This window comes from Pleurodeles waltl, chromosome 1_2 (assembly GCF_031143425.1).
Source record: "Pleurodeles waltl isolate 20211129_DDA chromosome 1_2, aPleWal1.hap1.20221129, whole genome shotgun sequence".
NCBI classification, from domain to species: domain Eukaryota; kingdom Metazoa; phylum Chordata; class Amphibia; order Caudata; family Salamandridae; genus Pleurodeles; species Pleurodeles waltl.
This window is the reverse complement of record NC_090437.1, coordinates 141,995,641-142,139,819: the sequence shown is the minus strand read 5'-3', so window position 1 is coordinate 142,139,819 and position 144,179 is coordinate 141,995,641.

The window sequence follows — 144,179 nt, the reverse complement described above, 5'->3', positions numbered from 1 at the left end:
AAGTCCTTGCTGGCTTGGAGTCCTTTAGCACAGCTTATCTTGATGATATTGCTGTCTTTAGCTCCACCTGGCAGGATCACCTGGTCCACCTGAGGAAGGTTTTGAAGGCTCTGCAATCTGCAGGCCTCTCTATCAAGGCATCCAAATGCCAGATAGGGCAGGGAACTGTGGTTTACTTGGGACACCTTGTAGGTGGAGGCCAAGTTCAGCCACTCCAACCCAAGATCCAGACTATTCTGGACTGGGTAGCTCCAAAAACCCAGACTCAAGTCAGGGCATTCCTTGGCTTGACTGGGTATTACAGGAGGTTTGTGAAGGGATATGGATCCATTGTGACAGCCCTCACTGAACTCACCTCCAAGAAAATGCCCAAGAAAGTAAACTGGACTGTGGAATGCCAACAGGCCTTTGACACCCTGAAACAGGCAATGTGCTCAGCACCAGTTCTCAAAGCTCCAGATTATTCTAAGCAGTTCATTGTGCAGACTGATGCCTCTGAACATGGGATAGGGGCAGTTTTGTCCCAAACCAATGATGATGGCCTTGACCAACCTGTTGCTTTCATTAGCAGGAGGTTACTCCCCAGGGAGCAGCGTTGGAGTGCCATTGAGAGGGAGGCCTTTGCTGTGGTTTGGTCCCTGAAGAAGCTGAGACCATACCTCTTTGGGACTCACTTCCTAGTTCAAACTGACCACAGACCTCTCAAATGGCTGATGCAAATGAAAGGTGAAAATCCTAAACTGTTGAGGTGGTCCATCTCCCTACAGGGAATGGACTTTATAGTGGAACACAGACCTGGGACTGCCCATGCCAATGCAGATGGCCTTTCCAGGTTCTTCCACTTAGAAAATGAAGACTCTCTTGGGAAAGGTTAGTCTCATCCTCTTTCGTTTGGGGGGGGGTTGTGTAAGGAAATGCCTCCTTGGCATGGTTGCCCCCTGACTTTTTGCCTTTGCTGATGCTATGTTTACAATTGAAAGTGTGCTGAGGCCTGCTAACCAGGCCCCAGCACCAGTGTTCTTTCCCTAACCTGTACTTTTGTATCCACAATTGGCAGACCCTGGCATCCAGATAAGTCCCTTGTAACTGGTACTTCTAGTACCAAGGGCCCTGATGCCAAGGAAGGTCTCTAAGGGCTGCAGCATGTCTTATGCCACCCTGGAGACCTCTCACTCTGCACAGACACACTGCTTGCCAGCTTGTGTGTGCTAGTGAGGACAAAACGAGTAAGTCGACATGGCACTCCCCTCAGGGTGCCATGCCAGCCTCTCACTGCCTATGCAGTATAGGTAAGACACCCCTCTAGCAGGCCTTACAGCCCTAAGGCAGGGTGCACTATACCATAGGTGAGGGTACCAGTGCATGAGCAGGGTACCCCTACAGTGTCTAAATAAAACCTTAGACATTGTAAGTGCAGGGTAGCCATAAGAGTATATGGTCTGGGAGTCTGTCAAACACGAACTCCACAGCACCATAATGGCTACACTGAAAACTGGGAAGTTTGGTATCAAACTTCTCAGCACAATAAATGCACACTGATGCCAGTGTACATTTTATTGTAAAATACACCACAGAGGGCACCTTAGAGGTGCCCCCTGAAACTTAACCGACTATCTGTGTAGGCTGACTAGTTTTAGCAGCCTGCCACAAACCGAGACATGTTGCTGGCCCCATGGGGAGAGTGCCTTTGTCACTCTGAGGCCAGTAACAAAGCCTGCACTGGGTGGAGATGCTGACACCTCTCCCAGGCAGGAATTGTCACACCTGGCGGTGAGCCTCAAAGGCTCACCTCCTTTGTGCCAACCCAGCAGGACACTCCAGCTAGTGGAGTTGCCCGCCCCCTCCGGCCAGGCCCCACTTTTGGCGGCAAGGCCGGAGAAAATAATGAGAATAACAAGGAGGAGTCACTGGCCAGTCAGGACAGCCCCTAAGGTGTCCTGAGCTGAGGTGACTCTAACTTTTAGAAATCCTCCATCTTGCAGATGGAGGATTCCCCCAATAGGGTTAGGATTGTGACCCCCTCCCCTTGGGAGGAGGCACAAAGAGGGTGTACCCACCCTCAGGGCTAGTAGCCATTGGCTACTAACCCCCCAGACCTAAACACGCCCTTAAATTTAGTATTTAAGGGCTACCCTGAACCCTAGAAAATTAGATTCCTGCAACTACAAGAAGAAGGACTGCCTAGCTGAAAACCCCTGCAGCGGAAGACCAGAAGACGACAACTGCCTTGGCTCCAGAAACTCACCGGCCTGTCTCCTGCCTTCCAAAGATCCTGCTCCAGCGACGCCTTCCAAAGGGACCAGCGACCTCGACATCCTCTGAGGACTGCCCCTGCTTCGAAAAGACAAGAAACTCCCGAGGACAGCGGACCTGCTCCAAAGAAAAGCTGCAACTTTGTTTCCAGCAGCTTTAAAGAACCCTGCAAGCTCCCCGCAAGAAGCGTGAGACTTGCCACACTGCACCCGGCGACCCCGACTCGGCTGGTGGCGATCCAACACCTCAGGAGGGACCCCAGGACTACTCTGATACTGTGAGTACCAAAACCTGTCCCCCCTGAGCCCCCACAGCGCCGCCTGCAGAGGGAATCCCGAGGCTTCCCCTGACCGCGACTCTTTGAACCTAAAGTCCCGACGCCTGGGAGAGACCCTGCACCCGCAGCCCCCAGGACCTGAAGGACCGGACTTTCACTGGAGGAGTGACCCCCAGGAGTCCCTCTCCCTCGCCCAAGTGGAGGTTTCCCCGAGGAATCCCCCCCTTGCCTGCCTGCAGCGCTGAAGAGATCCCTAGATCTCCCATTGACTTCCATTACAAACCCGACGCTTGTTTCTACACTGCACCCGGCCGCCCCCGCGCTGCTGAGGGTGAAATTTCTGTGTCAACTTGTGTCCCCCCCGGTGCCCTACAAAACCCCTCTGGTCTGCCCTCCGAAGACGCGGGTACTTACCTGCAAGCAGATCGGAACCGGGGCACCCCCTTCTCTCCATTCTAGCCTATGTGTTTTGGGCACCACTTTGAACTCTGCACCTGACCGGCCCTGAGCTGCTGGTGTGGTGACTTTGGGGTTGCTCTGAACCCCCAACGGTGGGCTACCTTGGACCAAGAACTGAACCCTGTAAGTGTCCTACTTACCTGGTAAAACTAACAAAAACTTACCTCCCCCAGGAACTGTGAAAATTGCACTAAGTGTCCACTTTTGAAACAGCTATTTGACAATAACTTGAAAAGTATACATGCAATTTTGATGATTTGAAGTTCCTAAAGTACTTACCTGCAATACCTTTCGAACAAGATATTACATGTTAAATTTGAACCTGTGGTTCTTAAAATAAACTAAGAAAAGATATTTTTCTATATAAAAACCTATTGGCTGGATTTGTCTCTGAGTGTGTGTACCTCATTTATTGTCTATGTGTATGTACAACAAATGCTTAACACTACTCCTTGGATAAGCCTACTGCTCGACCACACTACCACAAAATAGAGCATTAGTATTATCTATTTTTACCACTATTTTACCTCTAAGGGGAACCCTTGGACTCTGTGCATGCTATTCCTTACTTTGAAATAGCACATACAGAGCCAACTTCCTACAGTTAGGGTGAGACCTTCCAACTGATTTGCTAAGTGAATTGTGCAAACCGTCTATGGCATTGTTTGTCTTTGCACCTCTCTCTAAGCAGGTTGAGTAACACTTCCACCAGTCAATGGGAAACCTTGGCTTCCTCCTGTGACCTGAGCTGCTTAGATAATCATTCCAAATGTCCCCAAAGAAATTTAGGAGTGGTGCCAAATGTTCCTTGTTTTGTGTAAAATATTGAGATTCTGTAATTGTTGTGCAGACCTCATCCACACACTAAGGAGGTACAAAACACAAAGCTGTTAGCTTTTTCAACTCATACTGTAGTTTACTGTTTGACTTGGAATAATGAGCTAAGGTTGTTGTTTGAATTTTTCAGCAATATGCCTGGGAAAAGTGAAAAAATATCCTTGAATTTGGATTTCAGGGTACATTTTAGTAATAATTGTAATCATTTGCAATTTGAAATCAATTATAATTTTCCTAGGACTTTTATGCACAGTTTTGGTTTTTATTATGAATATAAATTTAGTGTATGTTGAGGATTGCTTGTCAGTGAGACAGTTGTGTGGTTTATGTTAGCATGAATAGTGTACATTTTGGTGAACGGATGGAGTGTTAATCCCATCGATTCGCCAAAGTCCCATTCATCACCAAATTTCACTATCTTCAAGGGCTACTAAATTATGGGTCATGCTGAATATTTTTATTCTTTTGAGAGGGTTTCCGTTGTTGTAGAGGAGGAAATCTTCATTAGTACAGGAAACTGTTAGTTCAAGGGGATGGTAATTTCAGGGTAGGATTGCGGTGTTACTCTTTGGGGATTATTTGCCTGTTTTAGCCTCTGAACCATTCTCCTTAAATTGAGTAATGTGGGTTATACTACTAGCTACATGCATGGGGATGTTTTGGTCTATCTCCCTCAAAACTGAGCCACAGGTAGATGTTAGCAATTTTATCTGCTGAACATTTTTGCTCACTTCATTCTCTATTGCAGAGGCAGAGTGGTTATGCTCAGTGGTCCTTTAAACAGTGTCACTTAGACTAACCACTCTGCATTTGTAATGAGAGAACAATACTGCACCCACCTCCAATGACTCCTGGGCTCCGTTAACCTATCCTTACACTAAAGATACCCACCATATTTCAGGAACCTAGTTCCTCTCCAAGGGTGGACATAGTTAGCCTGGTTTCTCCTTGACATGGTTCAGTGATCTGTAGACATATGAGAAAAAAGAGAGGTTCTGTGAATGCTGTGTTCTAAAACTGTGCTTTACTTTGTTTGTGAACAATGTACCTGCTAAGGGATATATATTTTCATGACTTCTTGCGACATTGTGGTGAAGCAGAAAAAAAGTTATTATTCCTGTTAAAAGTTATAGAAGTTTGTCATTTGTGGTAGCCTGTAGGATAAAAGTTGATAGATTTTGTTACTCATAGCTTTTATCACCATATTTACCTAGTGGGTTTATTTCCTTTTCTAATCTGTTCCTCCAAAGTCTGATGAAATTTTTTAGGTTTTTGGTGTGCCTGGATCCTTGTTTTGTTGTTTTCCCTGTCAAAGTAGAAGGAAACAAAATTTGTGAAATTACAGATTTTTTGTGTTTTTTGTGTTTTCTTTGCATTTTCTGTTGTTTATAGATTCAATCAGCTGTGTATTTTTTAATTGTTTTGGGAAGTTAGAAGCTGAATTTTCATGGGTTTTGTTTTCTTGCACTTTCCAATTTCTTTTTGTTACTTTTAAGGTCTGTGAAAAAGAACATGAGATAAGTATATGGTGGAGTTACAATACTAATTTTGTCCCCCCAGTCACTGTGCAGCACCTTCCCTGAGATAAGCACCCTATGGAATTAGAATAGTAATTTTGGACCTAGTCATTGTCCAGCAACTTCCCTGAGGTAAGTGCTCTGTGACGTTGGAATAGTAATTTTGCTCCCCCTCCCAGTCACTGTCTGATATCTGCCCTGGGGTAAGTACACATTGGAGTTAGAATAGTAATTTTGTCCCATGGTCACTGTCCACCAGCTTTCACTGAGGTAAGTACCCAGTGGAGTTAGAAGAGTAATTTTGCTCTCAGTCACTGCCCAGCTCCTTAACTGAGGTAAGTACCCAGCATAGTTAGGATAGTAATTGTGCCCCAGTCACTGTCTAGCACCCTCCCTTTGGTAAGTACCTGGTGAAGTTAGAATAGTAATTTTGACCTGCGTCACTGGTCAGCATCTTCCTAGAGGTAAGTACCCATCCGAGTTAGAATAGTAATTTTGGCTCCCAGTCACTGTCCCTCCTTCCCTGAGGTAAGGACCAAGCAGAGTTAGATTAGTAACTTTGTCCCCTAGTCACAATCCAGCACCTTCCCTGAGGTAAGTACCCAGTGGAGTTAGAATAGTAACTTTGCCCCCCAGTCATTGTCCAGCACTTTCCCTGTGGTAAATATCAAGCGGAGTTATAATAGTAATCTCCCCGTCACTGTCCAGCACCTTCCCCGAGGTATGGACCCAAAAGGAGTTAGAATAGTAATTCCCCCTCCCCAGTCACTGCCCAGCAATTTCCCTGAGGTAAGTACTCGGCAGAATTAGAAATGTAATTTTGTCCCTCAGTCACTATCAAGCACTTTCCCTGAGGTAAGTGCCCGGCGAAGATAGAATAGTAATTTTGCCTCCCAGTCTCTGCCTGCACCTTCCTTGAGGTAAGTACCCAACAGAGTTAGAATAGTTATTTTGCCCCGGTCACTGTCCAGCACTTTCCCTGAAGTGAGTTACTGGCCAAGTTTGAATAGTAATTTTGCACCCCCATAATTATCCAGCACCTTCCCTGGGGGAGGTACCCGGCGTACTTAGAATAGTAATTTCGTCCCCACTCACTGTCCAGTACTTTCCCTGAGGTAAGTACCTGGCAGAGTTAGAATAATAATTTCCCCCCAATCACTGTCCAGTACCCTCCTTGAGGTAAGGACCCGGCTGAGTTCGAATAATAATTCTGCCCCCCCCAAATCACTATCCAGGACCAAAATAGAGTAGCAGGTGCATTTTTTAAAAAAATATATAATTTCCATAACTTTCTTTAAAAGAAGTTTGTTTTTTACCTTCCGGTGGGGTAAATTTAGTAATTGAATTTAAAAGGTTATCTGTAGAAAATGTTCTCAAAAGTTGTGAAAATTTTTAAATTTCAGAGTAAATATTTGTTTGGGAGATATTGTTAGTATAGTTAGAGAACGTTAATGGTCAAGTTTATACTCACTTCTCTAGCTAGATGGCAGTGTTTGCAACTGGCTGTGGCTCTGGCTTTCCTAATCTCAATGGTGTGTGTGGCCACAACCGAAGTCAGTGTACAACTGAGCACAAAGTGGTTGACAGCTTATTTTTGATGTTTTTGGGGTATTTGTTAATTCACAGTGTAAAATGTTTTGGAATATATTTTTAATGTGGTTTATTTTCTGTCAAATTATATATTTTATTTATTTGGTGTAAAAAACGTGTTTGTGACCCTCTTCACATTTTATGACCGCCATCTTGGCTGGGGACAAGCTACTTACATATGGCTTATGTGAAGAAAGGACTAATGTGTACATGTCAAAAATGTAAAAGTGTTTATTGAGCTGTGCACTCTATGTTTACATGTTTTTTAACCCCTACTGTGCCTTGGACGAGGTGATCTCGTCCAAGACACCGATTCCCGGGTGCCTTGGACGAGATCACCTCGCCCTGCACCTGGGAACGCGCTCCCCCCATGTGCCCCCCACCCACAGCCCCCGGTTGTGGATGGAAGGGGAATCCCTTCCCCTTCCACCCTGACCCCCCCGTGACGTCAGCGCGCATCGTGCTCTGATTATCACAGAGGCCTCCTCCTTTGCGCTGGAAGCTCACCTTCCAGCGTGCTCGGAAGAGAAATGCAAAGCATTTCTCTTCCGATCACTTGGCGGAGGCCTGGAGAGGCTTCAAAGGGAAGGAAATGCATTTCCTTCCCTTTGAAGTCTCTCTCAGTGTTTCAAAACCCGGATTGTAAAGCAATCCGGCTTTTGAAATGCCCTCTAGACACCAGGGATTTTATATTTATTTGGAAATTGGCGTAAGGGAGCTACCCCTTGGGCAAGGGTCGCTCCCAGGGGGGGGCATTTTTTTTAATGCCTTTTCTGCCCCCCGGGGGCAGAATCCTCTAGGCACCAGGGATATATATTTTTCTTTTCTTTTAGAGGTGGGGAGTGACCGCTTAGGCAAGGGTTGCTCCCCTAGGGGGCAACCTACATTTAGGCCCTTTCTGCCACCCTTGGGGGCAGATTGGCCTATTTTTTTTAGGCCAATCTGCCCCCAAGGAGGACAGAAACCACTAGACACCAGGGAGTTTTGTTTTTTTGGTGAATTTCACGCAAGGGGAGCGACCCCTTGGGCAAGGGTCGCTCCCGGGGGGGGGGGGCATTTTTTTTTTTAGGCCTTTTCTGCACCCCGGGGGCAGAAACCTCAAGGCACCAGGGGTTATTTTTTTGTTTTTGTTTTGTTTTTACTTTTAGAGGTAGGGAGCAACCCCTTAGGGAAGGGTCGCTCCCCTGGAGGGGCAAATTGTATTTAGGCCATTTCTGCTGCCTTTGGGGGCAGATTGGCTGATTTTAGGTCAATCTGCCCCCAAAGGGGGCAGAAACCACTAAGCACCGGGGATTTATTTTTTGCGCCAATGTCACGCAAGGGGTGTGACCCTGTAGGCCAGGGTCGCTCCCGGAGGGTGGGTCATATTTATTTTAGGCCGATCTGCCCTCAGGGGGGCAGAAACCTCTAGGCGCCAGGGCTAATTTTTTTTGTTTGTTTTTTTAGAGATGGGGAGCGACCCAATAAGCAAGGGTCGCTCCCCTGGGGGGCAAATTGTATTTAGACCATTTATGCCCCCCTTGGGGGCAAATCGGCCGATTTTAAGTCAATCTGCCCCCAAGGGGGGCAGAAACAACTAGGCACCGGGGATCTTTTTTTTTGTGCCAATGTGACGCAGGGGGAGCGACCCCGTAGGCATGGGTCGCTCCCGGGGGTGGTTGGGGGGCATATTTATTTTAGGCCATTTCTGCCCCCCCTGGGGCCGGCTGAGCTAGTGGCCAAAATCCACAGGTAGGCACTTTGTAAAAAACACCTCTGTTTTCTGTGAAAAAATGTGATGTGTCCACGTTGTGTTTTGGGCCATTTCCTTTCATGGGCGCTAGGCCTACCCACACAAGTGAGGTATCATTTTTATCAGGAGACTTGGGGGAATGCTGGGTAGAAGGAAATTTGTGGCTCCTCTCAGATTCCAGAACTTTCTGTCAGCGAAATGTGAGGAAAATGTGTTTTTTTAGCTAAATTTTGAGGTTTGCGAAGGATTCTGCGTAACAGAACCTGGTCAGAGCCCCACAAGTCACCCCATCTTGGATTCCCCTAATTCTCTAGTTTTAAAAAAGGCACAGGTTTGGTAGGTTTCCCAGGTGCCGGCTGAGCTAAATGCCAAAATCTACAGGTAGGCTCTTTGCAAAAAAACACCTCTGTTTTCTGTCAAAAAATGGGATGTGTCCACGTTGTGTTTTGGGGCATTTCCTGTCGCGGGCGCTAGGGCTACCCACACAAATTAAGTTTATTTGCTATCTGCATAGCTGCTGGCCAAACAGTACATAGCTTTTTTTATATAGGCAGCGGACAGGTAAAAAATTAGTTTTTTTGTTATTTGCATGGCCACTGGCCAAACTGTACACAACATCTTCTATTTTGTCATCAGCCAGATAAATAATGAAGTTTCCTGGCAATTTGACTGGCCACAGGACAAATAATGCATAATACTTGCTAGGTAGTCTTTGGCAGGGTGAATTCTGAAGCCTCTCTGTTATTTGCTCACCGTATGGCCAAACAGCACATAATCACTGTTATTTAGCCACACGCATAGTAAATGTAAAGTTTCTTAACTGTTTATATGTCGGCTGGCCAATCAATAAATAAGGTCTGCTATTTAGCCTGCAGCCACGTAATTACTGACTTTTCCATGCTATGTGTATGGTTGCTGAACAAACAGTGCAGTGTCTCGACTATTGAGCCAGAGGTCAGGTAAATAGTGAAGCTTCTCTGCTATTCACATGGCTGCTGGCCAGACAGTGCATAATCTCTACCATTTAAACAATGCATGGCCAAATACTGACGTTTCCCTGCTATTTGCAAGGCTGCAGTCCAAATAGTGAATAAACTATTTAATTTAGCCAACAGTCGGGTAAATAGTAGTGAAAATCACTATTGGTTATGATTTCATGCACATTAACATGGATCCATTGCTAGATCTCGAGACAGTCACACTATTAGGTAGTCAGCTTTCCATTGTAATGATAAAAGAGCAGTCAAACGCCATAGAAGGCAGATTGGACTTCTGTGAATTGTTATTAGAAGGTGTATTATTACTATCCAATAAATAATTCCTCATTGCCTCGTATAATCAACATAGTAGCTGTAAAGGTCTCAAAGTCCATCTCAGTCAATTTTATAAATCAAAGGTCTAATTAATATGGGGTTTTGTTCAGCTTTCACTCAGCATTTCCAGTATACAGTTCTTGCAAAGAAAGTATCGATTTATCTTTGGGTAGGATTCCGACTCTTTATAATAACCCTACAAATTATGGCTTTAAGGAGCACTCTTTGCCCATCTCTCTAAAATAGCATTCAGGATTTTATCCTCCAGTTTACCTCTATTGGAATGACATATGGGGGTTTCATCCTAGTAGAGTCAATACTGTCTGTTAGCTGAATAAGTGCATCCTCATCTTTAACTCGTGCTGGCAGGGTTTGCCATGCCCATTGTGCTTGTAGAACCTGGTGACCGAGTTTGCCTAATGGCTGAAGTGCTTTGATGTTTACCTTAGTGTAACTAGTGTGTTCTGATCCACTAAAATCATAATTAGACCCCCCCATGATTTGGACAGCCCACCATTCCCTTTTGGCTTTTTGTGGAAACACATTTGTGGCGACCAAGATTGAAACTTCTCAACATGATTTACTTCAGAAGTACAAACATTTACATTGAAATACAGCTCATGCTGTACGCATGTGTGTTATGCTTGTATACAATTTGGGAAGTGTTACAACAGTTAGGGGATTTTTTACAAGCCTCTAGCATCACCTTTGAGTCATTTTCTTTGAGGCAGCGGTGATGATAAGCAGTCCCCTACAGTGTGCCACATTTACAAACTGGTGCACCAGTTTGTAAAGCCTTGTGCCACATTATACCTGTGCCAAGTATAACGTATGCAAGGTAGGCGCTCCCATGTAGAAAGCCATGCTGAACAGGTGCAGTGAAAGTTACAACATTTCACTGCGTTGTTCTGCAACTTCACTGCATCAGAATTTTAACACCTGCTCAGAGCATGCGTTAAACTGATGCAGGACTTTTTAACTTGGGAGCCTTCCTGGCAGTGCTGGAGTAGCGCCAGTTTTTTTTATGCTAGTCCAGCAATGAGTGACTTTAGTCCCAAAGAATTTCTGATGTGTCTCTGAAAACGTGCGCCATAGAGCTTTGCATTGTAAATACAGCGCATCCGTGGTGTTGTTGGGGGCAGAGAGGCACCACAAGAAATCTGACACATTGGATCTAATGCGTCAGATTCTTTTAAATGAGGCTCTTAATATTTCAGTTGAATGCTATCTCTCGTTTTGTGGAGTAGAAAATAAGATGTGTCATTTCACTGGCCTCGGTTCCTCCTGTTGCAAGATATGACTTCTCTTAATATTATTTGGTCCAAGTTTCACAGTCTATCTCTATTTGCTCCTGGCATTGAGGACCCACTTTGCTTGTACACAGAAACCTCCTGATGGTTTCGCCATTTTTGCTTCTTTATAGTACACTTCCCCTATGACATCATGGTATGTTTTAGCTCCAATATGGACAGCTTCTTGTAGCTATCTCTTACCTGCTGAGCAACCATGTTTGTGGTCGGTTTAGCCACTCACATACCGGAGTTGTAGTATCCAAACACTCTTGGCATAAAGACCACCAGCAGCACTCCATCTCCTCCAAAGGAAAAAATATATATAATTTTGAAAAGTACAACAGATACCAAAACTGTGTGTCCTGGTTCTAACAGAGTCTGGTGAACAGCCAGTTCAGATGAATACACAGATAAGCCCGTGGGCAAGGTTTTCAAGTGTTAGCAATATTCTTAGTGATAATTTCGAGGACCAGGAAGCACTTCTCTTACTGTAGTAGTGTTAAACCCTTAAGGGGTTTGGTGGTCCGTAGCTGAGCATGGCCAACAAATCAATACATTCAATTTTATGTAAGGCATATTAGGCTTCACAAAAAGGTCAGAGATCAACTTACTGTCTGAGGTTTTTCATGGCGTTGGTGGGCATTGAGAATCAGCTGTATGTCCGCCAATCTCATTAGGTGGGCAGATATACAGCTGAGCCCCTGGCGGTCCTTACTCTGTACGCGAAGGGGTTTGACCACAGTGGAGAAGGAGTAGTCTGTGCTGTCATCAAACCTATAGTCCACCCAAAACTAAATTGAGCAGACAGACTATAATGTTGGTGGGGAAGGATCTATATCGACATTGCGCTTGAGTTCCCTTTCTGCTAACATATAAATTAGGCTGTTGGTATCAAACAATGAAGTCTATTAAAAGTTAAAGTTTTAGAGAAATCAAACATCAGATGAGTAGCAACTATAATCAGAATGCACATGCTTCAATGGTATATATAGAAATGAATGAATGAAAAACGTACTTGTAGATCATGCTGTCAATCAAGCAGAGTATTCAAGCACTAAAACAGAGCATCCTGGCGTCAAATCACAACTTTTGAAACAAAGAACAAACCAGCATGTGGTTGCCTCAAAGGAAGATCCAAAGAAATTATATATATATGCTTGTCTGGTTCTTGTAATACAAGCTTCTCTCTGCGTTCATCAAGTTTACACTACCTGTAACTAGAAAAGAATCATAGACTAGCCTGTACATGTGCTGTTCATTAAAACATTCCACAAAATCACAAAGGAAAGAAAACATTTCCTCACTTGAAGGGAAAAGAACAACACATTTGAGAGATAGAACTCCAATTTTCCAGATAGATATACCTTTAGAATAATTCTCAAATAGCTTTTTTTTCTGAATTGCTCTGTGACATGTTTTTTTTCTCAATTTGAGATTCCTAGTGGGTTCTAAATTAACCTATCTGATGAATATTAATAAGGTAGGTCACAAATTGCGACCCTTTAGAAATCGCAGCCATCACAGGGATGGTGGCCTGTTGAGGTCAGCAGACCACCTTGTCTCTGATTGCTTTTTAATAAAGCAATCTGTTTTTATTGTTGTTTTATTTTTTATTTTTAAATGCAGCTCTTTTTCCTTTAAGGAAAATAGGATGTGTTTAAAAAGAAGAAAATTAAACTTTGAAGTTTCATTTTATAAGAGTAGGCAGTGGCCATTGGGACCACTGCCTTCTTCTAAAAATATTGTTTCAGTATTCACAAAAGGGAAGAGGCCCTAAGGCAGAGGCCTTCAAACTGGGGTGTGGGCCCCCCAGGGGGGCCTCAAGTGATCCCAGGGGGGCCCCAGACTCTGGCCAAAATAAATATTATACAGATAACAGGCCTTTGTTTTAAGCAGAAACATGTTATTGCAGTTTTAAAAAGGTAACACTACTTAACTGCAATGTTTAAATAGGTTTAGACATATTTAAACATTGCCATGTTTATAAAATAATTGTGAAAAATTGTGAGGGGGGGCCCAATGATTTTTATTTTTCAACTGGGGGGCGCGGCATTAAAACGTTTGGGGACCTCTGCTCTAAGGGGACCCTTCACCATTTATTAATGTGTTACAATGACTTTTAAAATGGTGGTAAAATATTACTGTTTTCTTACCGGCATTTAGTCACAGAACAGTAATACATACAATACCTATTCGATATTTGAAAGGGATGACCAAAACACGTCTCTTCCAACTACTGAATTACAAATGCAAATTACTGAATCACATTTAACATTTTGTACATTTGAAAAAGCATTTCTCTGATAGAGACTTCTAGCTGCAGATTCTTTACCTTTGATTTTCCCAGGTATCAGGCTGGATCCGGAAATTTTTGCTGAGCAATACCTTTTGCACTCACTGTCAGGTGGCTCCATTCGGAACCTTTGGACCAGAAGTGACGTCACAGTCACTTATATACGCCCCACCCAGGTGCGCAGGCGTCAATTCTTTCTTTCCACACAAGTTACTGCAGGTCCTGAGAGAGCTACCTCTCTGTCACTTTTGAACAAGTCTTCTTTCAACATTTTGGCGAGTTTTTCTTCGTGTGCGTCGAGGATGTCAATGAGAAAGGGTGGGTTCAAACTATGAGATCCCTTTCACCGTGCCATGTCAGTTACGGACCCAAATCTCGTTTCCCTCTAGTGCCTCAAATGTGACCACGATTCCAAGTTGTGCTCGTTTTTGGGTGCCAGATTGACACCCACTCAAATAAAAAGGTTTTATGAGGCCATGTGCTGTGTATTTTAGTGGGCCGTCCCCTCTGGTGCGCCTTTGGGCCCCGTAGGGTTGGAGGAGGCCCCAACCAGTTTAACACAAGCAGCTTGGGCCTCAGCTTCAGCTCTGGTGGGGTCTCATGGATCCGATTCTGGATGCGGACTGGTGCCGGTTGTACCCAGGTGACTTTCTCTGGCTCCAGTACTGAGGCCGATGTTCCCGGTGGTGGCTGTGCCCACATGTGGTGCCAGCCCTATTCTGGTTCCTGATGATCCAGAGCCGGAACTGCATTGCACACCACCAATTCCAGCGCCAACAGGTATCACAGCCAGGTATTAGGAGAAGAGTAAGAGGGATCACTGTACCTTTTAGGACACCAGTTAGAGAGTACTTTGGACTGGTATGAGGAGCTAGGAGAGGCCAGTGGCCTAGACACCTTTCCAGATATTGGCTTGCTCTCTGCCCCCACTGTGGCTATAGAGGAGGAGGGTTCCTGTGAAATGGTGGTGGTAGGGCAGCAGAGGTCCTCGACCTAACTGTCCTCAGGGGCTGTAAACATGAGCATCTTGACAGAAGTGCTTCAGCCCATGGCTTCTACGTCTGAACCCCTTCTGCCCTTTATTGAACCACTTAGACATCCTGCTGGGAACTTGGTCCGAACCCAGCAGAGGGGCTCCTGTTAATAGGACGATTGCCCACAGCCATTGCACTGCACTGGGTGACCCTAGATTCCTCAGTCAAAACCCCACCCCTGAGAGCTTGGTAGTCCAAGCCTCCACTTCCCATGGTGCATTCATTTCCACTCCCCAGAAAGGGAATCCAGGAGGCTGGATCATTTTGTGAAGTAGTTTTCTTCCACTAGCTTGGCACTGAGGTTCGGCCACTTCTCACATACCATTTGAGATACAGTTACGCAAGAGCTGTCACAGGTCCCTGAGAAGGTCTAGGCCATACTCTCCTAAGCGGTAAAAGATGGCAGCTAAGTTCACCATTCTGTGCGGCTTAGATACAACTGACCTGTTAGGCAAAGCGGTTGCATCGGAAGTGTCCTTACTGTGCCACACCTGGTTGAAGACATCTGTTTTTTCAGGGGATGTCCAGGCAAACCTGATGATGCCATGTGGAGCCGAATGGAGCCACATGACAGTGCGCACAAGGGGTATTGCGCAACAAAAGTTTCTGGATCCAGCATGATGCCTGGGAAAATCAAAGGTAAGGGATTTTCAGCTAAATAGAGTCTCTACCAGATAATGCTTTACAGAAAGTAAGTAACTTGTTCTTCTGATCACAAACAGCCCGTTTATGCAAACTGGGTTGTTTGCAACCAGAAAAATGTGTTTTATCTGTAGCCCAAAATGTTCACTTGTCACAAAACAAAAATGCCAGCCAGCATTAGACATTTTGACATTCAGGCCAACATTACTTGATGATGGATGGAGTGCTGAAACTTTTCACACACTCACCCCCAGTCACAGATCTGGGTTTAATACGTCGCTCTTTTGCCCCACCATGCCACCCCAGTTTGAACACAGCCATATGCAAATGAGTCTTGACTCTGTTCCTCATGGGAATCAATCAAATCAATTTTTGTTAAGCACGGCTACTCACTCGTGAGGGCCTCGAGGCACTAGGGGTGAAGGGTGGAGCCTCACCTGAATAGCTATGTCTTGAGGTTCTTCGTGAAGATGGTGAGCGACGGGCTTTGTCTGAGGTACAGGGGGTGGTTGTTTGAGCTCTTTGCTGTGATGCAGGTCAAGGATCGTCTTCCGGCAATGGTTTTGCGGATGTTCAGGGAGGGTGGGCAGGGCTATCTGGGCGGAGCAGAGGGATCTGGCGGAGGTTTGGAAGGAGACACACTGGTTCAGGTAGACTGGCCCTGCGTTGTGTATGGCCTTGTACATGTGGGTGAGTAGCTTGAAGGTGATTCACTGCTCGACCTGTTGCCAGTGGAGGGTCCTGAGGTGTTGGGAGATGTGTTCTCAGTGTGGGAGGTCCAGAATGAGTCTGGCGTTGGCGTTCTGAATGAGTTGTAGTTTTTTTATGTTTCCAATTGAGGTGCTGGTGTAGAGAGCGTTGCCGTAATTGAGCTTGCTTGTGACTAAGGCATGGGCGACTGTCCTGCAACAGTCTGCTAAGATCCATCTGAAGATCTTCCGAAGTTTGCAGAGTGGGCACCAGCAGGAGGAGGCAGCTGAGTGTACCTGGCGGGTCATGGATACGGAGGAGTGAAGGATGATTCCTAGATTGCGGGCATGCTCAGTCGGTGCATGGGGGATGCTGAGGGATGTGGGCCACCAGGAGTCATTCCAAGCTGAGGTGGCGTTTCCGAAGATGATGAGCTCAATCTTGTCGGAGTTGAGCTTAAGGCAGCTTTCTCTCATCCAGTTGGCGACAGCTCCCATTCCTGAGTGGAAGTTCCTTTTGGCAGTGTCCGGGTCTATGGTAAGGAAAATGATGAGTTGCGTGTCATCTGTATAGTACGTTGTACAGTGTGGGACTCAGTAAGGATCCTTTGGGGACCCTGCAGTTGACTCCTGCAGGTCTGTAAGTGTAGGGTGGGAGTCTGACCCTCTGTGTTCTCCCGGAGAGGAAGGAGTGGATCCATTCCGGAGCTCTTCTGCGGATTCATATGTCGTGGATTCTGGTGCGCAGAGTGCTGTGGGAGACCGTGTTGAAAGCTGCTGAGAGGTCGAGGAGTATGAGCGCTGCGGTGTGACTAGGACTAACCGGATGTCATTGGTGGCTGCAAGGAGGGCTGTCTCTGTGCTGTGGTTGTTGCGGAAGCCGGACTGGGAGCTGTCCAGGGAGTTGTTGGCCTCAATGAAATTCCATAGTTGTACGTTGATTGCTTTCTCCAGTACTTTGGTGGGGTAGGGTAGCTGCAAGATGGGCCGGAAATGCTTTAGTTCTGATAGGTTGGCTGAAGGTTTCTTCAGGAGGTTGTGTATTTAGTGTGTTTTCAGTCCTCGGGGAAGGTGCCACTGTTGATGGAGCAGTTGATTGTGTTCCAGAACGCGGGGTAATGGATACTCTGGCTCTGATGCATATGTGGTGCGGGTAGGGGTCCGTGGAGGCTCCGGAGAGAGTGCTGTTCATGATGCATAGACCAGCTGTGGATGGTCTGGGTGGGTTCTGGGGAGTGGGTCAGTCACAGGTTCTGGTACCAGGATTTTCCGGGAGGAAGCTGTCATAGATGTCCTGGATCTTGTGGTGAAAAAAGGAGGCAAGTTTGTCACAGAGGTCCTGTGAGGGGGGGGGATGCTGGTGGCTTCGGAGGGGGATCTATGGACTTGTTGATGACTGAGAAGAGTTCCTTCGAGTTGTTTGTGGAGGAGTTGATGCCCTCCCGAAGTGCGATCTTCCTTGCATTCTTGATTTTTCGGCGGTGGGCGGTGATTGAAGCTCTGAATTAGGTGATGTCTTCACTGGTTTGGCTGTTCCTCCATTTTTTCTCTAAATGTCTGCGGGTACACTTTGATTCTTGGATATTGGTGGTGAACCAGCTGGCTTTCTTAGGTACACCGAACGCAGGAACAGTCCAGCCCGAACTGCCAGGCCAGGTACACCCTGAATCGGAAACAAGCATCCTGGGACTAGTTTCAGGGTATCACCCTTCCATCAGCCAGGCTAGCTTGAATCCAGTGGCACTGTGAGCACGGGACCCTTGTCTAGGCATACCCTTCCAACTTAGGGCAACTTTAGCAACACAGAAGGATGATAGACGGGATGCTGCAACTTTTCAAACACTCAGCCCCAGTGACAAATCTGGGTTGAATCCATTGTTCTTTTGCTCATAATGCCACCCCAGTTTGGACCTAGCCATATGCATATCAGTCTTGACCCTGTTCCCCTTGGGTACAGTCCAGCCTGAATTGCCAAACCAAGTCCTCCCTTTTTGGAAACAAGTATCCTGGGAACAGTTTCAGAGTATCACCCTTCATCAGCCAGGCTAGCTGAATCCAGTGGCGTGGCGAGCAAGGGATCCACGTCAGTTCTACCTCTTGATCAAGTGGCTATTGTTGGTTGGAAAATCTTGAGCCGAAGGGAGAATGGTGCCTGCTCCAAATCAAAGACACATTCACATTTCAAAGAATCCAAACAACTAAGTGTAGTTTTGTGGGTTAATGCATCTACTTCAGAGACATGGTCCATCTGACTCCCCCCTTTTTAGAGTCCACCTGTGTAAAAGATCAAACTTGGTGCTTAAAGGCAAGAGTTTCAGATTTTATGTTAATTCTTTAACTTTGCCTTTCTGTTCAGACCCACTCTTTCCTTCCCATGTGCTACAATGTAGTTTAACTTTTATTGCATTTCCCATTGGTAGTCATCTGGACCTCAGTGGTGTTCATCCTGCCCTACATCCCTGTTGTCACTCTCTCCATATGTTGCTGCCTTCTCTCCTCTTCCCTATCATCCCCCATTTGTATTTTTCCTCAACCTGCCCTGTTCCTTCCCATACTGTTCACCTTTGTATCGTTTCATATGTAACATAGTCTCATTATCTCAGACTGATCTTCCCTGTTCCCACTGAATTTTGGTCACCAGCACACAATTTGTTTAGCAAATTAAGCACTGGGTTGTGGTGAAGGTGTTACTCATCTGTGAAAGATTCACTTGGCAGCTATGTTTTAGAATCGTCAAAGGTGGTGTAGTTAATTTTAAAAATTGTGTTTTACAAGGGTAAACCCACTAAATAGTTAGGCATTTTATTATTCCTTCCTTGGTGTGGTTGAAGCAGACAACCCCCAAAGTGAGAGGAATGAGGAGTAAAGCATACAGCTTGTGAGAGCAGGTTAACTTCAAGGGTGCAATAGAAGGGGTTTCTTGCAGGAGCTTCTGTAAGGGCATGTGTGCTAATTATTAACGTATAGTTTGGTGGCACCACAAACAAAGGGAATGACTCCAATCTTGGTGTCTCAAATCATGGTGCTGTCAGTGAAGAAAAGCTCTGCATACTCCCCTATTCTGCTAGCTGTACCTTCCATCTTCATGCGAGAGAGCACCAGGCATCTGTTCAGGTAAAGGAACATGAGCTCTGCTGTGCTTGAGGGTGCATGCATTGTGCACTGGGTAGAGCTACAGCAGCCCTCAGAGTGGTGCACCAGGGGCATGGGCGTCCGCACACTTTCCCACAAGTATGGGTCTACTCACAGGTCTCCTTCTGGCTCTATAAATAGAATCCTGCAGAAATGTCTTATGCTGCAGATGCTCACCATAACAAGAATAAATGTACATTTTACATGGCTTCAGCTCCTTCACTAATATGGCTGCCAACACCACTTCCCATGATGAATTTCTTTTGCAGCAAGCACAGATTTAAATCTGTGCATCTTTGTCTAACCTTTCAGTTGAAGAAAAAGAAACAGTGACTGAGTGCTAGTTTGGTTTACGTGTAAGTGTGTATTTTGATAACAAAATTAATATAGAGCTAACAAAATAGCAACTGGCTGTAAAGCTGTAATTAACAATATAGCCTCACTTCTTACAGAGCAGTGTTTAGCTATTTTAAAGAAGTATTGTAGGGACAGAAACTGAAAAAAGATTAAATCAATCATGTGAACACTACTTAGATGACAGCAAATACCACATTTAAAATTTACTGATGGCTACAATGTAGATTATTGAGAAGTTAATACATCTTCAAGTAAAAATGTGTGTATTACATATTTTGGTGCTTTTATTGCACCAAAAGCAGAGCTATTAAACCCACACACTAATAAGGAACCATGAAATATAGACATTGTTTCACAGTTATGTGTGAAATACAGATTTTGTGGCCACTGTGCATAGGTTTTGCATTATTCAGGCTACTAGAATTATGCAGCTTGGAGGAGGACCAAGGTTATCGAAATTGTGAAACAAAAAATGTTAATTATACAGTACTTTGTATTATTTTCATCTTTATGAGCTGGAAACAACAATCTTGGTGAAATCTGCATCTTTTGGAAATTGTGTGGCAAATCAGTACATCCATAATTATGCTGCAATGTCTGTAGCCACAGAGGCACATAAATCCACTGATCTCATCATTGCCTATAGTTTTATTAAGAACCTATTTGTGCCAGGTAAACATAACCTTAACCTTAGTTTAATTCCAGTCAGTACCCATTATTATCTTCACTTTGAATAAACCAGCAAAATACATAAAGGGTACATTGTCTTTGCCATTTCAGACCTCTAGAGGCATTTACAAACTACAAGGCCAAAGATAGCACCAGAACCCCTCAAGGGTGATACTGGACCAGATTACACAGTTGCCCATTACGCATGCTGTGTATGTGATTAACGTTAAACCATTGTTTATGTGCAAGTAGGTGAACCTTAAACAAGAGACAATTCAATTAGGTTCTACACTTATATAAAACATAAATACCAAAATAATTTGCATTTGGTGCACTCACTAAACAGCATGAGGAATTTGGCCTAATGACTATGTTGAAATTTCACGAGAACATAAACGTTCACAAGAGGTGGTGAAATTGAATGTTTGAAACTTTTTTGAAAGGTCTAGTACATCAACTAAGGATGGAAATGCGGTCTAGTGACTAAACTTGTAATCCGAGGACCTTGATTTGAATCAAACTTGGCATTGACAGGAAATTCTGCAGCTCTGGAAAATCAATTAATCACCATGTGCCTAAAATTTAAATGTGTGAGATACTAGTGTAAATGTGCATAACAAAAAGATATAAGCCACCATTTGACAATTAGAATCTTGCATCATTTTCCATCACCTCGCATAATGGGCAACACTCTATTGCACTTGGGCAAGGTTCATGCTATGAGAATACCAACCTGTGCATGCTTTTTCATTGTGAACAGGTATCTGCCTTATTATTCTGTGTATGCTTCTTCCTCTTGAGCTGTTGGTGAGTCACCTCATTTCATGACAGCCAGATAGAAGCTCCCACGATTTTTTTTATCCCAGTTTATTCTTCACACCACAAGTCTACTTCTCATTGTCTGTAGGAGCACTTTTTTGGGAACATTGAGAGATTCCACCATACACATCTTCTTGTTCCCTGGAAGCATGTTATCATTATGCAGTTCATGCTACTCTTAATCAGAAATGAAAAGTTTCCAGTAACCCTTCAGTGCTTTCATTCCTGATATGCACAGGACTCTCTTGGTACCAAACATCTTGCAGACATACGACTCTTGCAGGTCCTGTGAAAACCCTGAGCTCCAGCAGTGCTCGGTGTCTCAGAGGAATGAATTGGCAAGGACAAAATATCTGGCTTTAATGTTCTACTGAAGGAATGAGCAGCCATGCACATATGCCTTTTTCTATATGTTAGTGCATTAAATCTGGACCTGTTTACTTTCCAAGAGTGTATTATAATACTGTCTCGACCCCCGTGTGTGAAATGGTAGCTCCACCAACAATGTTTAGTACTAGCCCCCCTTCCCGCTCCCTGAAGTTCAAGTCTAGTTGCGCCCTTGGTCTGAGGAATGCACTGTTATTGACCTACCCATGTAGTTACCGATACTGGGGGTCTATGTAGCTCTGGGGGGGGAGAGGGGGGAGAAAACACCAGCTTATTACATGTTGGACATGGAGGATACACTAAGAGAACCCAAGTAATTCCTAATTTTAGACTTGACTTTCTATCAGAACTTTCAGCTGCTTTCAGTAATGTTTGATTATTTTGATAATTTTATTGGGATTTCAGTAATTTGTGACAAATAAAGAACTCCAATTACTACAGAACAAATATCAGCTCATTTTAATTGCTATTTATCAGAAAATAGTTCATGTCAATAATACAAAAAAGTCAATCAGGTTAAGCTGTGTAATAGAAATTCTTATTTATGTTGAAAATGCACACATTGGCTCCCTATGCAAACCTAAACTAGTGTTGAACGTAAGTGTAGTTGTTGATAACTTAAGTTTGTCTCTGTGGTATGTTTTTTTCACAAGGAGCCGGCTCAGAAGTACATTGAGTAGATCAGTTGGAAGTCCCAGGCGCGCATGCAAGATACCCATCGCATACACATATTCAACAATGGGTTAGAAGTCCTGTGATCTTCAAAAACATGTGTGAGTTTTCATGAGTAGAAGTTAAAAAATGTGATATGCACATGTGTAATGAATACACCATTGATAGAATAAGAACATTTGTAGAGGTTTCTGATATCCCTTCCATGCCAGGAGAAAATTGGTACTTCTATTTTGTACCTAAAGTGTAATATCTGATGACAGCTACTTGCAAGGGCTGGTATGAGGAAGTAGAATTGGAGCCAATGAGTTTACTAGTAAGTTATCATAGCAACAGAGCTATCAGAATTCTTTCTACATTTTTGTCAGTGAGCAGCACCACTTAGATGTAAATCAGTGCCCAGAATCTGGGTTGTGTTATCACTGGGAACTATATTAGTTTGCAAGCTTCCTAGTGTAATTCTGAAACCTGTTTATTTTCTTGTTCCAGTCTCTGTTTCCATCCACTGAACAAATGAAGATTGCCACATAACTCCACACCACCCAGCACATTAAGTCGCGAATTATAGGCTGTTGGTGCTGGGCAGCGCAGCAAGTCACCTTGCTGTGCTGGCCTGCACCAAAAGGAAAGGGCAGGAATCTATCTAACATATCTAATGTATCTATGTAATGAGGTGCATTTCTGTCCTTTCCCCCTGCTCTGGTGCCTTTTGTCTGCCTAGCGCCAATGCAGTCACCCTTGCACCATGCTGCAAGGTTGTCTGTGCTGCATGCAGATTGTTTTTGTGCAGGAAGGGGCAGCTTCATGTACAAAAGAAGAAATACATTTATTTCTCCTCATTGTGCCTCCCCTGGAGAGGTGTAAGGTTTTGGCACATTCCCAGGTTCACAGACTCTTGTAAATCTAGGGACACATCATAATCCATGGGTGTTGCATGGGAAAACCCACCACAATGCCCATAGTATGTCTCCCTGGTGCAGAGTAATGCAACGCAGCGATTTGCACTGCTTTGCCTTACTCCATATCTATGAGGTCATTCAAAGACACTCAAAGTGGCTTTGTGTGGCCTCAGAAGTATGGTTGAAAGGCTTGTTCTGCTGTTGCATCACTAAAAGTGATGCAATGGAGGCACAAGCCTCTCATAAATATGCCCCTAACTTACCAGTTTTCCTGGAGTTCCTACTTAATATTTGACATCCATGTGCACTCTGGGGGCTGTAGTAATAGGTTACTGTAGTTTATCCAATAGCGCTATCATATTTGAAAACAATTATTTCTAAAAGAAAATTCCACAATGTCTTTTAAGACAGGGAGTCATCTAGTATAGGTAAAATAAATTGCACCCTGGGCCCTTATAAAAATTCAACCATACTGTCCTAGTCTGCACATTAGTGAACCTTTACCTGGGTCAATGCATTCTATAAGTATGAATACACTGTTCCAAGTGAAGGTGCGAAACAATGCCTGCATTGAGAACAGCGCCTTAGTGAAGGACGTAGCAGCTCTTTGAAGTAGCCCTTTTAAAGGGAGGTAGAGATCCCCCTGCAGATAAATATAGTGGTGACTCCACTCACTGTCAGCGAGATTGTTTGAAGGGTCCACAGCACTCCTTTCCTTCTTCCATGGGAACTCTTGGGGGCACAGTTACTGTGCCGCACCTCTATGTGGTGTACAATCAGTGAACATCCTAATGGCTTCTTCACTCACATCTGTTATACAGGCAAAGGACGCCCTAATTTGCATAAGGCCACGTCCCCATGCTAATAAGGAATCACCTCCTTGAGATCATGCTGCTGCACGAATTGCACCAGTACCACCTGTTTTACAGAAAGGGCCTTGAAAGATTCTATGGCCTTTCTGTAATACTAAGTTCCCTGAAGTCGCAAAAAGCAGAAGTACAGTCCCATGGCACCCAGGGCCTCTTTGGAAAATATGGGGCCAGATGTACAAACCATTTTACCGGTGGCAAATGGCCATCAGGCCATTTGCCACCGATAAAATGCATTTTGTCATGTACAAAAATCAAAATTTGATTCAGTAACTTGTTACCGAGGGCCAGATATATAAAGCAGTTTTACTGGTTGATCGGCCGTTTGCGGCCAGTAAAAGGCTTCTGGCTATGTACCATCCCTATTTTGCGAGTCGTAACTTGTTACTAACTCGCAAAGTAGGGGTTGTGAGTCGCTATTAGGAAGGGGAGTGCCAAGGGCGTCCCTTCCTAATAGCGAGTAGTAGAGCCATGTAACAATGTTTTGGAACTATGAATGTGGTCTCAAAACATTCACAGTTACCACCAACTTCAAGTTGGTGGCAAACCATTCGCAAATGGGATGGGGTCCACTGGGACCCTTTCTCCTTTGTGAATGCAAGCTTAAATATTTTTTCAGACCAGGTAGTGGTCCCACAGACCACTGCCTACTCTGAAACAATTAAAAGCAACGTTTCATTTTTTTGTTTGAAATGAATCCCATTTTCCTTTAAGAAAAACGAGCTGCATTGAAAAATAAAGTGCTTTATTTAAATTCAGCAACAGACATGGGGGGTCATTCCGAGTTTGGCGGGCGTCGGTTGCCGCCCGCCAAGCGGGAACCGCTAATTGGCCGCTCCGCGGTCAGAAGACCGCGGGGGCCATTCTGAGTTTCCCAAGGGAGCGCCCCGGCCCAGCGGGAAAGGGCCTGCAACACTGAAGCCGGCTCCGAATGGAGCCGGCGGTGTTGCAGGTGTGCAACGGGTGCACTAAGTGGTTTACTTACCTGCAAAAACTAACAAACTCTTACTCCCCCAGGAACTGTTGAAAATTGCACTGCGTCTAGTTTTAAAATAGCTATATGTGATTTATGTGAAAACTGTATATGCTATTTTGATAATTCAAAGTTCCTAAAGTACCTACCTGCAATACCTTTCATTTGAAATATTACATGTAAACTTTGAACCTGTGGTTCTTAAAATAAACTAAGAAAATATATTTTTCTATACAAAAACCTATTGGCCTGGAATTGTCTTTGAGTGTGTATTCCTCATTTATTGCTTGTGTATGTACAACAAATGCTTAACACTACTCCTTTGATAAGCCTACTGCTCGACCACACTACCACAAAATAGAGCATTGGTATTATCTCTTTTTGCCACTATCTTACCTCTAATGGGAACCCTTGGACTCTGTGCATACTATTCCTTACTTTGAAATAGTGCATACAGAGCCAACTTCCTACATTGGTGGATCAGCAGTGGGGTACAAGACTTTGCATTTGCTGGACTACTCAGCCAATACCTGATCACACGACTAAATTCCAAAAATTGTCATTAGAAACTGATTTTTGCAATTTGAGCTATTTTTCTAAATTTTTAAAAGTCCTGCCAGGGCCTTGTGTTAGTCCCTGTTAGCATTTCTTTTAGAGTTTACAAGTTTTGTGGAAGTTTGAATTAAGTTCTCAAGAAAGTTTTGGATTCTTAAAAAGTATTCCAACTTTTAGAAACATAGGGGGTCATTCTGACCCTGGCGGTCTTGGACCGCCAGGGTCCCGAATGACGGAAGCACCGCCAACAGGCTGGCGGTGCTTCCAAAGCCATTCTGACCGCGGCGGTAAAGCCGCGGTCGCCCTGCCGGGGCCGGCGCTTTTTCCGCCATTTTTGCCCCGGCTGGGTGAATCCGCCAGGGCAGCGCTGCAAGCAGCGCTGCCCTGGGGATTCTGACCCCTGTACCGCCAGCCTGTTTCTGGCGGTTGTCACCGCCAGGAAGAGGCTGGCGGTAAGGGGTGTCACGGGGCCCCTGCTCTGCCCATGCCACTGGCATGGGCAGTGCAGGGGTCCCCTAACAGGGCCCCAGCCAGCTTTTCACTGTCTGCCTAGCAACCGCCAGAGTTGGAATCACCCCCATAAGGTCTGATGCAGCAGAGGCAGTGATGGAACTCGACCTCATACCTTACCTCCATCTTAGAATGAGGGAGCTAAGATCTCTCTGCAAAATAAAAAATATAAAAGATGGCATAAACCCTTCCAAACTAAAGCTCCAGGAGCTGTTGGCAGAGTTTGCCAAAGCCAACCCCTCTGAGGATGACCTCCCAGAGGATGAAGCTAGTGACTTGGATGAGAATTCCCCCCCTCCAGTCCTAATTAGGGAGATCAGGGCCCCTCAAGCCCTGTCTCCAACTGTGTTGGTCAGAGATGCTGTTTCCCTCACAGGAGGGTCCAGCACCTCTGTTATCACTGAGGATAGCCTCAGTGAAGATGACCTCCTGCTAGCCAGGATGGCCAAAAGATTGGCTTTATAGAGACAGCTCCTAGCCATAGAAAGGGAAAGACAAGAGGTGGGTTTTTGTCCCATCCATGGTGGCAGCAACATAAATAGGGTCAGATTCTCCTGACATGTTGAAAATCCCCAAAGGGATTGTAACTAAATATGAAGATGGTGATGACATCACCAAATGGTTCACAGCTTTTGAGAGGGCTTGTGCAACCAGCAAAGTAAACAGATCTCACTGGGGTGCTCTGCTTTGGGAAATGTTCACTGGAAAGTGTAGGGATAGACTCCTCACACTCTCTGGAAAAGATGCAGAATCCTATGACCTCATGAAGGCTACCCTGATTGAGGGCTTTGGATTCTCCACTGAGGAGTATAGAATTACGTTCAGGGGGGCTCACAAATCCTCGAGCCAGACCTGGGTTGATTTTGTGGACTACTCAGTGAAAACACTGGATGGTTGGATTCAAGGCAGTGGTGTAAATGATTATGATGGGCTGTACAATTTATTTGTGAAAGAACACCTATTAAGTAATTGTTCAAATGATAAACTGCATCAGCATCTGGTAGACCTAGGACCAATTTCTCCCCAAGAATTGGGAAAGAAGGCAGACCATTGGGTCAAGACTAGGGTGACCAAGACTTCCACAGGGGGTGACCAAAAGAAAGGGGTCACAAAGCCTCCCCAGGGGAAGAGTGTTGAGACATCCAAAGGGAAAAATAGTAAAGAGTCTTCTTCAGGCCCCCAAAAATCTCAGTTTTGATACTTTATCCCTCCAAGATGGCCGCCAATATTGTAGTCCTTTCTTTATGGTTACTTTTTACATTTCTGTTTGGAAGATGTGATTCACTCTAAAGATGGCCGCCATAACTCTTGGTCCTTCTTTTATTTTTATTTCGTCTGCGGTCTCATATAAGGAACCTAGACATGAACACTCGAGTTTTGATACTTCATCGATACACACGCGTACTCGCACTTCACGTTTTGACTCATTGGAAGGTGGATTGATATAACTGATATCAGGTAAGCTACATGCTTTAGGTATAAGTTTATTCAAGATTTCAGGATAGGACATAGTAGTAATGTGTTTTTTTTTATTAAATTTTTTTTTAAAAGGGACTTAGGAGAGAGATATGGCCTATTTTATTTATATTGGAGGAATTTATTTAATAGGGCATGTTAATTTTGATAAGAACTCTGATTAGATAAAGATGGGATTTTAAGGTTCACTATGGTTCTGATTTGTTTCTTGATATTGGTTTGGTTGGACGTGTTTGATAGTTATATTTACATTTTTTTACATAGCAGATAAATTGCTTAACGGAATTATTCTGGGATTCGTTTGTAAGGAATACTTATGATATAGGACGCATCTACATATATGTTTAGGTAAGAGCATGTCTCATTTGCACGTGTTTTTTAGTAGCAAGGGACATCACTAGGGTACGGGGTCAGCTCATATTCAGTAAATAAGAACAATTTAAGTAAGTTTCATTATTATTTTTTTTTTTGTTTTACACTTATTCACTAATTCTTATATCCTAACACCATGTTCACCTTTCACTCAAGAATGGGTGATATAGTATATAATAATAATATATGATGTTTGATACCTAAGGGTATGATATTCTCACATTTTGGGAAGTAAGGTGCACTGAGAACTAACATATGTCTGCATCCCACCATTGTGTTCACATTTTATTCCACAACTTTTCCATTAATTTTTATATTCCTTTCATATATTTTCTTCACCCCTTTTTTACATTTTCTCATATATTTTTTCATGTCCATACACTGGTGGAGGTCTCTCCTTTTTAATTAGGAAATATGGATGCACATATAATAATAGGTACCTATATAATTTACAGCCCTGATGAAGTCATTGGGAAACTCCCGGACGAAACACGTGTTGGCTATCAATTTGGATGCGGCTGCTAAAAGCTAAATCATCTTTTGAAGAATATAATTGAACTTTGATTAGAGAAATCTGGACTTGGACTTTGGATCATAGCAATCTTGGAACAACAGATCAATTAATTCTACTATTTGGCTTTGGACAGTGATACTGTAATTGGGGATTATGTTGGAAATAATCCTATTAATTTTCAGAAATATATGACAAAACATTGCCTATGTATACTGACTCATGAGTACTATTATTTTTCATGTTATAATGAGTGCCTCTTGTACTTTATATTTGCAAGACGTGGGAGAGACTAGTCAACCACTTCTATTGGCCCAATATGTCCCAGAAGGTCAAGGAGTTTTGTGTCTCCTGTGCCACCTGTCAAGCCAGTGGTAAGACAGGTGGACACCCAAAGACCCCCCTCATTCCACTTCCAGTGGTGGGGGTCCCCTTTGAAAGAGTGGGTGTGGACATAGTGGGTCCACTTGAACCTCCCACAGCCTCAGGGAACCTATACATACTAGTAGTAGTGGATCATGCTACTAGATACCCTGAAGCAATTCCCCTTAGGTCGACTACTGCCCCTGCAGTAGCCAAGGCCCTCATTGGTATTATTACCAGACTGGGTTTTCCTAAGGAGGTGGTGTCTGACAGAGGTACCAACTTCATGTCAGCATACCTGAAACACATGTGGAATGAGTGTGGGGTGACATACAAATTCACCACACCATACCATCCACAAACCAATGGTCTTGTTGAGAGATTCAACAAAAACTTGAAAGGCATGATCATGGGGCTCCCTGAAAAACTCAAAAGGAGATGGGATGTCCTCTCGCCATGTCTGCTTTTCGCTTACAGAGAGGTGTCTCAGAAGGGAGTAGGGTTTTCCCCCTTTGAACTTCTGTTTGGCCACCCTGTAAGGGGACCACTAGCTCTTGTGAAAGAAGGCTGAGAGAGACCTCTTCATGAGCCTAAGCAAGATATAGTGGACTATGTACTAGGCCTACATTCAAGGATGGCAGAGTACATGGAAAAGGCAAGCAAAACTCTTGAGGCCAGCAAACAGCTCCAGAGGTTTTGGTATGACCAAAAGGCTGCAATGGTTGAATTTCAGCCAGGGCAGAAAGTCTGCGTTTTGGAGCCTGTGGCTCACAGGGCACTTCAGGACAGATGGAGTAGCCCTTACCCAGTGCTAGAAAAGAAGAGTCAGGTCACCTACCTGGTGGACCTAGGCACTAGCAGGACCCCCAAGAGGGTGATCCATGTGAACCGCCTTAAGCTCTTCCATGACAGGGCTGATGTGAATCTGTTGATGGTAACAGATGAGGACCAGGAAGCTGAGAGTGAACCTCTCCCTGATCTCCTCTCCTCAGACCCTAAAGATGGCTCAGTAGATGGAGTGATCTATTCAGACACCCTCTCTGGCCAACAGCAATCTGACTGTAGGAAGGTCCTACAACAGTTTGCTGAGCTCTTCTCCCTAACCCCTGGTCAGACACACCTGTGTACCCATGATGTGGACACAGGAGACAGCATGCCTGTCAAAAACAAAATATTCAGACAGTCTGATCAAGTTAAGGAAAGCATCAAAGTGGAAGTCCACAAGATGCTGGAATTGGGAGTCATTGAGCACTCTGACAGCCCCTGGGCTAGCCCAGTGGTCTTAGTCCCCAAACCTCACACAAAAGATGGAAAGAGAGAGATGAGGTTTTGTGTGGACTACAGAGGACTTAATTTTGTCACCAAGACAGATGCCCATCCCATTCCAAGGGCTGATGAACTGATTGACAAATTAGGTGCTGCCAAATTCTTAAGTACCTTTGACTTAACAGCAGGGTACTGGCAAATCAGAATGGGACCAGGAGCAAAAGAAAAGACAGCATTCTCTACCCCTGATGGGCATTATCAGTTTACTGTTATGCCCTTTGGTTTAAAAAATGCCCCTGCCACCTTCCAAAGGTTGGTGAATCAAGTCCTTGCTGGCTTGGAGTCATTTAGTGCAGCTTATCTTGACGATATTGCTGTCTTTAGCTCCAGCTGGCAGGATCACCTGGTCCACCTGAAGAAGAACTTCCTACATAAACCCATCATAAGTCCCCCCTAAACGTTAGAGGACTACCATAAGCAGTCCGACCTGAACATCCAAAAGCAGGTCACAGACATTTTTTTTAATTTTTGTTTCCTTTTTGGCTACATCTTATCACTAGTACACTCTTTACAGCACCAAATATTAAAGGGGTTCACTGAGTGTTCACTATTAGGCACCATCCCTCCTGCCAGGATATAAAGAAAAGTATTTGACACATAAATCACTTACCTCTTGTCCTTCTGTCCATTGTTTTCACTCTCTTCCATCCTTTGGGGAACAGTGACATCGGGTCCCGAGCTGTACCTGGGAAGAGGAAAGAAATCAGGACAATTAAAAAAAGAAAAGCTCAAAGGAGAAGACAACTAGTAGAGAGAGGAGAAAAAGAAAAGAGACAAAGAGGAAAAGATCTAAAGGGCATAATTTAAGGAAGAATAAACTGTTGAGAGAACCTTTAAAAGCAATACCCTAAGAAAATAAAAATAAGACTAGTTGTACCATTACGTTTTAAGGAGTTGTCTGGGAGTTTAATTTCTTGTCAGTCTCCTAACCTAACCAGTATTCAATTACCCACTACAGAGCCAATCAGTTTGGGGAAAAACTGACAACATTTTGTTTTACCAGCTTTGTGACATCTCTGAGTATTATATTTGTAATAGCGTGGAGCGGAAAAATGTCAACTTCATAATTAGCCCCATAAACACGCACTTTGCAAGTGACCTGTGCTATTGCAACAGCCCTACTAATGGTATCCTGAACAGGGGCAGACTCTCCCCTATGGTGGAGGCGTGTTGTCCCACTAACAAAAAACAGAAAATAAAGCGATAAGAAAAGTATTTTATTATCCCTTTATTGCACTTAATAACTCTCCACCCGGCTGTATTTACAGCCAGGTGCAGACCAAGTGCAGTGCCCAACTACCTCACTTAGTGGCATTTCTGCCCACTCTGGCCATTCACAGAACTTATTACATGCTGGGTAACAGCATGCGAGAAGTGTAGTGATTGGTTGGGGAGGGAAGCACACAAGATTTGGCTGTTGGCTGAAGCGGCGGAACGTGGAGGGGCAAGTAAGTCTATTTATTATTTTTTTAACTGCCCCCGCTCCGTGCGGTTCCCCCCACCCCTTCCTGGCAGAAGCCACAACTGATCCTGAACCCGGGGGCGTAGCTTGGTCAGTAAAGTTGGAGGGGGGGTGTGAGCTTCAGATTTCTAATCATGCTGGTACTTAATGTTTAAATACATTATATGACAAGCATAGTGCACGAGAAGGGCTTAAAGGGCATGTAACGGGAGAACAATGCAGGTTCATAATGGATTCATAAGGGTACTAAGTGAAATAAAACACAATAATTTGTGAAATAATTAACATTTTTGAAGTCTTTCCAAACAGAGAGAGGGAAAGAGCGTTTGCATGAGTTTTTGTCCGTGTGCCTAAAAATTCCTGGTGAAATCCGACAAGCACCTCACCATACCCGACTGGAAGCATCTTTACCCAACCATTAATCACAACATATATACTTATTGGGGGGGTGTAACACCCCAAACACCCCATTGAAGCTACTCCCCTGTCTGAACAATATTTCTGTGCTTAGTATTGTCTTGAAAACAATTAATGGAGGTTTATTTGCTTTTCTCAATACCCATACTGTTTACATAATATTTTTCACCCTACACTTCCTAACGTATTTCCTCCTTGTTTCCCGCCTGCTTTATAGCACTGCAGATAATTGTGTTCCAACTAATTTCTGCTGCGATGACAGCCCTGCTTTTTTGTAAACTTTATTTATTGGCATTTGTAAGTTGTTTAACAGTAAAATATGCATAATATTACAAGCGCATCAAAACATTATCCATTAGTGAGCAAGCCTATTCCATGTTCAAGCAACTGTGAACAAAGTGCCATATGTACAAAGTTAATTGTTTGCGATTACCAAATAGCACATTTTTGTGATTCACTATTTGGAACTCACTAACACCAATGTACAAATGTGTCTTTGACACATTTTGCGATTCCCAGTGAGTCGCAAATAGACCTCTCTTCCTTTTTTTAAGATGAGGCTGTGGTCCGTGGGACGACTGCCTGCTCTTAAAAATGTTTTTACAAACATTTACAAAGAGGAAGGGGGCCCATTTGCAAATTGGTTATGACCTACTTGAAGTAGGTGGTAAAATGTGAATGTTTTACTACCACATAGCGATCGCAAAACATCCACACATAACATGGCGATTCGGTATTAGGACGGGATACCCTAAACATGTAACAGGATACAGAATCGCAAATAGAGCTTTGTATATGTGAAAAACACTTTTTGCATTCTCAAATGGGCTGATTCTGCAAATTAGCCCGTTTCCGACTACGAAAAGATCTGTACATGGGCCCCTAATAGCTCACAGGTATGTATTTTTAGTCATAATTCTATAAACAATTCAACTTGTAACTACAATTCAACCTCAGGCAATCAGTCAAGCATCATCAAGTGTGTTACCCTACTGCATTTATAGAAGGTCAGCATCTGGGGTAGGGCAAGCAGCATCCATCAGTAAATCTCTCATTATTCTGGTCTGTCAGGTGTAGGTTTTTCCTTCACCCCTCTCCCATCCTCACAAAGTTTGCTAATGTAGCTATCTGGTGGAAGTGTAGAAGAAGGGCTGGTGGTTGAGGTAGGCGGGTCAGATGTTGTGTAGAGCCTTGTATGCTTGTGTGAGGAGCTTGAAAGTGATTCTTTTTTTGACCGCTAGCCAGTGGAGGTCTCTCAGGTGTGCAGTGATGTAGTTGTGGCGGGGATGTCCAGAATGACTCTGGCTACTGCGTTTTGGATCTGGAGTTTGGAGTTTCTTGGTGAGGCATAGAGTGCATTGACATAGTTGTGTTTGATGCTGACGAGTGCCTGGGTGACTGCTCTTCTTGCCTCTATGGGGATCCATTTGAAGATCTTTCGGAGCAGGGAAAGCATGTGGAATCATGATGATGGGACTGCGTTGACTTGGCGGGCCTTTGAGAGTGCGGAGTCAAGGATGATACAAAGTTGCAAATGCAGTTGGTGGGTGGGGGGGGGGCCCCGAGGGCTGCGAGCCACCAGGAGTCATCTCAGGTGGAGCCCAGGATGAGGACCTCAGTCTTGTCGGAACTGAGCTTGAGGCAGTTGTCTTTCATCCAGGCAGCAACTGCCTTCATTCTATTGTGGAAGTTGTTCTTGGACGTTCTTGGTTCATTTGTGAGGGAGAGAATCAGCTGTGTGTTGTCAGCATAGGAGACAATGTTGAGACCATGGTGTCTGATGATGTTAGAGAGTAGGGTCATGTAGATATTGAAGACGATGTTGCCCAGGGAGGAGCCCTGGGGTACACCACAGCTGGTCTCTGTTGTTTTGAGGTGAATGGTGGGAACTGTACACTCCAGGTTCAGCCGGTGAGGAAGGAGCATATCCACTCAAGCGCCTTCCTGCGGATGCCGACGTCATGTAGTCTGGTGCAGAGGGTGGTGTCAGAGACAGTGTCAAAGGAGAGGTCCAGGAGGATGAGGGCTGCTGTTTCACTGTAGTCAAGGAGGGTGCGGATGTCATCTGTGGCTGCGAGGATTGCGGTCTCAGTACTGTGGTTGCTCCTTAATCCAGATTGGGATGGGTCCAAGATGTGGTTGGTCTCAATGAGCTGAGTGTTGATGACCTTCTCGGTGATTTTGGCTGGGTAGAGGAGCAGAGAAATGGGTCTGTAGTTTTTCCGTTCCATCGGGTCAGCAGAGTGTTTCTTTAATAGAGGGTTGATCTCCATGTTTTGCCAGTCTTCCGGGAAGGTGGCGGACTTGATGGAGTAGCTGATTGTGGCACAGTTTGGGGGCGATAGTGACGCTGGCTTGGTTGAAGATGTGGTGAAGGACAGGGGTCCACGGGTGCCCCAGAGTGGATTAATTTAATGATCTTGAGGGAGTCTTCCAAGTTGATCGTGCTAGTGGTGTAGGGTTGGCAGGGGGGTGGAGTTTTTGGGTGCAGGAGCAGTGGGCAAAGTGGGTGGGCCTTCGGTGGTGAATCCGACATAGATGTCCTGGATCTTGCAGTGGAAGTAAGTGGCGAGTTTGTCACTGAGGCCTTGGGAGGAAGAGATGTCTGCGGTGCCCGTGCTGGGTTTGGTGAATTCTTTCACCACAATGAAGAGTTCCTTGCTGTTGTGGGCGTTGTTGTTTATGAATTCCTGAATGGCTGATTTTGTTGCTGTTATGATGAGGAGGTGTGTGGTGCTGGCTGTGTTGAAGGCCTTGTGGTCTGCTGTTTTCTTGTTGCTTTTTCACTTTCTCTCCAGTCGTCTGCAGGTGCGCTTGAATTCTTGGAGGTCAGGGGAGAACCGGTTGGTTTTCTTGTGGTGTTGACTGTTGGATGATTTCCTGACGGGGGCCAGAGTGTTGGCACAGTTGGAGATCCATTGGTAGAGGTTACGGGCTGAGGCATTAGCGTCCGTGGTGGTTGGGCATTGCAGAGGGCTTCAGTGAGTTGGGTTTCAGAGACTTTGTTCCAGTTTCTGGGGGGTGGCGGTAGGTGTGGCGGTGTTTGGTGTGCTTGGTGAAGGAGATATGGATGCAGTGGTGGTCAGCCGGTGTAGTTCGACGGTGTATGAGACAGAGATATTGTTGCCAGCGGAGAAGACAGGGTCAAGGGTGTGTCCTGCTTAGTGGGTTGGGGAGTTCAGCAGTTGTTTGAGTCTGAGGGTGGCGAGGTTCTCTAGTAGGGATGAGCTGTTCTGGTCGCTGAAGTTGTCCAGGTGGAAATTGAGGTCGCCGAGGAGGATGTAATCTGCTGAAGTGAGGGTGTAGGGTGCGAGGAAGTTGGCTATGGAATCACTGAATGGAGTGCAGTGTCCGGAGAGGGTCTGTAGTTGAGGGTGCCTTGGAGGGTGGGTCTGGGTTGGTCTGAATCTGGAAGTCGAGGTGTTTCATTCTGGGAAAGTGGTTGTCAGAGCTGGTCGTGAGCTGGAGGGTGTTTTTGTGGACGATGGCGACACCTCCTCCTGGTTTGTTGATGCAGTTTTTGCAGATGATTTTGTAGTCTTCGGGATGGAGGTGGCAATATCTAGGGCTGAAGTGAGGGTTATCCAGGTTTCCGTGAAAAGGGCGACATCTGGGGAGATGGTTTGAGCAGGTCCCAAATCTCTACGGTGTGTCTGATGAGGGAGAGGGTGTTGAGTAGCATGCAGTTGAGATGTCCGGGTGTGCGCTTGCTGGGTGGGTCTGGTGTGCGGAGGCAGGTGAAGGTGCAATTGCGGCAGGAGAAGGGGCCTTCCTTCTTCTGTCAGGCAAGTCTACTATTATGTTGAGTTTGTGTGGAGTGAGGTATCTCATATGGAGATAATTAAATTAGGTGTAGCAAAATCTGGTTCTGACTAATGCAGCATGTACATGAGCCAACACCCTGGCCATTCCCTGTCCTGCATGCTCTGGTTCATCACTGTTTCCAATGTCTGTCTCAGTGGCAGCAAGGTCACTTGAATCTGCGGCTGCCTCCAAATATAAGGATGATTTCTAAACTTTGTGTGCCAGAGGTACGGTCTGTTCTGGCTGCCATAATGCGTGTATTGTCCAGGTTACCATAGCATATGTTTAAAAAATTGTGAGACAGGCAAGCTGACATCTGTAATTAGCATCTCTAGTGTTTTCAACCATCCCTCCTCGAAATAGTCACCTACTGTAAGTACGTTGGAATCAGTCCATGTGGCTAGTCTCAGCATTGTGAGGGATCCACCTTGGGGTGTGGGGTCACCCACTAGTGGTGTAGTTTGGGGCATACAGCCAAGGGCATCCTGCGATTTTAGTAAGTTTCCTCCAGCACCGCAGAGCTGTCTGTAATAATTTAGGGAGTGGACCCAGTGAAGTGAGCCCACCCAGATGAAAATGTATCAATGCCTCGTCCCTCTGCGGAGCACCAGGCTACCTGGTTCCTCCGGGAAGAGACCGCAAGCCATCTGGCCACTCACTGTTTCTGGATCGCGATGTGATATAATTAGAAGTGAGGGGCTCCCAGGCCACCCTCTCTCATTTGGCAGTGAAGGACACATAAGGAGGCTCTACACCTGCCTCCATCCCATACTAATTTGTATATAATGATGTCTGGAGATCTGAACCAGAATCTTAAAACCAGCGTGGGAGTTCCACACAGAAGTATATAACTCTGGGTAGCACTATCATCTTCAGAAACTCTATTCTGGCCATTATTGAGAGTTTTAATGTGTGCCAAAATACAATGTTACTCCCCAGCAAGCACATCACTCGCCAACGTTTCCTCAAACCGCCTGTGGGATGACTTTGTCATCTCCACATACTGGGAAGGCACATGTCTTGTCCCAGTTCATGCATAAATTTGTTGCCTCACCCATTTGGCTCAGCATGGAGGCCCTCGAGGGCACTCTTATCAACAAATCTTTTAAGAATAGATGCATGTCATCTGCATAGAGGGAAATGTTATGTTCCTTGTTATGTAGTGTGATGCAGGTGTCTATGCGCTCTCTCCGAATAATGCTGATGAAGAGTTCAAAGGCTAGCGAGTAACAGGGATAAGGGGCTTGCCAGCCTGGTACCCGTTTGTATTTCAAAGGATTCTGAAATATTTTACCCCATGTGCTCCAGCAGAGGTATGGGCATAGCATGAGTTTTTTAGTGCAGGACAAACCCATTCTGGTATGCGTGTACCAGTAGGTTTAAATGTGGCTGCAGGAAAGGATTTTACTAAGTATTTTATAATCGGTGTTCAGCACCAGCATAAGTCGATAGGAGGAAGTCTCCTTTGGATTCTTTCCAGGTTTTGGTGGAGAAATCAGCAAAGCCTCCTCGCATGACATAGGTAGGGCACCCACTTACCAAGCCTCCTTATTCAGCTCTGCCAGAAGGGGAGTGATGAGAGACACATAGGTATGATAGAATTCTGCTCAGAGGTCACCTGTGGCAGGGGCCTTCCCTGTGATTAGTTCCCTCCCCAATTTCTTGTTCAGTGATCTGTTGACCTAGTGTCTGTCATACCTCCTCAGGTAGCATGGGCATTTATTTTGTATGTCTATTTGTGTTTAGTGTGTTGTCTTTGTCTCGGAGCACTTGTATCATTTACCCAAACAGTATCCTCTGACCACTACTTTAAATGCCTCCCAAACTGTAAATGTATAAGAGGAGTCTACATTGTGTTAGAAGTGCTCCTTACAGTACTAAATAATCTCAGAATGCTGGGTCTTGAATCAGTTCAGGGTGATGCCACCATGACAGAATCGGAGCTACTTTCCTCCCCCAACTTAAGCGTATCAGGAACATATTATTTTACAAGAAGGTGTGAGCCAAGAGTTCAGTCTGAGAGGACATCCCCACCACTGCTGGTGAAACCAGTAGTTTATCCAGTCTGACATGTAAGTCATACACTGGGGAATAAAATGAGTACTCCCTTGTAACTATATGCCTATGTCTCCAAAGATCTAGTGGATTCCAGTTCCCTGCTCATTCCCAAAAATAACTGGCCTCTTTCCAGGTAGGGGAGTCACGGAGAGGAGGCATGGACCAATCCAGTAAGAAGTCTGCCACACAATTATATTCTCCACCCAGTATTCTGTCCATGTGGGTGGTGTACCCATTATCAGTGCTAATGACTACAAGAATGGAATCTGGTTAACAATAGGGACATAAATACTACCAATTTCTATAGGTACTATGTCTGGAACCCCCTGGATCAGCGTTTCTCTGCCCTTCTTTCCTAGCCTCTGTGAAGTGCAGTGGAAAGACACCCCTGTCCAGATCCATATAAGTGCCCCTATGGTTGAAAAGGAGTAACTGGTTGCATAAACAAATCCCCTCCATCTCCGCTGCAAGCTGGTCATCCATAAGTAGCTTGAGCCATGCCAGGAACAGCACCATAATATTGAAGGCCCAACTTGCTGAGTGCCCATTTCACTTGCAACTGTGTGTTATTGTTGAATTTAGAGGGCCTGCTGTCAGTGCTGCTTATAGCATAGAGTCTCTGTCTCTGTAATTGAATAGTCTGGCTACCACTTGGCGTGGTGGAGCGCCTGGCAGTGGGTGTTTCACCAGCACCCAGTGCGCCCTTTCCAGTACAAAGAATTGGGAGAGTCCCTGTGGGGCCATAGTGGTGCGAGTCCATGTTTACCGATATTTCACCATGTTGTCTTTGATCTCTCCTGGAAGGTCTACCACCCACACATTGTTGAATCTGCTAGCGCATCTGACCTTAATAAGTAAACTTACAAAGGGACGCGAACGAATAGGTCGATGAACCTTTTGACTTGCAATTAAGATGTTCCCACCATAACTCCAATACATGCAGATCAATAATTAACCAATATCATGAATGATCAATGATGATCAATAGCAATAATAATCTATGGAGTCAGTAATTGTCACATGCCATGACTTCTCAGTCATGAATGACCACACCTTTAATAACAGTTAGAATATTTATTTCCCTATATCAATAATGCTAATGTCACGTAAATTAATCTCAAAATCAAATGATAAACATACAGAAACAACACTGGCTGTCCAAACCTGCGAAAGAAACACAATCTAATCAAAGCTTGAACTACTACACATTCTGAGGTTACAGTACAAAATAATAATAAGAACAATTGCACAAACGATATCACATACATTTAGAATTAGCAAAGAAAATTGTCAAACGTTATTCCCTATAAGCAGAGTAAGGATCTCTAACTAGCACCATATTAGCATCAGCATGTTGGGCTTTATGCAAAACAATTTAGTAAACACAAATTTGGAAAACATCTAACTATGGCTCAGTCAAACAGTGCGGTTGGTACCTAGAAAGAAAAAGCAAATATACATAACAAACACATGGGTACAACAATACCTCTCCTCAATTGGATCGGCAGGACAAGATAGTCTTCGTCATCATGACATCAGTTCAGCCAGCAAGGCATCAGGATTCAGAATCAACGTTTAGAAAATGCAAAGTCTTTGAGCATTAAATTAAGCACATCTCTTGTCAAGACGCATAAGAAAATATTGACCTTTCAGCCAGCAAGAAAATAGGCAATGGGCTGTTTTCCCTTGGTGCAGTCCTGTTAAGTTAAGTTCCATAAAACTATTTCCCAAGTCCCTATTGCTCTAGGGATCACATGTTCACACCTTGTCCAATAATACTAAAACTGGTGCGTTGGAATGGCGTTAGCCGGCGGTAAATTGTTTGACGCAAACCAGCACTGGTTTGCATCAAAAAGTTTAAATATGGGCCTTGGTTCTTTAAATTTTTTCAAATCAGCACTTTCATTAGTCAGATTAGTAAGTAAGTCTCTAATTTATTAACTATTATCAGGAATGAACGAGCAACAATGCATAGAATTAACCATTCTGCAAACTCCACCATCCTTCACGAAAAGAATGTCTAAAGCAAGGTGATTTTGAAGCATCATAGATCTTTCAACAGCTACCTTTGTATCTATCAGTAGTATTGCTCCTGAAAAATTTGTCAGCATGTTATCCACAATATTAGACAACTTTCACCGAATATCGCTCCCACTATACCAGAAGGAGGCTCCCTCCTCTGGATGTAATTCAATAATTTTTGGAAACTTCTTTAAGTCATTCATTTGAAAACATTTTGGGAAAATTTTCCCAAGTAACATGTCCTATACCATCCTCTCGGAAGCCAGTAATAAGCATAAGGACCACAGATTTGATACATCCCAGGAATTGCCGGGTCCTGTCCATTGAACATAAATGTCCATTTACTCTGAAACAAAAACACATATCCACATTCACTTGTTCCCACAAACAAAGTATCATTGTGTGATTTAATCATATATATGCAAAGTTTCCCTATGTGTTGTGCATCTAGAGCTAATTTCCCTTGTGTTTTAATAGCGCTGTAAGCATAATCATTCTTTTAAGTCTTTTTCTCTAAGCCTTGTTCTAACTTCTCCTTCAATGCCTTTATCTTGTCATCTGTGTGATCTAAGACATTTTTCTCTAAAGGTGTAAGCAAGCATTTCAGATTATTGCGGTGTGCGTAAGCTGTGCCAAATATCAATGTAGGTTCAAAGAAACTTCTGACGAATACTATGTCATTATCCTTATCTACATTACTCAAATACCTAATTATAGGGACAAATGAAAAAAACAACATCATAATTGGAGTAGATATACTGAAGGTAGCAGACTACAACTTATCCCATATGTTAGAGGCAGACTATGGTAAGTAACTCCTTCCTCAACTGATGAAGGAATCTGCCTACACATTTAACAATTCCTCGCATCCATTGTCTCAACATACTCACTCAGCAAGTGATAGAAGACATTAGAAAAAAGTTATCCTTGTGCATTAGCATCCTCATGCAAATGCTTCTCATCTAGCCTAAACTTCTCAATTGCCGTTAGTGCAGTAGTCGTCTCAAAAGCAGAATTATGGTTGGCTTCACTCTTATCAAGAGCAGACGTACTCACAATCAATACAACAAACAATATCCCACATACAATTGCCAAACCAGTACTCATATATTTACAGCACTCATTATTCCTACCCTGCTGGTTAATGTTACTCATGATCTGTAAAGAATCAGAAAGCAGAAGAAAATTCAGAAAACTGCAACAAAATCAAAAACAAAAATCTTCTTTCAGCAGTTATTTACAGCTCTTAGTTTCACTTTCCGGATTCCTTGTCAAAACCGGTAAGTAGTTTGTCAAAATCAGGTTTCAAAAAGTCAAATCCGGTTATCAAAGTCTTTTCCGGTTACTTCCAACAGTCTCTTTCTCCCAAAAAATGTCAGATTGTTTCGACAGTTCTGTTCATCGCTTCCTTCAAGTGACAAAATATTGTCCCGGAATGTCTCTATCAAAAGAAAAAGACAAAATTTATTTCTGCCATTCACTAGTAGTTGCATACACCCATTCAGGACCTGCATATCTTCGACTTGCTATTCTCTTTCTTTTCAACTTTTGATCACCATTCAATTCTCCTTCACTTAGATCTCTCTTTGTTGTATTCACTTCTTCCTCAATTGTTGTTTCAACAACTACTTCCTTTCTCTTTGCCTGTGACTCCGGCCACTTATCTCCTTTTAGTGGACCTTTGCTCAATTTTCTTTTCAGAGTCAAACTTGTAACTTCTCCTTGCTCTATGGTGTTTTCGCTTGACGGACCTGCAACTGGTTCAGGAGGAGTCAAAACACAGTGACTTCGATCCACCTCAACTCCTTCCCCCTCGGGGTCTGGCAGTTGCTCTGTTTGTCTCTCAAGATCATCTGCTTTTGGGAAAGCCCTCCTCTGACTAGGCTCTCCTGCTGCCACAGTTGAGATAGGCTCCCCGTCACCCCCCGGAGGTCTTCTTCATCTCTCACAGAAGTGACTGAACCATCCTCTACGGGCTCAGATCCGTTCTCAGTTCCTCTTTGTTCTCTTTCTGGCCCTGAGACTTGCTCTGCTGTTTTTGGTACTCTCAACAACCCTTCTTCATGATCCAGTGGACATGCCACTTTCTTCGTGTAACTGGCATGGATCCAGTTGGAACTCCAGCGCACTTCACAGCTGTGGTAGTTGTCAGAACTACCTGGAAAGGTCCCTTCCAACAAGGCTCCAAAAACGTTTTCCTCACATGTTTCCAGACCACAACCCAGTCACCGGCTCTCAGGTTGTGCCCTGGGTCATGGATCAGTGGCAGTGTGGTGGCTTCTACCTGCTGAGAGAAAGAGGGAACCACATCAGCCAGACCTTTGCAGTAGTCCAAAACCATATTATATGTAATGTTGACAAGTGCATTTGTAGGTACCACTGGCAACCTCATGCTCAGCCCATAAGGATCTCATGCGGTGACAATCCTTTCTTCCTGTTGTTGTGTTTCTAATTGTCATCAGACAATGCGTCAGGCCATTTCAAATTCGTGGACGCACACATCTTTGCAACTCTTGACTTCAAGGTACCATTCATTTGTTCCACTAGTCCTGATGCTTCAGGGCGGTAACTACAATGCTACTTCTGCTCAATGTTCAATGCTGTACACAGTAATTTAATCACCTCATTATTGAAGTGACTTCCCCTATCTGATTCTAAAGAGATCGGAAACCTGAAACATGGTATCAGTTCCCTAAGCAGACATTTTGCTGCTATGAGACTGTCATTCCTGTGTGTAGGGTAAGCTTCAATCTAGTAACTAAAGATGCACACAATCCACAAACAGGCATCTCAATAAAATCCATCTGCATTCTGCTGAATGGACCTCTTGCTCTTCCAATGTGGCTCAAATTAAACACTGTCCCTTTTCCTACATGTATTTGTTGGCAAATGATGCAACAATGGCAACAATCAGCAACCTGTCTAAACCTAGGGTTGAACCAATCATATTTAAAAAACTGAATCATGGCATCCCTCCCAACATATGCTTGACCATGATAGTACCTAGCTATTTGAGACAACAGTGTATTAGGCAAAACCAATTGACCCTCTTCTGAAACCCACAATTCATCTTGTCTTTGAACACACTTAATTTTACTCCATGAACGTATTTCCTCCCTGTCAGCATTATTCTGCAACATTTTCAATTCCTCCAAGGTATCAATTACTTTCAATGCAAAACTTGGATGTTTCATCTTCATCAGGTAACAGTTCCCACTTATCTTTGAACGATAAGCTGTTCAATGCGCAAAACCTTGCGACTTGATCCACATATCCATTTCCCAATGACTCGAAGTCCTGTGACTTTGGATGTGGACTGCATTTCACCACAGCAATCTTTTCAGGCATTTGAATAGCATGTAACAGCTCTTTAATCCTTTCACCATTTCTCACTGGTGAACCAGAACAGGTCATGAAGCCTCTGTGGCCACAACTGGCCAAAATCATGGACTATTCCAAATCTATACTTGCTATAGGTATAAATTGTAACTTTCAGTTGAGCAGAAACATGGCATGCTCTAGTAAGGGCTACCAGTTCCGCTACTTGGGCAGAATACACTCCTGTCAGCCATGAAGCTTCCAGAATACCAGTAATTGTGCACACAGCATATCCTGCTCTCAGTGTCCCTGTATTGTCTCTTAGACAAGAACTATCAACAAAGACAATTTGGTCATTCTTTTCCAATCGGGTGTCTCTAATGCCAGGCCTCGGTTTTGAGCACACGTCAGTTACTTCCAGACAATCATGCTCAATGTCTTCCAATTTTTCAATTTCAACATTTTCATTAGGAAGTAAGGTTGCCGGGTTCAGCACTGTATATCTTTTCAATTACACATTTGGTGACCCTAGAATACTCGTTTCATATCTGGTCAATCTTGAACCAGTCAAATATTGGATTTTTATCCTTCTAAGTAGAATCTCAAGAGAGTGAGGGACCATTATAGTCAAAGGGTATCCCATCACACTGCCAAAGTAGCTGAAAAATATGCTACTGGGCTGTTTATACCTCCATGGACCTGCGTCAAGACAGACAAAGAACATGCATCATGCTCACGTCATAACAAAGTGAAAAGTTTCGCGTAGTCAGGCATTCCCAAAGCCGGAGCCTTGCAGAGACTTTATCTCAATTCATTGAACACTATGTTATCAGTGACTTCCTTATGAGTCAGCTTCTGCAATGGTCTTAAAATGACAAAAAAAATTGGAATCCATTGGTGACAATAGCCTACCATTCCTAAAAACATTCTGACATCTCTCTGTGTGGTCAGGGAATTCATCTGCAATATGATCGTAACCCTTTCTCTGGATATCTCTCTCGATCCCTTCTCAATCTGGTGACCCAAGTGTTTCACTACTTTCTGATAGTATTGCAATTTAAGCAGGGACACTTTATGACCATTCTTTCCCAAATGGTTCAGTAAGGCAATTGTGTTGTATTTGCACTCATCCCTGATTTTGGACGCAATCAGCAAGTCATCAATGTATTGTACCAAGGTCGATTGGAAAGGTATTTCGATATCTGGTTGAATATGGAAGTTGACTCTGAAAACCCTTGAGGAATTCTGCACCAACAGTAAACTCGGTCAAAAAATTTCAAACAAAAGAGAAATTGGCTATCCTCATGAAGAGGCACAAAAAAGAAGGCTTGCGACAAATCAATTACAGTGAACCATTCAGCATCACATAGAATCTGAAACATTATCACAGCTGTATTTGGCACCACAGGACAACAGTTGACCACAATCTCATTTATTTTTCTCAAATCTTGGACAATTCGAACTTTCCCACAGGGCTTTTGCAAACTCATTATCGGTGCATTACATGGGCTGCTCAATACCCTTTTCAGAACCCCTTGCTTCACAAAGTCTGCAATTATTTGGGCGACCTTCATAAGGACATCTTGTGGCATGTGGTACTGGGGAATTTGAGGAAAAACTGCAGTAACTTTAACCGCTCAACTCCCTTCATCAGACCTATCTCTTTTCCTGTAAGAACCCGCACCTTCTCCTTAACAATTCATTGCAAATCAGGATGAAGCTCCTCCACTGAGTACACTGGGAAAAATTCAATCAGAGGGTGTTCCTCATTTGTAGTCTCACACTCGGTCTCTGGAGCTTGATCATCTTCATCATCACTATTCGTCTGAATCTCAATTCCATCATTAGGACAAGTAATCAAGCATTTTGGGGGTCATTACAACCCTGGCGGATGGTGTTAAAGCTGCGGTAATACCGCAAACAGGCCTGCAGAAAAAAAGGGAATTATGACTGTGGCGGAAACCGCCAACATAGACAGCCACTTTAACACTCCGACCGCCACGGTGGTACAGACAAGCAGCACGGCGGTCACCGCCAACAGACAGGTGGAAGACAATGTACCACCCACAGTATTACAACCCACCAATCCGCCACCTTTTCTGCGGGAGATTCACAGTGGATAGAAACAAAGTGGAAACAGCTTCTGCAATGGGAAGACGCTCACCTTAACACACTCCATGAGGAAGGAGGGCACCATGGAGCCGGAACTACAAATACTCCCTGCCCTTGTCTTATGCTCCTCTACGAACACCAGCAGCGGCGGCGCCGAAGACAACGGTGAGTACTGCACCTACGACATAGGGGAGGGGGAAGGCAAAAGTTAGGGGGACACACACGCAACACCCCCACCCCCACCCGACCCTCGCACATTACAACACACACACCAATGCATTTCCAAACATCACAGTAACAACCCACAACCCCCCCAGAAGAATGCAAAGACAAAAGGAAATGAGTTCAACCATTGTAATGTATCAAAATACAGTAACCAAATATATACAGATATATATACACATTCTAGAAATTATACATTACGATTAGTAGTGCAGGTATGCACATATCAAGGTCCGTGGACCACTGGGCCCACAAAGCATGGGCGAGTCCCACACTAGATACCTGTCCACAAACGGAGAGAACACTGCATGGGCTCCAGTTAGAAATACAACAGGCACCGCAGGGGGAAGGGAAGGGAGGGCACCTCAGCCGGATTACAGCACCACGCCAGATCCATGACGGGGGTCCATGGCCATTGATGTATCCTGGGGAGTGCAAAGCCACAGTCTCTCAAGTCTCTACAGTGGGTGGTTTGCCTACTGTTCCATCCTGGGGAGTGCAAAACCACAGTCTCTGAAGTCTCTACAGTGGGTGGGTTGCCCACTGTTCCATCCTAGGGAGTGGAAAGCCACAGTCTCTCAAGTCTCTACAGTGGGTGGTTTTCCCACTGTTCCATCCTGGGGAATGTAAAGCCACATTCTCTCAAGTCTCTACAGTGGGTGGGTTGCCCACTGTTCCATCCCGGGGAGTGCAAAGCCACAGTCTCTCAAGTCTCTACAGTGGGTGGGTTGCCCACTGTTCCATCATGGGTAGTGCAAAGCCACAGTCTCTCAAGTCTCTACAGTGGGTGGGTTGCCCACTGTTCCATCCTGGGGAGTGCAAAGCCACAGTCTCTCAAGTCTCTACAGTGGGTGGGTTGCCCACTGTTCCATCCTGGGGAGTGCAAAGCCACAGTCTCTCAAGTCGATAACGGTCTCCACTGGTTCTGGAGGGGGACTGGTGCCCAGAGTGCTTCATCCTGTGCAGGACAGACGGAGTGGACGCTGTTCTCCACTGGTTCTGGAGGGGGACTGGTGCCCAGAGTACTTCATCCTGTGCAGGACAGATGGAGTAGATGCATATCTCCACTGGTTCTGGAGGGGGACTGGTGCCCAGAGTGCTTCATCCTGCCAGTGACGGTCCCAGTTCCGTCACTGTCCCAGCTGCACATGTGCTAACAATGCTTAAGTTGACGGTCTTTGCCCTGTGCAGCGGTGCTTTGCCATGGCGGTCTCTGCCCTGTTCAGCAGAGCTTTGCCATAGCGGTCTTTGCCCTGTTCAGCGGTGCTTGACTTTGCAGTTTCTGACCTGTTCAGCGGTGCTTTGCCAATGGCGGTCTTTGCCCTGTTCAGCATTCTTTGCCCTGTTCAGTGGTGCTTGACTTTGCAGTTTCTGACCTGTTCAGCGGTGCTTTGCCATGGCGGTCTTTGCCCTGTTCAGTGGTGCTTGACTTTGCAGTTTCTGACCTGTTCAGCGGTGCTTTGCCATGGCGGTCTTTGCCCTGTTCAGCGGTGCTTTGCCATGGCGGTCTTTGCCCTGTTCAGCGGTGCTTGACTTTGCAGTTTCTGACCTGTTCAGCGGTGCTTTGCCATGGCGGTCTTTGCCCTGTTCAGCGGTGCTTGACTTTGCAGTTTCTGACCTGTTCAGCGGTGCTTTGCCATGGCAGTCTTTGCCCTGTTCAGCAGTGCTTTGCCATGGAGGTCTTTGTCCTGTTCAGCGGTGCTTGACTTTGCAGTTTCTGACCTGTTCAGCGGTGCTTTGCCATGGCGGTCTTTGCCCTGTTCAGCGGTCTTTGCCCTGTTCAGCGGTGCTTGACTTTGCTGTCTCTGACCTGTGCATTGGTGAGTGGCATGACGGTCCCTCATTACCCAGCGGGGCTGTGGCTGCCAGGGCCCTCCAGGGCACTGACTCTGGCGGTGGTCTCCAGACCAGTGACGATACTGTTGCCCTCCAGGGCACTGACTCTGGCGGTGGTCTCCTGACCAGTGACGATTGTGCTGCCCTCCATGGCACTGACTGTGGCGGTGGTCTCCGGACCAGTGACGATACTGGTTCCCTCCAGGGCACTGACTCTGGCGGTGGTCTCCTGACCAGTGACGATTGTGCTGCCCTCCAGGGCACTGACCCTGGCGGTGGTCTCCTGACCAGTGACGATTGTGCTGCCCTCCAGGGCACTGACTGTGGCGGTGGTCTCGGACCAGTGACGATACTGGTGCCCTCCAGGGCACTGACTCTGGCGGTGGTCTCCTGACCAGTGACGATTGTGCTGCCCTCCAGGGCACTGACTCTGGCGGTGGTCTCCTGACCAGCGACGATTGTGCTGGCGGTGGCGTCCTGGCAAGTGGGGAGGATGGCGGCCTTCCCCGCCGTGCTGCTCCTACCAGACTTTGGAGACTTCTTCTGCCTCTTCACCACCTTGGGAGGAGTCACAGCTTACTCGGCACTCCCTGTGGGACCCTTGTGAGCAGTGTTTCCGCCAGGAGTCTTCACCCCCTCCCGTCTGTCACTGTCCAACTTAAGGTGCTTTACAGTGGGTGGACTGGCAGTGCTTTGGCTCCGTGTCACACTGGCTGCCCTGGTGGCTGGTGCACTCCACAGACCTCTAACACGCACCACTGGTACCGGACTTTTTTTGGTTGAGGTGCTACTACGGCACCTATGAATTGGAGGGGTGGGGGTGGTGGCACAGAGGTCAACGTTGCTCAGGAAAAATTTCTGACGAAGACTGGGATGGGTAGCTGGAGGGGGTCTGGGAGTGGAGGAAGAGGAGGTGGTTGTAGGAGGTGTAACTTTAGGTGATTTGGGTGCAGGTGCAGGTACTGGAGGCTGTTGTGAGGTGGATGGATGTTGGGTGTGTGGGTGCCCGCGTTTGTGTACTTTGGGAGGGGGCGTCACAGATTGTGTGGTGCCTATGTTTGCCTGAGCTACTTTTGTGTGTTGAGGTGTGTGCATGCTTGTCTGATGGTGTGCTTGGGATAGGCTGGGGTACAGGGGATTGGGACTGGGTGGAGGAAGTTGGAGGGGGGAGGCTAGACACAGGGACAATGGCTGCCATCAGTGCTGATGCCAGAGATTGCATGGTTCGATGATGGGCAGCCTGACCAGAATTAATGCCCTCTAGGAATGCATTAGTGTGTTGCAACTCCCTTTCTACACCCTGGATGGCATTCACAATGGTAGACTCCCCAACAGTGAGTGACCTGAGGAGGTCAATGGCCTCCTCACTGAGGGCAGCAGGGATGACTGGGGCTGGGGCTGAGGTGCCTGGGGCGAAGGTGATGCCCACCCTCCTGTGTGAGCGGGCACGGAGCAAAGGCTGAGGGGCTGCTGGGAGGGCGGTGCTGGTAGGGGGGTAGCGGCTGTACCAGTAGAAGTAGGGGGCACAGATGGTGCCGCCACCACAAGGGAACTCCCATCGGAGGATGAGTCCGTGTCGCTGTTTGGTGATCCAGTGACCAACGTGAAGCTCCCCTCGCCCTCCGTCCCACTGGTGTATTCAGAGTCTGTGGTGTGGCCCTCCATGGCCATGTGGGATGCAGCTCCCTCGTGCTCCGGTGCCACTGTACCTCCGCCTGATGATGCTGATGCACAAAAGAACAGGGAGAGCAGAAAAAGGGGGGGGCGACAGAAGAAAGACAGGATGAGTGCATGGCTTACCGCTACCGTTGGCGGACAATACAGACACAGCAGCCCCCTGCACTACGCCGTGCTCTTGGCCTTTACAGATGCAATTCCTGGGATATGGCCTACATGGCTATGGGTCTCATCTGCCCACATAGATGACACAGGGGCATGTCTACCTGTACTTGGCACTCTACAGAGGTGGGGTGGAGTGGCACATGGCCTGCATTACGGAGGGGCCAAGCCTACAGAACTCGCCCTGGCCTAGGGAAACCCACAGCCATCCTCCCCCACCCAGACACCTTCACTGCACGCATAGTCCGCTGCATGAGAGTGTACTCACCCCCTTGTGTCTGCTGTGATGCCCTCAAGCGCCCATCCAACTCTGGATACGCCACTGCCAGGATCCGGTACATCAGGGGGGTCATGGTGCGACGGGCACCCCTCCCACGTTGGGAGGCCATCCCCAGCTGAGCCTCCGCCGTCTTCTTGCTCCAGCGGCGAATGTCCTCCCATCTTTTACGGCAGTGGGTGCTCAGTCTCTGGTGGACTCCCAGGGTCCGGACGTCCTTGGCGATGGCACGCCAAATGTCCTTCTTCTGGTGGGCGCTGACCTACATGACATGTACAGGGGAAGAAGTGAAGTCATTACCAACTGCACCGTCGAAGTGAGTGGCCCACATCCCTAGTCTTGCCATGTGGCACATGCATTCACAGTCCTTCATGCACTCAGAACTCTGCCCCCTTCCTTCTTAGAACCAGCCCTCTCCACCCAGGCATAGCCCATACAACATGCTCCCTGTGTACTTACCTGTTGGTCTGGAGGACCGTAGAGTAGCGTGTACTGGGGGAGGACCCCATCCATGAGCTTCTCCAACTCCTGATCAGTGAAGGCAGGGGCCCTTTCCCCAGACGCAGCAGCCATTGTCTCTTCCAGACCGAGGTCACAGCAGCAATTGCAGTGTAGGTCCTCTCCTGTCGAAGATCAGGTATCGAGTGATTCAACAGATAGAAAATGGCGGTCACGTCTGCGGCGGTGACGTCCGCGGCGGTGCGTATCATCACTGCCGGCGCACTTCATCATTGGCTCCTGGGACCCATAGGGTCCAATGTTAACCAATGCAGCATTGCACCGCGGTCTACGACCGCCTACCGTGACGGTGTACAACGCCAGCGCAGTTACCTCACATCCCATTGTCCCAGTTTAGAGGTCAGGCAGCCGCCATTTCAGGGGCCCACATGGCTTCATTTACTACTGCGTCACACATACCTAGGCCTACACTCAACACACATACAGGATGAGATTTGTATTTGGTGTTGTGTTCTGTGTAGCTGTGGGTACATACCAGAGAATTTGTTGACTCTGTGGTCGCTGTTGTCCTTCTTAGGCACCGTCAGCTTGGACATGTGAGGAGATGGCGGAATCCTCCGGTGTACCGACCACTGGTGAATCTGTTAACAATGGAGGAGCGACATTTGATCATCACCTACAGGCTTGACCGTGCCACAATCCAGGAACTGTGTATCCAGTTGGAGCCAGACCTGATGTCACCAATCCGCCATCCCACAGGAATCCCCCTTGAAGTGCAGGTGCTGTCAGTGCTCCATTTCCTTGCAAGTGGGTCATTTCAAACAACAGTGGCCATGGCATCAGGGATGTCCCAGCCTATGTTTTCCAACATGTTGTCCAGAGTGTTGTCTGCCCTGCTGAAAAACGTGAGGAGCTACATCGTTTTCCCTCAGGTGGAGGATTTGGCTACTGTTAAAGGTGACTTCTATGCCCTGGGACATATCCCCAACATCATGGGTGCCATTGATGGGATCCATGTAGCTCTGGTCCCCCCCCGCAGGAGTGAGCAGGTGTACAGGAACCGGAAGAGTTATCATTCCATGAATGCCCAGATGGTATGGCTGACCAGTACATCTCCCAGGTAAATGCTATGTTCCCTGGCTCAGTGCATGACGCCTACATCCTGCGGAATAGCAGCATCCCGTATGTGATGGGTCAACACCAGAGGTACCGGGTGTGGCTATTAGGGGACTCTGGTTACCCCAACCTGTCATGGCTACTGACCCCAGTGAGGAATCCCAGGACCAGGGCAGAGGAACGCTACAATGAGGCCCATGGGCGGACTAGGAGGGTGATCGAACGCACCTTCGGCCTCCTGAAGGCCAGGTTCAGGTGCCTCCATATAACAGGTGGTTCCCTATTCTACTCACCAAGGAAGGTGTGCCAGATCATCATCACCTGCTCAATGCTTCACAATCTTGCTTTGCGACGCCAGGTGCCTTTTCTGCAGGAGGATGGTCCAGATGACAGTGTTGTGGCAGCTGTGGAGCCTGTGGACAGTGATGAGGAAGCTGAGGAAGAAGACATTGACAACAGGGAGTCAGTCATACAGCAATATTTCCAGTAACCAACAGATGAGAAAAGATGTTACTATTACATTCACTTTCACACTTCTACCTCTATCCTGTCTGTCAATTTGAAGCAGTATTTGGTAACTGAGTTGTATATTTCTATTACGGTTTCACAGGTGTGGTTACCAACGTGTGTCATCTGCTTGCATCCTTCATGGACTTGTGATGTGTGACATAGGTATGTTGACATTAAAAATTAGAACGGATTTTGTCATAGTGATAGCTAATACACATTTTCTAAATCACAGACTGACTCCAGATTGTTTTGTACTTCAAGGGTGTTTAATTAAGTGCTCAAAAATGGAGGGGGGTTGTAAAATGGTGATGGGGATGGTGGAGGAATGTCCATGGCAGAGTCCAGTCTATTCTTCTCACAGGTGCTTTGCCCATATAGGCATAGGAAGTGGAGCTGGGGCAGTTCCAATATGGACAGGGTAACAAAGTGGGACAGTGGGAGGACAATCAGGGTGGTCTCCTTTCCTGGCGGGGGTCTTGCCATCTTGCTCTGTCCTGTTCCTGGATCTCAGGGACCGCTTGCGGGGTGGTTCTCCATCTGCAGGGGGTGGGGTGGGGTGCTGGTGTGGTGGTCCTGTGGCGGGGCGTCCTGTCCACTAGCGCCGGCGGAGGTGGTGGGCAGTTCATCGTCCAGGCTAGTGTCAGGGGCCCCTTGGAGTGCCACGGTGTCCCTCATGGTCTTTTGTATGTCCTTCAGCACCCCTACGATGGTGCACAGGGCGGAGCTGATGGTTCTGAGCTCCTCCCTGAACCCCAAATACTGTTCCTCCTGCATGCGCTGGGTCTCCTGAAACTCGGCCAGGACCGTTGCCTTCGTCTCCTGGGAGTGGTGGTATGTTCCCATGATGTAGGAGAGGGCCTCGTGGAGAGTGGGTTCCCTAGGCCTGTCCGCCCCCTGTCGCACAGCAGCCCTCCCAGTTCCCCTGTGTTCCTGTGCCTCCGTCCCCTGGACCGTGTGCCCACTACTACTGCCCCCAGGTCCCTGTTGTTGTTGGGGTGGTGGGTTATCCTGGGTTCCCTGTAGTGGTGGACACACAGCTGATTGACGTGTCCTGGTTACGGAGGTATGGGCCCGCTTGGTGGGTGCTGTGCTGGTGTTACCAGAGGGTGGAAGGTCAGTGTTGGGCTGTGCCTGTGCAAGGGGAACCAACTGTCCCGAGGCCCACGATGGTCTGGGCTGGTCATCTGGATCCAGTTGGCCAGAGCTGCTGTCGTCACTGTGGGCCTCTTCTGTGGGTGGAGTGGAGATGTCTCGACCCTCCTGTCTGGTGATGTTCCGTAGTGGTCCTGCAGGGGTATAAGAGCATGATTATTGCATGTGTGTGTGTTATGGTGTGCAATGGGTGGGTGTGTGTGTACCCCAGTGCAAGCATTCCTGTGTGGGGGCTTGTGTGATGATGGTTGGGGGTGTTATGGGTATGTGCAGTGAGCATGCTTTAGTGAGGGGTGACCATGCTTAGTTGTGTCATGCAGGGCTTGGTGTTGGGATGTGTGGTTTGTGTTATTAGTACATTAGTGAGGAGTTGGAGTGATAGGGGAGGGGGTGAGGGTGGGGGTGTGTGATGGCATGCAGGTAGGGTGGGGGATATGATAGTTAAGATTTGACTTACCAGTGTCCATTCCTCCACTGACTCTTCTGAGGCCCTCTGGATGCATGATGGTCAAGACCTGCTCCCCCCATGTTGTTAGTTGTGGGGGAGGAGGTGGGGGTCCGCCGCCAGTCCGCTGAATCGCGATGTTGTGCATGGAGACCACTGAACGCACCTTCCCCCGTAGGTCGTTCCACCTCTTCCTGATGTCCTCCCGATTTCTTGGATGCTGTCCCACAGCGTTGACCCTGTCCACGATTCTTCGCCATAGCTCCATCTTCCTGGCTATGGAGGTGTGCTGCACCTGTGATCCAAATAGCTGTGGCTCTACCCGTACGATTTCCTCCACCATAACCCTTAGCTCCTCCTCGGAAAACTTGGGGTGTCTTTGGCATGACATGGGGTGGTGTAGGTGATGTGTGGGGTGATGTATGTCTTGATGAGTGTGGTGATGTGTAGTGGTGTGTGGTGTTTTGTGCGTGGGATGTTGTATGGGTGATGGTGTTGTGTGCCTCTGTGTGGTGGGGTTCTCTATTGCTGTGCTCTCTGTCTGTCGCCGTCGTCTATAGTTTTTGGTCGTAGGGGTTTGTGGGTGATGTGGGTTTGTGTTTTTATTGTGTTGGGTGTGTGGGAGTGGTGTTTGTATGTGTATCAGGTGTGTGTAATTCGAGCTGTCCAATGTGGCGGTGTTTTGGAGATGTGTGTGTATTTTGAGCGCAGCGGTGTGTACCGCCAATGGAATACCGCGGTTGAAAGACCACCGCGTGGATTCGTGTGTTGTGATAGCATGGGCGTGTTTCTGTTGGCGTGATGGTGGAGGTTTTGTTTTCGCCAGTTTATCACTGATCTTTGGTATGGCGGCCTTGTGTGGGTGTCTGAATTTCAGCGGATTCTGAAATGTGGGTCATAATAGCTGTGGCGGAATTCCGTGGCCGCGGCGGTGTTTTGGCGGTCTTCTGCACGGCAGTAAGCGGCTTTTACCGCCAATGTTGTAAGGACCCCCTTTGTCTTACGCAGCAAGTCTCTTCTCAGTAGGGATACTGGACTTGAATCACAGACTATGAATTTGTGCAATCCCTTAAAGTTGCCAATTTTAACCAGTACTGGGTCTGTAATCGAGCTGTTCAAATACTGATTCGCCACGCCTACAATCTGAACTGTTTTACCTGAAATGGGCAAGTTTGGAACTTCTGCACTTCTCACTGTAGCTCCTGTGTCAACCAAGAATGAAACTCTGTGACCCATAACTTTTCCCTTCACATAGGGACCTCTCTGATCTACTTCTAAGGAGGTTGCAAGCACACATGGCTCCTCATCTGAACTTTCCCTCATCCATTTGTTTATTCAATTCTCACTGTGTAACAGGAATTGGTGAACTGTGTTATTACTTTGGCTAAGCCTCTGACCTGTTGAGAAAATATAATTTGCTGCTGTTCCATTGGGGCTTGAGGTCTCTGAACTTGCTGTCTAGGGACCATGGGAACTTGCTGCTGTATTGGCTGCAACTGTGTCATCTGTACACGTGGCATTTGAACCTGCTGCATGGGTTGGAAATTCTGCACTTGATACACATTATTTTGAAAATATGGGTTAGGACCTCTCACTTTCGGTCCTCTCATGTTCTGGAACAAATTAATGTCATTACTTTGCTGAACAACACCTTCCTGCACAATCATCGGACACTCCTGTTTCCAATGTCCAATGGCTCCGCAAATGTGGCATGGCAATAATCTCTTTATTACCTGCACATCTTTCTGAACCACTGCAGTACCTAAGTCTGGACCACGATTCATATTAACTCCGTGACTTCTACCTCTCATCTGTGGCTGAAACATCATGTTTCTCTGCTGCTCTTGTGGTAACTGTTGTGGAAAATGTCCTTGCATGCCTGTCTGAGCAGCTTTAATCTGCATCACCATTGCCTTCTCTTTCAGCTTCCTTTGCTTTGACTCAATTTCATCACTACAGTACTTTACATACTGCAACGCCTCATCAATCGGCTTTTTGTGCCAGAAAATCAAATTACTCTTAATCATCTGGCTAATTTCAGGTCTCAATCCTTCCACAAATCTGAACACAAAATGAATCATGTCCTTCGCCTGAATTATCTCTGTACCACTGTAATTCTTGACCGCTTGTAATAATCTCTCATAATACGCATGTATCGACTCCTTTGCTTTCTGATCTGTCCTGTCAATCCTTTGCCAATCAATAGTTTTGGGCGAAATTCTTGTTTTAAAAAATTCAGTCACCTTATAGTAATATTTCATTACCTCGAAAGATGGTGCACCTGTATTTTTATCTCTCTCTGGTTTACTTGTCGGCCAATCTACACTCCTTTTACATTCTATCCACAGATCAGCTGGGACCACTATCTCTAGTAATTTGTTCAAGCCTTCCCACAGGCACTTTGCAAGTTTCACAAACCTGTCTGTCTGCTGATACCACTCTACAGGCTTCTCCCTCAATGTTGGATGATCATTTGTAAATAATAGAATGTCACTTCTGCTCCAAGGGACATGAGTACAATTCCCTCCTGGAATCTCTCTAATTGGTAAAATCTTCACTGGATCTTGACCCTGCTGGACAGTTACAGTCAGCTCTACAGAATCCCTTTTTCTTTTATCTCTTTTCTTTTCCCATCTGCCTTCCTATTTGTCTAATGCACTCCAGGTCTGGGCACTTTGGAGCAATTCCTTAAGGTTTGCCTTCATTTTGGCAGATCTCATGTGTTCAAAATCTTTAGTCTTGAAATCTAATCTGTTACTCCTCTTCAGATGCTTTGTTTTGTCTATTTCTATGCCAAACTTCTCTGCCAGGTCTGCTAGCTTCTGATGCACCTTGATCACTTCCCTCGTAATCTTCGGGCATAGGTATCTCAATTCTGCTTCTGTGTAGGCTTCTAACCTGTTTACACCCATAGTTCCTTCAACAAGCTTACTTGTTTCCATGCTTAGCCTAGCGTAGTTCAAACACTCCTCTCCCTCAGGAGCACTCTGTGGGGTATTCAGCTTGTCTAACCATTCAGTCAACTGCTGAACTGTCGATCCTTGCAAAGGGAGGTTACTGGCTTGGGCCAGTGGCCTCAGCTGTGCAACTGGTTTCGGGGTCTGAGGTGTCGACAATTTCAAACTCTGGCTAATGTTTGGCCCTACCATAGCATCTGGAAGTACTCCAAATGGACTTAGGTCCAACAATGATCTCGATCCGTCAAAGGTCTGTCCCAGAGGAGAGACTACTTGATCGTTTTCGTTATGTCCCCTTACATTCTGTGCCATGACACCCTATTCACCTATACTAGGTTTCTTCTGTGCAAATAGGGGAACGGCTGGACCAACAGTAATTGGTAAAGATATAGCATCTGGAGTTGGTCTGGTACTTAAGCACTGTGGGAGAGCAACTCCCATGTTCTGATTCATCCTTGAAGACATATCTGACTGTGTCGCTGTTACCGGAGTGAATCTCGGCATGGCTTTTGGCTGCACTTGGGGCAGTAAAAGTGGCATTGGTTCTGTCTGAACCAACATCAGTCTCGGGAAAACCTGTTCCGTAGGCAGCATAAAGTTTGAAGTCATTTCCATAATAGGCACATTAGGGAATATGCTCTGAACCTGTAGCGGTAGCATCTGATTTTATACTACTGGGTAGTCGACTACCCCACATCGGAATCTGTGTCAGGCTAGTATCAACCTGCATCAGACTCACTATCCCATTAACCTGTGTCAGAGCTGTAGGATCAGCACTGGTGCTCAGATCACACTCATGTGCTGCATATTGTGGTGGGCGATTTCTCAATAACTGTAAGATAAATTTATCATCATCTGATTCTTCTTCCACTGTTGAAGACTTTCTAGTCTTCCTACTTTCGGACGGGCTTCTGTTAGTCTTTTTTAGTAGCTTTCCTTCCTTCGTTTTCATTTTCCTGCGTAATTGCTGGAAACAACTTAATCCATGCAAAGTCTCCATCCTCCAAATTCTTTGCACACTATCCCACCTACCCTCTGTTGAAGTCTTTTCTCCATTTCTCATTCTCCTCCTGAATTTCTGTTGCTGTTACTGTCTGGCTACAAACTCCCTAATTGCTAGTGCCTCGAACTGTGCTGGTCTCGGAAGGGGCTTCGATTCATATCGCATCATCCTTAAATGCTCCAAATCCCTCATATTGAATGTCCCATTTGTAGGAAATGCTAAGTTCCCATCCTTCTATGTCACTTTGCACCATTGCTTTAGCCAAAGACATGGTGCAATACCCTCCTCTTCCATTATTATGTAAGCTGGTGTACCTTCTGGTGGTGTAGCTTCGCCTATACCCTCTGTAATGTATGTATCTCCCCTTAAAGCACTCTTTAATGCTTTTAAAAATTTCATCTTTTTGAACTTTTGTTATTCAAAATCAAATCAGGAAGTGAAGTTTAATCCCAGAATTCTGTTCACCCACTTTTTCTCAACCAATTGCCTCTCATGGATGGCTGCCAATCCATGTGTGATCCTTCTTACTAACTGATTTTTCACTGACAGCACTCGCTCTTGCAGCTACTCTTTCTTTCTCAGTTTCCCTGATTCGCAAGCAAAATTCAACCAACAAATTTTACTTTCCACTGATCAGTGGGTCTGTCCTGGTGCACATAGGACTCGCCAGATTTCAGTCAAAATGTTCTTTCACTCATTTTGACTCACACTTGTCCACGCCCAATCGACCTACTAAACCATACAAATTACAACATAAAACCAAGTGTCTCATAAGCTTTTTAATATACTCCGGAGTCTTAGACCACGCAAGGTCCGTACATCAACAACCACGTTGACAATATTTGAGCACAAATCGCCACACACGTGTGAAGTTCGATGACTTCTCTACTCTTACACTGCGGAGTACGCACACTCCATCTACAACCTCATTTAAAGTCACAAACTCCCTACCCTTACAAACCTCACAATTCACCTGCAATTTGCATAAGCTGTGCAAGCGTAAAACCCTACTGAAGTCACACTATCACTAGGACGCTGATAACATCCTCAAACATCCTCAAACAACAATTGGCAGGCTCCAAGATTCTGGAAAAGTCATTTCCGGATTTAAGGGAACATTTTCTCTCCAATTAACATTGGAAAATAAATCCAAATCTCAGTAATAATGAACTCTCAAAAGACCAAATCATCAAGCTACCACCATCTCTGGGAACACCTATGAGGGGCTGTTAAGTAGACGGACCATCAGTTTCTGCTATCGTCTCTGTTAGAACCTGTTTCTTTGAACCAGACGTCTATGAGGAGCTCTTAAGGAGACTAACCATCTGTCTCTGCTACCATCTCTGATAGCGCGTCTGACCTTGATAATTAAACTTACAAGGGGACGCGAATAGGTCAATGAACCTTTTGACTCGCAATTAAGATGTTCCCACCATAACTCCAGTACATACAGATCAATAATTAACCAATATCATCAATGATAATCAATAGCATTAATAATCAATGGAGTCAGTAATTGTCACACATCATGACTTCTCAGTCATGAATGACCACACCTTTAATAACAGAATATTTTTTTTTCCTATATTAACAATGCTAATGTCACGTAACTTAATCCCAAAATCAAATGATAAACATACAGAAACAACACTGGCTGCCCAAACCTGCAAAAGAAACGCAATCTAATCAAAGCTTGAACTACTACACATTCTAAGGTTACAGTACAAATTAATAATAAGAACAATTCTACAAACGATATCACATTCATTCAGATTCAGCAAAGAAAAGCATCAAACGTTATTTCCTATTAGCAGAGTAAGAATCCTTAACTAACACCAGATTAGCATCAGCATTTTGGGCTTCATGCAAAACAATTTAGTAAACACAAATTTGGAAAACATCTAACTATGGCTCCATCAAACCGTGTGGTTGGTACCTAGAAAGAAAAAGCAATTAGGCATAAAAAACATATGGGTACAATAATACCTCTACTCAATTGGATCGGCAAGCTAAGATAGTCTTCGTCATCAGGACATCAGTTCAGCCAGTAAGGCATCAGGATTTAGCATCAACGTTCAGAAAACGCAAAGTCTTTAAGCATTAAAGTTAAGCGTGTCTCTTGTCAAGACGCACAAGAAAATATTGACCTTTTGGCCAGCAAGAAAATAGGCAATGGACTGTCTTCCCTCAGTGCAGTCCTGTTAAGTTAAATTCCCTAAAATTATTTCCCAAGTCCCTATTGGTCAAGGGATTGCATGTTCACACCTTGTCCAATAATACTAAAACTTCAAATTTATGAATTCTACCATTACTCAGTTCACATGTCGCTGATTGGCTTCTCTTGTAATGTTCTCATTGTCAGGCTTGTCAGGTAACAATATTGTTGCAGCTTGTACTCCAGTCAGTGTCTCCATTGTTCCCCTCCTGAGAAAGTCAGTCTCACACACATAACACTCATATTGTTACATTTAGAAAGACCAGCATCTTCTAGCAATGGGTTCTCATGAGAAAGACTTTTAGCTCTAGCACATTTATACAGTACGATGGAAAATCACAGTTTAATTTTTCTAAGAAAGACATTTCATTAAGCGTTAAAAAATACAGCTTGACATGAGGCTGAGCAACTAGGCCAAGACCTCCTCTAAGTTAAGGCCTACCATTAATAAAGCTAATATATAATGTATAACCCTTAATATGACATATTACTACATTAATCTAACACGTGCTCAACATTTCACATTAATAAACCATTAAGAGGTATACTTTGTGAACATTTGACGGCCACTCATCATGATCACATTTTCAAATGTGTGCATTATTTTTCTATGTTATTACATTCTCCACACAAATTTGTTACCCATAGTACAGGAGCACTCATTATTAATATATTTTATTAAAACACCTGCTCTGGCACATCTCCTACACCCCTTTGCATCTTCCACCCTTTTATCCAGCTGGTCTACTTTTTTGGTGACTGACTGCCTCTGACCGCCTAAAATATTCCATCTCATTAAAACATCAAGGATTTCTTTCTATTGAGGGCACATTTTAAAAAGGAAAACATATTGATACAGTTGAATGGGAATCCAGTTGCTGCAGGCAGACCAATTCTAGTATACAGCTTCTGATTCCCTGCAACTTAATAATAGGAATTAAAAACATTTCAATAAAAGCAAGGTAAAATTGGCAGAAGAAAGAAAAATGAAACATGCTTTGTGGGGAGGAATTGTCACAGCGACAAATTAAAATGTTAGATGGATCAAATGGACCAAGGTTAAACCCGAGATGCCACCTCACGAATCCTAGTCTAAACCTGGTTAATAGTAATCTGTCCCAGGAACTGTCAATCCAAGCCAAATATTGTTTCAGAGTTAAGAGTTGTGCAAATCCAAATGCTCCCTAGCAGTTGGTTAACTTAATTCTAATTACTCCCTTCACAATTTCACCCTTGTCCTAAACACAGATTTAAATCAGATCAAGTCAGTTTTAGTTATGGAGATTGGGTTGGTAAAAAGGGTCAGCCTTCCAACCTTCGCCAGTTCTGACTTAACCCAGAGCTAAGTTAGGGGATTTTCAGGGCACTCTCACACAAGAGGCAGTCCTCAATAACCTTCCTATTAAGTGAGGCATGTTCATTTGCTATATCGAACAGAAGCAGGAGGGTGCAACTTGATAATATCCTCATCCTACTCCAACCCTAACTCCTGATGTGTAATATAGGTAGAGCAGGCAGGAGGAACACCCAGAATTTGCTTAAGTGCCCTGTTTTGCTCACCCACGAGGGAGCTTATAGTAGAGTATCCTTAGATACCTAAACCATATGTAAATACTGGGAGAAACTTTCTCTTCTAGATCTCCAAAAGGGGGGCAATGTTTTTTTTTCCAATATATTCAGCCAAGTAAAAAATATGCCCCACCGAGCTTAAAAACTTCTGATGCAGATTGGCTATTGCAGGTCCCCATTTAGCATCCATAACTACCCCAAGCAGGAGAATTCCTAAGTCTGCACAATGGGGTGGCCCTGTGGAAATATGCCCCACATCTTACGCTGCCTTGTCTTTCAGACCATTATATACATTTTTGCTTGATTAGTGACCAAGCCCAGTGACCCCATAAATCAAACAAATTCTTGAAATAAAACATTTAGGCCATTAGGAGTTCTCAAGAGTAAAACTACATTGTCTGGATATAAATGTACTGGTAATTTTTTCTGCCAATAGATAGGGCCCTTCTAGCCCATTAAAAGAAACAATAAGGGGGCCAGGACACAGCACTGAAGCACCCCTCTTCCCAGCTTAAAGCAGTCTGTCCATTCACCTGAAAGGCCGTACCTGATTAAGGCTGACGCTCATAATATAGTGCTCTCAAAAACTGTACGAAATCATTCTCTACACCTAAACCAGCTATGATCTACCAAAGTGTGGACCTAACTACGCTGGTGAAGTTGCAGAAAAGATCCATGAAGGACAGGCAAACACTACTCTGCTTAGCAGCAGTATACTTAAGGACTAACAGGTGTAGATTTAAACATTGCTTCAGAGTGCCTAGCCCCTCCCGTAATCCATACTGTACCTCCGAAAGCATGTCACTCTCGCTCACCCAGGTTAGGAGATGCTCTCCCTGCCAATTTCCTCTGGGCAAGGCTGCATTCAGTGCCCAATGTGGGAGCGTCATCATCAGGGAAATACTGGTTTCGCAGTGAAGATTTTCGACATTCAGACTTAGGCCCAGATTTAAAAGAAGATGACGGAGCGCAGCGCTGCGCCACATTGGGCAGCGTCACTCCATCATTATCAAAATGCTGGGATGCAGCATATTTATACAGCGCACACTGTATTGCCTCCTGCGCCAGCGCTAAATTTGCTGTCAAGTGCCAACGCAGCCACCCTTGCGCCATGGTGCAAGGATGGCTGCACTGTGGGAGAGATTGTTTTTATGCAGGAAGGCACACCTTTCGGCACAAAAACAATTTTGAATGGCGATTTCCTCTTTCTATGTGTGCTGCAGAATGCGGCACACTTGGAAAGAGAAAAAAAACAAGGAAAAATGAAAGCATTTCTCCTCGTTATGCCATGCAAACACCACCCCTAGGGCCCACAGCAACCCCCATTGCACACCCCTTCCATGCAAAGTTCTGCGTGGGAAGGGGCCATATTTACAAGGTGGCGTTAAGCCACAAACAGTGGCTTAACGTCACCTTGTCAATACAGAGCAGTGCATAACACCACCGGAGTGTCACTAAAAGTGCTGCTCCGGTGGCGATAGGGCCTTTTAAATCTGGCAGTTGGTGAGTTTTTTTTGAAAGGCAAAAATCTCCAGTCGGAGGAGGCTGGAGGCTATAGCTGCTGACTATGCCCTTTGGCAAAGGACTGCTGAACAGGATTGGTTACTGAGGAGAAGATCGTATCGGGAGCTGCAGCCGAGTCAGGCCGACTGGCAATGCACCTTGGCCAGATAGATGAGCAGGTGAGTATTGATCTCCTCTCAGTTTGCGGAGCAGTTTTTAGCCAACAAAATTTGAAGTCCCAAGTTTTGGATTGTGGCTATTGGGGTACCTTTAGTACCACCAACAAGGGTCCAGGGCTGGAGGCGAATCACTGAGAGAGTTAGGACTCACTCAGGCTGGGTTGAGGTGCAGGTTCAATATGATGGAGCCTTTTCTGTCTCTGATGGTCTCATCAAGAGGCCAGCCAAATAGCTTTTGGAGTCATGCTCGTAAACCTGGGTTGGAGTGATGAAGCAGGGCTCAAGCAGTAAGGCAGGTCTCTGAGAGTTCAAGCCAGGCTCTAGACAGCAAAGTAGTCTTCTGGAGTACAGGCCATAGCAGCATGCAGTACTCTGAGAGTCCTTATACAGATAAAGAAAGTGAACTGAAAAGTGAGCCTGCGGTTGCTATTTTTACCAACCCATGTTACACCTATTTCCAAAGGGAGATGGTGTTGCCTCCCTCTCCCAAAGGAAATCCTTTGTTCTGCCTCCCTGGGCTTGAGCTGTTCAAGGAGCAGGAGGGTAGAAACCTGTCTGTAGAATGGCAGCAGCGCTGGCTGCCCGAGAAAATCCTGCAAACTGGTCAGAACAAAGCTGGGGGTCCTCTAAGGAGCCCCCAGAGTTCATGGAATCATACAACCAGTACTGGAAACAGTATTGGGGTATGATTCTGACATGTTTGATGCATGGGTTAGGAGCTACCATTGTGTAGCTGGACATAGGTAGTGACCTATGTCCAGTACGTGGGTAAAATGGCTTCACATGCACTCACGAAGTCCAGGAAAATGGAGCTGGAGTTTGTGGGGGCACCTCTGCTTGTGCAGGGGTGCCCTCACACACAGGCACTTGCACAATCCCCTCTGGGCTAGGAGGGCTGCAATAGGGGTGACTTACAGTGACCTTGTGCAGTGACCTGTGGTGAAAGAGTGCATGCACCTTTTCATTAGGCTGCAATGGCAGACCTAGAGACACATTTTGCATGGGCCCCCCTTGGGTGGCACAATAAGTGCTGCAGCCAATGGGGAACCCCTGCTTCCCAATGCCCTGGGTTCCATGTACTAGAGACTTGCATGAGGGCACCAATATGCCATTTGTGGGGTGCACAAAGTCAGGGACAACCAAATTTAGAGGGAGATAGCACAGTCACTGGGGGCTTGGTTAGCACGATTCCAGTGATCACAGTCAAAACACTCTGACAGCAGGCAAAAAAGTTGAGTAACCCTGAGGGTACTTTCCTACATCCACTTTTTTAATTACAGTGCTCCCTGTCCTATGGGCTACCCTTGGCCTACTGAGGGGTGATATATATGCAATAAAAGGGGAGCTTAAGGCTTGGTAAAAGGTTTACTATAGCCAAGTCGAATTGGCAGGTAACAACTGCTTTCAGGCTGCAATGGTTGATCTGGGACATGTTTTAAGGGCTACTTAAGAGGGTGGCACAATAAATACTGAAGGTCCACTAGTAGCATTTAATTTACAGACCATGGTTATATAGTGTAGGATTTATAGGCAAACTAAATATGCCAATCAAGTGCTAGTTTTGCCATGTGTAAATGAGCCAGCACAAGCTCTTTGGCACTGGTTAACTGTCGTAAAGTGTAGAGAGTCCTAGAACCAACAAAAACAAATTTCAGCTAAAGTGAAGGGTAAATGCAAATTGTTTTGGGGGGACCTTGCAGAGAGAGTCAAATCCAACATTTGAGAAGCTGGTCAATCATTAAATCAAAATCTTTATTCACATACAGGACACATGCATAAAAGTACAACACAACAATCCATAAGCTCAACAGTATAAATTATTTTAAAAAAATATAAATAGATCCATATAAAATGATAGAAATATAAAACAATAAGAACAATGAAGCATACTTTCTGAGAATAAACCAAGCATTTTAAAAGGCCACTATTCTAAAACAAATGCCTTCATTTGAAGCAGTTGAAGATGCTGATAGGCTATTCTACGATGTAAAGTATGGAATTAAAGCAGTTTTGGTGTATAGTGTATAAAGCTGACAACAAACATAAAAGGTACAAGGGATTGGAAAGATTTCCTGTCACACTGATAGGTTTGGGTTGACAGAGCATGTTGGAAATTTAATATATAGCATAATGAATAGACAATAGTCCCAGCCTGCAACCGCAGAGAACTCTCCAATCTGCCTACCAGCAGCCTCTGATAAAATGCCACACCACCATTTGATCTTAAAGTAGAAAATTCAGCAACAATTAGTTTCACCATTTTGGCATCTTCCCTCTTTATACATGTACTTACTAGGAACTGGGCCTTCATAACTTCCTTATCCTGAGGTTGAATTAGAGAAAGATTAAGAATTAGGTTAGAAAGGCCCAGACTATTTAAGGATCCAGAAATGTATGACAGCCATGGGATGCTAGAAGCCGTATGAAGACTTAAACACTCCTTGATGATAGCAAGCATAAGGCAGCCTCTGGGATAGCCCCTATCAAGATCACTAGTGCTATGGAGGCCCATTTACTCTGGTCTTTAAGATATCTAAAGCCAAGGTCCTCATGTATAATAAAAAAAGGAGAGGTGAGTAGGTGAGATGCATAATACCTTCCTAAAGAAATACGTTTTCTCAATCTGTAAGATGCCAGAAGCAGTGACTCCTGACAACCCACCACTGTATGCTGCAATAGCCATATATTGACTGCTATTAACTACACTACTATGTCCATCGATTTTCTAGTACCCACCTACATGGGGGATAAATGGCAGCACTTCCCAGGTCCAAATAATTCCGGGGAGCAACTGGGTAGGTCAGACTGACCATGGTGCTCTTCAGTTAAGTGAGTAGCATATTTTGGTTTTCTTGCTTAATGTTGCTTTCTGGATGATGAGAGTATAGCGCTGCCAAGGGCAGCAACCAACCAATATGATTTACACTTAGGTACTCTGTTATGAATTTACACATTAGGAGTTCATGTAATATATACATTTTTAGATGTCATAAATTCAGTACAACTTAGGCATACCTATCAGAGGACACCTAAATAATTATTTCTCATGTATTGCACAACCATGGTTATCAGATTGTCTTGATAGAAGAGCAGCCAGCATCCATGCGATCACCAGGGGCCCATGTACCTGACCTAGGAGGGTAAGAATAACTCATGGGAGGATTCTCCTCCTCTGCTTCAGCATGAGCATGGGCACTTTGCCCCCACGTCATGCATGAGTATGGCTTTTCATTTTCACATACACCTGAAACGTGTTTTTTGAGGGTGGCAAATGTGGCACACCCCCACCAGAAGCCTCCGCTCAGCCAACCTCGCCCTCGCCACAGTGCCCCGCTTCCGAAAAACCACTGGCGGCGGCAGATCCTTCTCCTACCTCACCGCCAAGACCTGGAACACTCTCCCCACCATCCTATGACAGACCAAGGACCTGCTGGCCTTCAGAAGATTCCTCAAGACCTGGCTCTTCGACCAGTAGCACCCCCCCTCCCCAGCGCCTTAAGACCCTTGCGCGTATGTAGCGCGCTTTACAAATGCAGTGATTGATTGGTCACTATTATGTGTTCATTGAGTGTTGTTTTTAACTTATCTCATTTTATGTTATTTGATTAGGTCTCCACATTCAGAAGTTTATGATTCCAATGTAAGATTTCAGTTATTTCTTACCTAGGCAATAGGAGTAGAGTTTGTTTTACTCTCTTAGTGAGGGTTCGGCACAACAACAGGTCCTGAAGAATCGCCACCTGACCTGTGTGACTTTATTAGAAAAGAAATGTGTTGACCATGACTAGCAGTTCTGTAGTGTATGGGATAACCGCACACTGTTCCATAATATCTAAACCTCTAATTAGAAAGGTAGACATATATTTAGTTGTTGGCAGAGAACCAGATCATTGTTTTCTGTACTTCCCCCTTTTTTTGTTTTTATCCTTGGCAGAGGTGCCAGGCTGTATTAAAGATAGTTTACTTGGGCATCTTTAGCCAATTTTTGCAGTTGTTCCAGCCCCTCTCACATCTATTCACTAACGACATTCTTTCTTAAAAAGATCTCCAGCAAAGAGCCCTGTAGTAGGAACCGTCAGCCATTGCAGTACCGGCCTGACGAGGAGCATGGCCCAATGATGAAGTATGTCACCCAGTGGTGAGTGAGGGCTACTGTTTCTGTAAGACTAATGCATGTGACGACTGAAAAGACTCCCTACCCTAATTGGTGGAGTGGAGTCTGTTCTTTTGGAACAGTGCATCTTATTTCAGTTACAGGTTCATGTAGGGAGATTGATGCACTAGAGCACATAATTCTCCCTAGTTTTGATCCCTGCATTTTTTTTTGGTATGGACTGCAATAGCCATACACTGACTGTTTTACAGTACAAAATAAGGAATAAGTCCCATCAGCTAAGAAGGGCATGGGTGGCTAGCAAGGAGCCCAATGATCTGGCAAACTTGATCCAGATATTAGAGATATGAGACAACCATGATCCAGAGAAGTGTAAGTAGATACCTAAGTAAGGAAATGCTATTAACACTTAAGATGGTTCAGCATAAGGAAAATCCCAGAAAGCCTCCTATTTTTGCTGCCTTAAACCATAATGTGGTACTTACTAAAGTTTGTTGCAATAACAGAATTGGACATAAAATATATAAAGCAGTGACTATCAACCGTAGTGCATTTGGTTTGTGTGCAATCAGCATGGCAACATCAGCAGTGAGGTACTTTCAATAAAAGCAACATCACTGGCAGAGGAAGAGAGGGACAAGGGGTCAAATTCTTAATATACAAAATGGATAAGAGTGGGGCCAAAACACAGGCCCGACGCACATCTTTCGACATTGGAAAAGATTAAGTAAGCTCCCTAGACCTTCCATATCACACCCTAGTGTTTAAGTTGACATTAATTACATGAAAAGAGTGAATGACAGGAGGATTCAAGCCTAGTTTTAACAGTGAGTTCCACAGCTTAGAACGATTTACTGAATCAAAGGCTAGGTTAGGCAGAGGGGACAGTGCCTTGCTGTGGTATGCTTGCCTATTAACAGATACAGGTTTAGGCATTGCTCCACTCTACCTAGCCATTCCCTGAAGCCATATTGTGTTGAACATAAGATATTGTTACTGTTCGAACATGAGTGAAATCTGATATAGATCACTTTCCCAATTAAGTTAACCGATGTATGAACAAGGGATATTGGGCAAAAACATTTAGATTCTCCACGATCACCCTTTTTAAAAATGGATACAATGGTGGACAAGGTCCAGGAACTTGGGAGGCCACCGCTATCTAAAAGGGCGCCCAGAAATAAATACTGCATTTACCAAATCAAATGGCATACCATCTGAGCTAAGTGTCTTGAGCCCTGGGCAGGAGTCCATTGCCCCCTTTACTTCATCTACCATAAATGGCAGAGGCAGAGGCACCTGCACCTTCCAAAATTGGGGTGAGCATCCATCCTCCTCTACTCTATATAGCACTAAAAAATTGGAGACCCAGGCAGCTGACATAATTAACGCAGCAAGGGAGAGTTGAGTGCTTCCTCTGAGTTTTCTTTTTAGAAGCAGACACCATACTCTGGCTATATTGACTTTGAGTTTGCGCTACCTCATTGACACTTTATAAAGCCAACGAACAATAGTCACTGTCTCAGGGTCCCTAGGACTTGCTGTGAGGGCCACCCTCAATTGGCTATTAGGCCTCAAAAACTTGGAATCAAATCATTTCAGGTGAGCAGCAGTTGTCTTTAGAGGCTTCAAAAGGGTACACTTAATAATGCCAGCTAGTTCCTCAATGGCCTGGATAAGCAGAAAGCTAGGCACATCACCCATGTGACAATAAAGAAAAGGCTGTGGGTGGGGGTCTAAGTAACGTACCTAGTAAAAGACCTGGAGGCATATTTACAAAAAACTGGCACATCAATACTGATTCTCCAGTTTTCTTGCGTCCCTCTGCCCCACCTAATGACACCATGGGTGTGCCATATTTACAAGTCAGCGCCCCATTGTTGTATAGCCATTTTAAGTATAGCTTCATACACATTATTTTAGAAAACTAGGCCTGCCGCTGTGCACTTTAACCTAGATATATTTTATTCAGCTTTGTTTATTATTTTAACAGTAGCCACATTTGCGGTCTTGTTTTATTTTCTCTATCTAGCTGTACTTTGCCTAGGCCAGAACTGCGTTCTTAAACAAGAAATTTCTTTCACTCTGTGCTTTTCTCAAGGCTGCAGTAAGATAGTGTTAGACTTTTCATCCTTGGCGTGGTCTCCCTTAACTTTTTGCCTCTGTTCCCCAGGTTGTTGATGTGTGCTGGACTCTGATTTTGCTGTTTTTGTTACTCTGGGCACTTTACCACTGCTAACCAGTGCTAAAGTGCAAGTGCTCCTGTTTAAATTGTATGTAAGTGGTTCATCCATGATTGGCATATTTGAATTACTAGTAAGTCCCTAGTAATGTGCACTAGAGGTGCCAGGGCCTGTAAATCAAATGCTACTAGTGGGCCTGCAGCACTGGTTGTGCCACCCACATAAGTAGCTCTGTAATCATGTCTCAGACCTGCCCCTGCAGTGTCTGTATGTGTATTTTTACACTGTAAATTCGACTTGGCAAGTGTACCCACTTGCCAGGCCTAAACCTTCCCTTTCCTTACATGTAAGGCACCCCTAAGGTAGGCCCTAGGTAGCCCCAAGGGCAGGGTGCAGTGTATGGATAAGGTAGGACATATAGTAATGTGGTTTATATGTCCTGACAGTGAAATACTACCAATTTCGTTTTCACTGTTGCAAGGGCTGTCTCTCTCTCATAGGATAATATGGGGGCTACCTTTAAATATGATTAAAGTGTAGATTCCCCTAGAGAGTAGATGGACATGTGGAGTTTGGGATCCCTGAACTCACAATTTAAAAATACATCTTTTAGTAAAGTTGATTTTAAGATTGTGCGTTTGGAAATGCCACTTTTAGAAAGTGAGCATTTTCTTGCTTAAACCATTCTGTGACTCTGCCTGGTTGGTGGATTCCCTGTCTGGGTCAGTTTGACAGTTGGGTTGTTTTTCACCTCACACCAGACAGTGACACAAAGGGAGCTGGGGTGTGATCTGCATTTCCTGATTAGCCATCTCTGCTAGGAGGGAGGGGTGGAGTGGTCACTCTCATCTGAAAGGACTGTGCCTGCCTCTGACAATGCTGTCTCCAGCCCCCTGGTGTGTGTCTGAGGCCTTGCCTGGGCAAGGCAGGATTTCACAAGAAGGTGTGAGTCCCCTTTGAAGAAAGGTGACTTCAAAGACTAAAATGGGTATAAGAAGGGCACCCAAACTTACAAACTTCAGAAACACTTCTGGAACCAAGAGGAACCTCTGCCTGGAGAAGAGCTGATAGCTGAGGAAAACGTGCTGCCCTGCCTGTGACTGTGCTTTGTGGAGCTTTCCTGCAGTGCTGCTTCTGCCAGAGTAAGAGGGCAAAGACTGGACTTTGTGTGCCTTCCATCTTGAAGAAGAAATCTCCAAGGGCTTGATGTAGAGCTTGCCTCCTGTTGTTGAAGTCTCAGGGATAGCAAAGACTTCTTCCTGCCAGCACCTGGAGTCTCTGGAGAGACCCCTACTCTGCTCTGTGGTGCCCTTCCAGTTCCTGGGACCCTGAAAGGAGAGGCTGGCAGCCTAAGGACAAAAATACACGCACCGAGCGCCGTGCGGAGAAAAGATCGACGCGAATCCGATCGCGGCTGAGAAAACGACGCGACGCCGGTTCCGCAGCTGAGAAACGACGCCGCAGGAAACGCGACCGAAAAACCCACGCCCGGAGCAGGAGAAACGACGCGCAGCATCGCTGACGGAGGCTGAGAGATCGCACCCTGCGCCGCGGGACTTTCGGATCGTCGTGTGGCTGGCTTTTTCAACACGCACCGCCGTGCCGAGTTGTTTTCGACGCACACAGCCGTGCAGGGTTACTTTCGACGCACACCGCCCGTGCGGGGTTATTTTTGACGCAAACCAGGTACATTTTCACGCTAGCAGCGCTAGTGTGGTGTTACAACTACCTAAAGACTCTTTTTATTTTAAACCTTTAAAAAATCATAACTTGACTTGTGTATGTTGGATTTTTGTCGTTTTGGTCTTGTTTTGCCTAGATAAATATTTCCTATTTTTCTAAACTGGTGTTGTGTCATTTTGTAGTGTTTTCATTAAGTTACTGTGTGTGTTGGTACAAATACTTTACACCTAGCACTCTGAGGTTAAGCCTACTGCTCTGCCAAGCTACCAAGGGGGTAAGCAGGGGTTAGCTGAGGGTGATTCTCTTTTATCCTAACTAGAGTGAGGGTCCTTGCTTGAACAGGGGGTAACCAGACTGTCAACCAAAGACCCCATTTCTAACATTGGTGACCAGCGGTCGGGATTTGGACTTGTATTTGTACTTGACATACAGTAATTAAGTGTACACTACTGTTTTGATCTCAGACCACTACGTGACCACATACTACTAGTCTTGTGATTTTTGTTTTTTTCTACTTGGACTGTTTTTCTCTGCATTCAGTTTCTTTTTTTCGCTGATCCCGTGATTGACTTTTCTGGAACTTCATTTGAGAACTTGCTTTTCTGTTTTTGGAACTGTGCATATTTTTTTAACCTCTCATCATGTCTCAGTCTGGAGATGCCCTAGCTGAAGCTGCTTTTGACTTGGAGAAATTGGAGAGCTACAAAGTGGCTCAGTTGAAGCAGTTTTGTAGTAATGTTGGCTGTCCCATTAAGAGCTCATCCAAGAAGGATGAGCTGCAAAAGGCGCTGAGGGCCTGGGTGACAGCCAAAGCAGCTGAGGGGCACACAGATGAGGAGCCAGAGGGGGAAGAGGAGTTGCAAGTCACTCACACTGATGTAGTGGGTGGGCCTGCTATGTCTCAGGGGAGAATCTCCAGGGCAGGTAGCAGTGTGTCCTCCAAGAGTCTGACACCTGGAGAGTTACAGGACAGACAGGCAGAGAGGGAGTACCAGTTGGAGCTGAAAAAGCTCAGTCTAGTGGTGGAACAGAGAAAGCTGGCCCTTGAGGAAAGGAAGATAAACATGGCTCATGAGCTCAGTTTAAAAGAGATTGATCAGAGGAGTCAGTCCAGTAGGGATGGTGGCAGCAATTCTACAGTGCAGCCTGAGAGAAGGGTACACATCCCAAAAGACCTTGTGAGGGATTATAAGAGGGAGGATGATATCTACTTGTGGTTCAAGGGTTATGAGTCAGCTCTCCACATGAACCTGGTCCCTGAAGCTCATTGGGGGGCAGCCCTGTGGAAGCATTTTGAGGCAGAGGGGAGGGACACACTGACGGCCTTAGGGGATGCTCAGAGTCTCACCTACCCTGCCATGAAGGAGGCCTTACTTACCAGGTATGGTCTCACCCCTGAGCAGTACAAGGAGAAGTTTAGATCCTACAAGAGAAAGGAATCCCAAACATGGTTGGAATGTGTTGATTCTTGTTGCAGGTCACTGGATGGTTGGGTGAAGGGCAGTAAGGTAAACACGTATGAGGGGCTTTACAATTTAATTGCTTGGGAGCACTTGTACAGTTTATGTTTTCCAGAGCTGCGCCAGCACCTCATTGACAGCAAGCTGACTGACCCCAGGAAGCTTGCACAGGAAGCGGACCGCTGGGAGAGCACCAGGGTCCAAAAGAGGTATGGGGGAGACCACGCCAAGGGTGGGCAGGGTCCCTCTCAGAAGAAAGGGGGGGGTAAGGGCAAACAGGATGAGTTCTCTAAAGGGCCCCAAACTGATTCCCAGGGTAAGGATTCCCAACCCCCCAGTGAAAAGAAGCCATGGTTCTCCAAAGGGAAGCCAATGGCAGGTGGTCCCCTACGTAAGTGCTATTCATGTGACCAGGTGGGTCATGTGAGGGGGGACCCCAAATGCCCCAAAAGTACACCGGCACCCACTGGTGCACCGTCCCAGGGTTTGGCCAGTGTAGCGCTTGGGGAGGAGTTGGTTTCAGGTGGGTGGGAACCAGCAGAAATGACCCTTGTCTCACTAGGGGACAGTGAGATGGTCCAGAGAAACCTAGTGCCTGATAACACTAAGAAGTACAGGCAATGGGTGACCATCAATGGACAGAGGGTGGAGGCTCTGAGAGACACAGGAGCCAGTGTGACTACAGTGAGGAGTCACCTGGTGTCTGAAGAGCAGATTGATCCCCGGGTACTTCACCAAGTAGTTGCAGTAGATAACTCTGAGCGCCTCTGCAGAGTGGCGCAGGTTCCCTTTGAATGGGGGGGGGTCTCAGGTTCCTGGAAAGTAGCTGTGAGTCCAACCATGCCTGTTGATTGTTTGCTAGGCAACGACCTGGAAGATTCCCCTTGGAAGGAGGTGGAACACAGGTCTCACTTGGAGATGTTGGGTCTGCCTGGGTGGGTATGCGTATCCACCCGGTCTATGGCAGCCAATCAGGGTAGTCAAGAGCCCCTGGAGCCTGAAACAGTGGCCCAGGGGACCGCCAAGAAGAGGAAAGGCAGGGGGCGCGGGAGACCCGCCCCAAAAGTTCCCACGGTCCGGGAGGAGGCAGAGCCTGAGGGTGATGCACCGGAGCCTACAGGGGAACAGGTGGCTGAACTGGGGGAGGTCCCTGAGCTGTCGCAGTGGCAGCAGGAAGGGGGACCCACCAGGGAAGTATTCTGCACAGCGCAGAAGGAGTGCCCTACTCTTGAGGGACTGCGGCAGCAGGCTGCAGCCCAGGCGGCTGGCGGGGCGCCAGGTACTCACCTGATTTATTGGGAGGATGGCCTCCTGTATAGTGAGCCTAAGGTTCCTGAGCCGGGGTCAGCTCGTATGCTGGTGGTACCCCAGGGCTTCAGGGCCTTCCTACTGGGTTGGGCTCATGATGTGCCTTTGGCAGGACATCTAGGGCAGGACAAGACCTATAGGAGGCTGGTCTCCCACTTTTACTGGCCCTTGATGAACAAGCAGTCAGCTGCTTATTGTAGATCTTGTCAGACTTGTCAGGCAAGTGGCAAGAGTGGGGGGAAATGCAAAGCTCCCCTCCAACCTTTACCGGTAGTCAGTACTCCCTTTGAAAGGGTAGGAATTGACATTGTGGGGCCTCTGGATCCCAAGACAGCCATGGGCAACAGGTTCATCCTGGTCTTGGTGGACCATGCCACACGGTACCCAGAAGCTATTCCTCTAAGGACGGTCACCGCCCCCGTGGTGGGACGTGCCTTGATGGGGGTTTTTACCCGCATGGGGTTCCCCAAGGAGGTAGTATCTGATAGGGGTACAAACTTCATATCCACTTATATGAAGTCTCTGTGGAAGGTGTGTGGGGTAACCTACAAGTTCACCACCCCTTACCACCCCCAAAGTAATGGTCTGGTTGAGAGATTCAACCGCACCTTGAAAGGCATGATTCAGGGCCTGTCAGAGCCCTTGAGGCGTAAGTGGGACGTCCTCTTGCCATGCCTTCTGTTCGCTTACAGGGAGGTGCCTCAAAAGGGACTTGGCTTTAGCCCCTTTGAGCTCATCTATGGCCACCCTGTGAGGGGACCGCTCAGTCTGGTGAAGGAGGCTTTGGAGAAAGCTCCTAGTAAACCACCCCAGGATGTATTTAGCTACATGCTGGCACTAAGAAACCAGACTGCCCGCTTCAGGAGTCTCGCTCAGGAGAACCTGGAAGCAAGCCAGGAGGATATGAAACGGTGGTACGACCAGAATGCCACTCTGGTTGAGTTTCAGCCTGGACAAAAAGTGTGGGTCATGGCACCAGTGGAGCCTAGGGCTCTCCAAGATAAGTGGACTGGGCCTTTTGAGGTGGTGGAAAGAAAGAGCGAGGTCACCTATCTGGTAGACTTGCAATCCCCCAGGAACCCCTTGAGGGTCCTACATGTCAACCGCCTCAAACCACACTTTGAGCGAACTGAGCTATCCATGCTCCTAGCGACAGATGACGGGGTGGAGGAAGAGAGTGAGCCTCTTCCTGACCTCCTGTCTGCAGGAGAGAAAGATGGGTCTGTGGAGGGAGTGATCCTCTCCCCCTCCCTGACTGAGGAACAGCAGAGGGACTGTCGCCACGTGCTGGGACAGTTCGCCTCGCTGTTTTCCCTGATCCCAGGAGTCACACACCTGTGCACACATGATGTGGACACTGGGGACAGTACACCTGTTAAACATAAGGTTTACAGGGTGACTGACAGGGTGAGGGCTTGCATTAAGGAGGAAGTCTCCAAAATGTTAGCCCTCAGGGTTATTGAGCACTCCAGCAGTCCTTGGGCCAGCCCAGTGGTCTTGGTCCCAAAGGCTGCTGCTCCTGGTGCCACTCCAGAACTTAGGTTCTGTGTGGACTACCGGGGTCTCAATGCGGTCAGCAAGACTGACGCACACCCCATCCCCCGAGCTGATGAGCTCATTGATCGGTTAGGAGCTGCCAAGTACCTCAATACGTTTGATTTAACATCTGGGTACTGGCAGATTGCCTTAACTGAAGGGGCAAAGGAGAGGTCAGCATTCTCTACCCCCGATGGGCACTTCCACTTCAATGTGATGCCCTTTGGGATGAAGAATGCCCCTGCCACCTTTCAGAGGTTGGTCAACCAGGTGTTGGCAGGACTGGATGAGTTCAGTGCCGCCTACCTGGATGACATTGCTGTGTTTAGTTCCACATGGGAGGAACACCTGCAACACCTCTGGAGAGTGTTAGAGGCCCTGCAGAAGGCAGGCCTCACTATTAAGGCGAGCAAGTGCCAAATAGGGCAGGGTTCTGTTGTGTACTTAGGACACCAGGTGGGGAGTGGCCAGGTGGCACCCCTACAGCCTAAGATTGACACGATTCTGGCTTGGGAGCCTCCCAAGACCCAGACTGAAGTGAGAGCCTTTTTAGGTCTCACAGGATACTATCGGAGGTTCGTTAAGGGATATGGTACCATTGTTACCCCCTTAACTGAGTTGACTTCTAAGAAGCAACCCAAGAAAGTGATCTGGACAGAGGCTTGCCAGAACGCTTTTGATGCCCTGAAGGCTGCCATGTGCACAGCACCTGTGCTGAAGGCACCTGACTACTCCACGGAGTTTGTTGTACAGACAGACGCCTCAGAGCATGGTATTGGAGCAGTACTCTCACAGCTGAATGAAGAGGGCCTAGATCAACCCGTAGCCTTCATTAGCAGGAGGTTACTACCCAGGGAACGTAGGTGGAGTGCCATAGAACGTGAAGCGTTTGCTGTGGTCTGGGCACTGAAGAAGCTAAGACCCTACTTGTTTGGGACTCACTTCCGAGTTCAGACCGACCACAGACCCCTCAGATGGTTAATGCAGATGAGGGGTGAGAACCCAAAACTGTTGAGGTGGTCCATTTCCCTACAGGGGATGGACTTTACGGTGGAACATCGACCCGGTACAGAGCACGCCAATGCTGATGGTCTGTCCAGGTTCTTCCGCCTTAGTGATGAGAACTCCCATGAGGTTGGGTAGTTGCTCCCCACTTTTAGCTGGGGGGGACACGTGTTAGACTTTTCATCCTTGGCGTGGTCTCCCTTAACTTTTTGCCTCTGTTCACCAGGTTGTTGATGTGTGCTGGACTCTGATTTTGCTGTTTTTGTTACTCTGGGCACTTTACCACTGCTAACCAGTGCTAAAGTGCAAGTGCTCCTGTTTAAATTGTATGTAAGTGGTTCATCCATGATTGGCATATTTGAATTACTAGTAAGTCCCTAGTAATGTGCACTAGAGGTGCCAGGGCCTGTAAATCAAATGCTACTAGTGGGCCTGCAGCACTGGTTGTGCCACCCACATAAGTAGCTCTGTAATCATGTCTCAGACCTGCCCCTGCAGTGTCTGTATGTGTATTTTTACACTGTAAATTCGACTTGGCAAGTGTACCCACTTGCCAGGCCTAAACCTTCCCTTTCCTTACATGTAAGGCACCCCTAAGGTAGGCCCTAGGTAGCCCCAAGGGCAGGGTGCAGTGTATGGATAAGGTAGGACATATAGTAATGTGGTTTATATGTCCTGACAGTGAAATACTACCAATTTCGTTTTCACTGTTGCAAGGGCTGTCTCTCTCTCATAGGATAATATGGGGGCTACCTTTAAATATGATTAAAGTGTAGATTCCCCTAGAGAGTAGATGGACATGTGGAGTTTGGGATCCCTGAACTCACAATTTAAAAATACATCTTTTAGTAAAGTTGATTTTAAGATTGTGCGTTTGGAAATGCCACTTTTAGAAAGTGAGCATTTTCTTGCTTAAACCATTCTGTGACTCTGCCTGGTTTGTGGATTCCCTGTCTGGGTCAGTTTGACAGTTGGGTTGTTTTTCACCTCACACCAGACAGTGACACAAAGGGAGCTGGGGTGTGATCTGCATTTCCTGATTAGCCATCTCTGCTAGGAGGGAGGGGTGGAGTGGTCACTCTCATCTGAAAGGACTGTGCCTGCCTCTGACAATGCTGTCTCCAGCCCCCTGGTGTGTGTCTGAGGCCTTGCCTGGGCAAGGCAGGATTTCACAAGAAGGTGTGAGTCCCCTTTGAAGAAAGGTGACTTCAAAGACTAAAATGGGTATAAGAAGGGCACCCAAACTTACAAACTTCAGAAACACTTCTGGAACCAAGAGGAACCTCTGCCTGGAGAAGAGCTGATAGCTGAGGAAAACGTGCTGCCCTGCCTGTGACTGTGCTTTGTGGAGCTTTCCTGCAGTGCTGCTTCTGCCAGAGTAAGAGGGCAAAGACTGGACTTTGTGTGCCTTCCATCTTGAAGAAGAAATCTCCAAGGGCTTGATGTAGAGCTTGCCTCCTGTTGTTGAAGTCTCAGGGATAGCAAAGACTTCTTCCTGCCAGCACCTGGAGTCTCTGGAGAGACCCCTACTCTGCTCTGTGGTGCCCTTCCAGTTCCTGGGACCCTGAAAGGAGAGGCTGGCAGCCTAAGGACAAAAATACACGCACCGAGCGCCGTGCGGAGAAAAGATCGACGCGAATCCGATCGCGGCTGAGAAAACGACGCGACGCTGGTTCCGCAGCTGAGAAACGACGCCGCAGGAAACGCGACCGAAAAACCGACGCCCGGAGCAGGAGAAACGACGCGCAGCATCGCTGACGGAGGCTGAGAGATCGCACCCTGCGCCGCAGGACTTTCGGATCGTTGTGTGGCTGGCTTTTTCAACACGCACCGCCGTGCCGAGTTGTTTTCGACGCACACAGCCGTGCAGGGTTACTTTCGACGCACACCGCCCGTGCGGGGTTATTTTTGACGCAAACCAGGTACATTTTCACGCTAGCAGCGCTAGTGTGGTGTTACAACTACCTAAAGACTCTTTTTATTTTAAACCTTTAAAAAATCATAACTTGACTTGTGTATGTTGGATTTTTGTCGTTTTGGTCTTGTTTTGTCTAGATAAATATTTCCTATTTTTCTAAACTGGTGTTGTGTCATTTTGTAGTGTTTTCATTAAGTTACTGTGTGTGTTGGTACAAATACTTTACACCTAGCACTCTGAGGTTAAGCCTACTGCTCTGCCAAGCTACCAAGGGGGTAAGCAGGGGTTAGCTGAGGGTGATTCTCTTTTATCCTAACTAGAGTGAGGGTCCTTGCTTGAACAGGGGGTAACCAGACTGTCAACCAAAGACCCCATTTCTAACAGATAGGTTGCAGGCAAAAGTGGTACGCTTTGTCTCTAATGTTCACAGAAACATACACACTCTTACGTGGGGATCCTTTCTTGGAACATCAGCTGTTTTATTATAAAAACACTACTTTGACCCATGTACTTTAGAGGGAGAATCCAGCCAGATGACCACGACTGTATGTTGATTGCTGAGTGCTTCACTGCAGCTGCTTATGTAGACTAGAGGCCTCTTGCTCAGGTATGAGGGATGATGTCTTCCCAGGTGGACCTCAAGGGCAGAATTAGAGCTGAATATGCTGTGCTCTAACATAGCCTAGTTAGAGCTGTTTTTAATGATTCTAGTGACAATAAGATAGCGTTATTTTTATGGTTCACTCTCCTTGTCACAAGTTGAATGCCATCATGCTTCATCGTCCTAGTTATTGCAATACATGCTTTAATATCTAAGATGCAGTTACTTCAATAAAACTTTACTGAACTATACTCTGCCTCTGAATGTCCTTGCATACGTGTCACTAATGTAACTGAGAGAAACGGATGAGATCTGAGTGAACACGATTTCCCTGCGGAGTCAATTGTGTCATGCACTTGGTTGCCCAATCATCCCTGCTCTTGGCCAGAACCGGATTAGGCTGACATGTGTCATCTGTAGTGGGTTCAGACTCAGTCCCCCACAGTGCAAGTGATTCCGCTGCCCAAATCCAGTAGTCTGATTCAGATAATGAGAGCCTACGCAACATGGTGCCGCCAACGTTTGACCAGGCACAAATCTTCGGGTCCTCCTGAGTATCTCTGTCTCACTACATGCAAAGATACCTCAGTACTATATACGGAGACATCCGTGGTACTGAGGATTTTCTTCCTCAGCTAAGTAGGGAGTACCTAACTAACGCTGTAGGTTGTTCAAGTTTGAACTCTAAAAGGATAATCCCCATTTGGTGAGCTTATCTCCGAACAAAAATTAACCATTCATCATGGCACACCTGCAACAGGTAGCAATTGCAGTCAATATGCAACCACCCCTTACGGCACATTTATTGGCACATGGCCTAACGGCTCAGGGAGGTCTTGTTACATTTGTTGTTGAGGCTCATCCAGCCTATAGAACAGAAATTTTCTATTCTTGGGTCACAGTTCCAGCAACTGATGGGAACACAAATACATTTCATCACTATACACCTGCAAACGTACCTGCACAATACAGACCATATACATATTTAGAAATACCTCTACCTTATCAAGAACAAAATACTTAGCTTGATAGCGCCCTACCCCAGACAATTCTACATGTTAGGCTAGGTCCTCTAAGTAATAATGGTCCTACCTGGCCTTTATTGGCCACATATATACTGCACCCTGCTGCAGCAACCTTGACGGTGGCTGAAGTCCGTCGCTTATATGCTGAGCTCACAGCAATATACAGACGATTAGTACAGTTTCTAATGCAAACATTAAATACAAACCCAGCACATGCTGCCCAGGTGAAACCACATGCAGTAACTTAATCCTGCGACTCTACATTCAATTATGAGTAAAGAACCCAGCAAACGAGAAGAGATTCATTTTTTGTTATCTAAAAAAATAAATGCACTGGAAGCAGTATTTCCCCATACGGGACCTCAGGATAAACATAGAATATTAACTATGTGCTTGCCATTTGGGATGGTTCCCACAGTAGATAACGGTAATACTTGGGGCACAGTATTTGCCATGCTCTATGCTATCGGATACAGTACACCAACTCTTGCCAATCTACCAGAAGTGTTAAAACAAATTGAAGATGAATACGGGGCTGCCACGGCCCTGGACTTGGGAATGCAACTTAAGGGCAACTTTGCCACTGTATCTTCCATTATACTGAGTAATCTTAAAGGTGAAGCAGTTACACTAGCAGTGCACATGCAGCTCCGGAGCGTTCCCCCACAGGATCAAGAACGTGAGCTGCCAAAGATTATTGCGGAGACCTACTCTAGTATTGGTCAAGATAGTCTGGGTGCCAGAACTACAAAACCAAAATTTCAGGTTAAATCTTATAAAGATTCTACCAAGGAAGCTCCTGAGGGTTCTAAAAATGCTGGGATAAAAAATAACAAACAACTAAAAAAGAAAGGCGAGAATCTCTGCATATGGAGACCCCACAAAATAGATATAATCTCAGAAATAGAGATAATATAAAAACGCCTGACAGATAGCAATATACTGATTCACGCCAATCTCGTTCCTTTCAGGACTCATTGGAAAAACGCAGTGAGAGAGGTTGCCAGTCAGAACGAATAACTGAGTATGTGATACTGAGACAGGAATCACAATGCTCTACAAAAGTTTCTGTTAAAAAGGAAGAAAAACTTCCCCAACAAAAACCCCAATTTAAAAAGAAGAAAGTGTCAGCAGCAGTTGCGATTCCTCATGCCACTCAAGAAGAGGGCTCTATTGAAGAACAAGAAGTGGGCATTAGCGCTGCTAGATAGCGTGGCAGAGCTCACAATAGTTTGCCGGAATCTTCAAGAGCATCTGGGCTTGAAACCAACTGATGACTTGCTACAAACTGAAACTGCAGACATGCGTATCTCCACTCCTGATAGGGTGTGCAAAGTAATGTTACAGTTAGAAGGAGACACTGAACACACAATAGACTCAATCTTTTGGGCCCGTGTTTGTAAACATATATGATATTTTACTAGCCGAAAGGGATTGGCCACCTGCGTTTGTCCGTACTTGTCCATATGGGGAAGATGTTATCAAACCTTCTTTCTAGCCCCTTGTTCCTGTAGGAAAGTACCATCTTTCTTGGCATGTTACCCCCAATTTCTGCCTGTTTGTCAGTGTGTTTTTACTGTCTCACTGGGATCTTGCTAGTCAAGACCCCAGTGCTCATAGTTTGTGGCCTATATGTGTTGTCAGTATGCTTGACTGTGTCACTGGAGTTCTGCTAACCAGAACCCCAGTGCTTATGCTCTATCTGTTTACCAATTTGTCACTGTAGTTCAGTAATTCCATTTTCCAATTCAGATTGGCATTCTGGAACCCCCTTATAAGTCCCTATTATATGGTACCTAGGTAACAAGGGCAGTGGGGTTCCAGGAGATCCTTATGAGCTGCCGCATTTATTTTGCCACCCATAAGGAGCTCCCACAAACACTCTATTGTGCACACACTATTTCACAGCCATTTGCACAGCACCAGGTAACTTGTAAGTCACCTATATGTCTAACCTTCAGTTACTGAAGCCTAGGTACAAAGTTACTGTGTGTGAGGGCACCCTTGCACTAGCAAAGGTACCCCCTTGTTGTCCAGGGCCAAATTATCAGACTTTGTGAGTGTGGGGACACCATTATAAGCTTGTACTACATATATTTCTATACATGTATGTAGCTTCACAATGGTAACTCTGAATATGGAAATGTGATGTGTTTAAGATTGTGAAATTGAACCCCCAATCCAAATCTGGTATTGGGGGCCAATTCCTTGCATGCTGGGGGCTCCACCATGGACCCCCAGTACTGCCAAACCTGCTCTCTGAGGTTTCCACTGCAGCCCCAGCTACTGCCACCTCACAGACAGTTGTCTGCCATCCTGGGGATTGAGCAGCTTAATCCCAGGAAGGTAGAACAATGAATTTCCTTCAGGAGAGGGGTTTTATACCCTCTCACATTGAAAATAGGTGTTACAGGCATGGGGGGTAGCCTCCCAGAGCCTCTGGAAATGCTTTGGAGGGCACAAACCGTGCCCTCCTTGCATAATCCAGTTTACACCAGCTCAGGGACCCCCAGTCCTTGCCCTGGCGTGAAACTGGACAAAGGAAAGGGGAGTGACCACTACCCTGTCCATCACCACCTCAGGGTTGGTGCCCAGAGCTCCTCCAGAGTGTCCCTGGCATTAGCCATCTTGAGTCCAAGGCGTGGGGACCCTCTGGGAGAATATGAGTGGCCAGTGCCAGCAGGTGATGTCAGAGACCCCTCCTGATAGGTGCATAGCTGGGTAGGTAGCCAATCCCCCTCTCAGGGCTATTTAAGCTCTCTCCTCTGGTTGTTTCCTCAGATTCCATTTGCAAGACTTCACCAGGACTCCTCTGCATCCTCTGCTTCAGCTTCTGACCGTCGGATCAACTGCATACTGCTCCAGGAACCGTGTTAACTGCAACAAAGTATCCAGAAAGGCTACTGTGACCCTGCAACTTCAGCTCCAGCCAGCAACTGCAACAGTTTCCAGGTTGTGCATCCTCTGAGGGCTGCCTGTCTTCATTCTGTGCCAGAATGACCAAAGCAATCTCCTGTAGACTGACGGAGTCACTTCCCTGTTTCAGCAGGCACCTCTCTGCAATGACAACCGGTACTCTGGGACTCATCTCCTGTCAATGAGCATGGTCCCTGGAACACAGGTGGTGGACTGAAATGATCCTGACTGTCCAAAGGTCCAGCTGTCTAAATTTGGTAGAGGTAAGAGCTTGCCTCCCCGTGACAGATAGTACCCCTGTGCACCACGTCTTCTGCAGCTCCTTAGGCTTCAGTGCACTTCTTCCAAAAGTTCTTCATGCACGGCGTAGCTCAAGTCCCCAGCACTCTATCCCACGACAGTCAGCTCCCAGAGTTGTTATCCGGCGGCGCGGGATCCCTCTGTGTAGTGCTGTGACGACAACACTTTGCAACTCCTTTTTTCCTGTGTCCTGGGATTCCTGTAGGTGCTGCATGGTCTTGTGAGGGCTCACTAAAGTGCTGGGAGCTCCCTCTGTCTCCTCAGTCCAAGTTGAGACCACCAGGTCCCTACTGGGACCAGTCAGTGCCTCTTTGAAGCAAAACTTGTCCTTGTGTGTACCAAGGCTTGTTGGCAGAAACCAGCAACAAAAACAGCCTGCATCCAACAACTCGACGTGGGACATCTCTTGCACCATGCAGGAACCTGCAGCTATCTCCTTTGGTGCATTCCTGTACTTTTCTTCTAACCGGAGAATCCACTTTTTCGCCTTCATCCAGGTTGGCAGGGGCTCTTGTTCCTCCTAAACTCTTCATTGACCTCTGGACTTGGTTTCCTCTCTCCACAGATCTTCAGGTCCAGGAATCCACTGTTAAGTTCTTGCAATCTTGCTCGGTTCTTGCATAATCCTTTACCATGACTCCTAGTGTGTTCTGAGGAAACTTGCTGTACTTTACTCCTATTTTCCTGGGCTCTGGGGTGGGGTATTTTACTTACCTTTGGTGTCTTCTTACACTCCCAGCACCCCTTTACACACTACACTTGCCTAGGGGGGAACCAACATTTGCATTCCACTATTTAAGTATATCTTTTGTGTTGCTCCTAGCCCCATTGTAATCTATTGTGTTTTTTACTGTTTGCACTATTTTCTGACTGGGTACTTACCTGATTTTCGTTACTAGTATATATTGTGTATAATACTTATCTCCAGTGGGAGTATTGCCTCTAAGACATTTTTGGCCTTGTGTCACTAAAATAAAGTACCTTTATTTTTGGTAACACTGAGTATTGTCTTTCTTGTGTATCAATACTGTGTGACTATAGTAGTATTGCAAGAGCTTTGCATGTCTCCTAGTTCAGCCTTGGCTGCTCTGCTACAGCTACCCCTAGAAAGCCTAAGCTGCTAGACACTGCCTACATTTCACTGAGGTGGATCACTGGTATAAGGTGTAAGTACCTCTGGGACCCACTACAAACCAGGCCAGCTTCTCACAGTTCACGAAGTGCTCGCAGAATCCTATGCCATCGATTATGCATTGATGCAGGCACCCGCGTTATATCACAACCATGTAGGGTGGGATAAATATTCCCCTTATCATGTAATTCTAATAAAAAATCAACCTCAACCCCAATATCCAATAAAACATGATGCTAAAGCACCCGTGAGGGAAATCGTCAAACAACTAGAGTACCAGGGCATAATCGAACCCTGTGTCTCACCAATGAATAATCCTTTATTCCCAGTAGCTAAACCGGACCATTTGTACAGAATAGTCTTAGATTACAGACACTTAAACAGTCATACACGCACATATGCTATACAAAACTCTCATAGCACAGCACTTATAAACAACATAGGGTGCAAAAAATACAAAACAACAATGGAAATTTCCAGTGGTTTCTTCTGCCAAAATATAGCACCTGAGAGTAGAGACTTAAAAAGTTTCAGCGCGCTAGTCTCCCAGAAAAAATTCTGTTGTTTACCACAGTGGTACAAGAACAGTCCAGGACTGTTCGCGGCTCATGTGACTTCAATATTGCACAACATTGACCCTGAAGCATTGTCCTATGTAGATGATATCTATCTCATGGATGATGCATTACTGCAACATCTAAGTCAGGTAGCCCGGATTGTTGTGAGATTTGCGGAATTTGGCTATAAATTCAATTTAAAAAAGAGAAAAATAGCCTTCCTTAGCGTCCTGTTTTAGGGATATGAGCTATCAAGTGAAGGAAAGAGCATAGCACCACAATTCTTGGAAAAATCCACACAGTTACAACCTCCAAATACAATTAAAAAACTCCAATCCCTTTTGGGTTTCCAAAATTTTGGCAGAATTTACATTCCAGATTACGCATCACACATAAAACCTTTGTATGACTTAATACATCCTGACTTTTCCAGTAAATTTTGGACAGTCGAACACACACACATTCTCAGAGCTTTGCAAACAGACGTGCTTGCAGCACAACACCTACACACATGGGACAATAAAAAACATCTGGTCATCAGAGTAATTGCTGGTGTCATTGGTTTCACCTATGTAACATTCAATGCGGGTGAGACAGTCCTGATTGCATACAAATCACATTTGTATTCAGCAGCAGAACAATGCTTTGCTCCCACTGAGAACATTCTCACTGCTGTTCAGATGGCTGTCATTAAAGAAAGACCACTGGCCCAGGGGAAGCACATTATTGTCGTATCTCCGTTTCTAGCCCTTGAGACTGTTACGAAAGCAAGCGTTCCAAACGCTTAAGCATTACATCCACGTTGGATTCGATAGGAAACGTCTTTGACAGCCACTGATGTGGAATACATTTTTGACCCAAAGTTACAAACTCAAGAAGTTTTGCAACGTGAACTAGAATACCCAGTTCGACAAATACATTGCCTATTGATCAATATCAAAGAGTCACGTATACTGATGGCTCAGCACAACCTGGAATTGGCACAAAGCATCAATACTCCACTGCTTGCGCAGTCTTTAGTGGCTACATAGAGGGTAATAAATTCTATCCACTACATAGTTTCATGCAAACCCCAGGGGATTGCACTGCTCAACTAGCAGGGCTAAAAGCTCTGGTGATGGCACTGGATCCTGCACAGCCAACACTGATTGTTTGTGATTTGTACTATTGTGTCCAGTCCTTCAATAAATACCTGCATGACTGCCACCAGAAGGGGTTCAGAGATTCTAAAGGTAACACCATCAGATATAGACTTCTGTGGGGGAAGTAGCGGATCTGAAAGAAACGCTATCAAACATCCATGTTGTACATACACTTGGACACCAGCGCGTTGGAATACACATTGCTGGAAATACATTGGCTGATGAAGCAGTCAAATCAGTGGTAGCCATGGCTTGTGTTCCTGCAGTAACTCATTTTAGAACTAAACTGGACGATGACATATGGGCTGCTGTGAAAGCCACGGCTGAAGGCACGCCCTTTCCAAAAGCATTTCCTGCAAAATAATCATCGCGAATGGAGGCTTCCTTGATGCAGAAGTAAAATTACCAGGCGTAGGGGTTCGGATAATTCCCAATAAAGACCTAAGACCAGAGTTGATTAAAGCAGTGCATGAGGAGGATGCTTCTCCCCATGCTGGTGTGGCGGCTACAAAATCATTGTTACAAGCATGTTATTGGTGGCAAGGTCTATACAAACAGACCAAGCAGCATGTATTTTGTTGTGACATCTGCCAACAAATTAAGGGCTCCACCGTCAAACGCCCACTGCAGACACCTCTCCTAATTTCCAAAAAAGCCTTTACAATGTGTGTACTTGGGCTATTGTGGTCCCCTAACACTGGACAGTGCATATAAATACATCTTAGTCGCTGTCGACTCATGCTCCAGATTTCTATGGGTGTGGCCACAGTGCTCGACTGGTGCTAGGACTGTTATTAATGAATTGCAAGTATTTATCGGCACATATGCAGTTGTGACTTTCCACTCACACCAGGGCACTTCTTTTGCCTCAAGGGCATTCAGGGACGCCATGTCTTTGTTAGCGGTCCAACACTATAACTCATCTCTATTTCATCCCGAGGGAAATAGTGTAGTGGAGCAACAAAACCATGATTTAAAGCAATCCTTAACAGCCAGAGTATTAGGTACGGGTCGTAGTTGGCTTAATCACCTGTATGGAGCCCAAAGAGCACTTAACAATCTGATGTTCCTGGCGTGGGGGCTGCAGAAACACCTTTTGATATAAATGAACGGGTCACTCTCTTGCAGGAATTGCAACAGTTCTGTGATAACACTTCTGCCAGTGCTGCCACCGCAGGAATTAAGGATGTACCAATAACTACTGGCCAGATTCCAAAGGTTGAGGATCTAGTACGTGAAAAAGTTGCTGTGAAAAAGGAGTTTGGTCCTTCTTATCGTGCACCAGTCCCAGTCCTGGGAATACACGGTACCAGAACTGTCATTCTACCACAATTGCCTGCCTCTAAAGAAAACCGCTTTGTCTCAATCTACAATGTCAAGTTACAACATGTGGTTGATCCTGCACAGCAGACCAAGAGGAGCAGCCAGTAGTTCCAGAATCCCCCACACTACTGGCCGAGATGTCCCTCTACAAGTTTTGAGCAGCAACACTGACACCTCTCTTGGGGAGGGTGGAAAATGATCTTGCATTAGTTCCACTTACATCTGTTACAACCATCAACACAGAAATTATTGATTGATTTGACACAACTTCTACACAGACGGATGGCATCATTTACTGTGAACCACCTCGGGAGACCCCTACCAGTTCTCCTCCTTCAAATACGTCTCCAGCTTTTGCACAAACTGCTTCTGGATACTTTGCAACACCAATGACACCTTCTCAGACTCATTTGTTTCTTCTACATCTGAACTGCCAAAAACACATAAGCTGATAAACTGGCTTAAAACAAATTACTTTATTTTCCTCCTTTGGATTGGCTTTGTCATTACTTTCTTTCTATTAATACATGGTTATTACCTTCCTGAAAGATCAACAGTTGAACTGATGGATGAGGTCCTGAAACCCCATTTTTCTTCTCACAAGGTCCGCAGAGACTGGTCTTTTGTGTACATTTCTGCTATACCAATTGATGATTGTTGGGATAAAGTCACATTTGATATATATGGTCCCAACTGGTCATTCAAATACCATATGTGTTTAAACTTTCTATGAACTATGTAATAATACCCAGAGTTGTTTCTGATGACTGGGATGTAAAAACTGTTGATTCTATGATGACTGAATTGCAGTATTTTACTGTATTTGAAAGTGAGGATGTTGATCAATCTAAAGAGAATTATGGTGACATGTTTTGTTATAGTTATTATGGACACCATTTCATTCACAGAGCAAATACCCCAAAGACTACTTTTAATTACATACAATGGGAACATTGTCAAACTCCACCACAAGGGAGTTCTAAAACATATTCTGAAAAATGTGTATATTTTTCTGGGCACAATGTAAAAAATGCCGAGTCATATTATTTCAAATTACCATTAATGGGAAATGTACATATATTAATAACAGATACAAAATTCATTTATTCAGATTCCTTTGTTTCCCGGTAGGCTATAGAAGGATATGAATATTGGCTGAGGTCGATTGACTTAAAAAGTTTGTGGACAACAAAAAATTGGCAAATAAGGAGAAAGGAAGCTTTATTTAGAACATGCCTGATACCTGTTCAAATTATTATATTTTTAAATGAAACAGTACAACAGACAAGTTGTTTAGGCTTACCAAAAATTAAGGATTTGAATGTGCCCAGTATTCCTATCCCTGCAGAATTTTATAAATGGCAAAAATATATAAATGCAACTGAAGATCAGCTTGATGAATGGGTCTAGAAAGGCACATTTAATGTTTCACTCTCACGTCCTGGTGGGTGGTTGTTGTGGCCAATATATACCATCGGGTGTCATAAACATCTTATAAACTTCACAAGGGTTTTAGAAAAAGTAGGCCAGATCCTAGCTATGTGTCATCTGAACATGCGGGGATAGTAACATACAGTGTAGGGAAACTATGCCAGCAATGGTTGAAGAGCTCCTCACTAGATGCTGTTTGAGAACACCACAGTCTCCTTTCTAATAACACTGACTTACAGGATTTCCTGTTAGGCCCCAGAAAACAATGCAGCAAGTGTTTCTTAAATGCAGACTATAATGAAATTTGGAAGCTTTCTCAACAAGAAGCTGCTGACCGGTTAAGGCAAACATATCAGGAAAACTTACAGAAGGCATTAGTTTCTTCTGAATAAGACATAATACAAAGTGACATGTCTTCTTTACACCATGGACAGAGTCAACTAAGGTCCATTATCGATTATGCAGTTGGGTTGGACACTGCAAACACTAAAGGCAGGTCGTGTTCCTTGGCAACACTTTAGCGCAAGGGATATATTTTCCACATTTAATTTAACATGACAATAACAACTAATGGCTAAGGAAGAAGTGACTTATGTCATGTTAAATATTGAGAAATTAGAAACATTTTCTTTTCCTGTGGCTGAAATGCCATCTGCTGAGTGGTTAATACACGGGGTCTTAATCTGCCTATTTCAAGACTTCATTTCACGTCCTGATTAAAAAACATTACAGTAGGCAGATATGAAAGGCTAGGATATAGTTACATCCATGAGGTGTGGGAGCTACCCTTCTCGTACAAGTGTCTCAGTGGCATGAAAGAGGTCTTTCTTAGCGGTATTGAATGCAAGACTTCTGTCAGCCATTCAATGGTTTGTAAACAGCTGTCCTTGCACGGGGCGAGTAACGCTTCGGCAACAAACTTGGCTTGTTATCTGAAGGGAATCCCATACCTTTGATTAGACCTGCATTCCAGGAGCTCTCGAATGGCAGCTATGTCCTCCTCAATAGTGAAAACTGTTGTGGGATTTGAGCCGGAATGGTTTATGTTGTTTTGGTCTCTAAGATTGTTATATGCTGCTGGAACATACTTTTTCCTTTTGTACGACAGAGGGAAGTAGATGAGATTTGGCCCCATATGGCTACTTCAAATGTGAATTTTTACAAGTTGAGCAGAATCAAGGCTTTATTGTTTCAAAAACATGTGGCGCTCCATCTGCACGCGAGACCTATGCGCGTCAGGTTGCAAGGTCATCAGCAAAGATATAGGGGGTCATTCTGACCCTGGCGGCCGGTGGCCGCCAGGGCCACCGACCACGGGAGCACCGCCAACAGGCTGGCGGTGCTCCCACGAGCATTCTGACCGCGGCGGTTCAGCCGCGGTCAGAAGCGGCAAGTCGGCGGGCTCCCGCCGACTTACCGCTGCTCGGGGGAATCCTTCATGGCGGCGGAGCGCGCTCCGCCGCCATGAGGATTCTGACAGCCCCTACCGCCATCCTGTTCATGGCGGGAAACCCGCCATGAACAGGATGGCGGTAGGGGGTGCCGCGGGGCCCCTGGGGGCCCCTGCCGTGCCCATGCCAATGGCATGGGCACGGCAGGGGCCCCCGTAAGAGGGCCCCGCAAAGTATTTCAGTGTCTGCCTTGCAGACACTGAAATACGCGACGGGTGCAACTGCATCCGTCGCACCCCTGCAACTACGCCGGCTCAATTCTGAGCCGGCGTCCTCGTTGCAGGGGCATTTCCTCTGGGCCGGCGGGCGCTCTTTTGGAGAGCGCCCGCCGGCCCAGAGGAAATGTCTGAATGGCCGCTGCGGTCTTTTGACCGCGGTGCGGTCATTTGGCGGCGGTACTATGGCGGACGGCCTCCGCCGTCCGCCATAGTCAGAATCACCCCCATAGTCCCTTTTAAGTACCAAGTTTCCAAGACACTTTGGTGAGCTCATGAGATGAATATTTAATGCATCCAGTACTACTGAAATCGCAAATTTCTTTAAGGCTCTTAGGGGGTCATTCCAACCCTGGCAGACGGTGTTAAAGCGGCGGTAAGACCGCCAACAGGCTGGTGGTCTTTTTTTTAGTATTATGACCATGGCGGTTACCACCATGGTCATCCGCCGCTTCTCTGTTCCGCCCGCCAGGGCGGAGACGACCGCTGGGCTGGAGACCTGGGTCTCCAGCCCGGCGGCCGTCACAATACCACCGGCGGTATTTTGTCCCGGCTTACCGCCGTGGATTTCCAGCGGTAGTAACCGCCATGAAATCCATGGCAGTAAGCACTATCAGTGCCAGGGAATTCCTTGCCTGGCACTGATAGGGGTCTCCCCCACCCCCCACCCCAACTCCCTCCCCTATACCCCCCACCACCCCTGCCACCCCCCAAAGGTGGCAGGGCCCCCCTCCCCACCCCAACCCACAACATCACATAACACACACACACACAACACGCAGGCACCACCAACACACACACCGACATACATGCTTACATCCACACACTCAGTCAGACACGCACACCCATATACAGACATACACGCATACATCCATACAGACATACATACAGACATACACGCACTCATTCCCAAAACATGCAACACACCCGCAAGCATACACGCACTCACACACCCCCTCTACATACACAGACACACACCCCCATGCACCCACACAACACCCCCCTCCCCTAATGGACGATCGACCTTCCTGGTCCGACGATCCTCCGGGAGGAGACGGGAGCCATGGGGGCAGCTCCGCCGACACCACACCGCCAACCGCCCGGAAGTGATTCGCTGGGCGGTGTTTTGTTGGCGTGGCAGTGGAGGTGGAGCAACCTCCACTTCCCCGCCTCCCCCCAGTATGGCTGTTGGCGGCTCTTGGTCAGTAAAAGGACGGAGAGCTGCCAACGGTCATAATAGGCCGAGCGGAAAACCGCCACCACTGGCGGTGGTATTCCGCACGGCGGTCCCTCAGCGGTCTTCGAGGTTGTAATGACCCCCTTAGTTCTGGTTTCATTCACATTTTCTCTATATTCGGCTTACTACCATCAGCCATCCACTCAATATTCTCCAATATTTTCGAGGGAATTCTGACTTTGGCTATAATAGGTGGCATTTTGCTATTGCTACTTTTTTTGCGCAATGGCTGTCCCATTGCAACAAGAAGGACTGAAAGCCAGCAGCTGTGTTGTGAACGCATGATGCAGTACTTTGGAGCAACACTCCTGGAGCACTTGGAGTGTGACTGGTCTCTGTCATTAAGACCGGGTTTGCATTGTGTGCAGCCTGTGTTTCATGCCTCTGGTGCTCATTCGAACATGCACTAAAAGTTGTTTTTCTACACAGCGCTTGATTTCTTTGGACGCTGATCTTTTGATGTTCTCGCTGAGGGCTCATTATCAGACATGAGCATTGAGGGTGTGTTTGCTACAGGAAGCTGCTTATGATTTTCCCTTTGTGGATTATGCAGCTCTAAACTCACTGTTGGGCACACCACAGAATGGTGCTGCCTTGGCTGGAGCTCAAACTTTGGAACACAAATGCTCCTTGGATTTCCTTGGGAATGAACTTCCTACTTTACCACCAGCCAAAGTGGAAGATTTCCTGTCTTCAATTATCCTGGATTCAATTGGCAACTTCCCAAATGACTCTGACTTTTCAAATTCGGCTTTTTTTGGCACCACACTTAAAATTTTAAATTGTCCTTCTAATACATGCCTAAGTGTCCTTTAACTTGTCATTACTGGCATTCTTATATATATGCCTTAAGTTGAATTTTAGTAGCTTTTATACATAATTAGGCTTTAAACCACCTTTGAACCGGCAAGGGTAGGGTGTTGTGTAGCCATTTTGGTTATTTAGACACCATGGCACATGTGGGCCAATAGCATCAACATTTTTGACGGTATTGTGGTGCTTTGCTGCATTAGCGTCAAACATTTTGACGCTAGTGCAGCAAAGTGCAAGGAGACCCATTGATTAAAATGAGTGCATCACTTTAGCACCTGCTTTGAGAAGGTGTTTGCCAAAAATAGTGCATAAAAATCTTGTAGATTTCACTGCAACATTTTTGTAGGCCTCCTAGTGCCAGAACAACCCCCCTTGCATACATTACATCTGACGCAGGCATAATGTGGTTCATGAGGTCACAAAGTGGTGCAATGCGTGCATTATGCCACTTTTTAATATGGTGTGGCGTAAGTTGCCTCCTTGAGCCACATTGGTGTAGAATAAAATTATGCTAGTCTGACGCAAGGAGGTGATAGGGCCTTGTAAGTATGACCCCTGGTTTCGCTAGCCTCCAACACAGTCTTTGCTGTGAATTAGAAGGAATGGCTGTTGTAAGGGATTTAAAGGGGGTAGGGGATACATTTGATAAACAGCAGATTAAAATAAGCCACCAAAACATTATGATTTCCATTAGAAGTGACCAGCACCTCACCAATTAATGCTGATAATCAATCTTTTTGACACAAAGAAATAATCAATTTGTGGTAGAGTGACCACTCCCCCCTACAGGTTGGCTGGTCTCGTGCTCCTACTCCCGCAAATTACATCACAATAATAAGGTCCATGCCTGCCAAATAGCCATCCAGCTGGGAATGTGTAATATCATCACACCTTGGCGAGTCTGAGTGAGCAACCAGACCAAAAGTTACAGGGTCCACACTACTCTTTCAAATCCTCACCCAGTGTTACAGATAAAGTAGCCTGCATAGAATTACTCACAGCCACCACGCTGGCTAGGCAACCAAATAACATGGCATAATTGGAGTCAGGATGGTTAGATAAGTCATTATTATAAAATTAATGAATACACCTTTTTATGGAGCTGTCTCTTAAGTACAATAATTTGGATTATTGGACACTCTACTTCTTCCATTTATATACTTCTGCCCAAGGAGCGTTTTGGCCAGATTGATAGGCCACCCTTTGCCTGCCCCACCAGAGATGGTACAGCAGGTATGGAGTAAAAAGAATATGCATTGAAAGCGACCTGAACTGCCTCCATTGTGTCCTGAAACATTCAGATATCATAAAGTTTAACAAGATCAATGCAATCAAGTAACTCAAGCTCAGACCTCATTCCTGCTGCCTTCCAGGACAGGATTGAGATAGAGTTATTAAGATTTACATTGAAACCAGTTCCATTGGGTATGTCTGAAATCCAGTCAAACCTGGAATTACCTCAAAACATAAGAGTTGAGAACCCACTTAGATCATTTTTAAAGTTATAATGGAATGTCAAGTTGTAAGCAGGCAGTAATCCATCTGATTCTAATATTTGATTCAAGTGTATTCATTTATCCCAAGTATAGGAATTGTTCTGCAGATAACAAGAAGAGTCAGCTGACATGTGTTTCGCCCCATGTGGTGTGTTCACCTAGGGCTTCTTGAAGGCTGCAAGTGATAAAAGATGGTAGATCAGAAACAAAGGGTTGTCAGGATTCATACGCTAAAATAGTGGTAAGAACCATGCAGAGGTACAAACCATTGTTGCAAGATTATAGGTATGCTAAGGGAGAAAAGAAAGGGAGAGAGGTGATGGGTAGTGAGCTTGAATAAGTGATAGTCCCATAACCTGATCCATAAGTTGTGAAAAATAAGAAGATATGCCAATAACTTACAAAAATATATTTAAAATTTATCAAATAGAAGAAGTGTTGAAAACGGAAACGTTTCATTCAAGAATGAGATCGAAAGATCAAAACCAAAAATGAAATAATAATGGTGCTGGCACTGCAGGATTAAATAGAAAAACCACATAGGTGTTGAATAGTGATCATGATGAGTTAGTCAAATGAAACTATCGTAATAGTTGTAATCGAAAGCATCATACCATTGGGTTACTCATCAGACTAAGTTCATTTTTAAATGTAGATGATCTAGGTACAAGAAATGGAATATACATTTACTAACTGCTGAATTAACTGTACAAACAGGTTATTAGTGGGATGGAGCAAGACATAATAATAATATAATTAACACTATATATGCTAGAGCAATTCTATGCAAAAATACGGCTGTTTGTCAAAGAAGGAAACAGCCCAAAACTGATACCTAAATGTGTTGCAGGTAATTTGGTTTCCCTAATGGGTATTACAGAAAATGTTTTTTGGTATTATCAGGAAAATGTGTTATATAACGGAACAAAGTGAGACTTGTCATTCATGTGATTGTTGTACCCGGAGACATAAGTCTTCAATATTGAAAGGGTACGATGTTGTTATGGGTTATGAAACACACTTCTAATTTGATTAGAGCGAGTATGTATTGGTTTAGATGAGCCATATATCCCTTACCTGGATTCAAGGTACGGTAATCCTAGGAATAAGCCTGGAGTCAGAGTTGCGGCGTTCTAAATGGGGGCCATATTGAATGCGGAAAAGCCACATTAGAATATAGCACTATTTATATATGACGTGTGGCGATATAAACCAAGTCCTATTTCGATCTTGTTGTTATATACAGAAAAAGGGGAATTCTTGCATGAGTCCCTTCACTCTTTTCATCACAGGATGGAGATCGGACGAGGTCCTTCTTCTATGTTAATAATTCTGTATAAGAAGATGCCGATCGAACAAATTGAAAGAACATCGGCCATATTGATCTTGACAATATAATGTCGATTGAATATGTGGCCAGTTTGTAAAGAGTGCACATCATGTATATAATCATAATTATGGTTGTGACATTATTGTTAAAGCAATTATTTGAAAAGATCAAGTCCAAAAGACAGGACAAAATGCATGATAATAGCAAGGCTAAATCCTACTGCTACAAAAAGACGCAGTAGTAATATTGGTAGTAGCAGTTTTTGTAATATAGAGATGATATAGGAACATGACTGTTCACTATAGGAAATAATCCCATACAGTTACTAAAGAAACTGGCCAGAGTGATTATGGCTTATTTAGAAAAGGATCAGGAAAGTTTACATTGAGATAGCAATTATCTGTTGGAAATAAGGATAGATTGAATATGTTCATAGTGTGTTAGTGATAATGTATGAGTATGGAAATGGGAAGAAATATTGTCGACGAGTCATGGTATAACTGAAAATACATACGTTGACATTAATTAAGAAATTGTGTTAAATAAGGAAAAGAAAGGGGTGGGATAAAGATGAGCTTAGGCAAACAACTGATTGTGACTGTTAGAAATGTGTACATATAATGAAAGTGATTCTTAATATCTAACACAAAGGGGGTTCTTAGCTTTCAGGACAAGTCCCTTAGATTGCCTACAAAACACAAACAAAAAGGAGAAAATTTGTTGAGAAATAAATCAGAACAGGTAATACAGAAAAATATGAGTAGAATGCAAATATGGCCACACTAAACAATGTAAATGTGGCTCATTATTGAAGCCAGTAGTACCATTCAGGATCCTTGTTAAGGCCATGTCGTACAGTATCGAACCGAATGATAAGTCTGCTTTCATTCCGTCGCAACTGAAGTTCAAGGTTACCTCCACGGGGATGTTGTTTAAGTTGCATTAGACCACTGAATGTAAATGAATGTGTGTGTGGGTGACACTTAACAAAGTGTTCAACTAACGGAAATTTGATGTCATCCTTTTGGATGTTATGGTAATGTTCTTGTATACTTATTTTGAGTGCTCGAGTTGTACTTCCCATATAGATTTTGCTACAGGGACAGTTAATGAGGTAGACTGTATTGGTGCTTTCACCGTTAATAAAATCACGTATCATGAATGGTTGGTCATTAATCAAGATTGTCTTCATTTTTGTTAGGCCAAACTTGCAAATGGAACACTTTGTACAGGTATAGAAGCCTTTTGGAGGTCGCATTAAGTTGTGAGTAAGTTTTTTTATTATAAAAGGAGGAACAAAGTTTGTCTCTGAGGTTAGGAGCTCTTTTAAAACCAATCTGTGGAAAAGAAGAAATATATTGGTGTATCGACGGATTGTTATAGAGTAAATACCAATGTTTCCGAAGTAATTTTCGGGTGAATTGATGACCATTATGAAAATGTGTGATGAAACGAATCGGCGTTGTCTCAGCAATTGTTTTGGTCTTGTTTAGAATGGTGCTCCAATCTATTTGGTAAGTTGTTCCTTGGTATTCTTTAAATTATAAAAGTTACATACTCTAGTGGAGAGACGCTCAGCAATTTCAGAGGATATGGTCTCTTAGTCAGCTTTGTTACTGCAGTTAAGTCTGGCCCGTCTGAATTCTCCAGCTGGAATATTGCAAATTGTACTGTATGGATGGCCACTAGAGGCGTATAAAATAGAGTTGGCTTCTGTGCTCTTTCTATGAAAACGAGCATGTAGTTTGTCGTTGTCAATATATAATACAAGATCCAAATATTCAATTGTGGTTCTTGAGATTTGATATGTTATTTTGATGTTCCATCTATTAGGTGTGAGAGATTTGAGGAAAAGTTGAAGTAGTGATTCTTGACCCTGCCAGATGAGGAGGATGTCATCTATATAACAGCCCCAGAAAATGATGTGTTGTGAAAAATGTCCCAAGTCATCATTCCAGGGCCAGTGTCTTTCTACAGCTCCCATAAAGATGCATGCATATGGTGGTGCAAATTTGTCTCCTATCGCTGTACCTTGTAGTTGGAGAAAATATTGTCCTTTAAAAAGGAAGAAATTACTCGTAAGACAGAAAGATAACATTTTGACAATCATCTTATTTCATTCAAGTAAATGCACTGATCATGTTGAAAGGCAACTCTTGACAGCCTCATTCCCATCTTGATGTTTGATGGAGGTGTATAAGTTGACTACATCTATGGTGGCAAGTATATAGTCTGGTTGCCAATCGATGTTTTGCAGTTTCTGCAATATGTCTTTGGTGTCTTTAATAAACGAGGCTAAGTTTTGCATGAACAGTTGCAACTCAGAGGCTATGAGAGTACCTAAGTTGGAGCAAATAGAGTTAATACCAGAGATAATAGGTATCCCTTTGGGAGGGTGACCACCATTATGTATTTTCGGTAAAAGATATAGAGTGGGAGTGGTGGGATGTTGAATAAAGAGAAAATTTCTTTCTTGTAGGGAAAACTGGTCCAACCCCCCACCTGATTACCCACTGTTTAAATCAACAAATCTGGGCAATTGTTGAGGAAGGGAGAATTGGACCTTGGTTACTTGTGCTTAAACCTGAAATTATAACTATACACTCCTGTATACTGCTCCCCATGATCTGCCCCAAGAGTTCCTACTGGGATTTCTGGAGCACATAGAACTATCACACATTGAAATAAATGACATGGAAGAAATAGGGGGCCCTATCACACTAGCAGAAATATGTGCTGCGATTAAAACTGTGGCTCGGGGCAAAGTACCAGGAACAGACAGACTCCCTATGGAATTTTATGCCAGGTATGTAGAGGACCAAGCCCCCAAACTAGTGGAGCTATATGCAGCTTCCCAAGACGTGGGTCACTTACCCCCCTACTACGAATAAAGCAATTGTAGTCCCCTTGCTGAAAGTGGTGCATCCACCCAGGAACGTGGGGGTATACGCTCACTCTCAATGCTTATAAAATATTGAGCTGCATACTGCCAACACGCCTTCTCCCATATATGTCCAAGAATATACACCCTGAACAAACCGAATTTAACCCAGGACTAAACACTTCACTAAACATGCAGATTATTCTCCATTATGGAGTCCACTCCTCCCACAGATAATAATGCAGTGATTGTATCCATCGATATAGAGAATGCATTCAGTAGCCTAAGATAGGACTACTTGTACTAAGTGATGGAAATAACGGGACTGGGGGAAGGATTCATCCAATGAGCAAAACTCCTGCATACAGGATCCTTGGCACAGGTGAAAACGGGTAACACAATCTCGGAAGCCTATGCAGTCAAGAAGGGGACCAGACAGGGGAGTCCTCTCTTGTCTCTACTTTTTATCATCACTGTAGAACCCCTGGCTCACAAACTAAGAACAGAGGCGTCCTGAAGAGGACTAGACCATCAAAACACCTGCCATAAAATAGCACTGTATGCTGATGATATGCTTCTTTTCCTGAAAAATGCAGATGAGGACCTCCCATTGGAGCAATTTGGTAACATTTCGGGCCTCCACATTAATTGGCAGAAATCACTAATTTTCCCCCTCAATCATCACATGACATGACCCCACAACTTACTTTGGATCACTTGGACAGGAACATGCATGAAATATATTGGTGTAAAGATAACTCATGGACCTAAAGACATATTGCAGGAGAATATTGGAGGGGCAATGTGGGCACTCTGCTCTAGTGTGGGGTTCTGGAAGTCACTCCCCTTGTCTGTCATGAGAAGGATATCTGTGGCAAAAAGGGTGGCACTCCCCACGCTCCAAGTAGTAATACCCAGTAAAATCTTTACAGAATTAAACTCTCTTATGGTGGACCTAACATGTGGAACTGGCAGACGCTGAGTAGTAATGTCAAGATTCTACAGGCCTACCACAGATGCGGAGTTAGTGGCTCCTTGCCTCACGCTCTATTACCTAGCTGCCCAGGTCCATTGGCTTACCCAGTGGTTGCATGCGGACTGAACTCAGGGACAGAGACCCTGAGGAGCACCCCAGACACAAAGAAACTATCGATCATTCCTAATATCCTGAAAACCTGAAACAAAACAAACAAAAGACAATCCACCATTGCTGGAAACACTGTCTACAGCACAGACACACAACCACAGGCCCTACTCCCCAGAGATACCAATACAAGTGATTAGTAGTAATAGATAAAACTAGCATGCTGATGGGAGTACTAGACTGGGCAGCATATGGTGTAACAAAGGTGGGTGACTTGTACAGAGATGGCAAACTGCTTTCTCTTAAGGACCAAGCCAAAATATTCAAACTACCCCCAGGGCAATTCATACTACATAAGGTGCTAAGCCGTGCACTCAGAAATAGATTTGATCCGGGGACCACAGAGCCACCAACTCATCAGGCTACTAGCATACTATGCACCACTACATGCAAGACGAAAGCCATAATGCTTATATACCAAGCCCTTAGGGCTGATATCACCACACTGTTAGTAGACTTATGTCAGAAATGGGAGGAGGATTTTGCAAACCCTATCAGTGGCAGACAAGGGACCACAATCCTAGTCAACACTTGCACAATATCCCACAGTGCCAGGTTCAAGCTTATAAACTATTACTTCCTACACAGGTCGTACCTTAAACCTGGGAAGATTATGCTAATATATGGAGCGCAGGACCAGGGCTGCCCTAATGTGGAGTGCAGAACGCTGAAATGCTCCACATGGTCTGGAGCTGCCCAGTACTAAAGGACTACTGGTAAGGCGTGATAGCATACATAAACAAATGACAGACAGAACACTTCCTTGCACCCCGCTGATTTGCTTATTGGGGGGATTCCCAAGACCAAACAATATGAAGTAATGACCAGATTTGCAGGCCTAGGCCTAATTTTAGCGAAACGAGAAATCACTATGAAGGGGAAGAACGCCCTGAGCCCCGAAACTAACAAGTGGAAAGAAAAGATCATTGTGTGAACCAGATACGAGGACTTGGTACTGCTTCGTGAAGCACAGAGGGGACGTAGCACTAAAGATATGGTTAGAGCTAGGAATGCCCTACTAACCTATCTGAAAGGACCAAATACGGAATCCCTTAACAGTTACAAGCTTCCTGTTCCTGATCAGTTGAGACCTAGCAGACTAGAAATGGGGGAGGGAGTAGGTGACACTCGCCGTTGAAGATCCAATACCCTACAAAAGGAATACACTAACGTACTGCAGTAACGCACTAATGCCCCCTGAGATAGGAATGGGGGAAGGGGTCGATTCAAACCTAAATAGAAGTTATGAGTGTGTATGCATCGAATGGACTGTTGTGATCCATATTCGCGCTGTCGCACTGCATGTTGTCAACTGAGGATACATGCTCTAACTATAGTTTACTGCAATCAGGAGTAGTTTGCTTTCACTAATAACACAGGTGTTCTTCTTACACCCAGATATCCATTTATGTTGTTTAATGGTGTGATGCAACATAGGTGGGCTCCAGAATAAGAGCGTGCTTGGCCCAGCAAGTAATTTAGTTATAAGTACATTGTTTCATGAGTAAATTGCCTTTGTGTCTAAGCCAAATATGTTTACTTGAATAGGATTACAAAACTGTGTCACACCTCATATAAGATGTGTCGGGATTCATTTTCCCCAGGCGTGTTGGAACGATTCTTAGCCAAACGAAATTGGATTTGTTTAAAATAGCTCCATTCTTGGCAGCGCTTAATGAGTGTTGATGAAATACGGGGGGGCGTGGGGCGTCATTAGAGACGTCATTAGACGTCAGTAGAGTAATAGCCTTCCTAAAAATTAGCCAATCCTTTCTGAATGCACTTAAAAAATGTGACGAAAATCTGGATGAAGGGCGCGAGCATCTGCAATATGCACCATGTATCTCTGTCTGATAATAGGAAAAGCAATTTGGTGGCTCATGGAAGTAATGCATTTTTCTTTTTTTTTCTTTTTACAGAAACAGCTACCACGGCCTAAAGAAGGATGCTAAGAAACCCATTAGAAAACGTGAACGATAAAATCAAACATCATGGCTTGTGGATGACAGAGCTTCAACTGTGCTCGTTTAATAAACACGATTCTGAGTGTCGGCATTACGAGTGGTTATTATCTTTACTACAATGTGAACACGTCACTTCTCGATTTTTGAGTAAGATACAAATCACGTTTATACAGGAAAGGAAGTTATGTCAAGCTTAGGCATGTCTGCCTGCTAATGGTTTTAGGAAGTATTGCTCTCATAGTTAATTACCAGTCCTTATTATTAAGGTGAGACCATATCCACTAAATAGGCCAAATCCTGGTCTTTTTATTTTTTGCGCCATCCATGTTGTGTTTGGGCGAATGTGCAATTGTGGTCCCTTTGACTGTCGTTAAATTATGTGTTTAGGCGGCAGGTACGCTGGGACCAGAGGTGTGTAGGGTGGCTGAAGGAGCTCAAAAGCAGAATGAATAAAAAAAGAGGCCTTCCAATTATGTTTTTATTGCGCAGCATTTGCTGATAAGTCAAACTCAGATGTCAAATGCCATGCAAAGTCTGCTAACAAATTGCTGCTTTTACTTTTTCTTAACATAGAGAGTGGTGTTTGCTTTTCTTCCCTTACTTCAAAGTGAGGGAGTTTTGCAACCAAGCGACAAGTCACAGTGTGAAAGGAGAAGACTGCAATTTGTCAAATGTTTTCTAACACAAAATACAACTGATATAATTGTGAATGAAATGTGCAAATATTTCACATTTTATACAGCAAATAAAGAGTTAACGAGGCATTGTTATTTTTTGATTGTGAACTGTGGTGTATATAAATATTTTAATGGGGTCAAATCCAAGCAAGCCACTTTACCTGTGTGATTAGTATACATAAAACCAAATTTCAACTAATTGTTGTTTATGCACCACATAAGTTTAGCAGTACATTTTCATGCCTGGTACAAATTTAGTGACCATTTGAAGAGGGCATTTCAATGTAATAGTCTCTCTGTGCTCTGCAGTAACCCACCACTCCATGCTTTATACACATATCTGGGACAGTGTGCTTGAATATGCACCACTGGACACATACTACAACTTGACTCATTTGGTATACTTGTCCTCTATGTAGAGCTTTGATTGTCCCCAAATTCTGTGACTTTGGTGACGTAACACTGATGGCAGCAGCAGCACACCCACTCTGAAAAATTTTCCCGCATCACTAATAGGGCTGTGTGATTTCTTTTGTTCGGGGTGCTGAGCTCATGGCAAAGGACCCGGCCACAGTGGTCAAATGCCTCTATAAACCTGGTATTCTTACCTGGTGCAGGGTACTACAATAAGGGCAATGTATGATCAAATAAGAGCAGGAGCCTTCTTTTGAATCCTCCTGATATGTTATGAGGCGGCCAGGTGGGCCCACACTAGTCTTAAAAAATTTATATGTGAGCCAGGTGCTAGTCCACTCCTGCTCTGAGTGGTTAGTTCAGAAGGTTCTGATTTTATTTTTAGAGATATATTCTTACATGAGCATGGGCACAGAAACATTTTTCCAGAGACTCATGGGTCATGAGCATCAGCTTAGGTTAGATGTCAGATGCAGGTGATGTGTTCAGGGAAGAAAACAGCTCTATTTGGGAGCTCTAGTCCAACAACACAGGGACATAGTTATTGGAAAAGTGGGGCAAGACAACACAGCAAGTTACCTTGCTGCTCTGCACTGACCCACAGGGAAAGGGAAAGAATGCCCTGTTATTTATGAAATACAGTGCATTCCAGTCCCATTTCCCTGTGCTGCTGCACCATTGACAGCCTAGCGCCAACGCAGCCACCCTTGCACCATAGTGCAAGGGTTTCTGCATTGCATGCAGGATTGATTTATGCAGGAAGGGGCCTCTTCCTGTGCAAAAACAATCGATGAGGCGTTTTCCTCCTATATGTGCTGCAGAATGCAACGTACATTGAAAGAGGAACAAATGAGGAGAAATAAAGTGGTTTATCCTCTCAATGCCTGCCCTGGGGAGGTGTAAGAAATTTATGCATTCCCAGGTTTACACGTCCTTGTAAACCTGGAAATGCATCAAAACCCATGGGAGTTGTTAGGAACACCCACCACAACACCCATGGAAAGCCTCCCTTGCGCTGAGTGAAGTGAAACAGCGATTTGTGCTATGTTGTCTTACTCAAGATTTATGAGGCCAGTCAAAGCCACACAATATGGCTTTTCAGGACTTCATTAATCTGACTTAGGGCTTGCATGACTTTAAGTGATGCAGTGAGACTTGTAAATATGTCCCACAGCCTCTGTTTTGACAAAAGGCATTCCAGTTGGGCAGGCAATAGCAGGGAGCGAGGGAGAAACTTGGGCTCAGATTTATATTCTGTTTGCGCTGAATTAGCATAATTTGCTTTACACTAATTCAGTGCAAACTTAACTCTATATTTATATTTTGATGCTACCCTAGTCTAGCGCCTAAATATTGGAGTTAAAGTCATTTTTAGGTCCTAGCGCCTTATTTATGCCCCGTGCAAAAATGGTGCACGGGAGGGAGACGGGCCTCAATAATTGCACTAAGCCTGCTTATCGCCATTATTTAACGCCTGGGCAGGCGTTAGGGGACCTGTGGACCCATTTCCATGGTCAAACAGCATGGGAAGAGCCCACAGCTGCCCTCCCCAAGCCCCAGGAACACCCTCACCCACACCAGAGGGACACCACAGGATGGGGGACCCCATTCCAGGTAAGTAGAGGTAAGTATTTTAAAACATTTTTAAAGTGCCATTGGGGCCCTGAAATGGGCCCCCTTCATGGCACAGGGTACAATGGCAGCAGCATCACCCTGGTCTTAGGTAGGCTTTTTATCATTGTAGTCAGGAGGTCCTCATGGCAGGGCCTGCAGCAGACTAAGCTTGGCCCCATTTTCACACAAAAGTTTGCGCTTCCCCAGTTCCAGAGTCTCTCAGTGACTCTTAAAGGAGAGCTGCAACACAATGTTGTCCCAGATCCTTTAGTTCCTCGTTCTAGTGCACAGAGCTTTCACATGAAGTAAAAAAGGAGAAATGCTTTTTACGGTTCACAGGCTGCTTCTATCTCAAGATGTTGGCAGTTGGTGTCAGGCAGTAAGACATAGCGCTTGAGCCAGAAAATAGAAAATTAGTCATCCAAATTCAGGTGTTGGAGCATTTTCCTCTTTCACTGGAGTCAGTGCTCACCTAAGGTCAATGTATCTTTGGACCCTGCTAAGAGAATGGTAGGACCATGCATCACAATTCCAATGCAAACCAATAACTTTACACAGTAAAACCCATTTGGACGTACAAGAAAACCCCAGTCAGGAATAAAGTTAAGGAGTTTCATTACAAGCTCAAACTTAAAGTAATGTAAATACTTCTCAGAACAAAATTATAGAGATACAGTATTACCAAGCGTTGACCAAGGTGAGGAGACAGGTTAAGACAAACTAAAAGAAAACAAGGCATTCAATAAAGATAACACAGAACATCACTAAAAGTACCTGTTGTAAAGAATACAAGCGTGACTCAGATTTACCAAGCATCTAGCCATTTCAAATCATTCAAATTAAGTTTGGGTGGGCACAGGGAAACCCTACAGTTTAGCCAATCAAGGGAAAACATAAGTGGGGCAGAACAAATGCGGGAAAAAGACAAAAGGAACAAAAGGGGACAAAAAGAATTTGGAAAAATAATCTTGAACATTAGAACACTAAAGTAGGCAAAAAGATAGATAAAAAAGGAAAAGAGTCAGCAGGTCAGAAGCTCTGCCAAGAGTCTTCTTCTTGGGGGTAGGGAGAATATCTCTAAGTCTCAGCCAGGCATTTCAAAGGGTCAAAGGCAGCGATGAAGATACCACTCCAAGGTGCTCAGCATTCAGGATTCTTCTAGGACTCCAGGATTCTGACTTTGACCAAAGTTCATCTGAATTTCTCAAAGTCCAACTGGTCATCAATATTTTAAAGTTCATATGGCAATCTGATTTGTCAGGATAACAGTTCATTTGACGTTGACAGGGCATCATCCAATAGCAATCAATCATATGACTCTAAGTTACAATAGTTCAATATTTTCCCAAGTCTGTCATGGGAACAACATCCATCCATTTATCTTCACACAAGTTTAAAACAAATGTTTAAATTGCTAGTCCTCAATCCAGGATGTCCCACATTCAAGGTGAAATTTACAAACTGTATGCAAAACAATAGGGACATATTACCAAAGCTAGTCTTCTCATGGGAACATAGTCTGAAAGAAAGATTCATGTTCACTGAATGAACAACATTTTCTGCACTCAAGTCAATTAATAAAGCACATTAAGACATTAATAAAACTCATTTTACAGTCCAAAGTATGAACTCTGAATTAACAATTATTCATTGGTATTCATGTTATAATACCTTGAAAATTAAATATCTCCACCAGTGCATTGCAGTCATTATAACATGGAACTGCATTTCACTATTTTTGCACATGTATTTAAATAATTAATCATTAAACATTCAATATTGCTTCTATATATGCTATTAGTTCAGAGTCTAAAATATAACACAAACATCAGTTTAATCCTTCAAACATTTAGTTTAGTCTTGATACCACCAAGGTTTAGACGTCTAGCCTAGAGTGAATGCTCACATGACTTCTCAGTGCATCACTTTACAGATAAACGAATAGTGCTGCATTTAATGTAAAGCATAGAATGTCACATATAGGTGATCATTGTGACATGTGGGACAGTTCAAGATGTCAGCCTCATCACCAGTGAATCTATCATGTTATGCAGGTGAGTCTCATGTATCCAGGAAATTATAATGGAATTTTCCCAGACGCCCTGGAGATGGGCAGCACCCCCTGGTTATTGCTGGAAATAGCTATTCATTTCAGAGAACCCACAACCAAACAGAAGCTGTTGCTGGTAATGCAACTTAATCTACCTTCACCTTGACATATGATAGAGAACATGCAGATGATACATACATTCTCTTCAAACTGAAAAGCCCCAAAGACATTGGCGACTCAGAAATCTTCAGTTGCCTCAGAGCTGTTGATCAGTGGATGACATGGAGCCGTCTCAAACTGAATGCTTCCAAAACGCAAATATACATAATTAGCGCTTGGAAAAATTATAACCCACTTTGCGTCTGACGTGACGATCTGGGACCACTTCCTAAAGTATCTAATGAAGTAAGATACCTTGGAATTACCATAGACTACAAGTTAACAGTGAATGCCCAAGGGGACAAATTAGCAAGATCAAGCTTCATCACCATGAAAACTATGCAGCACATCTTTCCCCACCTGGAATTTCAACACAAGGTCCAGGCTATTATCTCTCTTGTACTGCCTAAAAGTGATTATGCCAATGGCCTCTACGATGGATTATCTCTATCAACTATAAAAAGACTACAAAGGATTTAGAACTCTGGTGTCAGACTACTCCTACATGTAAAGCCACAAGCCCACAACTCCCCTGGCTTGAGGGCCCTACATTGGTTACCAGTTGGCAGACAATCCACCTTCAAGCTGCTTTGTATTACCCAAAAAGCAATAAATTAAACAGAACCACTTTTCATCAGGTAGAAAATCACTAAATACTTTCAACAAAGCAACCTCTGCTCAAGATATGGTACCTCACCTCAAAACCCCACAGGAGAAGGAAAAGGCAATAGGTGGTACATCTTTCTCTGTTCGAGCAGCCAAACTATGAAATTCATTACTACCAAACATAAGATCCACAGATAACTATCTTATCTTCAGAAAACTACTCGAGCTCTTTTCTACATAACCACCATACTCAAACACTAATGTACAGCATATCCCTGTGTATGTAAACATTTGAATTTGATTATATGTATGCATCTAGATATGTGACTTTGTGCAAATATGTATAATAACTATGGTTTTTAAAATATATAGATTTTCTTTAGGTCTGCCTAACAAATGTATATTACTTATGGTTATTTATATATATATATATATACATATATATATATGAATTCAAATCGGTTCCTGCCTTTCTTCCTATTCTCGCCAGTTGGAGTTGGTGCACGACTACAGGCACAGGTCCCGTTATTATATTACACACTTTGCAAAGTTTAAAAGAATGCCAGTACTCCAGACAGCTCCAATCGTACTTTTAACAGCTTACATTAATGGCAACGCATTTCAACCATTGCAGTCCTTTTCCAGCCAAAATCTTTTACAGAGGCCCCATCCTCCATAGAAAATATATGCTTAGGTTACTAGACATAAAATAATAATAACTAACAATGAGACACTGCCCTAATCCATCATGTTTATCTTCTTTTCACACATTTTTCTCAAATGTTTGATTTTACATTTTTAAAATTAAATTGTTATTTTAAAATTTTGAAAATCAATTTTAAAAATGTCAAAAATAAATAAATTGATGCCGCTCCTTGAGTCATTCCTAAAAATGTATGACACCAAATCATATTAATCAGCTATAACATTTAAAGTTAATTCATCCATTTATGTAACTAAGACATTACATCATTAAAGCAATTCTGTGTTTTGTGAAAGAAACAAAAACATGTCCTTATAATTTTCCTTGGGGGTTTGCCTAAACTACTATGATGTAAGCTATATGTAACCACGTGATTTCAAGAACCCCAATCTCTCATAACCTAAGATTACTGGTACTTTTAATAAAATTAACCCACATGAACAGAATGTTCCTCATCCTGATTCAAACCTCAGGGCTATTTGCTGTTTAGACAAATTATATACTCTGATTCCATCCTCCTAAGGATGCGTTCCCTGTTGCCTCCCCTCAGAGTAAACAATACCCTGTCAATGCCAAAAATGACATTTTATCAATTTGGCCTCCATGTGCTTGGCTACAATGGCGTGCTACTGTATAATTTCCATCATTATTTTTTAACCGCTCGCCAATGTTCCAAAATCGTTTTTTCAATGGAAAAATTGTACTTCCCACATAACGGAGCCCACATGGGCAACAGATGAAAAATCAGTTGCAATTCAGGATTTTTTTTATCTTGATTTCTTTTCCCGTGGGTAATATATATAGGTTTTGCGGTTTACGCTATTTTTACAAGCCTTACATTTGGCACACTTATAGAAGCCTTGTTGGCTATCTAAAAAGGTCTCTCTTTTGTTCTTCAAATAACTATGTACCAACATATCATGTAGAGAACTACTCTTCCTGTATGTTACTTTCGGGTAGGGACTAACAATTCTGCTAATTATTATCCTGTCTGTTTTCACCACTTGATCCAAACAGGCATTATGGGGGTCATTCTGACGGTCGACGACCACGGAAGCACCGCCAACAGGCTGGCGGTGCTTCCCAGCCCATTCTGACCGCGGCGTTAAAGCTGCGGTCAGAAAAGGGAATCCGGCGGTGTCCCTCCGGATTTCCCCTGCATGGGCTGAATCTCCATGGCGGCGCTGCAAGCAGCGCCGCCATGGAGATTCCGACCCCCTTCCCGCCATCCTGTTCCTGGTGGTTTTTACCACCAGGAACAGGATGGCGGGAACGGGTGTCGTGGGGCCCCTGGGGGCCCCTGCACTGTCCATGCCACTGGCATGGGCAGTGCAGGGGCCCCCTAACAGGGCCCCATAAAGATTTTCACTGTCTGCATTGCAGACAGTGAAAATCGCGACGGGTGCAATTGCACCCGTCGCACCCCTGCAACTCCGCCGGCTCCATTCGGAGGCGGCTTCATTGTTGCAGGGTCTTTCCCGCTGGGCCGGCGGGCGCTCTTTTGGCGGTCGCCCGCCGGCCCAGCGGGAAAGCCAGAATGGCCTCCGCGGTCTTTTGACCGTGGAGCGGCCAAGTGGCGGTTTCCGCTTGGCGGGCGGTGCCCGCCGCCCGCCAAGCTCAGAATGAGGCCCTATATGTAGTGATACATCTCAAAGTTTTCTCATTTTCCTTTCTACTTTTAGGAACTAGCAAAGTCTCTCTTTTCACATTTGCTACTTTCTGACAGGCACCCTGTATAACTTTTGTTGGGTATCCCCTAGACTTGAATCGCCCTATCATATTCTTCTGCTCCCGCTGGAAGAACTGTGACGAGCTACAATTTCTTTTAGCTCTAAGTAATTCCCTATCAGAACTACTTTAATTTCAGGGGGTTATGACTCAGAGCATGTACAATACTATTCCCTGCCGTACTCTTCCTGAAAAGGCTGGTCTGCAAAGTACCCCCTTCCACTGTGACCACTACATTAAAAAATTCCATACTTTGCCTGTGTATTTTATGCATACACCTCACATTGAATTCATTATTGGAAATACAATCTAAGAAACTGTGTAATGTTGTCTCCGGACCATCCCAAATCGTAAAAATATCGTCGATATATCTGGTCCAGAAAATTATATATTTGAACAATTTTAAATTTTCATCCATCATAACATATTGGGGGTCATTATAACCTCAGCTGTCTTTTTTGAAGACCGCCGAGGGACTGCCGTGCGGAAGACCGCCAGTGGTGGTGGTTTTCCGCTCGGCCTATTATGACCGTTGGCAGCTCTCTGTCCTTTTACCGACGGAGAGCCGCCAACAGCCATACTGGTGGGAGGCGGGGAAGTGGAGGTTGCTCCACCTCCACCGCCACGCCAACAAAACACCGCCCAGCGAATCACGTCCTGTGATTCGCCATGGCGGTGTTCTGTTGGCGGTGTGGTGTCGGCGGAGCTGCCCCCATGGCTCCCGTCCCCTCCCGGAGGATCGTCGGACCAGGTAAGTCGATCGTCCGTGAGGGGAGGAGGGTGGGGGGTGTTGTGTGTTGTGTGGGTGCATGGGGGTGTGCGTGTGTGTATGTAGAGGGGTTGTGTGAGTGCGTGTATGCTTGCGGGGGTGTTGTGTGCATGGGAATGAGTGCATGTATGTCTGTGGGTTTGTCTGTATGGATGTGTGCTTGTATGTGTGAATGTGGGTGTGCGCGTCTGACTGTGTGTGTGTGGATGTAGGCATGTATGTCGGCGTGTGTGCGTGTAAGTGTGTCGGTGGTGCCTGCGTGCGTGTCGTGTGGGTATGGGTGATGTGATGTTGGGGGTCGGGGTGGGGTGGGGAGGGGGCCCTGCCAACTTTGGGGGGTGGCAGGGGTGGTGGGGGTGTAGGGGAGGGAGTCGGGGTGGGGGTGGGGTGTGGGGGAGACCCCTATCAGTGCCAGGGAGGGAATTCCCTGGCACTGATAGTGCTTACCGCCAGGGATTTCATGGCAGTTCAAACCGCTGGAAATCCACAGCAGTAAGCTGGGTCCAAATACCGCCGGTGGTATAGTGACGGCCGCCGGGCTGGAGACCCAGGTCTCCAGCCCAGTGGTCGTCTCCGCCCTGGCAGGCGGAACGGAGAACCAGCGGATGACCATGGCGGTAACCGCCATGGTCATAATTCCCCAAAGTAAGACCGCCAGCCTGTTGGCGGTCTTACCGCCGGTTTAACACCGACCGCCAGGGTTGTAATGACCCCCATTGTGTCTCTCACCATCCCATAAACAGACATACATAAAGTGGAGCAAAGGAACTTCCCATCGCAATTCCTGTGACTTACTGTACCACTGGTCCTCAAAAAGAAAGAAATTATCCTCTAGACAAAACCTCAACATTCTCAATAGTAATTTCAAATGGTCATATAAACTGATCGGTTTATCCCTAAGGAAATGCTCACATGCCTGGATACCTAAGTCATGTTGAGTACAGGTGTATGGAGATACCACATCAATAGTCACCATAATGTAACTGGATTTCCAAGGAATATCATGTATTTTAGTGATAAAATCCATGCTATCTCTACAGTATGAAGCCAAATTGTATACATAGGGACATAGAAAATAGTCAAGATAAATATAAGTATTTTCAAGGAGACTCCCTTTTGTGGATACTATAGGTCTACCAGGTGGATCACTACTATTCTTATGGATTTTTGGCAGAATGGAAAAACATGGTGCCACTGGTTTTTTCTTTGTCAAAAATTGTAACTCAACATCAGAGAGAAGACCATAATTATAGCTCTCTGAGAGTAAGTAAAAAAAAAAAGAAAAAAAAAATACCACCAAATTCCAATATGCTGTCACTGTTGACTTCTCATAACACTTCGAGGAACATAACTGCCTATTTGCTTCTTACTGATACTTCTTTAGATTCCACAATACCACATTTCCACCTTTATCGGCTGGTTTAATAACAAACGAAGTAGCTTTACTTAAGGATATTAATGCTTTCCGTTGACCTGGTGTTAGATTACTTGCAAAGGTGTTCCTGCTGTCCTTCCATAATCTCATCAAATCAAAATTTACCACTTCATGAAAAGCGTCAGTATTATCATGCGGAGTAGAAGGATTACAGTTTGATTTTGGCTTAAATGTACTGTCACTGTGACAACTTGTCTCCAACTCCAGATCTTTCAACAAATCAATTTCAGTATATCACCATTTTTCCCCAGCCTCCAATTCTCTAAGGGCCACTAGGGCATCAATGTCACCTATAGATAATTTCATAGATGGGTCCATAGTATCTATATCCATATCCAATTGCTGTGGGGCAAGGTTATTTTTCTGTTGTGTAAAAATCTTTAGTAACTTCAGTTTCCTAATGAACTGAATAATATCAAGACGAGTTTTGGTATAATCAAAATTAGCCACTGGACAAAAGGATAAACCCAGTTCTAATACCGAACATTCATCACAGGATAAAACATGCAAGGATAAATTAAATACTCTCAGTTTGTTCTCATTCATTATCTTTTCTTCCTGGCTTGTCGCATACTTCTCCCAAACAACTGCTCGGTGCCTGGTTGTTGTTCCCCCCTCCTGTTCTTTTTTTGTCTCTGACTTCTCCTTTCCCTTTTGGCGGTTTCCTGTGTGGTCTTTGGTTTAACTGTAAAACACTGTACTTTTCCAAGGTTGTAAAAGGTTGACCTGTGGAACTGCTGGTACCTGGTTGCTCCTCAAGATCTAAAACATTCTCTACACTAGATTCAGATGATAATGTCTCCTGCAATCCTAAACTTTCCTGTTGTAGAAAATCCTTCCTCGTCAAATCAAACTTTCTGCCAAATGTAAGGATACAACCTGAGGCATAGTGAATTTTATCTCTCAAAAACATACTCCTTTTCTTTATCTTAATCTCTTCCTCATATTTTTCAGTCGCGACTCATCTCCTTGCAGAAGTTTTTGATTTCATTTTGTGCTGCAATATTTTCCAAGGATGCCCTAAGATTCTTAATCTCATCACTTATTTGCGTCAGTTCAATTACTGCATACTTTGAAAGGAGTCCCAGCATGTTCTTACATGTAGATGCCATTACAACCGACCATTCCACCAAAAGTTCAGGGTGTGGATTCAAATATGTTGGTGTAATCAAAATTCTAAGGCCACGGGGTACTCTTCCAACCTCAATATAATTATTCAATGAAATAACCTCCCAAATTCTGTTGATTTCTTTTTTGCAGAGTTTCTCCAGGTGCCACAGTTGTTGTTTTAATGGCAAAGTACCCTCCATAGCTGTCTCACCTTTTGTGTTCATGTCAATAATTAAACTTGTGATATTCTCATCGAACAAATCCAGTGCCGCCTCAAATCTAGCACGAATAGCTTCATTCATGATCTGGATTTTGCCAAAAATAATGTTGGTCGAAGTGTTGTCACCCACACAGCTGTGTTTTTACAACCTCAAAACACTTATTAGCACCACTAATACAATGTTTTTGAAAGAGTTTTCTCTGTATGAGTGCAGCAACTACCTGCAAATAGCCAGAAGTCAAGCTAATAAAGGTACTCTAGCACCGCTATTAAACCCATCAATCATTAATATTGTTACATTTTTAATATCAATGCCATTAAAAGTTTAACTGTCTGATGGAAAGACTATTAATAAAGAGAAAGGAAGGAATCAAACTGCATAGATCACAAACTGCACAATCTCACCACAATTTTAGGATTTCATCACCACGTGCAGTTTCCAAAATGTAATCATAAGCGGTGTTCAAGGTTCCAAATCCCACTGCAGATGCAATGTTGCGGCATCCAGTATTCCTCAAGTTAGAGCGTTCCTCAAGTGCAGCAATCTCTCCAGAGAAACAATGTAACAGCTTGTGGTCGCTCCTCATGTTGTGACGTTATGTCAGCCGAACTTCTTCCGCGTTTCCATGGCTTGCAAAAAACAATGTCAGTCAATTGATTTACGGTGCCGTATATTATTTAACTGTGGTCACGCGCGGTGTTCAAGGTTCCAAAACCCCACCGAGGATACAACGTTGCTGCGTCCTGTATTTGCGTTACAGCGTTCCTCAAGTGCAGCTAATCTCTCCAGAGAAACAATGTAACAGCTTATGTTCGCTCCACATGTTGCGGCGATATGTCAGCTAAGCTCCCTCCGCGTTTCCACGGCTTGCGAACAACAATGTCAATCAATTGATATACAGTGCCGTATATTATTTAACTTTGGTCAGAGAGAATTGAGGTCCTGATCTCTCACCGTAATTTAAACGATTTAGTTGTCCGCCGTCCAAATAATTTTGGGCAGGACTCCTGTTCACTTTGATAAATTGCTTAAACGCGGCTTTTCTGTCTGCCACGTTACATGTAGAAATGCGAGTGGTGAGAACCAGGGAAACAATGATGAATTAAAATAGGTTCCTGCCTTTCTTCCTATTCTCGCCAGTCAGAGTCGGTGCATGGCTACGGGCACAGGACCCGTAATTAAAGTTCACACAGTGCAAAGTTTAAAAGAATGCCAGCATTCCAGACAGCTCCAATCGTACTTTTATTGGCTTACATTAATGACAATGCGTTTCAACCATTGCCGTCTTTTTTTAGCCAAAATCTTTTACAGAGGCCCTATCTCCCATAGAAAATAGATGCTTAGTTTACTAAACATAAAAGAAATATAACTAAGAACGACATACTGCCCTAACCCATCATGTTTATCTTCTTTTCACACATTTGTCTCAAATTTTTGATTTAACATTTTTAAATTCAAATTTTAATTTTACAATTTTTGAAATTGTTTTTTAAAAATTTCAAAAATGAATAAATGGATGCTGCTCCTGTTGTCATTCCTAACAATGAATCACACCAAATCATATTAATCATCTATAACATTTAAAGTTAATTCATCCATTGGTAACATCATATCCATTTATTAAAGCAAATCTGTGTTTTGTGAAAGAAACAAAAACATGTCCTTATAATTTTACCTGGGGCTGTGCCTAAACTACTATGATGTAAGCTACATGTAACAACGTGATTTCAAGAACCCCAATCTCTCATAACCTAAGAATACTGGTAATTTTCATAAAATTAACCCACATGAACAGAAAGTTCCTCATCCTGATTCATACCCTACAGGTATTTGCTGTTTAAATTAATTTTATACTCCGATTCCATCCTCCTAAGAATGCCTTACCTGTAGCCTCCACTCGGAGTTAACAACACCCTGTCAATGCCAAAAAACAACATTTTATCAATTTGGCCTCCATGTGCTTGGCTACAATGGAGTGCTACCAGATAATTTCCATCATTATTTTTTAATCTCCTCGCCAATTTTCCAAAATTCATTTTTTCAATGGAAAAATTGTACTTCCCACATAACGGAGTCCACATGGGCAACAGGTGACGTATACTGCAAAATCAGAGTTACAATTCAGGAATTTTTTTATCTTGATTTCTTTTCCCATGGGTAATATATAGGTTTTGTAGTTTACACTATTTTTACAAGCCTTACATTTGGCACACTTATAGAAGCCTTGTTGGCTATCTAAAAAGGTCTATCTTTTCTTTTTTTTTTTTTATCCTGAATATGTATATTTCTATGCTTAGCATGTTTGTAGGTCAGTGCATAGTTTTATATATGCTATTTGATTATTTGATTATTATGGGTTTCTGTTTTGTCTATCACAATATGTAAATATTATCATAACTATTTTATCTACAAGCACATACTTTTGCAATAATGAGGTATACAGAAACATCTTTTAAAATGAGTTATAAAAAACTACACACATAAATAATAATCTCAATATAATATTTTCCTTTATATATACACACCCTTCTATGTAGCCATGTATCTATATATTTATTACTTTACTGCTACCGTAGAAGATAAAAAAATGTTCACTCTCGCTAATGCACTACTCTTTTCTCATCCTGTAACTCTCTCAATCCATCCTATATCTCCACTCTGACTCACCTCAACCCTCATTCTACTACTATGATCTCCAAAACAACCCATCTTAAATCCCTACCTCGTGCATCCCTCCTTTGACTCATCCCAAACCTCATTTTACTACTGTGATCTCCATAATCACTTTCTGCAGACTCTTCCCTCTTTGATCTCTCCTTTTACTCATCCTAAACCTCATCTTACTACTATGATCTCTTAATTAACACTTTCTAGATTCTTCCCTCTTTTATCCCTCCATTATTCATCCAATCCAACTAACAGGCTCAAATATCCAGCACTCAAATTAACTAATTTTTCCCTATACTAATCCATCACTAATCTTTTTGGGTTCCGAAGTAGAATGGTAGTTGCCAAAAAGTGCTTCAATGCCTCGTCAGGGATAGTAAGCACTATATAAATACAATTACAAAACAATTTGTGAAATGTCTTTGACCATTTGCTTAGTTAATTAGTTGTTTCCTGCATGTAGCATGTAGTACTGCTTGAACTGGCTCAACCCACTGGGGTGAGCACAAAGGCTCTGCAGGTATAGAGAATATAATCGCTTTGAATGACTATAGCCACAGAAGGTAGTAAAGTGCATGAAAGCACACACACTGCAGCCACAGGGACACAGAAGGCCATTAGGCAGATTAAAAAAGGGTGCCTTGGGCAACCTGAGGATCCACAGTGGTTTAACCGATAGGTTATTGAGCTCTGTCCCTCACATTCCGAGTGGTATCACTACAGACATGCTAATTCTGTCTTTTGAGGAGACATGGAGAGATTCCGAAAATATGATCTTTAGCCAAGACTATGTAGAAGCGCTGTGGTCTTTGGCAGCTTCCCTCTCAGAGGAGGTAAAGGGTTGCCACAGAAGGGCTTGTAATAGCAGAGCCTCTTTGGCTCTTTTAGCGAGTTACAGCTGCGTCTCAGCAGACAGTATACCTCCTTGTTCTCCATTTCAACTACAGCAATCCTTCTTCCTAAGTGCCGGGGTATATCTCTGACATTTACAGCAAGGTGGTAAAAGTGCCCTGCCACTGCTCTAGTCCTTTCTTAGTAGCGATGCACAGATCTTCTACCTGATGCAAAAAGGAAACTCTATTCCAGCTCACAGGTTCCTCTTATAGCCATACTTAATGATAATTCTTGCCAGGCTCATCAGGGATTCAAACCCTGAGCTGCATTTGAAGAGAAATGACTGTTAAACCTGGCGTCCTTGCAGGGGTTTCCCCTGACGTTTTGCCTTCTGACCTCCTGTTTTGCTGACTTAATTTTTGCTGGCTTTAGGATTTTCTGCACTTTACCTTTGCTCACTAGTGCTAAAGCCACCCTTAAGGTAGGCCCTACCTCGCCCCAAGGGCAAGGTATAGTGTATCTAAAAAGTTGGACATGTACTTTTAATGTTAACTTGTCCTGGTAGTGAAAAATGGTTCCATTCATTTTTCACTACAGCAAGGCCTATCTCTTCCACAGGTTAACATTTGGATCATCTTGATACAGTTTTTAAGTGTAATTTCTAATTGGAAAAATATAGAAAGTTGTAGTTTGGTGTCTCTGGACTCTCAATTTAAAATCACAACTTATGGTGAAGTTGGCTTTTAAGCTGTATGTCTGAAAATGCCACTTTTAGAAGGTTGGCATTTTCTTACCTTAATCATTTTGCACCTCTGTCTGTCTCTTGATACACTTCTGGGGTGGGTGACAGCTGGGCTTTGTGCATTTCTTTTAGACCGTCACGCACAAAGGGAGCTGTGGTGACATTCACATCCTGGTGGCCCATCACCAGGCAGGATGATATGGGAGGGTGGAGCTGACACTTACCCCTGATTAGAGTTGTGACTACACCCATTCAAAGAGATGCATCTCCCACTGTAGAGTGTCTGGAGCCAGGGAAGGAAGGACATAGTCCTTGTGCATTTCAAAGGCCTCTCTTTGAAGTCTCCCCCACTACAAAGGCACAACTGGGTATAAGTAGTCGACCCCAAACCCCACCAAATCAGTACACTTCTGTACCTGAGGACATTCTGCCAGAAAAAAAGGACTGCTGTGCTGCCAGGAGGGAGTCTCACTCTGCTGAACTTCTTTGCTGTTTTGGTCTGTTGCCTGCTGAATCTTGCCTGGGAGTGAGAATGACTGGACTTGCTTCTCTACATCTTCCAAGAACCTAAGAGACAGGCTTGTTGGCTTGCTCCCTGTTTTGAAGTTTCAGTGCCATCAAATACTACCTCCAACCCTGCTTCAGCTGCTGGACTCTACCAACTGTGGGTACTCCCTTGCCAAGGGATGCCAGTCTAGACCTGGACCTTGAAAGTGTGCTTTTCAGCTGTTGTTCTACAAAAATCGGTACATCGCTGATGTTGCTCTATTGGATCTGCTGCATTCCTCCTCGAGGCTGACACATCACTGCTGCAGTTGAGGATGAAGACTTTGCATCACGACTGAGCATCTCTGAATAAGAGCATCACAACCAGCTCCGGTGCATTGCCTTCACATGGCTGGCTGTGAGGCTCGCTGAAGACTCATCGCCTTTATCACAAAGTGTTCGACGCCACACCTCGAGGACATTGCATTGACAACTGCATGGCTCAATTAAGACACATTCCCCTCGCTGCACAGATCAGAACTGATGCATTGCCTTTGCATCGCCCCCTTGATGTGGACTCAATGCTCCATCCAAGGTACTTTTCAGCAGGTGCTTTGTGGGTCCTGTACGGACCTGACTTCCATCGCGATAGGCATGAAATCTGTATTGCCCCCAGTTTAGCACTACCTCAAGTAACCTTTTGCCACTATTGATTTGTAAGCACAATATTGCAGTTTATTCTTTAGAAATTCATATCTCAAGTTCTACTTATTGTTTTTTGCCATTATTTTACTCATTAAAACATTCTGTTTTTCTAAACTGCTGTGAAGTATTTTTATGGTGTTTTCACTGTGTTACTGTAAGTGTTGCATGAATACTTTACACATTGCCTCTTAAGTGAAGCCTGATTGATAAGTGCCAAGCTACCAGAGGGCGAGCACAGGTTATTTTAGGGTATGCATCTGACTAGGATTGTGGTCCCTACTTGGACAGGGTGCATACCCCTGCCAAGTAGAGACCCAATTTCTAACATTGGTGATCGTCTGTGAGGCTAGGACTTTGGTTTGTTCAGTACCTTACAGTAACTTGGTGTACACTGCCACCCACATCTAGACCAATTCAAATCAGTTGTTTGCCTGGGTGGTAAAACTGGCTCTACTCATGGAGTTTTTGAAATTTGGGCACTTCGAGCCACACAGAGTAACCCGATGTTCCCAAATTACTCCAACTGGTGCGTGGCGGAATTCTTTCTTTCAGTTAGCGCATGCAAAAATTGGTTTTGGTGCTCACTTGTGAGCACCATGATAGTCTTAGGCCACTTGTGAGCACACAAAAGATTTCACGTCCACTTGCACGGCTTTCAGTAATGACAGCAACATTATAGTGCTACTCACGAGCGCGAACGACGGTGGGTGCACTTTGAGTAGATTCTCTTCTGAGAAGCAGCTAAATCTACTCAAAAACAGGTTATTGAGTGGATTTCCTACTCCAACAGACCATTCAAGTTGTTTTTAGTGCAAGAAGCCAATATTTTACTTTTTTTTCCAGCAGGAAGGAAGTGCCCCAGAAGCTCTAACTGTCCAGCAGATACCTCCCAGTGCTTTGTCAATCTCCTGGTCACTTTTCACGTGGATTTTGAGAGGGAAAGATCACTCTGTCTGTCTGCTGAATATATACATTTGGACGTAATGAATATGTTTTTGTGATATCTCACAAGCAAGGTTGAACATTTTTGTATAAGGGTGATGTTTGTTTGATAGGGCATGCACCAGAATGTCTTTGTACTTTTATTTAATTTTTAAATTTCATTGTGGTGGATGGTGTTGAGTTTCAGTAGGGGCCAAGTTATTTTTTTACGTTTAATTTTTCACCTTGTGTAAAGGAAGAATGTTGCTCAGTTCACTACCTTTTCTCCATGTTTGCTACATTTGCAATATTCATTTATTTTACTATGTGGCTTAGTCTGCTTTTAACAACGGTCTGTGAATGTGCGGGGCAACGACTAGTCGAGGCAGCCAGTCAGCACTGCTCGTTCCACTTTGCAGCAGGTCTGGGACCCTCCGGGATCTTACAAACTTCTGTTAGTAATGCCCGCAACTGGAACTGCACACAAAGGTTAATGAGACAGCTTTCTGCTTCCCTGCAGAAAGCCGATCTGGCAGGCCAGGTGTCCGGGACCTCTCGGCTACCAGTGTCACCCAGGCAGCAAGTCTTTCAGGGAGGGGGGACCCTTCAGAGAGTCTCTTCTACGTGCGATTTGGCATACAGCACAGCAGTCTAGCTGACAGGGACCCTGTGGAGGGGTTTCTCACAGTGCTGCCAGTGAGGGACAGTTTGATCGTCCTGCTGGAGAGAAAATATGCAGAGTTCACCGAATGCTACTTAACTCCCAGGGAAAAGTTCTCCTGTGCCCCCCTTATTGTGGATAATAGGGCAATCCTTATGCTGTCCATGGCAAATACCCCACGACCGGTACAGCAAGAAAACCAGAAGTGGAGTGCTCAGCACACACTACCTTCTTAGTGAAGAGGGTCAGTTTAAGACACAGAGTTCAACACCCCCTATGTGAATACTCCAGCACTCAGGGGTAAATGAAGTGCCCATCATGCACTAAGTCTTACAAGCACTGACAGGAGCAGCAACCAACACACTTCATGCTCTGGCCACTGGGAGAACATGTGGGGCACCAGAGATGCAGTAGGCCAGCACATCAAAGACAAAGAGTTCCTTCTAGTAGTCATGGTTGTGTTGAGTGAACCCTGAGTCAGGGAGCAGATGACAGCAGAGCAGCAAGCAGAAAAGCAAACCAATTAGTTCTTTATGCCTCCTAGCAACAGCAGGTAGCAGGGCAACAACAGAAGAGCAGTCCAGATGAGTCATTTTGCAGCTCACAGTCTTCCTGGCAGAGGTTCAATTCCAGTCCCCAAAAGTGCTCTAAAAATCATGGGATCAGAGCCCCTGTACTTATATTAAAAAATGCCTTTGTTCAGGGGGTGACTTCCATGGAACCCTTTCCACAATCCCCTTTCAACCTAGCCCTGTCTCAAGATATCAGTAGGGGGTAATCAGTCCATTATGTGAGGGCAGGACACAGCCTATAGACATGTGAGGTCTGAACGACCTTCCCCCTCCCCAACCCTGGGTGACTATCAGTTTGCAGATATCTCTTCTGTTACACCCAGCCCCCTCCTGTGTGATGACTGTCTGGAAAGTATGCACCAAGTGGAGCTGTCACTCTGCCCCAAATGTGGATCAGTCAGCAAAGCACCGGAGTTATAAGTAAAGAGAGATGCCCACTTTGTAAATGTGACATTTTTAAAGTAGTAATGTAAAATCCAACTGTACCAATAAGCAGGATTTATCTCTACCATTCCAAACATACCAAACATGACCACGCTAGTCCTCACAGATCAGAAATTACCACTTAGACATGTATAAGGGAATTCCCAATACACACCTATGAGAGGAGCAGCACTCACAGTAATGAAAAATGTAGCCAGCGACAGCCAATGTGCCTTTGCCATAGGCTTGCATGTTATATCAGTTTAATAATATGCTTGAGTATTATTGTAGTATATGTATTTTATGGATATGATTATGATGAACAGTACTTTATAATATTACATGCATTTTTTGTATTTTTCATCTGCACCTCTTTTCCTCACAATAGGTTTCTCTTACTCTCATACAAACATAAGCAATTCATTATTGTTTTTTTATTTTAATTTTACAGTTTTATTGTTTTATTGTATTTTTATTTTTGTTTATTTGATTTTCATTTATTTTTAATTTTAAAAAAAATGTTTTAAATGTATTTCTTTTGCATTTTGCCTCAATCCATCCACCCCCTGACTTCCATAGGCCACAGCCAGACAACAGCATTAATTTTTTATAGGTATAGTTCCATTTCCTCCTGGACACCCTGCCTGCATTGAGTAGGTGCACTGCACATACAACAGCATCATTCACTTTTTAATGATTATTATTTTTCTCTATGGACCACATTGCCTGCCATATGTGCACACTAGCCTTCATTTTTGTAGGATTATTCCATTTATTTATGCACCTTACTGACTGCCACAGGTGTCTCCTTTAGAATAGATGCACATAACCAAATAGCTATGTCAGCATGTTGTGTTATTCTAATTGGAAATTACATTTTATGTTATGGGTGGTGTGATTTGACTTTGAAATTGCTGGATACATTGTTGTTATTTATTACCTAAGTAAACAACCCCCATAAAAATGTAATGCTTTTGTCTATACTAATAGAAACTGCATCAATGGCATGTTTCACTAAATGTTTTTCTTGCTTGTTTGTTTTTTCAGGTGCACAAGAGAAGAGACATTACCTACAGTACAGCCAAACAGAAGGTTTGTCCAAAACACGAACCCACACAGCACAACATCAGTCCTCCAATCTCTTCTGCTTATGCAGCTCCGGGGCACTGCCAACTGACAGTTTTAAGGAAGACCAAAAGAAAGGTGCAGCCAAAAAACGGGCTAGTGAGAAGAAGAAGCTTTCTGCCTCTTGTGTGGCAACCACAGCCTTTTTCGGGAGATGTGTACCTGCCACACCGGCCTCTGGTGAGCGACCTGGGCGTAGCACCCCTGCATCAACCGCACCACCCCAACCTATGCCCAAGCCCATGTCTGTCAGCAAGGCTATCATGGCAACACTGATGAGCAGTGACATTGAATTGGTATTGTCCCTTTTACAAAGTAGTACCAGTTGTTTCGGGAAACAGAGCAAATTGGACAACAGCCACTGCCAGCAATAGTAGAATCTTCCTAAAGTTGGAGCAGAGCAGAAGTTTGAGCTTCATGCTGAGTAAGAACATCATCTTTTAGAATCGTTGGCTCCCAGGTCTCCAACAAGGAAAATGAATGGTACTTCTCCATCGTCTCCAACCACCCCTTCTGATGCTGATGATCTGGACATGGATAGGACCACAACAGGGTCTGAGAGACACCAGGAAAGGAAAGGGAAAATAAAAGTTCCTGAAAGCCTTAGAATTATAGAAGGGGATGAAGAGGAGGATGATGATGAGCCAGTCATTGTGACGGAAGCTGGCACAGTGGAGCCCAACATTACTCTTCCTATTGAACCTGTTCCAAGGGACATGGCACAGGTACCACCACCAGCTACCATGTTTGTAAAGCCCTGACTGAGACCTGCACGAACCTCTAGCTCAGTAGATGTATGTGCATCAGAGAGGCAATCAACAACACACCCACCTACCTCCAGTTCTTCTTCAGGCTTTGGTACACTAAGAGAGTACTCGTCCTCACTTTGGGAATTTGTGACGCTTAGCAAGCAGAAGGAGAACATTACAATATGCTCCATTTGCCATGCAAGTGTTTGTCAACATAAGCCTGGTTCACACTATGGCACTGGAGGCTAAACAACCCATATGAAATAATATCACGCAATCTGGTGGGAGAAGCACCTTAAAAAAATTGCTGAATGTGTTAGTGATGAAGGTGAGGAGAGCTGGGAAACATAATTTCCAATCAGGGTGGGTGGTCATGAGGAAGAAGAGGTTGACATAGTTATGCTAAGCAGCCCCATCCCCAACAGTGCACCAACATTACTCACCTCAGCGACCCCAAAATGGCACAAGACTCAGAGTCAGATGGAGACACCACGGCATACAGTGACTGCCCCAAGGCTGAAATTGAGTGTACTAGCTCCTTCTTCTCAGAAGTCACCTGTGTCAGTTGTCCCAGAAAAGAAGAAAATCCAGGCTACTATTAAGGAATTGTTTAGTCAGGAGGGGCCTGTGACCGCAACTACCAAATGGATATTTTTACAATGATGGGCTGGCTAAAATGTTAGTGTTGGACCTCTTCCCCTTGTCATTTGTGGAAGGAGTGGGATTTTTTAGAATTTGTGGGAGACATCTGTCTGAAATGGAAAGTTCCAAATCGGACCTATTTTGCCAGAGTTACTGTTCCAGTGCTCCATCACGATGTGCTGCAATTAGCTGGACAAGCTTTGCAGCAAAGTGCTGTTCACACTATCCTCCTTATAACAGACTTGTGGACCAGTTGTCAAGCAACTGATCACATGTGTATCACTGCACACTGGATCTGTTTTGTGGGAGAAAGTAACAGCTAATTACAGGTCTCAGCACTGAAGATACTTTTAAGGGCATTCGGCTGCATGTAACAGTAGCTATGTTTGCCACAGAAAAATCCCTTACAGCTGCAAACATCTTGGATCATTTTAACAGTACGTTGTGTGAATGGCTGGGACCCAGAGGTCTCAGAATTGGATTTTGTTCCACGGACAATGGCAGTAATATAGTTTTCTGCTTTCCTACTTATCTCGTAATCAGAGCTTACAGAACATATCAAGAATGCACTTCTGAGTTCAAAGAAAACTTTTATTGTTGTTAATTCTTCTAAAACCACAAGTTCGTGAGAGACGAATTATTAGATTTCAAGCACACGTTCAATGAAAACAAAATATATTTGCAATGTACACAGCAGGTTATATATATAAGATATTGAATGCAAAGCAAAACAAATACTTCACTGTGTGAGAAACTATTTACAGCTTCATCTTTCTGGGGTCTGCAAGTTGATGACTCCGGTCAACTGCGAGAAAGTGATTATCTACCCACACGGGAGACTGGCAACTGGCGCCAAGTTCTAGCCTGAAGTCAAGCAAATTCGAATCTAATTCTCTGAAGCCCGTGTCATCCGTTACAAAAGCGTGCCCCCTCCTCTCATACTTGGGAAAACTACGCAAGCCTTTGGAGACTGGCCAGATCTCCTAGACTGCTCCTCCTCCCAAGCCTGAGCCGAAAGGAACAACACCAAATGTACCCTCTCTTATCAGGTCTAGTCTAGTATGAGAAAAACATCTTGGTTCATCATGTGCAAAAACACAGCTTGGAAAAATACAGCTTGGATTCTCAACTGCAATGTCTAACTCCACGTTAAAGGCAATAGGCAGCTAACCTAAATATCAAATGTAATGTCTAGTGTCATGTCAAAGCCAATAGGCAGCTGAGCTGAATACAAAATGCAATGTCTAATATCATGTCAAAGCCAATAGGCAGCTGAGCTAAATACAAAATGCAATGTCTAATATCATGTCAAAGCCAATAGGCAGCTAAGCTGAATACAAAATGTAATGTATAATATCACGTCAAAGCCAATAGGCAGCTAAGCTGGATACAGAATGTAATACCTAATAGCATGTCAAAGTCAATAGGCAGCTAGACTGAATACAGCATGTCAAAGCCAATAGGCAGAATACAGAATGTAATGGCTAATGCAATGTCAAAGCCAATAGGCAGCTAAATTGAATACCGAAAGTAATGGCTAATGCCATGTCAAAGCCAATAGGCGGCTAAACTGAACAAAACATACAATGTGCTACTGGTGAACATTGAGCAACTAATATGCGCAGTGGTGAAACACAAAGTCATTGGTCAAACTTAATTAATAGCATCACATTCCACCCTTTGACCAATTAATTTTTGTTTCACATATCTCTTGTTTCGAACAAAAAACAAAAAAAACATCAGCACAAAAAAAAACATTATCAGCAAGTCAGATTTGAATGATCAAAGCAATCCCTGTAAAGCAATGGAAGTGGATTAACATATTGATCTCATAACCTTTCACATCAGATACATCTACACAGAAAAGACTGAAACTTTTATACTCTGAATGAGATTATAGTGTCTCTAAAATAGCAATTTGATGTAGCATGAGTACTACTCATGTAAAGGTGCACGGTCCACCTGAAAGGTTTGCTGGAAGTTAAGTGAAAGTCAGAGTTCCACACGAAAAAACACAAACAGTTAGCTGTTTAGTTCCAGTGAAAGAATGCAATCAAACAAGTTGAACTTGAGCTGAAGGCGCCATTTGCGCAAAATGGATCCATGGTGCTGGCACTTTACTCAGCCAGGTTCAGGTTGGGGGTTCGGTCCCTTCCCCGACCCCACACGCACACACCGGAAGGGGGACCACACAGCACACTCAGGGACAGTGGCGAAATGTGGTAGGATCTGCAAAAGAAAAAAGTATGACTTTTCTTGCAAATAACTTTTGTCATTTAAAATATACCCTTCCTCTTTTCCCTGTTTTATAATCAGCAGGACGTTTTTAGGGCCCTTTATTATGATTTCTGCAGGTTCTGGAGGGTCATCTGGGGCTTTAACCCACATCTCAGCACTGAGGTTTTTATCTTCTGCACCACAGCTTCCCTTTTCTTGCGCTGTCAGAAGGGCTGGGGCAGACTCCTTCTTTACCAAACCTCCATTCACTGCATTTTTGACAAGTTGGGCCATTCTGTCTCCAATTTGTATGAATGAATCAGATTCTTTTCTAGTTATCAGCATAATTTTGATTTCTCCTTGGTAATTTGCAGCAATCACTCCCCCTAAAACCTGATCCATTTGCCATATCTGTCCTGGTAACTTTCCTCTCCCCAACTGCTCTGTGACTGCTTGCATGACAGATTGCTTTTGTGCGTGCTGCACAGTTTTTATCAAATCTAGGGGAATGTGCATTGCTCTCATCTCTGCCCACCTGTAAGTGGCTTTTTCTCCCAGCTGTTCACATTTCTGGGGCACCCACTTAGCCATCCCCACTAAGGCAGAATTCTGGGTGTACACTTCTCTCTCTGAATTATTCTCTTTAACATCTGCAAGGAAATTGAACCAGTTAGGTGCAAGCCATGTGGAAAACCAAACGGCTAAACCATTGGCAATGAACCAAGAATCAGTGTAAAAATGACACATCTCACGTAGCTCTTGCTTTAAAATCTGACACACATTGTACAACGCTGTTCCTTCTCCTGTGCCATAAAACAACATTTCAGTCAATGAATCATTAGTAAAACAAACATGCTTTTTATCTTCAGTGGACACGAAATCAAATGGTGCACTCAATTTCACTAGTGACTCTTTTACCTGTGGTACTCTAGCCCTGTCTTGCAGGTACCAGATCCAGTGTATGATCCTAGCTAGGGGCACTATGTTTCCCTCTTGCACTGCGCAGAAACCTAAAGTCTGCATTATTTAATTTGCCAAATCACAAGCGCGCAGCTGCATATAATTTTTCCCAGTGACCATAGACCAAAGTGTTAGGATTTCACTCAAATGGGGGCTATTCAGTTTCCAAAAATCAAACAAGCTAATGAAACTCGGTGTCTCTTGCTTAGTGCAAACAGTAAGAAACTTTAAAATCTTTTGTTCTACTTCATTTTGCAACAGTAACTCGTAAATCACATTCTGAGCTCTCTCATCGTTCTCGTCCGTGTTGTCAGTTAAGGAATGCACTTTGACTGCCAAAAAACCTGGCTCACACGGAGGCTCAGAGCAGCTCGAAGCTGTCTTAACCCCCTCATTACTGGAATGGGAAAAGAAAGATTCTTCTAAAACAGCATTTTTATAACTTTCAGCATTATCTTGAATTAATGTATTTTGGCTAATTTGCTCACGTAAATTCTCATTTTCATGTTCCAACTGCCTACATTTCTCCTGCATTTCTCTGTAAGCAGATAAAGGTATCCAAACCCTTCTGTCAAAAACAAAAGGAACATCACTTCCAAAAGGCACATTTTCTAAATATTCTTTATCACCACAAAACATGTTTCTCGAAGCACCATCAGGCAGTTTAGCTACACATGCATTTTTAAACATGGTCTGCCGTGCTTCTGTAATTCTCCAAACAACAAAAAACAATTACACTTTTAAATTGTGCATGTAGAAATCTATAATTCGACCCTTAACCCCACTTCTGGTACCAAAATGTTCTGCTTTCCTACTTATCTCGTAATCAGAGCTTACAGAACATATCAAGAATGCACTTCTGAGTTCAAAGAAGACTTTTATTGTTGTTAATTCTTCTAAAACCACAAGTTCGTGAGAGACGAATCTGCCTGACTTCGGACTGGAACTTGGCGCCAGTTGCCAGTCTCCCGTGTGGGTAGATAATCTCTTTCTCGCAGTTGACTGGAGTCATCAACTTGCAGACCCCAGAAAGATGAAGCTGTAAATAGTTTCTCACACGGTGAAGTATTTGTTTTGCTTTCCATTCAATATCTTATATATATAACCTGCTGTGTACATTGCAACTGATATATTTTGTTTTCATTGAACGTGTGCTTGAAATCTAATAATTCGTCTCTTACGAACTTGTGGGTGGGGAAGAATTAACAACAATAAAAGTCTTCTTTGAACTCAGAAGTGCATTCTTGATATGTTCTGTAAGCTCTGATTACGAGATAAGAAGGAAAGCAGAACATATAGTCAAGGCCATGTCAGACTGTGGCTATTTCAGAGTCCTGTGTTTATTGCTTTGAATTCACCTGGTTGTGTGGGGTTTTCTCATAAAAGAAGACATAGGCCCTCATTATGACATTAGCGGTAAATGGCGCTTACCGCCACGCTGGTGAACATTCGTTCACCATATTATGACACACACACCAATCTGCCAGAATACAACCACATACACAAATGTGCCAGACCAAAGGTCAGTGTTAAAGTGGTGGTCCTAAAACCCACACCGTTACACCAACAGAGCAACGCCCATCACATTATGACCCACGAATCACCATGGTGGACATTCAATGGCGCTAAACCATTGGCGGTACATACCGCTGCACTCAGAATGGACACCCACATACAAAACAACACTACATTGGACAATTCAAACAACACACACCACACCCACACCACTAGAAAACACAAACCCACATTATCCATAACCCTTTACCAACAGCTATTGCCACCACGAGACTGAGAAGAAGAGCACAGAGAAAACTAGACACACACACCACTTAAACCCAGACACCCCTCACACATTCCACATCACACACCCCACCACAATACCCAGCACACCCTCACCAACACACATCACATAGCACCCATGCACCACAAAGGCACCCCTGTTTTACTGAGGAGGAGTTAAGGGTCATGGTGGAGGAAATCATCAGGGTAGAGCCACAGCTCTTTGGAGCACAGGTGCAGCAGATATCAATATCAAGGAAGATAGAGCTATGGCAGAGAATCGTGGACAGGGTCAACGCCGTGGGACAGCACCCAAGAACAAGGAACAACATCAAGAAGAGGTGGAACGACCTACGGGGGAAGGTACATTCCATTGCAGCAAGACACCAGCTCGCCATACAGAGGACTCACAGTGGACCCCCAGCTCCTCCCCCACAACTCACAGCATGAGAGGAGCAGGTACTGGCAATACTACATCCTGAGGGCCTGGCCGGAGTAGGAGGAGTACTGGACACTGGAAAGTCAACTGTTCACAATTATCATCCCCATACCTGCATGCCATCACACACCCTCACCCTCACTCCCATCACTCCACGCCATCCCTCACACTCCACCATCACATCACACTAATCCCAATGCCAAGGCCTGCATTCTGTACCAATGCAGCCTTGCATGGACACTCATCACCAAAATATTCACAGCATAGGGAAACTAACATAACCACAATACACCAACATACACAAGCAAAGGCTGGCAGGGGATCAACAACCATGGAGGGGAAGCTACAGAAGTACAAATGTCAGACACCTGAAGCATAATATATCATTTACATCCCCACAGGTACCCCAGCCAATGTCACTGGAGAGGAGGTGCCACCACTATCCAGTCCCCCAACAGAAGAGGCCCACAGTGATGACAGTAACTCAGGACTTTTGGATGTGGCGATCTACCTGGTCCATAAGGGACCACTAGACACTCGGTCACCCAAGCCCACTCACAGACCACCACACAGCCTTCCCCATTCAGGACCAACACCACAGCACCCACCCAGCGTACCCACACCTCTGTCCCCAGGACATGTCAATCAGTAGTGTGCCCACCTGTACAGGGACCCCAGGCCACACCTCACACAATCAGGGACCTGGGGTCAGTGGCAGTGGACACACTGTTCAGGGATCAGAGGCACAGGCCAACAGGGACACTGCGAGGACTGCTGTGCCACAGGGAGAGGATAGGACCCAGGAACCAACTCTCCAGGAGGCACTCTCTAAGATCCTGCCACCTACCAACATTCCCAGGACACGATGGGCCAGATCCTAGACAATGTGCAGAAGAACAGGCGGCTGCAGGAGGGACAGTATCAGGGGATCAGGGAGGACTTGCAGGCCATCAAGAACACCCGGATCTCTATTGCAGGGGTGCTGGCAGACATGCCCAACATTATGAGGGAGGCAACAGCACGCCAGTGTGCCCCTACCACTAACTAGTCATCTGAACAGCTCTCCACTTCCGCTGCCGCTAGTGGTCAGGAGGCCCCGCCACAGGACCAAGAGGCCACAAGCACCTCTCCCCCTGCAGAATGTGAACCACTTCACAAACATTCCCTGTGAACCAGAGAGAAGCCAGAGACACTTGCCAAGACCACCGCCAGGAAATGAGACTCCCCTGATTGTCCCCCTTGTGTCCCACTCAGTCACCTTGTCCACCTTGAACTGCCATTGCTCCCCTTCCTATGTCCCCATGGACAATGCACTTGTGCTACAAACAGACTGGAACAATACCCTGGACTTTCCCCCATCATCACCCACATTCCAGTGCACTTTCCCCTCTAAATTTTAGCACTACAATAAACACCCTTGGAGAAAAATCGACTACTAGTATATCATGTATTTCAAATTTGAATTAATTGAAACAGCTACATCCATTGCAAATGAACTGTTCAAACAATGAGCATAGAATGATTGACCTGTAGCTGGCTGTTGTGCTCACACCAGGAGAATTTGTCATATCACCAGCATCTGCAAAATTAATATCCAGAGGTAACAGTTAGTGGACAAAGAAGTGTGTAAAGCCAGCATGGCAATGCCCCCACAGAATACAACAATAGTCATAGAAAAGTAAAGTTGCACTGTCTCACCTGTGTGTCATTGGAAGTACTGACATTTCACAGATGTTCTGTTGGCCACATCCTCATCCTCTACCTCCTCATCTTCACTGTCCTCAGGGTCCACTGCTGCCACTGGGGCATCTCCACTCTCATCCTTCTGCAGAAAAGGTGCATGTCATCTGAGGGCCAGGGTGTGCGACATGCAGCATGCCACCTCTGGAAGACCTTCTTGGGTGAGTAGCACAGGATCCACCTCTTAGATGAAGGCACCCGAACCTAGCCTTCAGAAGGCCAAAGGTCCTTTCAATTATCTTTCTCATTCGCCCATGTACCTCATTATAACGCTCTTCTGCCCTTGTCCTGGCATTCCTCACAGGGGTCAGCAGCCATGATGGGTTTGGGTAACCAGAGTCACCTGCAAATATTGAGGGGCAACATTTAGCCACACACTACCCTATATGGCCAACACCATATGCATACACCAACATGTACTGGGTGGGAAACAAGGCTCACCTATTAGCCACACCCTGTGCCTCTGTAGTTGGGACATCACATTTGGGATGTTGCTATTCCTCAGGACAAAAGCATCATGCACCGATCCTGGATACTTAGTATTGATGTGGAAGATGTACTGGTACGCCAAGCACACCATCCGCTCATTCATGGAGTGGAAACTCTTATGACTCATGAACACCTGTTCATTCTGGCAGGGGGTACAAACGCAATATGTGTTACATCAATCACCCCAATTACATTGGGGTTATGTCCCATTGCATAGAATCTGGCCTTTACAGTGTCCAAATCCTCATCCTGGGGAATGCAATGTAGCTGACAGTGTGTTTTATCATGGCAGACAACACTCTTGTTAGCATGTTTGAGAACATTGACTGTGACATTCCTGCTGCCAAGCCCACTGCCAATTGGAAATAACCAGTTGCCAGGAAATGAAGAACTGATAGCACTTGCACAAGAAGGGGGATCCCAGTGGAGTGACAGATAGCAGATATCAGGTCAGGCTCCAATTGGGCACACAACTCTGTGATTGTGGCCCTGTCCAGTCTATAGGTGAGTATTATGTGTCTGTCCTCCAGTGTAGCCAAGTCCACCAGCGGTCTGTACATGGGGTATGTTTCCATCTATTATTAATCCGCCGCGGTAGGTATCTAAGGGACACAAGAGTGAGTAGGCTGTCCCAAACTGAAAAATGAGGCCACAGCAGCAGTCCACGATGTGCAAACATGTTATGGGACAGTGTAATTTGTGAAGTATGTGCCAATTGATCCTGTGACACAGAAATAATCAATAGGCCTGTTCATCATCCCTTAAATGGCATCCTCCTGTCCTGTGTGTAGGGACAGGTGGAAGTGAGGTAATGCAGCTGACGTTGTGTGCTGTGGCGGAAGGCGGTCATGAACCGCCGTGCAGTTCCTCATTGATTAATATTGGGCCCTATGGGGTACAGTGGCCAATGGTGATCTACGCCGGTGGTAACAGAATGCAGCTCCGCGGACGTGACCGTGATTTTCTAACAGATTCCTCACTTGTTTCCTGACTTTCCATAGGAGAGGATCTACACTGCATGTGCTGCTGTGACCTGTGTCTGGAACCCACCATGGCCCGTGTGACCTGGGAAAGGGCCCCAGCCTTCACTTCTAAGGAGTTGGATCGACTGGTGGATGGGCCTCCAGACCAACAGGTAAGTACACTTTGTGCACAATGCATGTGGCATGAATGCTTGGAGTTGTGTGTGAAGGCCTTGTATAAGGGTGGGTGGGTGGATGTCCTCTTGGCGGTGTTCAAGTTGTGGGGTGGGCTATGTCTGTGACAATTGTGATGCAAACGGGTATCGTGGCCATTTGTGTGACAGGCTGGACTGTTTGTCTAATGGTGTTCGTCTGTCTGTATTGCCTCTGCAGGTCAGCGCCCATCGAAAGAAGGGAATATGGTGTGCCTTCGCCAAGGAGGTGCAGACCCTGGGGGTCTTTGGCAGGCGGAGCACCCACTGTCGGAAACAGTGGGAGGACCTGAAACGCTGGGCAAGGAAGACCACAAAGGCCCAGCTGGGGATGGCCTCCCAATGAGGAAGGGGTGCCTGTTGGACCCTGACCCCCCCAATGGCCCGCATACTGGCGTTGGCATACCCTGAGGATGGGCGCTTGAGGGCATCCCAGCAGCCACAAGGGGGTGAGTACAGTGGCTATCATTACAACTTACAGCTGGTGGGGTTTTTGTGTGTCAGTGGGTGCCCCTAGGCCAGGCCAGACATAGCAGCATAGGTCCTCTGGAGGCAAGGGTTTGAATGGAAAATACTGCTTACTTAGCTTGTTAGTATTCACTCCTGGGCTGGGCTGCGTGAGTCCCAGGTGTGCTGCAGTTGGTGGTGTGTGCCCCTCCTCATTCCTTGGTGAGTAGCCTTTTCACTGGTAGTGCCAAGCATAGTGCATAGGCCTGTTCCCTATGTGTGAGGGTGCTGTGTACACCAACGGTGGTGTTAGTGCAGTCATTGACCCAGTGTATCCTTTGTCTCTCTCCCCCCCTTTCTTGTTTTGTCATCCTGTCCTTATGTGCATTAGCATCATCTGGCAGAGGAGCAGAGGCATCGGTGACAGAGGGAGCTGCATTCCACAGGTCCCTGGAGGCAGAGTCCACCAATGCTGATGGCACCAGTGGGACGGAGGGCGAGGGGAGCACCACGGCAGAGACTGGAGGGGACAATCCAGACTCTGATACCTACTCCGATGGGAGCTCTCTGGTGGTGGAGGACACCTCTGTAACCACCCCAGCTGCAGTTAGAGCCGCCACCCCCTGTACCAGCACTGCCCTCCCTGTTGCCCCTCAGCGAGTTGCCCATACCTGCTCACCCAGGAGGGTGGGAATCTCCTTCGCCCCAGGCACCTCACGCCCTGCCCCTGTGAGCCCTGCTGCCCTGAGTGAGGAGGCTATTGAACTCCTCAGATACATCTCTATAGGGCAAACAACCATTGTGAATGCCATCCTAGAGCTGGCAGCCAGATGCAGCAATCAAATGGATTCCTGGAGGGCATTCAAGGTGGACTGGCGGCCCAACAGAGACCGATTCAGACTCTGAACTCATCTCTGATGGCAGCCATTGTCCCTGTTTCAACCGTCCCCCTCCAACTTCCACTTCCCAGTCCCATTCTCCGCAACCCCACCTATCCCAAGCACACAGCCAGATGAGCATGCACACAAGACAACACCCAAGAGTGTCACAGGCAAGCACAAGCACCACACTTCATCCCACAGGCAATCACTTAACCACCATTCAGTTGCAGACACGACAACATCCGTTATCTACACTGTCTCCCCACCAGCATGCACTACATCAATATCCACTACCAGCATAATCTCCACACCAAGCAGAACACACACCTCACTGGCACACACCTCCACAACATCCATGCACGCGTCCCCTGTGTTCTCCCCCACCATGTCTGTCCCCCCTCCTAAAGTACACAAACGCAAACACTGAGACACCAACAGCCATCCACCTCACAACAGCATACAGCTCCTGCACCTGCACCTAAAAACAGCAGACAAACACTTTCAACAACCACTCCCTCATCCCCCACTCCCATTACTCCTCCTTCTTCCCAACCCAATGTCCCTAAAAAGCTTTTCCTTTCCCAGATTGACCTCTTTCGTACCCCTACCCCGGTCATGCAGGTATGGGCAGGGTAGCAAGGACCCAGCCAAGCACCTCAGCCAAACAGTCCACAGACCTGTGGTAGCACCACCTACTCGTGTTGGAAAGGATTCCAGGCCAACAATACTGAAGGGGAAGGAGTCTGCAGCAGATGCAAAGAAGGGGAAGTAGACCTCACCAGCTACTAAGAAGGGGAAGGAACCTGCACCATCGGGCAGAGGGGGGAAGAGCCCATTCACCAGTGCCAGGAAGGGTAAGGAATCCCCAACCCATGAGCAGGAGGAGAGGAGGCAATCTACGCCAGCGGAGGCTGACAGCCAAACACCCCCACCACCACCAGCTGTCACAGGACCCCACCGCCAGCCATAGTTGTGCAGCCATCATAGGGTGCAGGGGCTGAGCAGGATCCTCCCACAACCACCACCACAGTGTAGCCATCAGAGGGTGCAGGGGCTGAGCAAGAGCCTCCCACAGCCACCACCATAGTGCAGCCATCAGAGGGTGCAGGGGCTGAGCAGGACCCTCCTACAACCACCACCACAGTGTAGCCATCGGAGGGTGCAGGGGCTGAGCAGGAACCTCCCACAACCACCACCACAGTGTAGCCATCAGAGGGTGCAGGGGCTGAGCAGGAGCCTCCCACAACCACCACCACAGTGCAGCCGTCACCACTGGCGGACACCATGTAGTCCAGTCTCCAGGGCTGCTGTACGGCCTGCCCCCACCAGAACCAGTGGGCAAGACACCCACTTAGAGAGATTGTGGCCTTGCACTCCCCAGGACAAAGAGCAATGGGCATGTTGCCCCCTTTAGAACCAGTGGGCAAGACATCCACTTTGAGAGACTGTGACCTTGCACTCCTTAGGATAAAGCACAGGACAGGTTGTCCCATCCAGACCCAGTGGGCAAGACACCCACTTCGAGAGACTGTGGCCTTGCAGTCCCCAGGACAAAGAACAGTGCATGTTGCCCCATCCAGAACCAGTGGGCAAGACACCCACTTCGAGAGACTGTGGCCTTGCACTCCCCAGGAGAAAGAGCAATGAGCATGTTGCCCCATCCAGAACTAGTGGGCAAGACACCCACTTCGAGAGACTGTGGCCTTGCACTCCCCAAGACAAAGCACAGGGCATGTTGCCCCATCCAGAACCAGTGGGCAAGACACCCACTACGAAAGACTGTGGCCTTGCACTTCCCAGGACAAAGAGCAATGGGCATGTTGCCCCCTCCAGAACCAGTGGGCAAGACACCCGCTACGAGAGACTGTGGCCTTGCACTACCCAGGACAAAGCACAGGGCATGTTGCCCCATCCAGAACTAGTGGGCAAGACACCCACTTTGAGAGACTGTGGCCTTGTACTCCCTACGACAAAGAGCAATGGGCATGCTGCCCATCCAGAACCAGTGGGCAAGACACCCACTTCAAGAGACTGTGGCCTTACACACCCCAGGACAAAGCACAGGGCATGTTGCCCCCTCCAGAACCAGTGGGGAAGACACCCACTCCAGAGACTGTGGCCTTGCACTCCCTGGGACAAAGCACAGGGCATGTTGCCCCCTCCAGAACCTGTGGGGAAGACACCCACTACAGAGACTGGCCTTGCACTCCCCAGGACAAAGCACAGGGCATGTTGCCCCCTCCAGAACCAGTGGGCTTATTCCCGCATCTAGCTGAGGTGCTAACTCCCTCCCCCTGAAGTGCCTGCCTATTTGACAACTGATGCGCCTGCAGATTGGTGCAGGTTTCAAGTGGGGCCTTGGACTGTGCTCTGTGGCCACGTGGGCCCTATGAACTATGAACTGGGCAGTGTCCCTTTGTTATACATGTGTACAGATCTATATCATGGCCAAATCGGAATTATGATTTTATTGTTGGACTGATTACATTCACTTTCTTCAATTCCTGTTGTCCTTGTATTATTCAACAGATTTTCGTGAAATGATTGTTTTTGTAATGGATCTGGTTGGGTGTATGGTGTCTGTGTGTGTGTGTGTGTCTGGTGTGTGTGGTGCATGTGTGTGCCACTTTCTTTTTCCTACCCCCCTCCCTTGTGTGCTAGGTGGTTGTACTCACCATCATCGTCTTCGCCGGCGTTGGTGTTCCAGGTGGAGCATTACGTAGAAGATCATCAGGAAAACTTGCAGTTCTGTTCCCATGGTGGTGTGGTTCTTCCCTGTGTCTCCAGTGGTGAGCCCTTTGACTTTTGTGCTCTGTTTCTGCAAGGCTTTTGATGGCATTGGTACTGCCCCGGAAAAGGTGACGGAATGTGGTGTCATAATATGGTGGGCGGAACTTTGTCTTCCGTATGGCTGTAGGCGACTACCACCGTGGAGACTGTTGTTTCTGCCCTGGCGGTCGGTGTAGTACATTGGCTGTCTATTGGAGATAACACTGTCATGGTCATAAGTTGGTGGTAATTACCACCAGCCTGTTGGCGGTATTACCGCCACTTTACCACTGTCCGCCAGGGTCATAATGAGGGCCCTTGTTTTTGTTTCAGTTTACAATCCATTGAACGCTTTGTAAATGCTGCATTAACAGAAGCAGACATGCACATTGCACAGCCAATACTGCAGTGCTGAATTGAACCATACTGCAGTTAGGTGGGGTCATGGCCCATGGGTTGCGAAATGCCATGGGCAGGGAGGTCATAGATGGGTGGGATCTGCCTCGCTTAACAAATATAGCTGGTATACTAGTAATTTTCAATAACCAAGAATGTGACTTACCACCGCCTGTACGTGCCACTGCAGAGAGTCCCCCTTCAACTGCTGCATCATCTGGTGCGCTGATGCTGGCCTCAACACTGGCGATCTGTGCAGTTAGAAAAAACATTACACATTTTAGATGCCAGATGCTCTTCCCCTTTTAACTTATTTATCGTTTTAAAATACAACCACAACACATGACTACAGTTAGGTTTGCAGTATCTGGTCTTCTATCTGAAATATCCTTTTGGGCATTTTGTTGGTTGACAATGTTAAAAAAAACAGGTAGTCATGCCGACAAAAATGTTTCATTATGGAGGGGCAGAGATATGACTTTGACTGTGAGTCATTTGAAGCAAAATGAAGGGGTAGAATAAATTGGTCAATGAAGGACATATGTTTTCGGTTAGCCAACACAATGAGAATGTCCTCATACTTCTCTCCTGCCATGCTGTACTGTCATTGAAACTGCTGGGATACTAAATAATACATACAACACAACATGGGGGGGTCACCATAACCATGGCCACTTTCTTGTTGTTTGATCATGAGCAAGAAATAGAAAGCCTTCTCAACAAACAAGGATAGTATATCTTGCTTCGGTCTGCAAACTCTGCAATCTCCATAGAAAATTACCTAATCTATCCTCTCAGTCTTACAGTAGCAGTACACACGGTATATAAGGGAGGGGAGAGGGAAAGCTTAATAACCAAGCAGAAGAAAGCTACAGATTAGTACAGACAGGAAGTTACAAAAACAAGAAATATAGAAAGAAGGATAATGCAGGGAGGTATAACAAGAATTAACAAACATTAAATAAAACAAAGAGGATTCTATAAAAAAGTCACAGTATACGAAAAGCAAGGAAAAATTATTCTATTGGTTAGAGGTAAAAGTTAGAGAAAGAAATAATATTAACAAGAACTTACTGGGGCCAGCAGAGCCACCAGTCGCAGCGCTGGTGTTGATGATGGTGCTTCGCCCATCCGTGATACTGGTGTCAGCAGCCTCGACCTGACCCTCCAATGCCCTCTTTGTGCCCTTAGGTGCTGATGTAAGAAATAAAGAAGATAACAAAAATAGATTAGTGGTACAGTTAATCTCGTAGAAAATATTTTGAAAAGCAAACACAGTAACATATTGACATTGTACTTTTCTAAATCAGATAGCCTACATTACTTGTATCGAGTTGACCTATTCCTAATTTCCTAAATCTTACCTAAGCTCTAGTCCATGTTTCCTAAACTACATTTGGAACTACTAATGTGTTGCAACAAATGATCTTTGCTTTGCGACTCCCTTTCATGGGCCAGCCCTGTCAGTTTCCCTTTTTAATGTATAGACGCATACTACACACCTGTGGGAAATTGCTTGGGACTATACAAGCTACATAAAAAGAAAGATACAAAGAGCCTGCTCACACTCAGAGGCACCTTAATTTCATGTAACATTGCGAATATTATTTGATCCAATTACAAAATATAATTATATAGGTATATATTTTGTACGTTTGCACCGCTTTTGCGTCAAAAAATGACACAAAGGCGACTCTAACTTTTCATAAATCGGGCCCAGAGAGTGCTAACTCACTGATATTACTACTACTACAGTATCACTATCTTGGTGACAGGCAGAGGAGTCTGAATGACTTCTTAAATAGTCAGCCCAAGCGAGCACCTACAGTGACGAGTACAACTAGTAGCACTGAGCACCTGGCTCTCTCAAATTGGATCACATAATATTTGCAATGTTACATGAACTTAAGGTACCTCTCAGTGTGAGCAGCATGCTATTTGAAAAAAAACTAGCATTGTAGGACACAAAAAGTAATTAGTAATTACTTACCAAGCCCCATAACCTGGAAGCAAGGCAAGTCGAGCAGGTTCTGCTCCCAGTCGAGGAGGTCAGCCCAGTGGTATGTCAACTGTTGCTGGGTGCGTGAACTCCAGTATGCCTCTACACACAACGTTGCACCCTCCCTCATAGCAGACAATGCTCCCATAGGCCGTACCTACTCCCGGGCCTGCCAGTTGCTGCCAGGATTGAGGGGAGATGGGGCTGTACACAAAAACTGGTGCAGCCACCTCTGCCTCAGTGAAAATGGAGTGGGGCTCGACCCCTTGGTGGTGCTGGTGACTGCAAGGTGTGCGGCTAGCAGCAAACCCTGCACTGGTGCCGCCTTGTCAATGCTTTGCCATGGCGCTGGGTGGGGGGGAAAAAGAAGTAGGAAAGAGTAGGAATGGAAAGCAAGACATGAGGAAGTTAAGGGAAAAGAAAAAAGGACAAAAAGTCAAAAAAAATACAAAATACAAGAATGTATAATACACAAACACAAATACACACACTAATATAAATAAGGTAAAAAGGGTTGGATAAGTGAGATGAGGGAAGGATTACAGAGACTAGATTGAAAGTTAGGCCTAGCACCATGCACAGAACAAGAAAAATGAAATGGCTGCATGTGCATGCGATCGCACTCACTTTGCAACACGGAACATGCTACTCACATCAGTCAGCCAGATCAGGCAACTAATCACAGCTCTGCCCATTCACCGAGCGAAGCGGAGTTCTCACAGAGTTTTTTTGTCACTCCACAGAACTTCACATAGCAGAACTCCGCGAGTTTCACCCGGACCTAATCAATTGTCTCTGATCACCATGGGCAGGACCATGAGGAGGAGGATATGAAAATAGAGAATGATGAGGAACTGGACCACGATTCAATAGAGAATGTGGGACTGTCTGTGTGCAACAAGGAGGATGTCTAGTATTTAATGTATGAGCCTGTCATCATAGGAGTGACAGACAGAAGGGAGGAGAAGAAGTTAAAACTGGAACCGGATAAATTGGCCATGCAGGAAAAAATTGATGTTGGCTCTGGAGTTGAGCATGAGAGAGCTGGACATTAAAGCCATGAGAGCTGTGTCCAGCACGGATGGTGGCAGTAATTCAGGAGGGTCAAAATATCCAAGGGTTTGGTGTCTGACTTACTGGTTGGAGACAATATAGAGAAATGTTTTAAGGCCTATGAGATAGCTCTACAGATGTAGAGGGTCCCGACGAGGATTGTGGAGCTATTCTGTGGAGGCATATTCCTAGTGAGGGGGGGGGACTCTACTGGCCATAGAAGGAAGAAACAGTATGAGGTATCCCTCCATGAAGAAGACCCTAATCAGGAAATTTGGTCTGACTCCAGAGAAGTATAGGCAAAAGTACAGGGTCAGTGAGAATCTCTCCCAACAGACTTGGGTGGATTGTGTAGACTTATTTTGAAAGGCACTGGATGGTTGGGTGAAGGACAGTGACATAAAGGATTATTGGAGGCTGTACAATTTGTTTGCAGCAGAGCACCTGTTTAGTCTTTGTTTTCCAGATCTGCGCAAAAACCTTGTTGCAGTAAGCTCACTGACCCCAGAAAGCTTGCTAAGAAGGCAGATTGCTGGGTCAGCACTAGTGTCCAGAAGAAGGTATCTGGGGGGGATCACCACAGTGTAGGCACGGTCCTAACCAGAAGAATTGGGGGGGGGGGGACAAAAAGAGCAAGGAGTTCTCTGAAGGAAGTAGCTCTGTGAGACAGGGTTTCCTTCCCCCTGCTGAAAAGAAAAAGTAGTGGTTCCCTGACAGTACATCCGCAGGTAAGGTTCTCGTTAAGTGTTATGAGTGTCAACAAGATGGACACTTAAAAAGGGGATGTCGAGTGTCCTAAGTGGACACAGCTGCCACTGGCGGGCAGTCACAGAGATTGGGTAGTGTAGCTCTTTGGGAGGAGATTCAGCTTGACAACTGTAAGGTGTCAGCTGTTGTCTTCACAGCAGGTAGTCCCTAACGTTTTCCAATAAGTGGTTGCTGCTGACAACCATGAAAGCCACTACTCAGTGGCTCTGGTTCCCTTTGAATGGAGGGGTCTCGAGTCGGCTTAAGGTAGCTGTGAGTCTGTACATGCTTGTGGACTGTCTGCTGGGTAATGACCTGGAGCATACCATCTGGAAGGAGGCAGAGCATAGGTCACACTTTATATTGTTGGGGTTGCCTGAGTGGGTATGCCTGACCACGCGGTCCCTGGCAGCTTGAAAGTGTGATGAGAAGGACTTGGAGCATTGAAGAATGTCCCAGGGTCCTGTGAAAAAGAGGAAGGGCAAGGAGTGCGGGAAACCACCCTTCTGATTCCCACAGTCCAGGAGGAGGCTATATCTAAGGGGGGGGGGGCAGTACCTACGGGGGAGGAGGTAACTGAACTGGGGAAGCTGCCTGAGCTGTCCAACTGGCAGCAAGAAAGGGGTCCTACCAGAGAGGAGTTCTGCAAGGCACAGACGGAGTGTTCCATCCCTGTGAGTCTTCAGCGCAGGCTGGGGCCCAGGCAGCTGGTGAAACCTCAGGGAAGCACCTGATCTACTGGGAGAATGACTTCCATTATAGTGAGCCTAAGGCTTCTAAGCCTGGTGCAACACATGTGTTGGTGGCCCCCAATGCTACAGGGCCTTCCTACTAGGCCTGGCTCATGATGTGCCATTGGCAGGTCATTTGGAACAAGACAAGACCTTTAATAGGCTTGTAGCCCACTTTTATTGGCCTCAAAGGAGGATAGCTTCAGCTTCATGCTGTAGGTCCTATCCTACCTGCCAGGTGAGTGGCAAGCAGGGGGGAAGTACAAAGTTCCCCTGCAGCCCTTTCTTGTCATTAGCACCCCTTTTTGAGCAGGTTGGCATCAATATTGTGTGGCCATCGGATTCCAAGACAGCCAAAGGCAACAGATCCTTTCTGATCTTGGTGGACCAGAAGCTTCATGACAGTGACTGTTCCCACACTGACCAGGGCACTGTTGGGGCTCTTTACCTGTGTGAGTTCTCTAAGGAGATGGAATCTGACATGGGTGCCAAAATCATGTCTAACTACATGAAGTCCATATGGAAGGAGCGTGGGGTAACTTACAAGTTCTCTACTACTCTGTACCACCCCAAAACCAATGGGTTGGTTGAGATACTCAACTCAACCCTCAAGGGCATGATTATGAGTCTACCCAAACTCATGTGGTGTAAAAGGGGCATCTTCCTGTCATGCCTGCTGTTTGCTACAGAGAGGTTCCGCACATGGAGATTGGCTTCAGCCCCTTTCAATGTTTGCATGTGCACCCTGTGAAAAGGCCTCTCAGTTTGGTGAAAGAGGGTTGGGAGTCAGCTCCAGTGAAAGGACATAGGATGTGGTCAGATACATGTTGGCCCTCCACAACCAGACAGCGTGCTTCAGGAAACTCACTCAAGAGAACCTAGAAGTCATCCAGGAGGATATGAAAAACTGTTATGACCAGAATACCACTCTGGCTGAGTTTCAACCTGTCCAAAAAAGTGTAATTGATAGAGCCCCTGGAGGACCATGCTCTGCAAGACTGCTGCCCTGGGCCCTCTGAGGTAAAGGAGTATAAGAATTATGTCACCTACCTGGTGGACCTCAATAGTCTAAGGAATTCTTTGAGGGTCCTGCATGTGATCCACCTCAATCCCTACTTCGAGAGGACTGAGATTACTTTGATCTTGGTAATCGATGATGGGGTGGAAAAGGAGAGCAAACCTCTCTCCAGCTTCCTATCTTCCAAAGAGCAGGATGGGTCAGTGGAGTATGTCAGTTTTGCCCCCCTACACTGACCAGAGATCAACAGAGAGACTACCACCAGTTGCTTGACCAGTTTGTCTCTCTCTTCTCTCTTACCCAAAGGCTCACTACATGGTGCACCCATGATATTGACACTAGGGACAGCTAACCTGTGGAAAAGAATTACAGCTTGTCTTACAAAGTGAGGGTTAACATTAAGGAGGAGGCCACCAAACTGTTGGCACTAGGGGTTATTGAGTCCTATAACAGCCTTTGGTCCGGCCCGAAGGAGATCTGTTAAGATCTACACTTAGATTGAAATTAAAGAAATATTTTGATAAGGGACCTAAGCTAATATTGCATCTTGACATACAAGAGGACATAAATGAGAAAACTATAAAGGATGTATTAGACATATCCACACTTATGAGCCCTGATAAAAATACGAATATAGCGGACATAGCAGAACATCTAGGTATAGTGGAACCCATACCCATGAAAAGCAGATTAAAGTGTAAATCAAAATATACTGCAGAAATGCAAAATGATATTGTTATTGATATTTTCAGTGGTTTAGTACTTAATGAAGCGCGTTTTCGGAGGAGGAGGCGGTGGTGACTTGATTTCGGGGCAGGAGCCCTTTAAAAACCTGTTCGCGCTCCTGCATCCGCGGGAAGCGCGTTTTCGGAGGAGGAGGTGGCGGTGACTTGATTTAGGGGCAGGAGCCCTTTAAAAACCTGTTCGAGTCTCAGGGTGAAACGCCACATGACCCTCTTCTATCTGCTCCCTTGATCGCGCCGTCCAGGAGCTCTTCCAAGAGAGAGCCCACAATCACCATTGCTCCCAATCCCAAGGGCAAGAGGAAACGTAGGGAGCATGTCATTATAAACAAACACACCAGGACCTTGAGCCCCCTTCATCCGAACCAGCTCCCCAACAAGGTCATGGATCAATCCTCCCTGCTCCTCTCCACCGACCAACAGTCAAATTAGTCTCTTAGGGTTCTCATAAGAGAAGACATCTTCAAGTTGCTTCTTCCAATTTCGACCCGCCTTCAAATAATAGAGGAGAAATTGGAAGCTTTTATCAAGTCTCAGAAGCCAGTATCCTCCGTTACTATAGATACTATACCTCATTCATACCATTCTTACCCTACTCAGGAGCAGGTTAGTGTTAACAGACGACCTGCCTCAATAAGTAAGAGCCACTTGCCCTCTATAAATCAAGATACAAACAGTTCAGTTAGAGCTCCAAATACTCCGAGCATTTCTCCTTTGATGGCTCCAGTCCATCCTTTAGATAGGATACCCTTTCCGCCAAACTCAGTGCCTAGTACTGGTACTTTCAATTCCACTTATGACCATGTTCCCTCTGGTTCTTTGCAGAGGACCCAGACCATCGGGCCAACTGGAATAAGAGCACTGCAACTTCCCCCGGAATCATGTCCATATGTTTTGGTTATTTCTAATGTGCCTGTACTTAAAACCAAGTCCTTGGAATCTTTTACTGAGCTCAAAAATAAGCTTATCCATTGGCTGCATGCCAACGCGGGGTTCACATTTTCTATGACATCCTCAATTTTGATGGTGAGAAGGGTTGGGTGGGTGGGTTCTCTGGAAAAGATCGGTACAGGAGATTGTATTGTCATCAATTTCAATTCCCCTGTTCTTGTACGGCAGCTTGTGTTAAATGCAGATAGACCATATCCTTCAGCAGGCACGGTCTCTCTATGTAGACTACAAGCGTTTTATCCACCCGCACGGCCATCCATGAACAGGCAACCCCTTTTGTTTCGTAAAGTTTCCTTTGACACTGAGATACGGTCTAGCCTTGACCTTGGCCCCAGATATCCATCACCGTCGCTCTCGGAGATAGATTGACTATGTGATGGTCCAGGGGGAGAGGACCCCAACATTCTTGTTTCCGAGCACACTAATCATATTGTCTTCGATGTGCCCACTTCAGTAATTTTATTCTCTCTGACGGACCCTGATAATCGGGGTTCTTTAGAAAACATTCTCCATCCAGTTAATAAGAAGAAGGCTCCTTTTTCCACAACCATTTCCAGGGATTTAGGGCTCCACTGCTTAGATACCCCTCCTGATCTGAATTCACTGGGTTCACCACTTTGTGAAGTGCACACCACAGAGGAAAACACAGATATAGGTAACTATATGTCAGTGGGGAAAAATCTGACTCCCGGCTGTACTGCCCTTACTATGAAACACCCTCCCAAGGAAGTTAGACACACCAAATTTAATGATCTTGCTAAAGTTCTTAGCTGGAATATAGCAGGGCTGGATAGCAAATTACAAAATTTTAAATGGGGCCAATTTATTGATGAACATCTACTATGTCTATTCCAAGAAACCTGGTTGATGGGTCCCAAACACAGATTAGGCTTTAGAAGCTACTGGGTTCCAGCTCGAGGGTCCCCCTCTGGGAGACCCCCGGGAGGGCTACTCATATGGTTAAGTAGTTCTCTTGGATGTAAAGCTGCTGCAATAGACACCGCTTGCCCTGATTTACAGGCCCTAATGTTAACAATCTCCGAGGAGAGATCCTTACTAATAATCAACATATACAACAGGAGTGAGGGCAGCCAAGCAGATTGCGATACTACATTCCTACTGGATAGCTTACTTAAAAATAATTTATCTCATTTTATTCTGATTGGAGGGGACTT